Genomic DNA, 144,179 nt, shown 5'->3' with positions numbered 1-144,179 from the left:
CAAGCAGACCTCAGACTTATGGGACACAAAGAGTCAGGGACAATCACAGGCTTCGAGCCTAAGTGACAATTTGAAAATGGGAGGAGGACCAGATTTACAAGGGACATCATTAAGCTTTTTGACAGGTAAAGTGTGAGGGGCTCTCAGGCTGCTCAGATGAAAATATTCATCTAGCCAATATGATTATTATTATTAGTCTATGATTAGACTACAGATGGGGGTGCAGCAAAGAGAATGAAGGTCAGGTGAGATTCTGAGTCTTAGGATAAAGATTTTGGAATCAACTCCCTAGAGCCCTGCTGGGACCCACTTCGGATATTCTGATGTGATTGGTTGAGAGTCTATTTGGGAAGAGAAATGTTCTCTGCATTATGAACACATCCACAGAAGGAGTAGCATGCAAAGAGTGCTTTGTTACAGGAAGCAAGGATCCTGGAAGATTGAACATCTCTCTAAAGTCCAGGTGCCACCAGGAAACACATGAGCCAATTAATTTTTCTAGTTCTTAACAAGATAATAAAAGTGAGCTGCAAGTGGGTCAGCTGCAATGGACATGGAGAAATTCATAAATGGAATACTTCAAAACAGATATCGCTGTACACCACCCTTTTCAAATTTTAAAGATTAGGCGAGGTCAGAAGATTCAATGACATACTTTCCAATTACTTCTGTGTTAGCTCATCATACTGGGAACACCTGAATTCTTGCTTCTTGATCTGGATTTCTAACTCTGAGATGACCTTAGTTGTACATCAAAGCAAATGAGCAGCTATGAGATAAAGGCTGAGAAGAAAAAAAAAAAAAGAAAAAAAAAAATATATATCTTATATATATAATATATCTTATATATATATATTTTATATATCTAATATATATATTATATATATATATATATGTTCACACATGTTCACACACACACACACAAATACACAGACATATAACCAGGAATTACGATTAAAAATTTTTTATTGTGACAAAATAACTTATAAACCCAAAAAATACATAAAAACATATGGAGTGCTTACTCAATTTTAAAGCTGGCATGTATATAATTACCATGCAGCCTGAGATAGTAAGGGACTCTTGAGTCTGGAACAGAGCAAATATTTGATACATAAACGTTCTTATTGCTGCTCTTATTAATTGAGAGATATATGAACATTTGCAGTGGTGCTCTGGAATTCTCATTAAGCCAATACTTGTTAGGTGTTGGCTGTAACTGTGAACTAGACCGGGTGTGAACTATCTACACCACAGAACTCAATCTTCTAACCATCAGAAAGGCAACACCACAACCAGTTACGGAATTGCAGTTGTAATAAGCGCTACAAAGGAGACGTGAAGGAGCCAGAGGTGGGTCCAACGGGGGCCTGATGGGGCTGGGAAACACAGATCGGAAGCTTCTCCTAAGGAAATGGCTGCTGGGCTGAGAGCTGAACGTGGGTAGGTGTCAGATGGGGGAGTCTGGCCTTGGGAACAAAGTGACCAAGGACTCCATCCTTGTTTTAAAACTGTTAGTCAGTGTCCCAGCAAACTCCTCTATCTGGGGCACTGTAATGGTTTGGCCACCCTAGAGAAAAGGGCACGTGGACCACTCTGGCAGCTCAATGGACACCAGACGCCTGGGGGACAGAGGATGGCGAGGACTTGCCAGCAGGAGGCTGGAGAGCCCTTGGGTCCAGATCTCACAGGGCTTCATAGGCCTTGGCCAGTACTTGGGCCTCCATTCAAAGGTCAGCAGGAGGCCACTGGTGGGCTTTCATTGGTCAGAATGCCCCGATATGATGTGGGTTTCCTGTACATAACACGCTGTACATAATACTTCCTGCCTCTCTCCCTTCCTCTCCATCCCCTGCTGGAGTGGCAGCCCTCACCTGCTACTGCTCATGCTGAGCTCAGCCTCCCCAAACTTCTGTCTCAGGCAGATGCCAGCCTTTCTGGGAGGGCTCAGGAGGCCTTGTTAATGCATTTGTAACATTGCAAAGAACTTTCCTGGGCAGGTGTCTAATCAGTACACAGATGCACAGCTCTTATTTTATAGGTTCTCTGTACTTTTCTCCATCACCAAAGTGTTGATTGCAGACCCATCTTGTGTTTCCACAACTGACCCTCACTGTGCCTAGCATCCCATAGGCTCTCAGAGAATGCTTGTTGAAGGTGGGGTAATTTTATTTTTAATTGCCCTCATCTCTAAATCCAATACAGTTTTCCCTCGAATAAGAATGGCTTTCAACACAGTAAGTGGGCCTGACTAGTCAGAGTGGACAGTTTGTAATTTTTCCCAGGTATGCTGCTATTTCTACACAATTCTGGCAGAGGGGCTTGATGTTGTTATTTGAGCATTGCTTGGGATAAGGCTAACTTCTGCACTCATCCAGGTGCTTTATCTAAAATAAGCCCAAAAACCATTTCCCCTGACTTTCTCTTGCTCACCCTCAGGCCCAGCCTCGTCCCAAAGCCAGCAAGGCTTGTGTGGGACTAGGCTCTGCCTCTTGTTTCAGGCAGGTAAGGTCAGGACCAGAGCAGCCTTCCCTGCTCAACACCCAGGAGAGACTTTTCACTAGTATCCTTGGCTGAATTCTAGCACACTGGGTCCAGCTGGTCGCAGTTCCTTAGATGAATTTGGCCTCCTCACCATGAATGTTTGCTGAAAGCATACAAAAGGCCCCTGTGGGTTTTGAACTTGGACTAGTCCAGGCTCCCGCTGCCTCTCTGCTCCAACTGCAGCTCTTCCCAATACCACACACACACGCACATGCACGCGCACACACACACGCACACACACACCACGTATCCCATTTGACTTCCTGCCCAGGCTGCTGTCACTTGTGACAAGCAACCTTTGAGTAAGTAGGCTTTTGGCTGGGCTGTTCCAGCCAACCTCAGCCCTGCAGCTTATACCAGGGCCCTGATACTCACCCACTGGCCACTTGGATTAAGAGACTGAGCTCCCCGCATCGACCTCTCATGATCAAAGACCCTCACGATCTGCTCTCCATGAATCTTCCCCCCAGATGAGGTAGATCATTCACAACCAATCCCTTAAACATTTTCATTCTCTGCTTTTAATCTGAGTCAAACAAATACAAGCCAAGATTTTTTTCTTTGACATTATCAAGGGGCTAATGGTGTGAGGGCTTGGCAGGGTTTTAAAGTATACTTAGGAATACATCTCTTCACACAGGAAGGAGACATCTGGAACATATTAAGGGGATGGGGGCACCCAGGGATGATTTTGTCCTGAATTACTCTGCCAAGACACTTTCAAACAGAAGCAGTGAATTGTCTGAACCACTCCCAGAAGACTAGCTACTGTTAACAGATAAATCCCACCCTCTACCCCCTGCCCTCCAAAAGGCTTCACTCAGGTGAAGTTAGGAGTTGCTGGTTGAAGAATTAGCTTTTCTTTGTTTAGTACTTCAAGGATCCATGTTCCTTTCATTCTATGGCTCCACCATCCCCTGGAGCCTTGCAGCACTGGTGTCGGCTGGGAGCTTGTGAGACATGCATGGTCTCAGGCCCCACCCTGTAGCTACTGCACCAGCCCTGCGTTTTAAGGTTCCCAGGTGAGGGTAATTCATGTGCATAGCAGTTTGAGAAGCCCTGCTCTGGAACCTCAGTCAAAATGTAAACTCCGTCAGGGCAGGAGTCATATCTATCTTGTTCCTTACTGCAGTCCTTGAACATAACACCATACATAGATGGCACGTTATAGACCGAAAGGATGAATGTCAGACTAGAGAAAATGTGCAGGTTAGAAAAGGTGTAGCAAACTCTCTGACTTCCATCCTGGCCAGGGTACCTGCAGAGTCAGGGTGGCTGTGTAGCATAGGATCAGCATGAGACACGAGAAAGTCATTATCAAGGTCATTAACCTTTGGCAATCTGGCCCAATACGGCCCTCCCAGAACAGGAAAGCTGGGGGTTTTCACCTCCTTGTCCAATACATCAGTCTATTTAGCACCAAGCTGGACCACCTCCACAAAGGAAGCTGCATGGTCCCTGTAGCTAATAAGATGCTATTGTACACTTGAGATTTGCTGGGAGTAGATCTGAAGCATCCTCACCACACACAGCTCCTTGAAGAGCAGGTGGCTGAAGGAGAGACTCTGCCTGTACAGCAGGTACCGGGCCCTACACCTCATGTATGTGCAGAGGGATTCCAGTAGCAGAGAACTTGTTATGGTGAGCGTCTCTACGTCGAATATGTAGGTTCTGGACAAGTGCAGAAGTCACATTGAGGGAATTGCAAAGAGGAGAAAACTTGACCAAGGTCAGGAGTAGTCACAAATAATGAGGATATTAGCATTTAATTAGCATGGGCTGCCTGTCCAACACTTTTACATATGCTGTCCAGTTTTATCCTCATAGTAACCTTCTGTGTTCATAATATTCTCCCCACTCCTCCAAAAAAGCTGCTTTTGTTAAGGTCACACTGTCTCATTCCAAGACTTACTGTAAAGCTTCACAGAGTATCTCAACCTTGGCACAATTAGCATTTTAGACTGAATAATTCTTTGTTGTGGGAGTCTGTTCTGTGCATTGCAGGACACCACCCACCAATTATGACAACCAAACTTGTCTCCAGACATTGCCAAACAGCCAGGGGGGTGAGGAGAGACACGATTGTCTCAAGTTGAAAACCACTGAGCTATAATAATCAAGACTGTGAGGTTTTGGCAAATGACAGACACAAAGATCAATGGAATCGAATAGAGTCCAGAAACACAACTATACATATACGGTCAATTAGTTTTTAACAAAGGCTCAATGGCAATTCAAAGGAAAAAGAATATTCTTTTCATCAACTGGATAATCACATGCAAAAAAAAAAAGTTCTGGACCACCACAATAAGGTGAATATTTCAATAAATATCTCTTTTATGGAAAGATCTTACCTTCAAGTTGTAAAAAACACAATATCTGCAAAACACAATAAAATGAGGTATGCCTGTGAATGCCAATTAGATCCCATTGATTGATAGTGTTGTTCAGTTCAACTATATCCTTTCTGATTTTTGCCTTCTGGATCTGCCCTAGCTTAAATTCCATGCTCGATCACCCTACTCCGCCTTTGCACCTTGCCCTCTGTGCTTCCATAAACTCACTTACCTAAAGCACAACCCTGCAACCAGCTCTCTGCCTGTGCCTTGCCTGTCTGCACACATGCTGACTGTGGTCGGAAACCATGCTGACTGATCTTTTTAAATTCATGACCACTGACCTCTGGGGGGCCCTGTCTGCTGCCCACCAAACAACACAGACGTTTTCTGGTCCATTCCCATCCACGCTCCTTGATAGCTATTTCATACCTTCTCATGCCCCCCTTAAATCGCTAACTCCTCTTCTTCCCTTAATCCTCACTCTTATTTCCTAGTTCACTGAGCAAATGGAAATTCCCACCACCATATGTACAGTTTTATTGTGCCCGTGTGCTCTGGCTCCAGGCCTTTCACCGTGAGTTACTTGTCTGTGGAGTAGGAAATACTGCCCCCTTCATTTCTGCACTAGATTCCTCTCGCTCACTCAGATACGATACTCCAGCCGTTCTCTCTCCTGCGTCATTCTGTTTGTGTCTCTCTTTGATCGTTCTCATCAGCACATGGGATATTTTTTTCTTAAAATGTTCCTCAGGGCTTTGTATTTGCTTTTTCCTCTTGGAGAGATGCTCTTCCCAAGATATCCACATGATTCTCTCTCCCTCTCCTCCCCAGGTCCTTACCCAACTGATACCTCTCAGGAATGCCTCTCAGGCCACCCTAAAATTGCAATGCCCTCCCTTGTGCTAGATACACCTTAGGGTCACCCTCCTAAGTCATGCCTAGAATTCCTCTCCCTTAGGGTAAAGGCAGAACCTATCTGCTTCTAACTAATAAAAGATAGCAAAAGTAATGGGGTGTCACTTTCTTGATTAGGTTATGTTATACGGCAAGGTTGTTGACCAACGATTACGTTATATTATATAGGATTCCGTCTTCGCAGCCTAGAGCAAGAGGTTTTTCTTGCAGACATAAAGAAGTAAGCTGTCATATTGTGAGAAGGCCAATGGAACTGGCAGGCCTGGAGGAACTGCAGAGAGCCTCTAGGTTCTTAGGGCGACTTACCGTGGGCAGCCATCATAAAGCCAGGGCCATCAGTCATACAACCATAAGGAATTAAATTCTGCCGACAACCTGAATGAGCTTGGAAGAGGATATTCTCCAGTTAATTCTCCAAACGAAAATTCAGCCTAGCTGGTACAGTGATTGCAGCCTTGTGAGACCCTGAGCAGAAGACCCAGGTAAGCCGTGCAGGAACTCATGGACCCATGGGAACTGTGTGATTATAACTCTGTGTGTTGTTTTAACCTGCTGAATTTGTAGTAATTTGTTACACAGAAAAAATAAAATAAAATCCCCCAATCACTCCGTTACCCTTTTTTGTTTATTTATTTTTTTCCTTAACACTTATAACCACTTAACATTTTCTCTTTTACTTATTTCCCTTGCTTATAATCTGTGCTTCCCTCTCTGCTCTTGAACATAAGTTCCACTAAGACGGGTATTTTGTCCATTTTCCCCCCACTATTTATTATATTCTCAGTGCCTTGAACATTCTCAATAAATGTTTGTTGAATGAACGAACAAATGAATGACTGCTAACTCTCATGACCTGAGCAGAGGAATTCATAAGCTCACATGTATCTCAGAGAGGTAAGACATGAGAGGGAAGGTTTGTATTGTTTCACTTGTTAGTTTGGGAATGTTCAAACATGGGCTCAAGAGCCAAGATGATGTGACGAGCAGCAGCGTCTTACTGGTCTGGCTTACTCAGGGTAAGTGATAAGTTCCTGCAGCGGCATTCTTACAGGCCTTTTCACTTGGCTCACATTAAAAAATACGTTTCACATGATGTCTCTTGCACACACATATACCCACATACAGAGCTGAAGCAAAGGTGTCACAAAATAGTACTTATCTTGACAACATGCTCTGATGGTTTCCCATTCCAGTCCATTCTGCTGTATTCCATTTTCCAAAACCTTGGTAAGACCCACTGAGAGGTCCTAGAGAAACCCTCCTCCAGGCAGTTCTCCAAGGACCGATCCTGCCCGTTGCTAAGCATCTCCCAGGTTGGGGTTGCTGTGGGTTCCAGATTGTTCTTCCAGGTGAGTATGGTGAGGGCGTCTTCTGCGCTGCCTGCCTGGAAAACAGAACCATCTGCCATGGCAGACAGGAGAACTCTGGCAGGACTGGCATTTTCTTGTGAAACTGAAGTGCCTGACGGTGGAGAGCCTGGACTGAGAGCCGCGCCCTCTGCTGGCCGCTGAGCCGCAGGACTACCTGGGGCTCCTGCTCGTCACCCGTCTGCATGCGTGTTCATCCATTTCAGACTCCACAATATCCAAATCCTTAATCATGGTCGTATCTCAGATGTCTATATGGTTCCTGAGTCACTGGCATTTGGTCCTCGAATTTCTGATTGTAAAGTGTTTTTTAAAATCACTAAAACATTAGCCACCTTACATGGTTCCAAATGGCATAATTTGTGAAGCTAATGAAGAATTATGGCACAGCACTTTTCATAGGGCGCGAACTAATCAGTGAGCACAGAAAAGCTGATGTTGATGAAGTGCCATTATGTTACCACATGAAATGCCACCTGCTGGTAAATCTGGGTCTAATTTGCCTTTTTGCAAGTAGTTTTCTATTTATTTGAATGTGAAATGAAATCCCAAGGATGGTAGATGATAAAGATGCTGCCCCTTCCAAACTGATTTGATTTTAAATGTGTTTGTCCTTTTTTAAAGTATGTGGTTCAAGAGAAATAATTTAGAAAAAAAAAAAAGAAAAAAACCACCCTTCTTAAGTTTCCGCTCAGTGTAGCCAGAAGGGAGGAAAATGCCCCGATACCTTACTGCCTTGATGTCCCTGCCCCCACCACTCTGCGTGCGGGTTAAAGTGCCAGGGACAGGAAGGTGACTGCTGGAAGACAAAGAACTCAGAGAGAAATCAGGAGGAACTGAAGGTTATCTAGAGCGTTTCTTTCTCCCTCTCCTTTCTCTCCCTTTTGGCCCCCATTCCCTTCATCTTCCCTGCCGGCTGTTTCCTCTTTACTACGATTCCTTTCCTAGGGTCAGATGGCCTCATCTCTATTCCCTTTTGTTTCCATTAAAACATTCCTGCCCTGTACCCCCCCCCCCCTGCCCCAGGATAAGATTTCAGTTGAATGGAGTTCTTTGCTAAGATAACACTTTTTGTCACTACTGAGGACCATAATGTAGGACATTCTACAGGACAAATGACCTGGTTTTGGCCACTACATGAATAGCAGATGGGTAAAGGGAGTAGAGGTGTGGTAGGCAGAGTGGAGTAGGAGCTGTGATCAAATACAAGAGACAAGAGACATATTAATCGGATTTAATCCTGTCTCTATGTAGAGGCAAGAGTAAAATGGTTATCCAGTTGCCCATCACACAGCTTCAACATTTAGCACTATTTTGCTCTTCTGGCTTCAATTATTCACTCCAACAGACGTTTGTTTATTTGTTTGTGGGGAATTTAAAAACAAATCCCAGCATTCATATTATTTCATCCATAAATACTTCAATATGTATCTCTAACACAAATACACTTTGGCAATAAGTTTTCACCCTGCAGAGAAGGGCTCTGCTGGGATATCCCTGTGACCGTCATTGCTCTAAGGACATTGTTGACATTTATAAAAACATGTCTCTCCTCTACATAAACCCTCAGCATAAAATTCCTTCTGGGCGTGGCTCAGGAAAAACACAATTTCTCACCAAAACACTGAAAATTCAGTACACAATCAATTTTGCTACAAGAAGAGCTAGAAAGCTTGGAGATAAGTCTGCAGCTGACCATGGCACATATCTGCATGCATCATATGATATTTTGTATTAACATCATTTCCAACTCTAATATGTCCCTCTCCTTGTGCTTTTTTCTTTCTCATCTACTAAAATCCATGTTAGCTTATTATATTTATACATCCCTGTAAGTAGAGCTGTGCTGCTAAATGTTTCACAACTGGTTCTCTGAAAAACATGCATGTGTGTGTATATATATATATATATATATATATATATATATATACAAATTTCGCTGCTATAAATGATGTATAACCCACAATAAGCAAATCATAATAAAATACACAAGACTCTTTATTGAAAATTCCATGCAGGCAATTGATTCTCACAGAATGCTTTTGTTGATTTTTGCCCAACTCTTTATCCATATCTAAACTGTGTTTGCAATCAACAATCGAGTTCAGACATGAACGTTGGTCGATATTTTTATTTTAACAAAAAAGGCTAAAGTGAAACAAGACCTATGTCATATGGCAGAACTTCACTCATTCCTCAATAATGTGAGCAACTTCTTTGCTGAATTGGTTGTTTTCAAATACTGAAAGGATGTTTCCTCAATTCTTTGTGCTGTTCGTAATGTACCTGCTGTGATGTGGCACAACTCTGCACTGTTTTCAGTCTATCCACTTCTTTATGAAGTCTAGATAATGAAAAAAGCAACAAATAAAGCTTTGACTTGTAGGTTTGCCCATTTCCATAGTGTAAATATTCCCACCACGGCCAAGTTCAAGATACCGACATGAAACTGCTGAGCATGGGTTTAGGAAGGGACGTGCAGCAGGACACCATTCTGTGCATTTTTGCCATAGGCATAAATAACCTCAACAGGATAAATAATAGGGAAACATAATTAGGAAGTGAAGAATTTGAGTATTTCTTACCTTTATCTTTAATATAATGTATTTTATTGTAAGTTTATGTAATTTAATTGTTAATAATGGCTGTATTTAACAAATGACTTGCAAGATTTCTAAAAATTTAACAATAAATTTTTCATAAAGCTATACAAGGTGACTCTAGCACACTACTGTCTGTAAGCCACCTAAAATAATTTTGTAATTAGTTTGGGTATAAAAAATGAATAGATAGATCAACATTCTTGTGAGAATTGACTTTATGGTAGGATTATGGATTACTGTTATAAAAATCCCTCCTTGAGAATACTAGATCCTGGATCAATTATAACAAATACACTTTTTAAAGTATTGCTGAATTATTTACAATAATCAAGACATGGAAATTCCCTAAGTGTCCATCAATAGACGAAGGGATAAAGAAAATATGGTACTGTCTTTCAAGAAAGACAGGGGAAATGACCAAAATGAAAGAGTATACCACCAACAGGACCTGCAATACAGGAAGGATATACTTCAGAAGAAAAGACAGGTCTAAGAAAGGACTGTGAGTAAAGAAACTGGGAAACATGGAAGTAACCATAAACACTAACCATAGGGGCGGCCGGATGGCTCAGGTGGTTACAGCAGGAGCTCTCAACAATAAGATTGCCAGAATTCAGCAACTGGACTTGGAGCTGAGCTGCGCCCTCCACATCTAGATTGAAGGACAAGGACTTGGAGCTGATGGGCCCTGGAAAAACATACTGTTCCCCAGTATTTCCCAATAAAATTTAAAGAATACCACAAACCACTAACAATAAATTAATAACAAATTCTAATTTTGAAGGTTAAAAAAGGCATTAAGACACCCAACAATAACTTGGAAGTAAGGAGAGGAAGATCTGAGTTAAAGAGTCAAATGTCCTTCAACAACTTGACTTGGAGAAAGTTCCGGAAGTACACACTGTTTCCCAATAAAGTCCTGTTCCCCTTCCCCAATAAAATCTTAAAAATAAAAAAAAAGTCAACTGCCCTTATATTGATAGGAAAGGAATTAAGATATGATTAAATTTGTACTCTGATTAGTTAAGCATACATGTTCAAGTTTCAAGGACAAACACTAAAAAGTAGAAATACAGGGTATAACCTCCCAAACAGCAAAGAAGGAGACATGGAATAAGAAAGTGAGCAAGAAAAGAAATCCATTTACAAGAAGGTAAGAAAGATGAGAAAAAGTAGCTGTGTATTTAAGTGGTGAAGCTGAGGGCAGCCACCAGGAACAAGGGACTGATTTCAGGAATCTGAGAGGAGGATTCCTTCCTTTGACTTGTGTGCACCCATCCCTCTCGCCCTTAAGCCAAGCTGTCTCCAAGCTCAGCAGCCTCCCGGTAGGTGGGCAGGCAGGGTGCCCAAGCTCTAGACACCCCTTCTCAGAGAAGAAGGAGGCTCTGCCCTTTGGGTTCCAAATCCACAGGCTTCCAGGATCTCCTGAGCAATTCTGGCTCCCTCCGATTCTCCCTCTCCCAGCTGCGTCCCCGAAGTCTTTGTTGAGTTCCAGCGCAGTAATGTGAAATGTCTGTTAGAAATCAGGCTTTCACAGCACAGTAACGATGGAGTGGATGGGCCTGGACAGAGTTGAGTGGCCCAAATCCTAATCCCTGCCCACCCCTTGCGATTGTGTAAACTCGGGACAAGGCGTCATCTCTTCAATGATTTTCCTCATCTATGCAAACAAGGAGGTTGTACCAGACAATCAGCCAGGTCCTTTATAGCTCTAATAACTCTTGATTATGTGTTTCATTAAATATGCATCAGATACATTCAGTTATAGGAAACTACGTGCTTTGTGCATCGCCTTTATAACTTGCTGCTTATATAGCATGTTCATTTGCTCACAAAACACAACAGCAATATTCCCTCTAATAGCCTTGCATTCAGTTATTGCCTTTCTTCATATCACTTTTCTAGGACCTCAGATGAGGAGATCTTTAAAATATAAAAAATTTAAGAAGCAAAAAGCCCTCAGTGACTCTGCTTCTCTTTGACATATATATCTCTCTCCTTTTGCCTGTTCTCGTGTATTCAGGTGCATCGGGTCTGTTGAGTTGGCTCAAATCTTAAGTCCTCCTCTCCAGGGACTTAATGGACCTTCATCTATCTGGATTTAGAAGCCAAGTCCTACTGACAGTGCACTATTAAGAGTTCCATTCTAAGAGCTCCAAAGATGACCTTTAAGTAGCTAAATTAAGTGGCTGTTGTCCACCATCCTTCTACTTGATTTAAGTGATGCTTTTGACGTGATTAATCACAGGGCATCGCTTCACTAACTGTCCTCATTAAACTTTCAAGGCTCTGTGTGCCAGTCTCTGATGTGTTCATTCCTGTTCATACCTTTCCCTGTCAGGTTTGGTGCTCATCGTTCTCATGCAGAGGGCACCCCAAAGCCTAATGCTCCCAGGTGTTCTGCTTGCTTAGCACCTCTCAGGCTCAAACTCAGCCACGTGGTTCACTAGAACAGCTGAGAAATGGAGCAGCCACTCCACCACCACGACCCCACCAGCCCTCTTCCTTCTGTGCAGGTGTTGTACTCAGGTGGACGGCCCAGATGCCACATGTTCAGAGCCCAAGACCAGGATGCCAACCTCTTGCTCCCACCATGCTGCATTTCTTCTCCAAATCTGTGAAAGTATTCTCTCTCCTTTAAGGACTTAGTAGTGTTCAGAGCATTCTCACCTCAGTCTGCCCACTAGCATCTTGTGTATTCTCAAACTGCTCATGTGCTATGTTCCCAGGTCCATCACGAGAACCCTTGCCAGTTGGCATTTCTGTGCTAAGCCCATTTTCTTCTTGTAATGCTGCCAAGAGGGTTGACATTCAGCTGGTTGGCACCAGTTAGTTCTAATGAGTGATTTACAACCTGCGCCCATTCTCATTAGGCTGTGCCTATGCCACACTAGTTGTGAAATGACCTGGACGTAGATGTCATCACAGTTCATAAACGAGGAGACTGAGGCCCTAAGTTACATGGGAAGAGGGGTAAGGCAAAAGCATCGATTTTGCTGGTGCAGACCGTGGCAGAGGTGGAGCCAGAGGGGAAGAGCAGGTTCCTGGTAGAGGTCAGGACAGCAATTCATTGTCTGGTAGCCCTGGTCTATAGTGTCGTCTGGAGGGTTGTTCCTAGAAACTTGACATGGAGTCTATTTCTTCAAGCCTTCCTAATTTGTAAAATACTTCCCTTAATAAATTCCCTTGTGAATAAAGTAGCTTTTGATGGATCCTGTTATCTGCAACTAAGAGCCCTGGCCGGTATATCTAGTCATGGCTATGTTTCAGGCCTCAGAACTAAATTACAACCTGGTATTAGAGGGCTAGCAAGGAAGATGGTGGAAAATATGGCTGGTAGCAGGATAAGGAGAAATTGGAGATAAAAATAAAGGGCACTATGGGTTTCCTTCTATTGACATCTTGAAAATAAAATAAAATAATAGATCATAAAATATTTTGAGGTCATTAGGGAAAAAAGAAAGCCATATTTAAGATAATATTAATATTCTTTATTACATTGCATATCTTACTATGTCAGGATTGTCTGTCCTCCTTACTGTAGCTGTCTGAAAACATCACACGTATGCTCCGTTGAGAGGAGCACATTGTCTATTTAATTTGGTATCCAGAAACTGTGTTTTGTCCTCTTTAGGATCCCCCAATGTCTAGAACTACAGTGGCTGTGTGGTGAGAATTTAACAAATATTTGCGAATGAATGAATGAATGAATGAATGAATGAATGAATGAATTTACTGCAATGCGATACACAGAGTAGTTAATTAGTATTATTGCAGAAATGGCTGATGCATATGGCTATGACTGGTAAACACTGAGAGAGCCCCAATGGGGAAGCATGTCTCTGTCCTAGGGAAAAGGTTAGCAAGAGAAGCAGCAATAATGAAACCGTGAATGAGGGCCACAAGCTGATATATGAGGTCAGCGAGAAGAAGGTCAGAGGAGGGAGGGGTATTTTCAAACATGTTCCTCAGACATCTCGTACCACAAGTAACTGGGAAGCTATTTAACGTGCAGATTCCTGCACCCCACCCAACACACACTTCACCACCTCCCATTTCAGAGCCACCTCCAGCCCCTGCCCCCGTGATCCTTACCCTTACTAGTTTGGGAATCTGCATATTATTTGCTGGATGTGAAGATCATGCTTCAGCTCTACAGCTTGAAGTGTCACCTCTGCTGACCACGAGGGGTGAGAGGAGAGCCAAAGCAATGCATTTAGAGCCTAGATATCAATCTTTCTTCAGACAGAGACCTCCAGAGACTTAAGAGAGAACTGAAAATAGAAATAGCAAGAGGTATGTCAGTTGCATTGTTTTTGGCTCCAAATATCAGAAAGCCCACCTCACACTGCCCTGTTCAGATAGCAAACACATAGTCTCCCCAAAGTGAAAGTCCAGAGGAGGTCAAGTTTCAGGATTGGCTCACGTGGAGATTGGTACGAGATCCCTTCTGCTGCCATTCTCTTTCAGAGCATGATTGCTGATTTGGGTCATAGTTTCTAAGCCAGAAGTTTTTGGAACACTCGCGGCATTGGCTAGTCAGATTCCTTTATTTTTAAACTTGAGCATTGCCCATTGCATCTTCACAAGTGGGATTCCCTTTTGGTTCCAAACGTAAACACATAGTTTCTAGTTTGACTAACACTTCTCAATTTCAAAAATTACCAAAAAGCTACTGTAATTAAGTCAGTGTAGTATTGAAATAATGGTAGACATATAGATAAATCAAATAGAATTGAGAGTCCAGAAATAGACCCTTCCATTTACAGTCAACTGAGTTTTGACAAGTGTGTAGGACAATTCAATAGGGAAAAAATAGTCTTTTAGCAAATGGTACTGAGACAACCAGATATCCTCATGCAAAAGATGAGGTTGGACTCCCTACCTCACAATATATATTTTTTAAAAAGGAACGCAAAATGGATCAAGACCTAAATGTAAGAACTAAAACTATAAAATTCTTAGAAGGAAGCTTTGGCATAAATGTTTGTGACCTTAGATTAGGCAATGGTTTCTTATCTATAACATCAAAACACAAGCAAGCAAAGAAAAAAAAGTTAATTGAATCTCACTGGATTATTTATGGGCAGGACATTGGTGACCTTGATGAGAGCAGTTTTGGAGGAAAGGAAGGGGAGAAAGGTTATAAGCGTTGTATATAGAAGTGGCAATGGATGCAGGGAGAAAGCAAGAGATACAGCAGGAGATGAACCAGCAAGACTCAGCAGGAAAAAAGATTTTTTCTTGTGGTACAAGAATGAAAACTCAAATACGGTATATATAGCTAATTAACAAAAGTGCTTTATATAAAAAAATGCTTTGTATTCTGAATTGGTTTGCCAAGTGTGCAACCTCTTAGTGTGGATGAAAAAAGAAGTAGTTCAGTACTAAATGTAAATGTAATATATATATATATATATATATATATATATATATATATACACACACACATACACACACACACACACACATATGTAAAAATCCCCAATTTGGTTTGTGTGCACACACACACACACACACACACACACACATAGAAAGTACAAAATTTTTTTACAGGGCTTCTTCCTGGTTGGGGATAATAAATAATTTTAATGTTCTGTGTATTTTTAAATCAGAAAAAGAAAACACTTTTAAAGAAAATTTGCTCAAAGAATTGTTTAAATTTCAAAACATACAATAGGAATGGGTTAGCTTTTCATCTGCTGTCATCGTCTCTCCCTCACCACCCTGCCTAGAGCTCTCCTTTGCTGAGAATTCGCAGGTATGCAAAACCTCCAGAGGTAAATCCATTTCCACAAACTTGGTTTGGGACATTTTAGCTCTCAGACACAAAGTGAGAAGGGTATTTATTGTTTCACACCCTTCCCAGGGTGTAGGATTGTGTAAGGGTTGAAAGCAAACCCAGAATTTCTGACCAAGCTCCGCCCCTTACCTGTGAGTGGCCGAGAGGATATATGTAATCTTCATAGCTGCAGTTTCCTTGGGTAACATGGGCTAATTTTAAGGGGTCTTTTGATGATACAGTGAGCCAATGCCTGGAGATGGGTTAGTGTAGTGCACAGAGTAGAAGTTGCCTAGTGTCAGTCACTATCATTGTGTTATTTGCATGTGATTATGAGTGCAACAGTTTTCAAAGGGCAGCAAAACCCCCTGAACGCTAGAGTACATGTACCCAGTGACAAAGTATCAGAATTTAGAATTTTAACAACATCCTGTGCCTGACTTTAGCTGATCTACAGAAGACTAATTGAGCCCTTCAAATGTCACTCCCAGGCGGCTCTCCCCCTGACGTGCACATGCCTTTAATCATCCAACATAATAGGAAACTTGATGATCAAAGGCAAGAATGAGGCCAGGCAGCTGAAATCACAGAAGAATTACAGCCTCTAAGAGGACTTGAGACTTTAAACCTTGCTATTTAAAAAACTGATCACTCTAAAAATTCAAGCAATCTAAAGAAATAAAAAAAGAAATGTGACTTTTAATATTAGCAAGAAAGCTCAGAAAACTGTAGCCTGCAGACCTGTAAACCCCATGCCAAATGAGACAGGGGCTCCCCATCAAAATGAGAAATGCAGGGATAGCCCGACAAGAAGGGACCTCAGGGATGAGCAAGTCCAGCTTCCCCTCTGAGACTCCCTGGCTCCTCCGATTCGAGCAGGGAAACTGGAAGGCGGAGAATCCAACAGCAAGCCCTCCATTTTTCATTAGCCAGGCCCATCATCTGAAAAGCAGAGGAGCAATTAATACAGGAAGGTTCAAGGACAGGAAGAAACTAGGCTTCCCTGCCCCAAACTTTCCCCAGAACCAACTCTGTTCTCTATTCAAGGGTCTCCACTGGGCAGCTCCAAACTACTCTTCTCATCTTACTCGAAGGGGTCCTCCTCCTGAACGAATACTGCTGGAATCTTCCAGATACTTATCATCCCCATTCTCTCGAAGTACCCCTGCCCTGCCCATTTCCATCTGTCAAACTCCTATTTACCTTTGAAAACTCAGTTCCAATCACTGCTCTCCATGAATTCATCCCTGATCACCCCAACAGGAAGCAGGGGCTCCCCTTTGAAATTCAAAGTGAGCCACTTGTTAAACATCTTCTCTAATCATCTGGTAAAGAATGCGTATGGCAAGGGCTCCAGTCTTAAATCCTGAGAGAAACTGTGAAGCCCTGATTGTGTTAACATCCCCCCTCAGTACCGAGAAGGGGCTTCATATGCACAAGGGACTGAGTGAATGAACGAATGAACAAACAGAAGAAAGAGAAGTCAGACGTCATGTTCCATTTTCTCAGCTCAAGAGACCATCAACCCCTTAAAATAACTCTCCTGTTCATGACAGTTTTAACCCAGTGCAGCTCAGACAGTACACTGATGGACCGGAGAGAAGAGATCAGAAATGTGAAGCACTTTGTCATCGACACGAAGTCCAATTGACTTTATTACTTCTGTTTTTGCCCTTCTTTTTCAGTGATGAAATAAATCCCAGCAAACGGCAAATTTCTATTCTTAAAGTGCACTTGGATCTTACTAATTTACTTTGCTTATACATCATTCAAAAGGGGATTTGATTTCAGGGCTTTATTTGTGCCTTCTAGTTATTATTCCTTCTGGAAATGGTCCTTCACATACATTAGGTCTAGAGGTCTACTACAGGTTTTGTGGTGTGTGTGTGTGTGTGTGTGTGTGTGTGTGTGTGTGTTTGTGTTTAGAACTACATTCTCTTAAGCCTACAAAGAGTGGTGTTTGGGTGATTGCTTCGTGGTGGCGTTCAATTTCTAGAACAATATGAACCCTAGTGAGGAGCGGGGAGAGGACGAGGAATGAAATGTTGAAATTCCAGAACATAGGCTTATGGTTTCTCGGAAAAGATCTTGTTAGAGCCAAAAGTCTCTAATTGCAGAGGAAATGGCCTTATTCAGTGTTTACCAGGCATCTTCTCTTAAATGCCAGGAACTACCCAGTGCCTGAATAAACATGATTTTTTTAAGAAGAAAGAAAGAAATCCATCTTACCCCAGCACTATGATATAGGGAACTCTCTACACTGTGGGGAAACTACGACTGAGTCTCAGTGGCTTCAGAGAAAAGCACTGAAAACCCAAAAGGGGCCCGCCAAGCAAGAAGAGGCACCTCAGCTTCCCAGGCTGCCTACCAAGTTGGGTGTAATTATTGTGCTGTCGGTTTCCTGTGACTCTGTGGGAGCAGAGATAACCCCTAAGAAGCTTAGATGAAATTTGATTTTAAAATATTTAATTGCATGCCCAGGGCACCGGGAAGGGTTTATGGACAGAGGGCAGAAGGGATCAGAGAAAAGAGGCAGATGATCAGACTTACGGGCACGGACTACCCAGCAGGCAGCCCTCTAAGCCTTTCCCTGTGGCCTTCCCAGCAGCGCCCTGCAGGCCACCTTTATGTTAGGCCCTTATCTCAGGCTCCCCAGTTCAGTACAGATCTGCCCCTGACAGAGATCAGGGTGTCAGGCTTAGAGGCAAACAGCACGAAGTCGTGGTGACCTAGGAGAGCTTTAATGAGACCCTGTGGGAAGGTGGGAAATAGACTGAGGGGGGAAGGAACAGAGGGAGGTGGCACAGTGCGCGCACAGCCAGACTCTGTGCCCAGAACTGTCCGGCCACAATGCTGCCATGGGATGCCAGACGATGTGTTGCTTCAGGCTCACCTCTGCTGCTGAGGCCACCTTAGAAAGCTGCATCTCTCCCTGTGTCTTTGTGTCTGTACCTTGCTTGGCTAAGCTCTCTCACCTGCCCACATCCTGGCTGCCACTGTCCTACCTAACTTGGGGTTGTCCAATAGGAAGGGCGTTTGGATACTGGGCAGCCAAAACAACAATCTCAGGAACCACTTTGCAAGGTCCAGGAACCCAAAGTCTGAGATCTTGGGTGCCAGTCTGAAGCCAGAAGTCCTTGGTGCTATGACACAGTTACCCAGTCTGAACCTCCTTCTAGGGAAGGCTGACCCAGCGCTCATCCTGCTGCTCAGTGAAGACCTCTAGCTAGTCCACAGCACCACAGGCTGAAAGGGGCTTGGAGACCCTCCAGCCCAACAGCCTAGATGAGAAAACTGAGGCTTCCAGAGGTCAAGCCCCTCCTTTCATCCCCTACCCTGACTCCTGAAAGGCAGGGCCCAAATTTCCTGCATCTCAGTGGGAACGTGCACCCTCTGGCTTTAACTTGCATGGGTCACTGGTTAGGAATCAGTCTGAACTTGAATGCATTAAAACGTAATGTTCTTACTATCCTCAAAATAGAAACCCAATTTCTCTACTGACATTTTCCATCTACCATTCTCCTTGCTGAGCTTTTTCTTAGCCCTCTGCTAAGAAAATCTCTTGCTGACACAAGTCTGCCTATTATACTCCTGGAGAATATGCTATAACTGCCTGGGGTGAATTCATTAATATTAGCCTAAATCCAAAGCTCTTCTGTGACTGGTGGGTGGTGGGGGTGTGGGTGGAGGTGGGGGGAGACCTGGGATTATCCCAAGGATTTGTTTGAAACAAGAGCTCAAGAAGGTAGGGATAACTTTTTTAAGAAGAAAGGTACGAAATAACATTTCCATTTACAAATCCTTCCAACTCTCTAAGACCCAGGCTGTCCTCTTGATCTGCCCAATCACTGAGCCCTTATCTTATTTAATCAATTCAAGAAATGTAAACTAGCCTCATTTCATTAATGCTTAAAATGCCATTAAGATTAGGGAATTCAGCAGTGAATGGCTGTATTTGTGTTGTATATAGTGAAACATCTATTTTAATTGTGATTAGTGCTCTCAAACTAGTCAACAAATGTCTTTAAGTATTAATGGAAGGAAGAAGACACAAAGGATGTTAAAATGAGCTCATCAAACATAGAAGAATATACCATCTTTGATTGATTTCAAGACTTACTTTTTCTCATTTAACATCAATCAATAGCAGTGCTTTTTCTTAGTAATATACAGAATAATGACATACAATAGATGTCATCTTAGATTCAATAAAACAATGTTTGGCAAGCTACTTGCTCATGTTATATTGTTGGGTGATTTATGTATGATGTGGGGGAAAACAGAATGTAGCCATTTCCTTATACTAACATTTGCATGTAGAAAATAAGATTATCCATAATGTGTACGATGTCATGAAAATTCCAAGGATGCTTTCCTTTGCTCCAATCCACTGTGGTCCACTTTATATTTAGTTTCTGGTAAGACCAGATGCTCAAAGGCTTCCATCATCTCTAACATGTTTTACTCTATTAGAGAAACAGACAAATTTACGATCACAACTTTATCAAAGATGGTCTAATTAACCAAAGAAAAGTAAAATGTGGAAATTAACCTATAGTAGAATACGCGAAAAACAGGGGCCCTGAGTTCCACGATGGGGTCAGTAGACTCAGTAGGGCTTTTTTCTTTTCCTTAAAAACAAACAAACCAACAAAAACACTGTGATATGTTTTCATTTCAATACTAGTGCTGATGACCTGCCCTGCTATTATCAGCACTTGCTATAAGCAAACCTGCGTCAGCATCCCAGGGTGGGAAGTCATCCCCAGAATCCAAAGACGGCGCCCAGTCATTTTCGACCTGTGTGTTGCTGCTGAAGCACAATAAAGGCGATGTGCAGCTGCTTCAGACATGAGCAACAGACGGTTACTGGTTTCGCTGACAGATACGATGGGAAACTTGAAGAACGGAGCTTTGAGTCTGATAGAAATGGCTGTGCAGACTGACCTTACTTTGTACAACATGATTTAGCATTTAATTGTGATAGTTGTCATGTATTGAGCAACTTCTAGTGTTAACATTTCGCCCTCATTTTATTTCTGGTAACGTTTAATAAACTACCCACTTATATACGTGAGGAAATTAAGTCTCAGGGTGAGGAAGTGCTTCCCCAAGGTCTCTCCACGGCTGAGTGAGAGCGGCCTCACACCAGGCCGACTTCCAAGGCCACTCACGCTCTTAACCTGATGCTACTGTGAGTGGCACAGCCCTCTGAAGGCTTCTAATTGTGACTTTGTTCTTGAACAAATGTATTGCGAGTCCCAAAGAGCAGTTCCCACAGGCTGGGTTGGAAGACCTGAGTACTGTAATACTTCCCCACACGGCACTGTTTCCGGCAGCCTCCATCGCCAGCTGTGTGCCGGGCAGACCCTATCCAACCCTGACAGCCGCGCTCACAGGCCCTGGGAGATGAGCCAGTGCTCCTGCTGGCACGTGCTGAGAGCAAACGAGGTAAAGGATTGAGGAGAGAGCTTGGGAGTGAAGCGTCTGCGTTCAGGACAGGGAGCCTGTGAATCTCCCTCCCCCTCCCCTGCCCCTGCTCCCAAAGGTTGAGGGAAACTTTTTTTTCACGTGGTCTGAAACCTTGTGAACTGGAGACCTGAACTTCAGCTCCAGAGTGCCCTCGGGGTTTGTCCTAAGAGGCCCGATGGTGCCTGTGCAGAGAGGACTCCTAGAGCCTAATGGCAAAGGGTCCTGAGGTGGGTGCACGTGCCAGGCCCCTGGGACCTTCCTGCAGAGTCAAGGGAGAATCAGAGTGCCCCAAACGGGGTTCAGGCCATGGAGCTTTCTGGATATCAGTCAGTTTCATTCACTAGGAATATCTTATTTAAACGTAATTTGGTATATACCAAGAACTTTTACAGTTCAGCAGAGATGTAGTTTTTTAAAAAATATTTTTATTTTAAAAGTGGTATGTGCTCGTTGCAGAAAATTTGAACAGTAGAGAAAAGAAAATTAAGACCGCACATATTTTCATCTCCAGAGACAAGTTCTGCTAACTTTTGGAGTTTCTCTCCAGCAGCCCACCCATTTGAGGGTATACACCTGAATGCAAGATTCTCTTACCGAACCGTGAGTCTGAGCTGGATCTCTGGAAGGTCAAGGGTCTTATATTTAATTCCAAATGCAAGTTTCTTTGCTAGAATATAACAACCACCTGGTATGTTGCCTTTTCATTTTGAATAGTACCAATCTCAATATAATATGTACGTGATAAGCTGTATTCTATGATCTATGACTAAAATAACACTATAGATATTATTTTCCCAAGCAAACAGATTCAGTCTCCATTTTTGTTCAGTCCTTCTGGACAAAAGGGAAAAACACAGGAATGCGATTCCAAAGTGGATTAGCAAAGAGAGCTTTTGACTAGACGCTTTCTCTCAGGAAAAGCACAGTGCCTTGCACACGAAGCATTTCTGGTGCAGTGAATAAATCCTTCACCTGTGTTCACTCTACTTTGCACTTCCAAGAAGACTGGAGGTGATCAACTAAACATTAAATCTGATGAGGACTCCATTATCAAGAGATCATTCTCTTCGATTTTTTAATGATTTGCAGTCTTTTTATATCAACTCTGACTCTACATCTCTTACATATCAAAGTTCAAGAAAAGATTCAGGTACAAAAGATTTAGACTTGAAAGGAAGCACGAATGTGTTGGCAGGACTTGGAATCACTGGCTGGGAATGCTGGGTGCAGCTGACTCTATTCTTCATAACAGAAGTTGGTAAAAGGGTTCAGAACAAAGGTGAAATCTAAACCATGCAGATGAAACACCTGGAAAGCAACAGCAAAAGATGAAACTGTTCCTAAGAAGAGAATTGGGCAACTCAGAAGAAAATATCAAACTCCTAACGATGCTGTAATAGCCACAGAGTTATATTTCTATTTCAAACCATGAACACATGAAGGCATAGTCAGCTTCACTTGATGACACTTCGCAAGCGCAGTCTGCCCAGCACTCCACTCACCGTTCACTGAGCTACCTGTCTCATTCTGAGGTTTTGATGGGGCTGCCAATGCTCAGTTGTCTTCCACTCCCTGCCGAAGAGGTGGGCACATGACCCAGCCTGGCCAATCGTGGTTCTCCGTGGCCCTGTTTAAGGTCATTTGTTCAAAGGATGAGCATGTGACCCAAGCTAAGCCAATGGAAGTCTTCAAGGGATTGGGCCTCTGGATGAGGCAAGAGTGCACCTTTGTTTCTGTCTCTGGACGCATGAACTCATAGATCCATATGACTTTAGAGCTTCCAGGGGTTATTCTGTGGTTGAGTGGAGAACAAAGCAAACAGAAATAAGCAGAAGGGAATGGGTAGAAAATAGGAAGGAGCAGGAGGGAAGAGAAAATGGTGAAGCCATGAGACACTGTTTAAATGCCTGGTTTACATTATATGTCTACCTAACATTTTAATAAGATGCTTAAAGAGGGTAGAAAAAGTAAGTTGTAAACAGAAGGCCAAAGTAAACAATGCACAAAGAGCCATGAGCAGAGGTTCTGTCACTATCTGGCAAGGTGGCATTCAGTTTAGGACATGGTCAGGAGTGGAGCATGGAGGGAATGAAATGAAAATCAGTCAAGGATCCCATCTCCCAATCCCAGGATTCACCAATTTAGAATGAGGCAAGCCTGTAGAAAATAAAAAAAGTTGCCACCAAGAGCTATATGGGTGGGAGATCAATGCAAGAAGAAACTTCTGTCCCTAGAGTTTTAAATAAGGCCCTATAATGAGATGTGGTCTGATTAACTCCATGGTCAGATGGTAAAATGGCTTAATTAAGATATTGATTTCACATTAAACTGAACACCAACACCAATGTTCTTGCCTGAACACCAAGGCTCTGCTTTAGTGTGACTGCTTAATCCCACTAACCCAAAACAAATACCTAATTTGCTAGAGATGGGCCATGGTCAGAAACAAGGGTGTGTGTTCTAAATTACCCATCCCATGACAAATAGGTTCCCTCAAATTAGAACTGATTAAAACAGACTTCTGTTAGAATAATGAAATGGCTACATTTCTCAAGAAAACCTTTTAATTTCCTTACAAACTAGATGCTTGTAAATTATTTACATTAGATTACAAACGCAGTCTACTCTCAGACTAAAAGAATTCTTAATTCTAATGCTCATAACAGTATAGAAAAAAAATGTGAAGAAAAAAAGTCTCAGAATGTAAAGCTGAATGAAACTAGATCAAGAAATTCTAACTCCATCCCATCTTTATTCAGATACAGGATAAATGGCTACTATAGGTCACCTGGGAAATCAGTCTAAAAGGAGAGATACACACTTATGTTCCTGATGCCACATCACACTGCATATTCGACTGAGATGAAAACTATACCATCGTAGATGAGAAAAGATGATTTTCAGGCTCACCCACTAAGTGACAGAAGCACATGGAGAATCATGAAGTTGAGGAGGACCCAATGCGTCAAATACGCCTGTCCTTTCCTCTAAGCAGGTGAACCACACAACTGCCTAAAGCATCTCCAGGGTAGGGATGCCCACAACTTCCATTAACATTCTGTACTGAGTACGAACTGGATACTTTTCATGGGTGTCACTAACCAAAATTTCACAATGCAATTCAAGTCACTATCTGTTGTTTTAAATCCTGGGATTGGTCAGGGCTATCGCTGCAAGCTGTCACATGCTTAAAGACAAACGTGAAGTCTTCCATTTTTTTTCTCATTTCCATATTGAGTAATCCAAGTGCTTTCTCCCAAAGCCAATTTTTCATCCCTTTAACAATTTAGATTTTTCTTCAGAAAGCTTCAGTTTCTCCAGTTTATTTTCCAGTTGGATAATTTCTTTAATTTACTGAGATCCTTGCCAATTATCCAAAAGGGATGCTAATAAAAATAATAATGCTAATAGTTAATAGTTATCGTCAGATGAATTTGTGCCAGGCACTGAACTAAGCACTTTCCCTAAGTGGCAGGATATTTCCTGCTGGAAGAAGAAATTAGATATTTTGCCTTAATGCACGTTTCTTAGTACCAAGGTTGAGAAAAACCAGAAATTCCCATATATAAATAGTTGATGAAAACTTGTAAGAGATTTGACTAAGACAACCCCCAAACTCCTGAAAACCTGTCAAGGAGATTATTAAATAACTACAGAAAGTCAATGGTTACATTTACCTGTATGAGTTGAATTTAGCTTTAAAAGACAAAAAAGAAAACAAGCCACTAATTTAAATTTCAGATCATTGCTGAATACACAGAATTGAATAACATGAAAAGGAACAAGCAAAACTCTTAGCACTGAGATTGTTAAGTATTTTGTAGACATAGGCCTAAATATGTTGAAAGGGTAGGTAGCATAGATAGCCAAGTACTATACTTGAGTACATGAGAGTAGAAAAACAGAGAGGGAGAAGCAATTAGAGGAGGAGAAAGGGTTAAGATTAAACAGCCCGCCAAATGTGTGAAGCTTGTTCAGGTTGAAAGTCATCCCTTGGTTACTTCAGTTTTTGATAAGGACAACTGGCCTCACAACTCAGGACACAAGATGATGCTCGCACAGCCTGAGACAGCTCTACCAAACCACCAGCACACCCGCTAAGCTACCACTGGTCCTCGGCTTCTGCCAGCTTTGGGCAGTTTCTGTTCATTTCTTCTGCCTGCTCCACTATCCCTGCTCTTCTCCAGTACTTCATGGTTCCGCTTCATTCAGGGCTTCTTTTGGGTCTGTTGCTTTTCTGGCAGGTCTCCCTGCTGAGCACTGTGTAGACACAAAGTTGCAACAACAGATTCGGACTGGTCAGCAAGTCACCATCACGGGCAGAGTGAGTTCCTGTCCTGGGCTGAGCTCCTGTGCCAGAGGGTCTCACAGGTTACTCGCAGGCCCATGATGTGGCACCAATCACTGACCCATTCAGCTGTGGCAGAGAGAAAAGTGATGTCGTCCAACAGAACTTGATAAACATAAAGAAGCAACTTCCTGCTTTGTTCACATGAGCCTCGAGAGGGTGGCAAGCCTTTAGTGTCATCCAACCTATAAACTGGAAACAGTGCTCTCCTGCTCTAGATTCAAGCGCCTCATTGAAATCTAAATGGTTTGTAACACAAAATCGGGCAAGGAAAAGATTAAAGAGGACGGCAAGGCAGGGAACCACTGAGGAGGAATCATACAGGAGGGCAGGGTCAGAAACCTGAGCACTGATGGGGAGCTGGCCTCAGAGAGCAACGTCTTCCACAGAGCAGAAGAAGGGAGAAGATGCTAGAATTCACGCGTGATGATTCTTATCTTTTCAGTAAAGTTAGAGAAGAAAAACGCCAACAGGATGAGGGAGTAACTTGAGGATGATAAAAGAGGTTAGGAGAGCCATGGCAGGGAGCATATAAATGGACAAGAAACTTATTTTTTTCAAATGCCAAATACATGACCCAGAAATTCCAGTAATATCTTTTTTTTAAAAAAGATTTTATTGGGGTAAGGGAACAGGACTTTATTGGGGAACAGTGTGTACTTCCAGGACTTTTTCCAAGTCAAGTAGTTGTCCTTTCAATCTTAGTTGTGGAGGGCGCAGCTCAGCTCCAGTCCAGTTGCCGTTGTTAATTGCAGGGGGCGCTGCCCACCATCCCTTGCGGGAGTTGAGGAGTTGAACCGGCAGCCTTCGGCATTAGGAGCACGGAGCTCCAACCACCTGAGCCACCAGGCCGGCCCTCCAGTAATATCTTGATAAACATGATTTGTAAAAAGTCAAGTCAGATGTTCTCCAGCAAGTCAAAGCATGAACAGTGAGCAGACAACTGAAGGTTAAGGGTTGAGACCAGGCAGACAATAAAGACTCTAGGGTGTTGTTGGTGTGGGAATCCACATATAGACGAAGCAGAGATCTAATAATAAGATATGAATGGAATATATGCACCTGAGATTTTAGCAAAATTGTTCATAATTGGATATAATATGTAGGCTTACAAAAGATTGGGAAAAGTTCCCTTCCACATTTTAGTCTGCCTATTTATGAAGAAAGGGAATTAAATGTCGACCCTTTGTAAAAGAATTCATGAATGATAATTTGTATAAAGCATGATTCTTAATTATGGCTCATATTTGGCAGGGATGCATATGATATCTTACGTAACATGAATGGTTTAGCTAGAAAATGTGTACTGTTCGAGGCCATTACTTATTTGAAGGAGGAAGAAGCAATATTTCTGCACAACCAATACATGTCATTTCCTGTGCTAGGTTCTTTTCACACATTATCTCATTAATCCTCCTGCTAGCCCTGTAAGATAGGTATTACTCTGAGTAATTTATAGCTGAGAAAACTAAAGCTCACAGAGGTAAAGTAATTTGCCCAAGATTGTAAAAAGTCTGACTCCAAAGCATACACTCTTTCCACAGGTGACACTGCAGAGTTGAATAGGGAGATGTCAAAAAATTCTTTCTCCATTGCCAAGGCTTATTAGCTTATACATGACCTCACTACAAATATGGACAGATAATTTATCAATATCTTTGCTCTCCCCAGAATTTGCCTATGATTAAGTACTTTGATCAGTCAAGAGGTACCGATGTGCTACTATTTCTCCAAAAATAAGACCTGGCCGGACCATCAGCTCTAATGCGTCTTTTGGAGCAAAAATTAATATAAGACCCAGTCTTATTTTACTATAAGACCTGGTCTCAAATAATATAAGACCGGGTCTTACATAATTTTTGCTCCAAAAGACACATTAGAGTTGATGGTCCGGCTAGGTCTTATTTTCGGGGAAACACGGTATTACAGGATATACCCTCAAAGGAAATAAAACAGCATGTGGGTTCTGATTAACTAGTTGTGCATGTCGGGCAAGCTTCTTAACCTTTTTGTGGCCTAAGGTTTTTCATCTGGTTAAATGAGGACTTTGGACTAGGTGGTGTGAATCCTATTTGCTTCAATTCATTCATTCATTCATTCATTCATTCATTCATTCACTCACTCACTCACTCACTCACTCGGCAAACAGATCGTGATTTTTCTAAATACCAGGCACTGTTTTATGTGCTGAGAATACAGTGGTGAATGCAGTAAAATCTCATGGAATTTACATTCTAAAAAATTCCCCATCATAAGACAGTGATTCTCAATGTAGTGAGGAGCGACAGGTGGGACAAATTTTCCAAATCGCTTGGGTAACTTTTTTGAAAGTACACCTGTCGCCTCCTAGATCTGCAGTCTGCTCCTCAGGAAGTAAGCACTGTGGGAGCCACAGCCTTCGTGGTATCCTTAATATAGGCTTGGCAGAAAAAAAAAGGTTGAGAATGAGTGTTCTAAGTGATACAGTCAATTAAAGAGGCACCAGTCATATTGCTCTACTTTGTAGTCTGAAGGAAGACTCATTAAAAGAGCCAATTCTAAGCTTAAAGTTCGTTTTAAAATGTACTGGAATTATTTGTCCCTGATTAATTTAAGTCTTATGCATACTTGTGCCAATCAGAATGCTTACCCATCTTATTGTTGGCCATGACCTCTCAGGCTGAATTCTCATGGAAAAACTGTTTGATTAAAAACACCACTATCCTCTGAAAATGAGTGTTAGTCCCTCAGGCTACAGCCAGTTTTCAGTATTTAGATGCAAACAAACAAGCAAACAAACATTAATGATATCATAACATTCTGGTGATAAAAGGTCAGTGTATATATTATGCTTTCATGTTCTGAGAATCATAACAAAACTTGATTGTTGGGAAGTTTTAAAAAATTTATTTCCACTCCACTCAAATCTAATAGTTAAAACTAAAGTTTATGCTATAGGCAGTACAAAATCTCCATAGACATGTATATGACTTGAAAATTTTTTAAAAAACACCTCCAGTTTAAATTTAACACTGTCAGTCATAGAATGGTTTATTTTAAACTTGCTGTTCAAACTTTCAAATGCCACACGTGGCAAAAAAACAGTTAACACACAACATCTGCCACAATTCTATCTTTGAACTGCCTTTTCTATATTATGTTACAATTTCTTTCAATTTCTTACATTTATGGTATTTTTAAAGGCAGCAATGTCAATTTTTTTTTTGCTTTGAAAACACTTCCACTAATGTTCTGAAATTGCTTAAAATAACAACTTTTTCCCTTTAGAATGCTACTGCTGCCCACATTAATGAAATCATTCAATGTAATATTAATAAGTTGTTGAGAGGTATACGGTACTCGATAAGTCAACTCCCACCTCTAAGTTTAAATGAACTCCAATCCAAAACAAGCATTTTCCTAAATCTGTATACTCAGCTACTTTTCTCAAAAATATTTCCATTCTGAAATAAGTTTGTGTGTGTGCGTGTGTCATACAATAGTTTCATCTTTTATTCCTAACAGAACTCATGCTGTACTTTTTTTCTCAAAATATATTTGACATTGTCTGTGCAAAATGTTAAGTTCTGTATAGGTATGTACCTTATTTTGAAAAAGTTTATAAAATATAATTCCTAAAAACCACCTCAACATTAGACAATAGAGGAAGAAACATATCAGACACAGCCTAATTTTTCACATGAGAAAATAAGTATGTTCTTAAAGCTCCAGTAATACATTCCTTGAAAAAACTCAGAATGCACTTTGGTCATTATTAAACATAGTAGAACACAGCAAATAAAACAAAATGCTTTTGTTGTTTTCTATAGAAAGAAAATACACTAGAGAGGCTGGATTGAGGTTGATCAAAAGGAATGGTAGGAGCAAAGTGGTATTATGACATGGCTCTGTTCTCTACACATTCCTGATCTTAAGATTGTGATTTGGGGATTAGAACTGCACCAAATAAGACATTTACAATTAATCGTTTTAAATCCCCTAAAATGTGGTTTAAAAATGTGAGGATATTCAACACGATACATCTTGCACCAAAAGTTCTAGATTGTTTCAAATAAATTCTTTGTTTTAGAAACTAGATGCTCAGTTTTAAAAAAAAATGGCAAAAACATTTCATGTCTCATTTATTTCCTAAAATATTCTTGATTGTACAAATATAACAACTTAAAATCAAGGTCCAATGTAAGATACTACCATATTTGCCCTATTTGCCTAACATGCCAACATGATAAGTTCTCATTTGGACACTTGGCAAATTATTTGGGGGTTGGGGGTGGAGGTGGTTAACTTTCCAGGTTAAAAGCATCTTAAATAGCCCTTATATAATTGGAGGGGGGAGGGAGGTATGTACCAGATTAGGTTTGGAGGACAGAATTTGCAAGCTTAAGTTGTCTTTTTTGAAAATTTGGGTATACAGTGCTTTTACAACTATCAATCAGGGGAATATTTTATTGGTTTTTTACCTTATTGTTAAATTGTTCATTTGAGTGTGGCATGAACAGCAGACACTATAGTGTACCATGGGGAGAAAATTATTATACTTGAGTAAACATAATGTACTTTAGTAATATCAGTAGGCACTTCACTTGTGAGATGAGTATATACCTCACTCAAAAGGATACCATATCATGCCCTAGTACACTATAACATATCCCATATAAAGATACGCATTAAAAGTAACAAGTTTAAAAAGTGCACATTTTGAGCATGCACAGTTAGAGCTGTGCAAACAGCCCAGTGTTTCAAATAAATACAATTATTACTAGTAAATTTTTATCAAAATATCTTACAGTATGGTACCCATTTACACTTATTGCTCTATTAAGAGTTTTATCAAAGAGCACTTTGTTGACCTGTTATGTAATACCATATATATTAATACTGAAGGGTGCTTAACTGCAGCTTAATCAGTTTAGATCCTGGCATTGTTCCAAAATAATTCAAAAGAAACCCTGACTGGATGTTGATTTACTGAAGAAAATGCTTTACGTGTCTAGCAGAGTCCAATGCAATATTCCAAAGTTAAAGAAGTTTCCTCAAGTAAGGCAAGTTCACAGCACCGGTGGAGAAACAGTGCTTAGCAATGGCTCCTAGTCTCACAATTTGTTGTTTTGTCAATTATTTGTGAGCAATTACCAGGATCTCAAGTATCTGGATATCAGTTTTATCACCCTTTCATCAACAACTAAGTACATCAATGCTACAAATAAAATATAAAGACTAAAATAAATGTAAAAAAAAAAAAAACAGTGAACAAGTAAAATAAATATAAGAATTGCACAAGACAGTCTGATGTAAACACTTCAATTTCCCAGCTGAGATCCTGAAGCAGAGTCAGTGACTGCTTTCAGGCAGCTTAGTTGGTACTCTTATTCTGGAAAAGAGGCTACATCTTCTTTTCTCTGAATTGTCATGACTTAATCTTCCACAGCTAGTGAAAAAATAACAGAAGCAGTGACCATTAGAGCCAGTTTTAATATCGCAACTTATTAAATTATATCACATAATACTATTTTTATTTTTTATCTAAATTTCATTCATAAACAAGTGTTGGTTCTACTATTTAAACTTCTTTATCCTTTTATTTTCAAGAAGAGTTCACCTTAAATAAAGGGAAAATCACATTTCTCTTGCTTTCTTTTCTAGGGAAGTGGCTATATATATATATATATATATACTACTTATTCACTAACAGCTGAACATATGTTGGAGCACATATGCATTACTATATAGATAAATAATATCACTTTTGGCCAAAAAACGAAGTAGGCCTTTTTTCATTTTTTGTCACCTAACTCAGATTCAGATTATATGAGTAAAAATAAATCCCTCCACTTACCCTACACAACAGTCCTATTTGTAACGAATACTGTTCCAAATTAGGAGTTCCAACAGTATTATAAACCAAGATTGCTCATCATGCTTTGAAATTAAATGTGAAATTATTTTCACTAATTGTGTACAATATTATCAAAATGATTCCATGACTGTGCATGTGATATCTCAAAGGAGTGCTAGAGGAAAATAAATGTCACAAAAATGGAATAGGGCACTATGTCAGAAAGAATACCTGCAAGCTCTTACCTTTAAATTAAATCCAAGCAAGTCACTGATAACACCAGAAACGGCTGACAGGATGACAACCTGGGTGATGTTATAAAGTAGAGGATTCATTGTCAGCCCGTATAATCGAAAGGGACTGTCCAATTCCTAGAAGAGAAAAAAAGCATGAGCCCACATTCAGTAAGAGTTGTCATAGTTAAACCAATTCAAGGCAATATACGATGAGGATTAAAAAAAACTTTCAAAAAACAAATTATGGATAGTTTTAGAAAGGATCCATTTGGTTAACCTAAAATAAGCAAATATACTTTTATGAGCTTTTCTAGAAGGTGACTTCCTTTAAAAGAACTCTGTAACAAACTGATGGCTGCCAGAGGGGAAGGGTTGGGGGGCTGCGTGAAAAAGGGAAAGGGATTAAGAGGTACAAATCAGCAGTTATTAGTCATGGGGATATAAAGTACAGCATAGAGAATATAGTCAATAATATTGTAATAACTAAGCATAGTGCCAGGTGGGTACTAAGACTTACAGGGAGGATCACCTTGTAAGTTATATAAATGTCCAACCACTATGCTGTACACCTGAAACCAATTTAACATTAAATATCAACTATAACTGAGAGAAAAAAAAAAGGACTCTGTAAATTTGTAACTCCAATTTCTATCTCAAATGAATGACTAGTAAAGTATTGGTCTAGAAGCTACAAGGAGGTTCGAGAACACTTTTTAGTATACGAATAGAAAGTGAGAAAAATGTCTTTTTGCACAAGAATTGGAAATTTAATTAGCTAATTTTCTATCAATAGTAATACATATGTAAAGACTCCTCTTTGAGACAATTAATTTTTGAATATATGGATCAATTAATTAATTGACTGGTTCAAACATTCAAAGCTCTATTGTATGCCAGGCCCGGTGCTAGGCTCTGGGAAGTTAAGATTCAGCTCCTGCGCTGAAGGCCCTTACAGTCTAACAGACATGCAAATACCGTGTTTCCCTGAAAAGACCTAGCTGGACAATCAGCTCTAATGTGTCCTTTGGAGCAAATATTAGTATAAGACCCGGTCTTATTTTACTATTAATATAAGACTGGGTCTTATCTAACATAAGACTGGGTCTTATATTAATTTTTGCTCCAAAAGATGCATTAGAGCTGATTGTCTGGCTAGGTCTTATTTTCGGGGAAACATGGTAAATAAGTCAACTACGAGAGTCCCATACGTGCCACTCATATAAAAGGTAGTGGGTCACAGAGGAAGGCACCCCTGAAACTTCATAGGTAGGAGAGAGCAGGTATTCCATCTAGACACATGAACACATGGCACCTTTGAATTGCGACAGGTTGCTCAGCCTTGTTAGAGCCCAAGTGCAAGGGAAAAAGTACTTCCAATTTACAAAACGGACTACATACGTACGGGTCATTCTTTAGGCAGACTGTATTGACAGAATGGCACTAAAGGAATTTAATGAGAGGAATAGTGTATCAGAGGTGCATGTGAGAAAGATAGCCAGGTCAGCAACAGGAAAGACAGAGGAGAGGGCAGTGAGAGCAGAGCAAGATGCCCTAAGAGTTGAGTGCATTATCAAAAGCCTAAGTGAGAGATGATGGGGGTCTGACTTAGGGCAGTATTGATGGGGAAGAGGTGATGAACTGGAAGATATTTGAGAGGCTAAATCAATGTGCCTAAGAATTTCTTGGCTGTGAAAAGTGAGAGAGAAGAGAAATCTATATTAAGTCCCAGGTTTCCGACTAGAAGACTAGGCATGATCAGAAAGGATCACGCTTGTGCTTTGTATTTTAGTTATTTTAATATTTTTCTCTCCTCTGAGACAGAAGCTGCTCTTAAATCTCATCTTTATAGCCTCCTCCTGTCTAGCATAGTGCCTACACGCTGAAGATACTCGATCCATATGTATCAAATAAGCCCACGCTCCTCTTTTGAACCCTTTCAATGCCTACTACACTATGGGGCACAATCTATACCCAATTAATACTTTTTAGTTGAGTGGAGAATTAATCATAACATTGAGACACAACTAATTTCATACCATTCTCTGAATACTTATAAACAACTCTAAGAATTATATTTAGTTATAGAAATTGAGATTTAAAAAAATATTTTCCTTTTAAGAAAGAAAAGCATTACTAACACTGCAAAGCAGTGATAAAAATATTTTATTAAATTACCTCCAAAGAGTTATTATTATGAGATCAGATATATTCAAATTATATTCTTTTTGATTATCACCCAAAATGACTTGAAAATAAATTGTTTAGTGGTAATATGTATTTATTATAATGATTATGTATTGCTACTTTTTAAGCTAACTCAGGCCAAGCAGAAGACTGCTGTAAGAAATACAACATGAAAAATTTCCAAATTAACATTACATCTTCTTTTTTGAAATCTATTTTAAAGTTCTAGCGGGCAAAAATTCCCAAAGACACCAAAGTCTACAATACTCTAAACATTATTAAACGTCTCAAAATTTCAAGTTATAAAAATTTCAAAATGAAAGGATTTGAATTACTTTACTAGTTTTGCAATGAGAAATAAAATGTAAATGGCGTGAATAAGCTCAAATATAATTTGAAAACAAGTGGATAATCATGAAAACCAAATACAAGGCAGAATCTACAAACAGAAGACTAAGATATAATGTCAGAACAGCATATTGTACATTATATCCATTTTCAATTTTATTTTTACCTTTAGCAGTTTAGTAGCCAGTTTTAAAACATTATTCACTAGTGTCAGTTCCTCTTTTTTGTTAGGTTTCTTCTCCATTTTCAAGTATAGGTTTATCTTTCATAAAAAAAGCAAACAATTAAAAATGCTTAAAATGAAAACAGATAGTCATTTTTAGTTTATATCTTTCAATTTCTTTAAAAAATATCAATGGTAGTTGTCTGGTTATTGAGATTATAGGGGCTATTAATATTCTTCATACTTTATATTCCAAATTTCCCACAATAAACTTATTTTCTAATAAGAAAATAACCATTTAAACTTTTCAAATACAATTAAAAGCTGAAACAAGAAAGATACACTGGATGTCATTAATTAAAAGGTGAAACACTTTAGTCCCAGAATCAAATCAACCTAAAGAATAATAATAACTAGAGTAAAGTTAATCAGTTGGTTTGTTGGCTATGCTCCCTTTTCGTTTTAATTGAGTTCATTTGACAAGGTTATCAATTTTTTAAAATCAAACTACCCCTGACAAAAATATTAAAGTTCATTGCTGGTAAGTTTCTTTGAATAATTCCTATGAAAAGATAAAGAAAATATTAAATTCATACAAAATAAAGTTAACCATCAATATTATCATGTTTTCTCCTTTCTATTGAACAAAAATTCAAACATGGCTCTGCTATACTGCAAAGCAAATATATCTCACTAATGGTTTAAAATCCATCATTTCAACTGACGATGAGGCATAAAAACAGTAGATTAGATTTGAAGTCTGCATCAATGCAGGAACACTGAAGAAAGGCTTGTGTCCTATCAAATGACAAGTTTTGCTTTACAACACAAATGGTCTTAATCTAATAACACAGGCTCCTCAAAAACTTGAAGTAAATGAAAACATTTTAGTTTCATATGTAGACTAGACATTAATTTGTAACATAATAAACATGTATTCTCACCTGTTCTGTTAGTAAAATTGAGGTATTGCTATATTTTTTACTTGTTTCTGATCCAAGAGTAACAAATCTTAGGAGAAAAAGTGTTAACGAGATGCACCAGATTACCAGTTCCCAATTGTAGTGACAATCAAGGAAGATCTCATGCACATGAAGCAACTAAAAGTGTTTGAAAAAGGCAACATGAAGAAGCAATGTGATTCAAATTCTTTTTAACAGAAAATAACATTTTACTTCATACAGACTGATCATGAATGTAGTGTTACATTTTAAAAACATTTCACTATTATGAAATATTTCAAGCACATAGAAAGTACAGAGTATAATGTAATCAAACCACATGGGGCCTCTACCCATTTTTGTCAAATCTTAACATTTTACAATATTTCTTTCAGATTATTAAAAAATAAAAGATTAAAGATTCAGTTGAAGCCCCTTTAAACTTTTCCTTGATTATTATTCCCCTTCTTCTCCATTCCCTTTGTAAGGGTAATACATTAATTTTTTTGCATGCAAAAATAATGCACGCAAATATATATGTAGTTTATATATATGTAATTTAACTACACATATATCCTTAAACTATGTTATTTTACATCTATTTTATAATCTATAAAAATGTTATTACATTGTCCATATCGTTCTTCAATTTGCTTTTTATTCCACTTAATTTTGTTTTCAAGATTTACCCATGCTGATAAATAATACAAATTCACTTATTCTAACTCCTTCCTGTAAGGAAGGTATTATAGTAAAAGAATCAACCACAATGTACTGGTCTCCACTATCCATTAACATTTACTTTGCTGTCAGTTTTCCTCATTATAAACAATGCTATAATAAACATCCTTTTACACGTTTCTTTGCGTGTAAGACTCTCTAGAAGTAAAATTGATGGGTTGGATATTCACATATTCAACTTAATTATGTATTACAAATTTCTCACTAAAACAGTAGTACCAATTTATATTCTCAGCAGTGTTATCAGCGTTCCCTTCACCACTCATTTATGTATACATTTGGTATTATCAACTTAATACCTGCCAATCTGATGGGTGTAAATTATCTTATTGTTTTGCTTTTGCTTTTCCTGATTATTTAGGGAGGATGAATATGTCTCATATGCTTATTGGTCACTGGGCTGCCTCTTCTGTCAGTTAACCTTTCCTATTCCACTTTTTCTGTATCAGGTTGTCTGCTTTTCTTATTGATTTGTAGAAGTTACTTGTATATCGGAATAACAATGCTATTTAAGTCACATGTTTTGTCAATATCTTTTCCCAGACTCCATTTTGTCATTATGGTGTCTTTTGTAGTACATACATTTTTAAGGGACGGGTGTGGGAGAAGAGCAATATATGAAAGACTGCATGTATCAGGGAAAAGTCTGAACTATTTACTATCTGGCCCTTTACAGAGGAAGTTTGCTGATCTCTGTCTTATAGGGCAAACTGATTTTTTATTTTGATGTTGCGTCCATCTTTCCTGGTCAGTACCTTCTACCAAAATGCTCACTAGAAATGGTAGAGAAGGTAACTGTCTTATTTCTGATTTTAAAGTTAATACCTCTAAGGCAATAAATATCGTAAGTACAATGTTTGCTCAATTTTTGAAAGATATGCTTTATCAGATTAAGGACAGAATTTTCCAGTCATTGTACTACAAATCTCCACTGAAATTTACCAATTTGTTTTCTGCATCTGACTGAGATAATTGGATGTTTCCTCCTCCTTTAGTCAATTAAGGGAGCTCAAACTCAATTAATGGATTTTCTAAAGTTGAGAATCTTTGCGTTGCTGGAATAAACTATCTTGATCATGGCACATTTATTGTTATTAAATTGCTGGCTTCATCGTCCTAATATTGTGCATCTAAGTTAATAAGGGAAATTAGTTCATGGCTTCCCGTTATCACACTGCTCTCTCTGGTGCTGGTAGCAAGATTATATTAGCCACATAAAATGAGTTGGGGAAATATGCCCCGTTTTCTATTCTCTAGATATTTTATGTAGGATCAGGACTACCTGTTTATTTTAATATTTGGCAAAATTCATCTGTGAAACCATGGGTCTAGAGGAGTTTTGTTGGTGACAGATTTTAAACTACTGAATCAATACTGCTTTATGGTTTTGGGTGTCAGGTTTTCAATTATTTTTTTAGTCAGTTTTAAGAATTATGAATTTGTAAAAAAAACTGTCCACGTAAGCTTTCAACTTTAATGACATATAGTAACTTATACTGGTATTCTTTTAAAAAAATCCTCATTTGTGTCAGTATTTCAGTTTAATACTGTGCTTTTTCTTTTTAAATACAAAGGGTGCCAAAAAAATGTATACACAATTTAAGAAAGGAATACTGTATTAAAGTTATAATACTCAATATATGTCAATAACAAAAGGTGAATACAAGTCACATTTGACTTCTGCAATTACAAGAGGTGCTCAAAATGGTTACTTACCATCAGCGTCCAGAAACTTTTGATGCTTGAGCAACGTTGACTGAAGTGTCCACCTGTATACACTTTTTGGGCACCCCCAGTATTTGTTATTTATCTATTTTAAAATTCCCAAATATAGGAGGTTTTTTGTTGCTGTCACTGTTTTCTACTTTAATTGCATTACAGCTAGATCAAGTGGTCTGTATGGTATTGGCTGAGAAGTACTTTGTGGCCTAGTACATGGGAAAGTTTTGTAACTGTCCTTATGCCTGAAAATAATATGTATTCTCCAATTTTAGAATAAAATTTTGATTCTCTTATTTGGATACATATCTTAATTATATTTTTTGCTTGCTTAATCTATTAATTACTAAAAGAAATGTATTGAAACCTCCCAACATGGTATTTCATTAATTTCTCAATATAGTGCTATTGATTTTGGCTATATACAGATATATTTAAAGTTATATGATTACATGCATACAAGTTTGGAACTGTTAGATCTTCTTGATGAATTATTCTTTTAATTTTTGTCAGGCTTCTTGGATTACAGTCTATTTCATCTGATATTAATGTAAGTTTACCAGCTGTCTCTTGGCTAGTATTTTCTATCCTTTTACATTTAAGACCTTTCAACATTACTATGTTTCATGTGTCTTTTGTTGCTAGCGATAGATTTCTTCATATTTATAAGAGAACTACAGGATTTACTTCAGAAACATGGCAATTAAATCCTGAAGACACTGAGATGTAATAAGAAATTGTGAATAAAGAAATCAGTCTTTCCCTTTTGTTGGCTTTTAAGATTTTAAGATTGTTTGGCAGTTTATCTACAATGTATCTAAGTGTGGATTTACTTTTATAGCTGCTTCTTGTTTTTGCTTCCTAAATTTGAAAATTAATGCTTTTCTTCAATTCAGAAAAATTCATAGCCATTATCTCTCCAAATATTGTTTTCCCTCTTCTTTCCCTCTAGAATTCGTTAGATGTATGTTGGATCTTCCATTTGTCTCAGTCTCCTTTTCATATTTGCATCTCTTTATCCCTGTCCTATATTCTGGGTAATTTTTTCCATCTCCCAGTTCACGATTTTCAGTTGTCTTTAATTGGCTAATTTTTCTGTTTGTTTTGTTTTTAATGTCGATGACCATATTTTTCATTTCTCTGAAGCACTCTTTGGTTCTCTTTCAAATCTTTTTTTTTTTCATGGTGTTATGTTTTTAATCACTTTAAACAAACTTATCTTATAGTTTCTATCTGATCAGTCTATTATCTGAAGTAGCTGGAGATTTAATCCTGTTTATTGATCAGTTGACCCACACATGTTGGATTGTTTCTTCAGGTGTTTTGAAACTTGAAGAGGCTTTATCTGTGTAAATCTTGTGAGGCCTAGATTGAAATCACATACGGCAGAATAGTCTTGGTTTTGCTTCCACCATGTATCCAGGAGCCTAGGATCACTTTTTAAATTAACTTCTTGACATAAGGGTTATAGGACAAGATCTATAATGTACATTTATTTGAAACCTGAACCTGTAATAAGGGCAGGCCTACAGCTATATATTCTTAGGAGAGACTTTCCCCACCTCCTTGCCGGAGTCCAGGCAGAGTTAGACAAGCTTCTTTATTGTCTTCCTGTGCTGGTGGGCAGGCTGTTTTTCTTACTCACCTTTTCACTGAGACTATAGGCCTTTGAGGGTTCTGGCCTTATTGGGTAAGCATGTATAAGAGTGTATGTCAAGGTCTCATCTTCTGTCCTCATGTGGGCATAAAATCTCAAGTTTCTAGGACACTAAGATTGACAATGTACCTCACCTCCTTGTCCTAGGGCTGCCATGGCATCAAAATATATACTTAATTGCTCTGTTTTTCAGTTTTATCTTTATTTTGGCCCCTTACTGTCTTAAAAACTCATACACACACACACACACACACACACACACATATATGTATACACACACACACAGTATGCATATTTAAAAAGTTTATATATGGATATTAAAAAGCTGGGTTTTATTTTTGCAGCATTGTATGATGTTTTAAAGGAGAAGAATTTTCAGGTAATCTAGTATGTCCTATTACTTGAAATAAAAGTTTAAATTTTATAGCCTAGTATATCCTGAAATACTTTTGTGTTTCCTGATTAATCTTGATCAGTGAGAATTCCTAGCGTCATTCCTAAGTTTTTTGGGGGAAAGTAAAGATAACCAGGTGAACTGTAGACAAAAACTAATTGTTATATGTCCAATCAACAGACATCTGAGAATATGCTAGCCACTGTTGTGACATAGAGATGAATAAGGTATATTTATTTATTCTACTGAAAAATAATAATAAACTGCAAAAAGTCAATTTCAAAATTGTGTAGCTAGGCTTACTTATATTATTACTTTTATTGCTTATTATTAGAAAGCCTTCTGAGGCTGAACATTTATAGATCTCATTATCTAAATTTCTATACAGAATAATTTAACTCACCTGGGCACAACAGATAAACACAACTGAGATAGTCAACAAGAAAGCAGAGGAAACTATTACATCAACTGATCGCTGAGGACCTCGACGCTGGGGTAAAAAAGAGAAAACAGTTTTAAATATATTTACTAATTAGCAGGTAATTCCATGCTTTCAATTAAAGTGCTGATCCATCACTGTAGGTTGATAACTTATAACGTTGAAAACATGCCTGATTTGTCAAATGAATTTTAATTACAAACTGTTACTACTTCCTGAGGATTTGCAAAACAGTGAAAATGGTGAATATATAGCCTAGAATTCTTAGCATAACTTCCAAATACTTCATTTTTAAAACACCAATCATTTACTCGACAAATGTTTCTTAAGCACCTGCTCAGAATGAGGCTCTGTGCTAGGTGCTGGAAATACACAGATACAGTCCCAACCTTCACAGGAACTAGTAGGGAGCCAGACAATAAGCTCATAACCACAGATACACGTATGTGGTAAGTAGTGATGAGTGCTGTGAGGGAAGCTACAGGATGCTCTGAGAAAATCCTGATGTAAATCACTTCCTCAGGGAGACCTTCCCAGGCCCACACTCCTGGCTCTCAAATTCAGTGTGTGGGCCCGAGAAGGTCGCCCTAAGGAGGTGATATTTATACCCAACTATGATGCAGGGGCAAGATGGGCAGAAAGAAGACCATGTGCAAGAGCACAGAACTGGAAAGATCATAGTGCATTCACAGAACTGAGGCAGTCTAGTGTGGCTGGGAGGTAGGGAGGAAAATGTTTCAAAATGAGACAAGAAAGATAGGCTATCAGTAGGAGCTAGGTCAGAAGGGCATTATAAGTCCTGTTAACATTTTGTTCTTTATCCTAACAGCAACAGAGAACCTCCAAAATGTTCTAAGAATTACATGGTCAAGTCTACATTTTTAAAAGATCTCTGGTAGCAGACTGAAGAAAGTATTGGAAGGAGGAAATATGAATGCTAGGAAGCCAGGTAAGAGGCAACTGAAAGTAGCCCAACACAGAAGATGACTGGTTCAATTGGGGGGTGGAGGGGCGGTGGAAATAGAAACAAATGGAAGTAAATGAATTCAAGACGTTTCTTGGAAGCAGAAAGGTGGGAATCGGTGATAAATCAGATGTTGGAAACACAAAGAAGTAAATTCCAAGGATAATTCCTAGGTCTGGGGTTAAATGTTCCCCTCACTGAAGTATAAGCTCCTGAGGGAAGGGACTTTCATCTCACGTACAGTGGATGACACACGGTTAACAGTAACTAAATGCTTACTGAATAAGGTAATCAATGGATAAAAGAATACAAAACCTACTTCGGGTTGATAATGACGGGAAGCTTGGGTTGGCTTCTCACTAAGCCACACACCAAAGACATATTCATCTCTCCAGACAACAGACATGTCACAGTGAGAAAAAATAATCTAAGCCAATTTGTAGCATTTCCCAATGGAGACTCAATTAGTTGAATAACAAGTTAAACAAAGAGAGTAATTAATTTTTTAAATAGAAGGGCAGACAAACAGTGCAAACTTTGTTCACTCCTTCGTTGTTACTTCACAATAAAAAGCATTAAAGACCTAGGTATGCTAGAGGATATCTGGTATTTGGGTCACCTTTATTAAGACATGGTTACACCATACATAATGAAATACATTGCTACTTACTGCACCAAAGAAATAATCCTCAGAAGTGTTTTCCTAAAACTAATTGATGTTCCCCATTTCCCTCCTGAGTTTCTTTTTTTAATCTTATTTCCATAATTAGGAAAGTTATTTAAAAAGATTAAAAGAACAGTATGGAAAAAATGACTTAGAATTGTAAGCTAATATTTTTAAATAGTAATAGGTGGTACTTCAATGAGGGGACTTATTGATTACTGATTATTTTTTTCCAATTCTTTTTAAAGCAGTGGGCTCCCTCTGCTGGCTTGTGATAACCATTCTAGGCATAAACGAAATCTTTAATCTAGCTCAGGGGTGTCCAAACTTTTTTCAACGGTGTTCACCAAGGGCCATATGTGGTAAAATACACAAACAGCCAGGCCACTCACTCGAGGTGAAATACGTATTGCCTCACCTGGTTTATTTAAGTAAACTAAATATATTTTTGGAATTTGCTGCGGGCCAATTAACAATGGACTGCGAGCTGCAGTTGGCCTGCGGGCCGCAGTTTGGACACCCCTGATGTAGCTTATGAATGAGCAGAAATTGGTGAGATTATGAACAAAGATAAACTCAGGACAATCTGATCTTGAATCATCTACTTCAAATGCATTTAAAGCCTTGTAGACTTCAGGTATTCTACTATAAAGAACCAGTGAAACATTTATTTTGGATTTCTGCATATGGATCTAAAAGAACAAGTATGGGTCACACAGTACGATGTGAATACATATGTGACTATACATCTAGACATACATACATATTAAGAAAGAAAGTGGAATTCTGAGAAGGAGACAGCACATTAAGAGTACTTTTATCTCTATCATTTTACCTTAAGATAGGACCGGAGAGATAGCCACATTTTTATGTTCTGTACTTTCTTTAACCGGAAATGAGGAACCTCAGATTTTCGAGCCCTCCTTGCCGATGTTAAATGTCCAAAGAGTTTTGCGAAAAGTAATCGCTAAAAAAAGTAAAGGTAAGGATTAATTTTCAAGTAGCTTACCACAGAAAAACAAAAATCAACAAATTATGGATTGTTATGATTTTAATGGTTAAGTTATGCTAGAGGGGGAAAATTAAATAAGAGAGGAGAAAAGAGGGTGGGAGGGATTATAAAAAACTGAAAATTAAATAATAGGAAAATACTACAAAATCAAAACAGGAAAATAATTAGCAGGTCAAAATGAAATATTAAATACTTCAGAATACTTGGAATATTAGGACAAGAATAAAATAGTCTCTATTCGGAAGTCTATATTATACCCACCTGTTTATAAGTTCTTTCTGCTACACAGAGCAAAAAAAAGAAAATCCACACAAGAGACACACGAACCACAAAACTTATAATAACCATAGAAAGAACTATGACATCTTCAGTAGAACCAAATGCAATTATGTAAAGTTCTGTAGCAGAATGTGCTGTGAGTTGTTCCAAGTCTGTAGCTTGGGAGAGTCGAAAAACAAATGGAGTTAAACCTAGGATTAGAGAGATTGCATTTCCAAAAATCTGGTATCCTATTCCTGGTATATGGCTGTTCACCTTTATAGAGAGAAAAGAAAAAAAGAAAAAAAAGTATACAGATTTACCTACAGTAACATGAATTCCTATTAAATATGGTTTTATTTATAGCAATATGAAGTCATTTTGTTAAAATATATTAGTTTTAATACATGAGTAATAAAATTATAACTTACTCAGAGGTTGAGAGCCTATTACACATAAAAAAGTCATTATTTCTTCAGTTTTTAAAAACAGTTCATTATTAGCTCTCTAATTCACTAAGTAAATATAAAAGGATTAACTATCTTGGTCTTACCCAGATCTTGAAAATATTTTAATGTATCTCATTATTTCAAATGTTAGACATATTCACAAATATTGCAATATTAAAGAATGAGATCTCATATCCACTTAAATTTAATTCATGAAAGAAAAAATTCTAGAATTATACTTATTTGATAAATTTGTAACTTGTGTTTTTCTTCAAAGAACTCAATATAAATGGATGTTTCTTTAAACTCTAAAACCATATTAGAAGAGAGTATGTTAGAGGGGGAAAATTAAATAAGAGAGGAGAAAAGAGGGTGAGGGGGATTATAAAAAACTGAAAATTAAATAATAGGAAAATATAAGATGGATGGAACTGGGAGGTCCATTAAATATCACCTAGCTAACTTTTTACCATCATATTATACATTATGTAAATGATCTGCTAGTTCACAGATTGTTAAGGTGTACAGAGCACCAGCTAGAGTTAAGTCTCTAGAGATTGCTTGTCAGTAGCTTTTCACTGCTCATACTAAGACATGTAAAAGGAAGTAGAAAAATTTCTAGACCCACTTATTTTAATTCCTCTTCTATATAAAGTGTGTACAACAGTTCTAGCATAACAACCCACAAGATATTTAGAATTGAGAGTTAAATCATGACTAGTTGTCCACAGGAACCAGGTAAAATTTAAAATGTAGCAATGATCTGATAAAATAAACAACTGAATAGAAACTGAAATTAAAATCCATAGTAAATGTACTCTACTTCAAATTATTCAAAATGTTTACCACTGGTTGCATTACTTTTATACATTTAACTAGGCAAGCAAGTATCAATATTAATTTTCTAGTTTGAAATTTTGTTTTAATGTTTTGGGTACTAATAAATAAATAAACCAGGAGGGATGATAAAGAAAAATAAATCTTCATCAAAACTTGTATATATTTAGTAGTTCCTCAATTTGATCCACAGAAAGCAAAAGAAAGAATAATACAAAAGAAGAAAATTTTAGATTGTATCTACTCTTGTCACAAGAATGAAACACTAAAAGGTCAGAGTGGTTTGCTGACAAATCACTGTTTAAATCACCAACAGAGCAAATACAGTTAACTTATTTTTTCAGGTTGAAGAAATGAGAACAGTAGGTTACAAATATTCCAGTAATTACTTAATTATCCTTGAATTAAAAAGATAAAATTTAAAAACTCACTCTGTTCATTATCATTCCACTGATTTCAAGTACAGACATGTCTGCTTTCTTACAGTCATTGCCTTCCCACACTATAGCACTTATTTTTTCTAATCCTGGGTGGGAACTATGGAGCCAGGGCAAATGACTCTACAAAAAATAAATAGAAATTGGTGAATGCATTTATCATATTTCATAAATAAAACATACACATGTATATATACACATAATTTTAACTATACTAAAAAATAGAAATTGGTGAATGCATTAATGTTTTCTAAATAAAACATACATATATGTGCATAGCTATATCTGTACTTAGACAATTTCAATGACACTAAAATTCTATCTTAAAATTAGCTAGCATATACATTGAACAGATGGCATAAGATATTACACAGTTATAAAAATGTGTAAGTTAAGAACTTTCTATAACAGATATTAGGCAACATGTTCAAAAATACTCTAAAATGTGTCAGCAAAAGCACTTAGGTTTCAATCTGTCTACATAGCTACTAATATACTAATGTTCAAAGACAAATGGGCATCAAATTGTTCATATTAGTGGTTGTCCAACTTATGATAATTCAATACAAAAAAATGACAGCTGAGAATTGAACCTCTTTGAAAGACTAGTGATATAATCTCATCCTGAAAGACACTCGTCCTCACATACCTACCCTTAATATTTGACTTAGTTATTTTTCTGATATTTTAATATAGCATTTCTCCAAAGAACTGATTTAACTTTTTTCTCAAAGCAAATATTGCAAGCTGAAGCACACAGAACTAGAAGTACTCTCCCAAGTACTAGTATGAAGTATTTCTCAATGTTTCAAGAAATAAAAAAGGTAAAAAGAAACACTGAAAGCTTTAATACAAAGGATCAAATGCTTAAGTTTGTTTGTTTTAGACCCAAAAAGGAATAAAACCTCAAAATAGGATAGTTGGGGGTTAAAGGTAGCAACAAAATTAATGGAACAGTCGTCTTTACATTTGATTGTGATAGAAGTAACACTAAAAGATTAGACTTAGAATGGGATGAATTTGTTGGCATTACAGTATTTCTAACTTACTTTATAACACATTTCATTAAAATAACTTTAAACAATGAACAGACTAATCTACCCTAGTTTTGTTTATTCTTTGGAGGACAAAATGTGATTAAAATATTGTAAAGATATGTTTCTGTAAACTTAAGGAATACATTTTCCTCTAGGGAGAATAAAGTTGCATTGATTCATTTCATTAAAGGTATAAGATAATTCAGTAATATGTAAGAAAACAGAGAAAGGAAATTATTATTATTCTGACCTCATACATTAATTTTCTTTATGTAAAGCTGTGTATACCATGTTTACTGTAAACAGAATAAAAACTGATGAATAATTATAGGCAAATCATAATGCTAGTGGTCATGCTATTGGGAAAGCTCTTTTACATGTAATTATTTGACTTGGAACAGATTTCCTCTAAAAATTTATCTTTCCCACAGATAGAGCATTTTAATATACATTAACCTTCAGAGTTACATATTTCACTATTGGAGATCCTTAAGAGCTATGATATACTGGTTATTAACTATCCACTTAATTTTTCAAATAATGTTTCACAATTTATCTCCAAATAAAATATTCTGGTTTGGGATAGAAATAATTTGCATCAAAATATGTATCAAACTTTCCCTGGAAGTTTAATAATTATGAAACATAATGGAACTAGAAAGCTAGGAACAAGAGAGAAGCTGAATGGAAAGTGTTAAGCCTGAGAGGCAACAGATTTCAACCACAGATTTACAGGCTTCTTTTTTTAGTTTTTGGTTCCGTTTTAACGCTCAGTCTGTAACAGTGAGTTAAAGGTTTTTCAATTACATGAAGCAAGGTACATCAACGCCACGAAGGGCCATCTAGACACAGAAACAGGAAATCAAGTTCTTCACTCTCCTTCCAAAAGTGCTCATTCTGCCCAGCTACCTTGTCAGCATCTGATGATCATTTCCCTATTTCTAGAAAGCCAGAGAGCAATAGTGAAGAATGCAACTAGCAACTGGTGAATTTAAAAAGTTAATCAAAAGAACCCCATACTTGTGCTTGTCAAATGTATGTATGTATTCTGAAAGACCGTCTTGTTGAAACAGGCACTGCTGAACTGTATGGAGAGCAGTTATTACATGAAACAAATTTTTAAAAAGGCTCAGGGGAAACATCGGAGCAAATAATCCCATTTTATAATTTTATCATATAGGTTCTTTAGTATATTTTTCAAACTGAAATTTGGAACTCTTAATGATTGTTCTTTATTCTCATTCAAAATCTCAACTGCTTTGCTCCTTGTTCATTCAAAACTCCCTTAAAACCATACTTAAATGGTGGCAGGTTTTATCTCAAATAAATTCATCATGACAACTGCTTTACAGGAATTGTACTCATTAAAATCTGGCTTTACCTATTGAAAGATGAATTTCACTTTAATATGGCTTTATATTTTATTATATACTCAGCCATGACTAGAGGAGGAAAATTTTCTCCTGTATAAATGTTTCAGGTACTGTTTACAAAGAAAATAAAACAAACAATTAAAAAAAACTAAAAAACAAAACTATAGATTTGGTAACATCCTGACTAGAATACATTGATTCAAATGCTCAGTTTCTTCATGGGAGGGATTTTTCAGTCTTTTACGGTGGGCAGAAAAGGGTCCTCCAAACCTAATAAAGACCTTAGTCAAACAAGAAAAATCTAGTAGCTTTTCATCAAAGGGAGCTAATTTCCATTACATGGCTACTAGTAAAACTGAAAACCTGAGCTTATTTTTCAGAAGTCTGAGAATAAGAAATGTGTGTAAAATCAAGTCTTTCATCCAAAAGCAAAACCAATGGATACTATAACTAGTCGTGCCAAGTAGAACACTTAAAAATTTTCGTCTTACCAAAAAGGGAGCAGAATGGTGTGACAGATTCAGTGCCAATTTATTCTGTATAGCATTCATTAAACACAATTTTTAATCATTTAAGAAAAGTCTAATCAGCATGTTTAGAAAAAATTTATTTCATTTCATTCACTCACCCAACTCATATTTATTAAACACGTACTATGTAACAGGCACTGTGTGACTCAACCAGGGTCCTCACTTTGAGGCCACTTAGGTGTCGCTGGGAAAACAGTTCACAGCATGTCCCTGAACCTCCCTCCCAGTGTGGTCCTCAGTGACTCAGATGAATATGCAAACGCTGCAGGTCCAGTCCCGTGGATCAACCCGCTTCTCATGGATTGATCACTGCTTTTTTCCTTCTTAAATTCCAGGAACCTTCCGCTATTCTCATGGACACACCCTGGACCTCTTCACCACACAGAATTGCTCCACTTCTGAAATGAGTCTTCAAACACACCTCTCATCTTAACAGATCTCTCAAACCTTCAATTCTGAAACACTTATTTCCTTGAATGCACCTATCCTTTAACCTATCAGTCCCTTCTTGGTTTCATTTCCTTCTCAATCTAACATGTCTAGACTCCTACCCTATCCATTATTTCAATCAGTATACCATCCCCTCTCCTGTCCTTTGAATAGCAACTATCTGTTGAGCGCTTATGCTGTGTGACTTTCGGTGAATTATTTAATTTAGCCTCAATTTCCTCATCTATAAAATAAAAACTAAACCACACTGTCATGGGTTGTGAGGATTACATGAGATAATGCAACTAGATTACTTTGCAAAGTGCCTGGCATATAATAAATGCTAATTAGATGTTTGCTCTTGTTATGAGTATTACAACAGTATTCCAGAAACTATCACACAACTGTGTGGAATGGGCAACTACAAATCCATGTTTTCAGATTCCAGCTGGACCCTCAACAAAGTGACAGTGTGACTCTTTTAATGTGTGAAGTTGCTTGAATACATGCACACACATACTGTCTCTCTCCCCAGTCTCTATTTCCTGCAAATGGTAACTTCAAGCTTTCACCACCATCCACAAGTCCCATATGAGTGTCCTACCACCTCGCTTCTTACTGTTAGACCCCCTCACCTCCTGCACTCACAGAATAGAGATCATTAGGCAGTAACTATCTCATCGTCTTACTCGTTTATGCACCGCTCCTCCTCTTCCTATCTCAACAGAGGATGTGTTCCTCTTGCTGAGGAAGGCTAATTAAGCTTCCCAATTATGCTTCCCTTCCAGCATCCTAAGAAACCTCATCCAACTTTTTCTCCTGTACCTCTTCAATTCTTCCCTGCTAGTTTTCTCCTACGTATTATATATATATAGTACTATATATATATATATATATAAAATGTGGTCAGATATTTCACAACTTGGGGAGTTAGGGGGAACCAACACATTCCTTCAGCTCTATTTCCCCATCTAACTACTAGTTCATTTTCCAAACGTTCATGGCCATGCTTCTTAAACTTCATTCCTCATTCTCACCTCTCAAACCCCTGCAGCAAAGCTTCTTTCCACTGACACTTTTCCCATGGCCAGAGCCAAAACTAAGGGATACATTTTTTAAGTGAAACATTTCAATCAGATAGAGAATAATATTACTTGACTTTATCATATTTTAACTATCCCCCCTTATTTGCTCCAGATATGTTAATTAAAAAAATATTACAGGCAAAATTGAAACTCATTTGTACCCTTCCCTACTCTCAATTCATTCTTTCATTCCTCAGATCTATTATCCTAAATTTGGTGTCTATTATTCCCTTGCATGTTTTTATACTCTTTCTGCATATGCTATTATCAATAAACAATATATAATATAGCCTTATGTTTTAAAACTTTATATAAATGGTATATTGTATGTATACTTCTACAACTTGCTTTTTTCATTCATAAGATTTATTCCTTTTGATATATGAAGCCGAGTTCATTCAATTTCACTGCTGTATGTTTTATCATATTCCATAATTTATTAATTATATTGTTGGCTATTAAATTATTTTTAATTTTTCATCATTATGCACAATGCAGTATCATACACATAAAAATTTTTACATATCTCCTTGTGCCTATCTTCTAAAGTTTCCTTGGAGTCAGATAAGAGTCCTACAATATGCAGGCCTTCAATTTTACTATGTAATGAGAAACTGCTCTCCAAAGTAGTTGTACAAATTTATAGTAACATCAGCATTGAATAAGAGTTCTTTCTTCACATTCTTGCCAACTGTGTAATTTATCAGATTAAAATTTTTTGACAATCTGATCAATATGAAATTATATCTTTGTTCTAATTTACATTTCCTGATTATTAACAAGGCTGACCATTTTTACTTATATATTATCCATCTAGGTGAATGCCTTGTGCACACTGTTTGTCCATTTGTCTATTGAGTCATTTGTGTTTTACTTACTCATTCTTTATATGCACTGTATAGTAATACTTTGATATGTTGGAAATATCTTCTAGCCTGTGGCTTTTCTTTTAATAATATTTATGGCTTAATTTTTCAGCCCAAAGTTTTAAATTTTAAGATATTCAAATTTGTGAATCTCCTAATTTTTGATGTTTTGCTTTTTGTATCTTATTTAAAAAATTCTTCTCATACCTGAAGTAACAAAGATTTTCCTCTATATTTTCTTCTAAATATTTTAAAGTTTTGCTTCTTCACATTTAGGAACTATCTGGAATAAATTTTTATTATGGATAATAAATCATTTGACCCACAACCATATACTGAACAGTCCATCTTTTCCCATTGATTTGTAATGCTACTTATGTTATCAATCAGGGATCCACATAAGTATGTATCTACTTTGGGGTTTTCTATGCTGACTCATTGGTCTATTTGTTTATATGCTGACTTAGTCTCTTTGGTGCTGCTATAACAGAATGTCATAGACTGGATGGCTTAGAAATAACAGAAATCTATTTCTCACAGTTCTGGCGGCTATGAAGTCCAAGATCAAGGTGCCAACAGATTTGGTGTCTGGTGATTCCACTTCCTGGTTCATAGATTGCCCTCTTTTTGCTGTAACCTCACCTGGTGGAAGGGGCAAGGGAGCTCTCTGGGACCTCTGTTATACGGGCACTAATCCTATTCATGAGGGCTCCACCCTCATGACCTCATCACCCCCTAAAGGCCCCACCTCCTAATACCATCACACTGGGGGTTAGATTTCAACATATGTATGAAACCTTTCACAACCTTTCAGTCTATTGCATATACACATACCATACTATCTTTATTATACCTTTAAAGTAAATTTTTATATCTAGTAGGGAAAGTCTCCTGTAGTTCTTTAAAATTGTTTTTGCTATTGACAGTTTGTTCTTTAATGTAAACTTTAAATCAGTCTAAGTCCAACTGAAAACAGTCAGACAAACAAACATGCTGGTAGGATTTTGATAGAAAAAGCAGTGATAATGGGTATCTCTGTCTTGTTCCTGCCTTTAATAAAAATGCTCCTAAAATTTCATCATTAAATCCGTAGGTTTTTAGAAGGTTCTTTGATAGCTACCTTTTATCAAGTTAAGGAAGTTCCTTTCTGGCTCTAGGTTTCTAAGAGCTTACTTTTTGGTTTTATTTATTAGGACTTTTTGAGGACTTGCATAAGAGAGAGATGAAAGTGAGGAAGAGTGAGGATTTTAAATGACCACCGAGTCTCTGGACAAGGGAGTGGATGATGGAGCTGTCACCCACCTGAGTGCCATAAGAAAAACAGATTTATGAGAGAAGACGGTATGTTTGCTTAAATCTGAGGTACTGGTAGGACATTCAAATGTTGTCCAGGATGGTATGCCCTACTCACATGTGGCCCCCGAGCACTTGAAATGTGGCTAGTACAAATGAGATGTGCTGTAAGTGTTCACAATAGATTCTGAAGACTTAGTATAAAAAAAGTAAAATATTTCATTAATATTTTTCATTACTTGAATTGATATTTTAAATATACTGGCTTAAATAAAACATATTAAAACTAATTCCATTTTTAAATGTTTTTAATGAGGCTATCAGAAAATTTAAAATTACGTATGTGACTCTCATTTTATTTCTATTGGATAGCATTACTATAGCACTTGGAGATACAAATCCGTATTCATGAAATGCAGATTTGTGAATTATAATCTTACGGGTGGAGTTCAGGCCACAGGTGCAGATGACCTGACCATGATATATGCTGAGTGAGAAAAAGATAATTGAATCTACAACACAATTTGACTTACAAAACTCCATTTACCAACAACCTCTCATGGAACGTATGTTTCCAAGGTGAGAGACACAACCATAACATAAATACTGAGATTCTATGTTTCGATAAAGCCAGACCACAGCTCGTATTAAAAAAAAAAAAAAAAAATTATGGGAATATTATTTTAATAATCGGATGTAAGCTTGTTCTTCACTTCTGTAAAATCTGCACATACATTCAAAGGAGGAGGACTGATAGGCCCACACAATCCAAGACTGGAAACCAACCTGATGAAAAGGATCGTCTCTATATTCTTTTTTCACACATGGATTAATATGAGGATTTTCCACATCTGTCTCACTGGTACAAGATGATCGGCATTCTGCACAATGTAACAAGTCTTCCCATAACACATCTTCTGTTTCAGATTCGGGCCTTGTGCTCTCAGAATCCTGTCTGGAACTTGAACAGCGAGAGCTGCAACTAGTACCCGATTTAGGGGCATCCTGAAATCAAGATATTCTTTGACATTAATGCAATTTTATGTACCCTTTCCAAATCAAAGGATTCTATTAGAACCATATATTGCTACTTTTTACTGAAACAACAAGTACACTGTCAAATGACAGTGAAATAGATAGCAAAACATTAAAAATACCTATTAGTTTTTAAGGAGTAATAAAATTTCTTCGTATCAAAATTTATTTTATTTCACACTTCAGCTCAAGTGTTCTTTTGAATGCAAAGATTGTGCCTATTTTCTCTTAAACTTTATACGAAGTTCAGAATTTAGGCAGGCAGAGATTAGCCTAAATTCTTATGGACTAACCCACTTTAATTGATATGTTTAATGGAGCTTTCGTACTTAAGTATTTTTTTTTCTAGCAGCAATAGATTTCATGTATTTCAAAAATTGTTTTTATTTCTCAAATAGAAGTTCAATAAATTGACATAAAATTAACAAATAATCTATACTAGGAAGATAATTGCCAATTCATGTTTTTGCGATAATCTATGGTATAAAAGTGAAAAACTAAAAGGCACAAGTTAAAGAATTTCTCATCAATTTACTTTTTTCCTAGTTTTTAATATACAAAATAAATAGTTCTGAGTAAAATTTTAATTTAAATGAATGCAAAAGAAGTTTTCCTGAATAAAGAATGGTAACAGTCATCCTTATAGCAAAGTATGCTAAAATTTTTAGGTATGTTTTATGTTTTTAGCCATCCCATCACTAAGATTTGTCAATTCTACCTTCAAAATGTCTTATAAAGACCCCTTTCTCTTTCCCATGCTATCACCAGAGTCCAGACTCTTACCACTCATACTTCATTTGCTATATAAGCCTCCTATTGGCTACTATCCAAAAAGCTTCCCTCTTTCCAGGCTAACCTTCCGAAAGTACAGCTGTTCTTTCCCTACTCTGGCCCAAATCCTTAGGTGGCTTGCCACTGCTCTCCTGAGTCAAGTTCAAATTCCTTCACCTGGCATGCTTGTCTTCAATTGTACTACTGTCGGACCCTATTTTCCACTTTGCCATGCCACGACTTTCTCCTCCAGTGACACTGGGCTGCTCCCTAGCCCTTCAACACAGCTTGTTTGCCACGCCAGCCTCTGATTTTGTTCCTACTGCTAATTATTAATCCTACTCTCCTTTCCTTCAAAGTTCACTCAACGAGTGTCAAGAAATTGCCATCTCTACCCTTTTCTAGCAGGCTTACCTTGTTTCTGAGCCTTTAGTTTAGTCATCTACCAATGAGGACTAAAACTACCTACCTTAAAGAGATACTGAAAATTAAATGAGCACTATAGCTTTTAATACAAACCTGTACAAAGAGGGGTCTCAACAAATGTTAGTTTAAAGCCTTTTATTTAGAGTGAATACTTTGTCCCTGAAGTGAGTTATTATTTAAATTCATTTGACAATAAAATTCGCCTTGCTATCCAGCATCTACATTATTGTCTGTGTTAATTAAATGTTCCTGTATTTTCTGTTCTCAAATAAATCATAACTCAAATATACTATAAGTCCACGAAAGACAGAAACCAAACACTCTTTTTTTTTGCCATCCTTACCACAGGTAACAAAATATCTTGAAAGAATGAGATACATTATCAATAATTAATTCACTGATATTAGAATGGGGCACCATGAATAAATATTTAGTGTATAAGAGTACATGTGGGAGGAGGGTTGTTTGTCTGACAGAGAAGTAAAATTTTTTTGAAAGAGTTGAGTAGGAAAATGAATAAAGAAATAAAAAGAGAAAAAATGATAGAACAAAAAGGGTAAAAAAATTAGTCCTTTTTTTTAAATATAAAGCACTCCAAAAATATTTCAGATTCACTAATGTCAAGCAGACTACTTGAAGCATAAGCAGCTTTCATCACAACAGTTTTCATTAGCTTGTACGACACAGAATGTATTAAGCAATCAGTAATTGATAATTTTAAAATTTTTGCTAAAGCTAGCTTATAATCTATCACTAATTTCTGATGCAGATTTGCTAATCAGATACAGAAATAAGTAACAGGATTAAAGGCCTGATGACTGTTTAACGGAAACCAATGGGCAATTTCAGTGATAAAGAAATGTCTATAATTCCTTATAAAAGTGTTTTGCCAAATACTGATTAATAAGTGGGCCATTTTACAAATGTAAAAATCTAAAAATTACTGTCTAAATTGCTTACATTTCAAATAGTATTTTACCTGCAATATTTAGGTGATTAAATGGTCACTGTGAATTCCATTACAAATTGCTGAATAGGAAAGTTTAGAATTGAAGAAAAGAGCTCAAGTTAATAGCTCATTTAATTTGGTTTGTTCTGCTCATTTCAAATCTTTAGACAGATTATCTAAAACTGAGCATTTAATCAAACTCTGAGGGAAAAAATTATTTATTTTAAGGGAATAAGCATTTATAACTGGAATGCTTTGTGTCAGGCAATTATGCATTATTTTATTTAATCCTAACCATCTGATGAGGATGCTCTTCTTCTCTCTCCATTGTAGAGGCAGAAACAAGCTCAGAGAAGTGACATAATTTTACCAAAGTTTGACTCCAAGCTTGTGGTCTCTTCATTATGCTTTCCATCAAGTGCTACCTTTATTAGATGTAAAGCTAATCTATAATAGGGAATAAAAATAGAAAGACGCTGTAGAGTTAAGAAAGCAGGATAGAGTAGGAAATAGGACAAATGCTTAAAAGAAGCTATCAATTCCCCAGGATACCCCTTACACCCCAGATAATCAAGTTATTCCACCACCATCTTACCACTGGAGACTGGAAGAAGCCAACCAGATAAAGTACACAATAGAAAAAGGTAAAAAACTGGGGTGAGGGTGGGGGCAGACGAAGTGGGGGTTAAGTGAAAGTCTACACACTAAATGACAAGATCACCACCTCATCCCCAAGCCCCTTGGGGCCAAACACCATGGTAGCCTAGAATAATATCTGGCACTCCCACGCACCAAAGATTGAATGATTCTTCCTTAAAAACTAAATTCCCCTAAAAAAGCAGATCTATAGATACTGATACCTGGGAGGCTTAAACAAATGGCTGGGTCCCTGACCAGTCATCTTACAGTCAAGCCCACCAGTCCCACCCATGCACAAAGTGCCTCCCCAAATGATTTATTTGTGTCTCATCCTTAAAGTAAAAATATCACCGGTAATTTAAAGAGAATATTGTAATAGATACATAAAGACGCAAAACAACACTACAAATCTTCTGTCTCAATTTTACTTATTCAAAGGAGGTTCTGTTTTGCTTTTTAAAAATATGCTTTGAAGTTGGTTTGAGTGTCAACATTTTTTGGAACTGAAATGCAGCTTTTTTGCTCTTCTAAAGTTCCTCATCTTACAGGTGGAGAATTTGAAAACCCAATTTTATTTTTATGTAATCTTTTACATCATTTAAAAAAATTTTAAATAACAATGCCTACTACCTAATTATAAGCCTCACTTAGCATGAAATCTAGAAGCTATTAAGCAACATATTTATTTAAAAGTTAAGGTTGGTGAATAATGTTTTGTTTTCAAGAATCTCAATACTTCAAAACACAGCACAAACCAAAAAAGAGCAAAAGTTATGGGGTGTGATAATTATCTCTAAAGCCAAATAACTTATTGTATAGAAAAATGGAGACCATCTGTAGGAGATCTTGAATCCCTTCCAGGACTGACTGACTTCTAACTGTACATAGAATAAGACTGCGGATTTCACAAGCATGGTTATCTGGTTTCAGAACAGGGGTAGGACATCAGATGATGTGGGTGAAGAGGCAATGAGTGGACACACTGGAATTAGTGTCTGTCTAATAGAGACACTGAGAGAAGAAACACAGCCACAGTCACCAGAAAGATTAACTAGAGGTAAAATCACAGAGAAGAATATCTAAAGAACGAATACTCTTCACTTCTTAAAACCCTCCAAGTATTCATATTCCAATACAGCATATTTGATTTTTCAAAAGTTTAACCCTAAGCCATCAAGAAAAATATGCTAACATAGTCCAAAAAGAGAAGATTATGTTTACTTAAGAGTGACATAAGAAATAATTCATTTGCCTTGAAGCGAGATAATGAAATGTTCCATCCTTTGAATAAAAACTGAAAATACAACTGAATAAAATTCTTTTTCTATTTACCATATTTTCCCGTGTATATTGTGCCCTATTTTTGTCCAATTTGTGAAGGAAAAATAAGGATGTGCATTATACATGGGTAGTACTAATTCCGTATCTATATGTTTTTTATTCTTTTATTTATGCTTATGAGTCAAAGGTGTAAGTAACTCTAGAAATCAATAACAATATCCATATGCAAAATAATACCCTGGGATATGATAATTGGTTTAGTTGAACTTACGAACTTGCAAGGATGAAGAGTTCTTAGCCTTCTATGATGTGTAAATATCCTGTTTGTTACCAGTACATAAAATTTCTTGTACCTTATATCTGGTTCTTGTGTTTTGTAATTATTTGTTACATAAAATTTCTTGTGCTATAATATGTTAAAAAATAACTGCTAAAATTCCTTTAAAATACAAAAAACAAGTACCTAAATGTAAACAAATAACATTTAAATTAAAATTTTAAAATGAAAGATTTTTTTCCCTGAAAGTTTGGGCCAAAAACATAAGTACGCATTATACACGGGAGCGCATTATACACAGCAAAATGCGGTAAATAGTTTCAAGAAATGTGATAACTTCAAGACATTTGATAAAGTTAGAAAAAGGTTTAGAAAAACACAAACATTAATAAAGAAAAATAGAATCAAAGAAGAAAAATGATTGAATTTAATAGTATGGGCAACTTAATAACTGGTGACAGTAACATGAAGGAAATTACTTACAATAATATAATAACTTTGCTATAATCAAGAAGTTATAAAGCCTTTGAAATTGCAGAAAAGACTAACACAGGAACTCAAAGGTTGTCTCTCCAGGATGTTCTTCTTTAACAGTAAAAATAAAACTGAATGTATGAGTCTTCAGAGATAATGCACAAAACGAGTAGAAATATGTGGCTATTTATCATGTGTGCAACACATAAATCTAAAACTGCTACTCTATAAATCCTGATCATACAACAGTAATATATTGATACTGATGGGAGATATGTTATTTCAATAATTATATTCAATTGTTGAAAGAAGTTGTAAATTGGTAACATATAGAATAGAAATATATGTACATATGTAAGGCCAAAGTATATACCTCATTAGGGTAATGTTTCTTATAATGGTGTGACTTTCTATTCCGAAGAATGCTCTCAGAAGTCCTGTCCACATGACGGCGTAATGGGTACCCTGTTTCAGGACCTTCCTCACTGGAGACTTCATCAGAGACATTTGTTATTGTCCTTTGGGTATCCTAAATTGGGAGTACACAAAGAAGATTATTGCCCTTTTCTGACTTACCTTGTAGAGTTTTAAAAATGCAAAATTTTAAATTATGCATACATATACACATACAGCTTCAAATACTTTCAAAAACCTCAAGATAATTGATCAGTACCACCTGATTTTCTGAAAAAAATGTTTTAAATCAGTGACTATATTGGTATTTTAAAAGCAATTTAATAGCCATTTGTCAAATATTGTTCTACAACGTTTCTGTTCATAAAAGAATTTGAAATAGCTGACAAAATTAAAATTAGGATAAAAGCAGAACAAAGACCATTTAAAATAAGGTGAGAGAACTGAGATGGAACTAATTACACTATTTTCACAAACTGAAAATGTGATCAATTATAAGACCATCACTGGCTTACGAGGCAGGAGAAGGTGAATGATAGTTGAATGTGTGTACGTATCAAACAACATTATATACATATCAATTTGTAAGAGACATCCAGATTTCAGAAATTCTGAAATTGAGAGACTCCAGAGCATAAGTTTTATGGACACTTTCATGGTCCTCTCATATAAGTTTAGTACATAACACATACCTGCAAACGTGTTTGAAAACTGTTTGATGGAAAACGTATTTGCTGAGTGACAATAGTGATGTGAGGCTCACATTATCAGACAACAAATGCTTCAAAAATCTAAAGTCAAATAAGGGACCGACTATCTTTCATGACAGCCCCATACTATTTACTATATACCTACTGGTACTGAAAATACATGTACTGTCAAGGGATAACACATACTCCATTCAAAATTAAGAGAATCCTCTTTTCTTTATATGTTTTCTTCAACACAAATGTTCATGCTCACATTCCTAAATATAACAGAAGCAACATCTTTCAATTTGATCGCATTTTAATACTAGAACAGCTGTTAGAGAATAAATTATTTAATAAAAAAAAAATTCAGTGAAACAGAGGTAGAAGATATTACATTGCACTTTGTTACAAAAACCCATAGTTTCTTTATTATTTTGGAAAAGTAAACAAACAACTGTTATCTTAACAAATACATTCTCAATAAGAATTTTTTTCCAATTAAAAACAAAACAAATGTGCTGATACCAAACGTAACGAAGGTAGAAGAAACAAGGTACTATTACATTTTCCTAGGGAGAACATGAATGGAAGAAAAGTTTCCTAGTTTACATTATAGAAAAATTCAGATGTTCCATTTAAAGCAAATTCTTACACAGAAATGGGATAAGAAAAGATATGGTTTAATAAGTATCAACTATAAATTAAAAGTGCTTTAACATTTAGAAAAATTGGAGTCATTAATCAAGTCAAGAAGGTGCCAGGTTACATTGGCAATCAAGTTCATTCACATTACTTCAGCTGATTTTCAGTTTCATCCATGTGATTTATAAAGGCTCACAGAATAAATTCTGGAGAAAATACATAGTTCAAAGGCAACTACTATGTCTAAGTCACTTCTCATTAGCTAATGTAAAATCACACAAGCAAACTATTTTAAAAAATCACACTCACTTTGCTGGGTATGTTCCTCAGTGTTCCTGTGTTCCAGGTGGTCTCTTCTGGTCGAATAGTTTCACACTGAGGTTCATGGCTTTGTACTCCATCTTCACTGCTCTTAACAGTCTTTTTCCCATCAAGGGATACATAACCATTGTCAGTCTCAGTTGATTTATCAATTGAATTCTTTGCTTTCTTCGATCTAAAAAAACCCATGCAGAAGTATGTTATGGGGACTTAGTTTACTTTGGATGAGTTACTGATAGAAATTATATGATCTGTTAATAATAAAATCTCATAGTTATTTCTCAGAATTTTAATGGCTACCTTATTTTTACAATAAATGAGAAATATACTATCTATCATGTAAAATAAATTTGTAAATCAATGTCCCAGTTCAGCTTATTTTATAGGTTCTGAGGTCTTACAAATAGCAATTCTAAGGACATGCCCTAACTTATCAAACAATTCTTGGTCAAAATTACCTGGTCTTTGAGCAAAATCTAAATAAAAATTTTGCCCATTTTTTATGGTTAATAATATATTTTTAAAGTTTTATTTATAAAACTATCTCAGTTAATTACCAGGTCACATTGCAATTAGTAGTTTAACTTAGTTTTAATACTCTCATTTACCCAAATATATTACCATTGTATCACCATTGATATATATATAAATATATATCTCTGATAAATTAACAGACAGTGGAGACATAGGACCTTTGTTACATAAAAAAATATGAAAAAAGAAAAAATTTATACAAGGTTCTAAATAAAGACGTAGAAACAAAGAACACAAAGAAAATAACCTCTTTCACCCACTGAAATACTCTGAAAAAATATTAGTAATCATGTTGGCTTATAAATACCTAAAAGGCATTATAGGAATTAATTTTGTTCTCAATACATAAGCTACAATATAGGAAATAATAAGACATTTCTGATCAATAGGCAAATGTTTGAGGAGTCCTCTTCAGAGACTCCAATGAGTGAAAGAATGGCTATCCAAAGGAAATGGTTAGTAGAAATACAATGTACGTGCTCAATGCAGATTAAGTCTATCATAAACATTATTAAAGAGCAATTGTATTTAATTATATTTAAATAAATCCCCTTGAATTTTCCCCAGAGTAGCAGTTTTGCAAGAAAGGAAAAATAAAACTAGTCTATTGCCTTCATGTAGATGAAAAAACAGAAGGTTTTAAAAATGCACCAAAAAAGTTATCTTTAACGCTATATAAGTACTCAGTTCTATTAGAATGTTTTAGAATTGTGCAGGACCTTAGCATTCCACTATTCTACGTGCTCATTTTGGAAACAAGGAATAAGAAATTAAAAGAGGCCTAATTGACTTTATTTAAAGTCACACAGCCAGTTAGAGGCAAACATTGCTCTAGATTAAGACCGCCTGACTATGATGTTAATTATCTTCTCCACATAACCTCCAACTGCCCACTCTCTGGGAAACTGCCGTTAGTATTTCTTCTTAAAGCACTCCTCAAAGCCGAGAAAGTTTGTCTTATACACACAACCCCTCTCCTTCCTGACCTTCTCCTGCAAGGTGCTAAAGGGGACAGACAGACCATGCTTCCCATATGCTTGACAGAGCTCCAATGCTTTCTAGTCACTCACAATACATCTCCACAGAGTTGCAAAACTCAGAAGCCGATCTTCTGACCCTTTTCTTTCTATAAGACCTTAAGACACATGCAGAGACAAAGGAACTGATCCACAGAACAAAGATCATTTAAGAGTGGCATTGGGAGGGAGGGAAATGGATTACAGTGGAGACGAGAAAGGGCAAAAACAGAAAATAAAAGTTGCAGAGAAAACTGGTGACCTTTTCTGCCCAGGGAAGAAAGTGATCGAAACGCCAGTTACCAGTTGTTCCCTTTACCTCTCCCTTTAACATTGTGCACCACGAAGATGTGGGAAAAGACCAAGGGAAGTGAAATTACTTTATAAAAATGGGAGAACTCAAAGATAGAGGAGTTTTTTGGAAAGGTTATTAATACAGGTTCATGGAAATTACACTGGGCTAGAAAGGGAGGGGGCAAAAGGAGGTGAAGGAAGACTGGAAAGTTGGTAGAACCAGTAATCAGACAGGATATGCAAGGGGAGAAATTTATCTGGGAAGAAAGATGGAAAGATGGAAGCTCTCAGGAACATCCTAAAATAAGCAGGCATTTGAAAACAGGCCTGGAGGCCAGTGGTCAAAGTAGAAAAAGTGGCTGAAAACTTGCAGAGTGAACGAGCACTGGAGAGGACAAAAGACAAGGGTCCAGTGAAAAGGGCTTTGAGTTAGTAATAACTGCGTCTCTAAGGATCATTCCTTCCTTCCCAGGACAGGGTATCGCCTATGTTAAGCAGGGGAAACAGTACTAGTAGCATCCATTCCACATGGTACCCTTCAGTTATCTCCCACTTACTCCCTTCCTTAGCCCTGCCTCCTTCCAGTCTTCTCTGGGTTGTTTCTCTCCTCAAAGTATGCGGAACACTCTCAGGAGTCATGAACAGTAAGTTACTAAGCCATAGTAGCTATCTGATGTTTCTCATGAACTAAATGCAGGTAAGTTGCAAACCAAGCTGAAATGACAAAATACTATGTTCATGTACAACGTCAGAGTTTACAAAGAAGCTCAAAATATAAATCATGCAACTTGGCAGTGGCTGGTAATAATAGCACTTGCGAGTACTGTTGGAGTGGGACAGTAACGGCAGCCCAATCGAAGACAATTTTAGGGCAGGATGCCAAGAGCAGCCCAGCAGGATTGGGAGATGGGCTACATACAGAAGATTAATAGAATAAGAAAGTATATTGATGACAATGAGCACTTGTTTTTCAGTGACAGAGAAGGAAAATATAAATAAAAAGGAGAAGATAAAATGAACTCTGTGGCATTGTACATGAATTGGAGCTATCATTGCAAATTCATGGTTTATGCTATATCTAGACACATATAAAAATAAATATAAACATAAAGGGACACACACACACACAGTTTCTAGCTCTCCCACCGAAGGCCTGGGGGTCGAACACGCCAATAGTAATGAATAATGAGCACACGTAGCACTCAGGTCTTGGTTTCTATAGAATACTCTCTTTGAAGGAATGGCTGATTCCAGGGCTGAGGCAGAGGAAGTACAAGCTGAACTTGAAACATTCTACCGTGCCAGGAAGTAAGGGAGTGCTCAAAGAATGACCGGGACATGTCAAAAAGACAAAGAAACTGCTCAGAGGGGCTCCACTGGCCAAATTCAGGACAATCTGATCATCAAAATAAATGACAGTAACAAATTGAATAAAATAGAAAGCCATGAGTAAATAAATAAGGGAAAGCTTTTCCTTCAAGTAGAATGCCAACTAATAAATGTAGAAGGAATGATGGAGTTAGAAAAGTCACCATTTGGCAATCATAACAATAATTCAGGCAAGAATCATCAATGGATGCTAAAACTAGAAGGAAAAGGTAGGATGAGAAATGAGTTGTCTTCATAATCTTACTGTATGCTCACACAGGACATTTATTGATCATAAAGGGAAAAATAAACTTACAAGCAGATACTATCTTAATGAAGTGATTAATGTAAATATCACTAGTAAGGGAACAAATCTACATTGCTTGCCACAGATAGGATGCAATGAGAAGAATAAAGTGTCACTTCTATGATATTCCTGCCAAAAATGCATAACTTAAGTTTAATCGTGAAGAAACATCACACTACTAACCCAGCCGGACACTGCTAAATGTTGAATGACCAGCTCTCCAGGGGTACAAAGTCCTTATTTGTAGTGTTTCCTGATTTCCATGGTGTACATAATCCCTCCATGGTCAATCGCAAGTACCAACTGATAACACTGAACACTGAATTGGGAAGAGAAATGCGTATTCGACTCTCACAAGTCACTTGGAGCCAGACCCAGAGCACCACTGGCACAAACCCAAATTAAGGGACATTCTACAAAGTGACTGCCCTGTAGTCTTCATAAATGTGAAAAGCATGAAACTTGTCCCTAAAAGTACAAACTGATTTGTACCCTGATGAGGGCATTCTTTGGATGTGAGCATAGAGGAAAGGCTGAAGGGAGAAATGGTAGGAGAGCTAAACTGCAATTAATGCAGGTAAAAAGGGTCAAAAATTGTGACTGTTCCAGGTGAGTTTTAGTTTCACATTGACCGTACTGTATCATTCATATTGCAGTTAATAGCTGAAAGTTAAAACTTTACAGAATATTAATTTCTCAAAAGGAACACAGGTTACCACGACTCACATGTTTAAGTAATTCTCTCCTTCCCTTGTTTTAGGGAGTAATAATATTAAGGAAAAGTGGTGGGAATAAGATTTATTAAACAAATAAATATTGTACAATTCTTTGAGTATTTTTTAAAGGAAAGCTACTTCTATTTAAGTGAACTTTAAAATATGTACAAAACAAACTGAAGCAAGGTAAATAGCATTTTGATTTTAAAATAAACACATATCACTCCCTAAATCATCATTCTCTAACAAAAATAAAAAGCAGGGTAGAAAGAAGCTGGTATTAGGAATTCACATACAGAAAGAAATGGTACTTTTTAGTATTATCCACAAAATATCTACCTTTTGATAGCTACACCTAATGCATATAATACATTTACTTAATAAAACGAGAGTTAACAGTATTTTTTTAGATCAACCCAAACCCCGTGAGTCACAGGATCTGTGCAGTGAGGTTAGCAGTATTTTGAAAACAGGAGACATACAACAAGTCTATACTGATTTTACTTACTCCATGATTTAAACAGTATTTCCTGCACTGGATTTTGAACAAAAAGCATTTGCAAAGAAATAATGTGCAATTATATTGCCATGGTCAATGCTTACAGTTTTATAACTAGATTGCCACTTAAATCTTTGGATGGTATGACCTGTGTAGAGTTTTCTTTAAAGTATTATGCTTGACATTCAAGAGGACTAATAGCTCTATGTCAAAAATACTCTCAGGAGGAAATGACCTTTAGAAATATATGTATAAAATTACCTTAGTTCTTTTGGGAACTAAGAACTTTTGTGAACATCATTTATCAATGATGATCTTTGATTTATCAATTATTTCTGAAAAAATGAGAACAAATGTACAATCTACACCATAAATAAACTATAACACTGGATGTGTTTTTCACATTAAACACTTTAAACAAAAAGTTAACACAGCTTTTAAAGAACTTACTAGCTTATAAAATCTCAAATCTACTGTACCAACATGAAAACCAGCGTGTTTCTACATTAAAAAGCTAGTCAGGTAATCAAAAACACTTATGGTACTCTGTATTGCCATGGGAAAAGAAAAGTTGGAAGTATTTGTTGGTGCTCTCAAAAATATTCAGAGGTACATGAACAGATCCAACTGAAGATCATTCTTTTAGTATTAAAAGACATTGGAGAGTTTCTAGGGGGAAAGTTAACAGTAGCAGATAACTCCTATTCTAGAACATAGTATGAAATTGGTAGTTCTACTCTCATTTCCACAAGGTTAGGCACCAAGCAGAGAGAGGTGGTTAAGGAAACAGACTACATAACATCTCAGATATAAGAAAGTGACACAGGAGCCTACATATTCTGATCCCTGCTATCTGGAGCTATTCACGCACCCTGAATATGTGCTAACATAGACCTTCAAAGACTTTTGGGCTCCCAGGTAGCCTCTACAACACATAAGTTTGAGAAGTGTGTACCAAATTAGGTTTATTTATGGTACTTGTAATCTTTCTAGGACCAGTCCAACTCTAAAATACAGTGATTTTAGCAAATTTAATGAGTTATCTAGTGTGGCCATAAGATAGTCTTTAAAAATCTGGGATATATTGGCATTTACATGGTCTTCATCCTTGTCTGTGGAAGACAGGCAACAGAGCTTCACCCAATTCACAGCTTAAATGACTGAACTGTTTAAAGTCACTGAAAAACAAATTTTAATCCTTAATACCAAAAATCTCTGCTGGGACTACATTCCACTTTATCTTATATTATATAGTGTACTCCATTATGTGAAGAAAACCAATTTATTAAATCTGTGACTTTAGTGTTAAATACAGTAAATATGGAGGCTAAATGGGACAGAAATCTTTAAGGTAGGTCAGTAGGGCATATGAGTTAGCCTGGGAACTGCTTTTATTCTGGTCTCTGTGTCTTAAGCACCAAGTTTATGTTGCTTGTTCTACTAAAAAAAAGAGCATAATTCCTACTGACTGCTTTACAATAATATTGTCAAGGTCAAATGAATCTTAAAGGATAAGAAATAAATCTTAGGATCTATCCGAATTCTGAAATGGGTATTATACTGAAGAGAGATGCAATCTAGATGTAATTCTTTCTATTTGATATTTTTAGTAGAAACTATAATTATGCTAATTTAAGACTATAATTCACTTAAATTAAAATACTAAATCCTTAGGAAATATGGTTCACTTCTATATCTGTTTAAACTCATACTTTCTTTGGCTTTGTTTTCTCAGGTTCACAGAGTTCTTTTACAATAATTCCTAATTTTTTTAATGAGAAATACTATGTATGCCTTGCTTTAAAAAGAACAGCTTTACATTTGACAAAATCCAGCAGCCATTTATGATAAAAACCCTTAAGAAAATGGGAATAGAGGGATCATGTCTCAACATAATAAAGGCCATATATGATAAACCCACAGCTAACATCATGCTCAATGGGGAAAAGCTAAAACCATTCCCCTTAAGATCAGGAATAAGGCAAGGTTGCCCACTTTCTCCACTTCTATTCAACATAGTGCTGGAAGTTCTAGCCACAGCAATCAGACAAGAAAAAGAAATAAAAGGCATCCAAATCGGTAAGGAGGAAGTAACATTGTCATTATATGCAGATGACATGATACTATATATAGAGAACCCTAAATACCCCACCAAGAAACTATTAGAGCTGATAGATGAATTTAGTAAAGTAGCAGGATACAAAATTAATATTCAGAAATCAGTTGCATTTGTATATACCAACAATAAAACATCAGAAGGAGAAATTTAAAAAAAATCCCATTTACAATTGCTTCAAAGACTATAAAATACCTGGGAATAAATTTAACCAAAGAAGTAAAAGATCTGTACTAGAAAATTATAAGACACTGAAGAAAGAAATGAAAGAAGATACAAATAGATGGAAACACATCCCATGTTCATGGACAGGAAGAATTAATATAGTCAAAATGTCCATACTGCCTAAGGCAATATACATATTCAACAGAATTCCTATCAAACTACCAATGACGTTTTTCACAGAAACAGAACATATAATCCTCAAATTTATATGGAACCATAAAAGACCCCAGATAGCCTCAGCAATCTTGAGAAATAAGAACAAAGTGGGAGGTATGATACCTGACATCAAATTATACTACAAGGCTACAGTAATCAAAACAGCATGGTCTGGCATAAAAACAGACACATAGATCAACGGAACAGAATAGAGAGCCCAGAAATAAATCTATGCCTATATGGTCATTTAATCTACGACAGTGGAAGCAAGGATTTACAGTGGGGTAAAGACAGTCTATTCAATAAATGGTGCTGGGAAACCTGGACAGACACAATGCAAAAAAATGAAGCTGGACCACCTCCTTACACCATATACAAAAATAAATTCAAAATAGCTTAAAGACTTAAATGTAAGATCTGAAACCATAATATTCCTAGAAGAAAATAGAGGAAGAAACTTTACAGACATTTTCCGGAGTAAGATTTTTACTGATATATCCCCTCACGCAAGGGAAGAGAAAAAATAAACATGTGGGATTACATCAAACTAAAAAGTTTTTTTCACAGCAAAGGAAACCATCAATAAAACAAAAGGGGATCCTACTGAATGGGAAAAGATATTTGTCAATGACATATCCGATAAAGGGTTAATATCACAAATTTATAAAAAACTCACTCAACTCAACTCCAAAAAAAGAAACAACCCAATTAAAAAATGGGCAGAGGCCATGAAGAGACATTTTTCTAAAAAGGACATACAGATGGCAAACAGACATATGAAAAAATGCTCAACCTCACTAACCATCAGAGAAATGCAAATAAAAACCACAATGAGATACCACCTCACCCAGTCAAAATGGCTATCATCAATAAATCAACAAACAACAAGCGCTGGCGAGGATGTGGAGAAAAGGGAACCCGCATGCACTGTTGGTGGGATTGCAGATTGGTGCAGCCACTATGGAAAACAGTATGGAGGTGCCTCAAAAATCTGAAAATGGAACTACCTTATGATCCAGCAAATCCACTCCTAGGTATCTATCCGGAGAAATCCAAAACTCTAATTCAAAAAAACTTATGCACTCCTATGCTTATTGCAGCATTATACACAAGAGCCAAGACATGGAAACAACCGAAATGCCCATCAGTAGATGACTGGATTAAGAAACTGTGGTACATTTATACAATGGAGTATTACACAGCCATAAAGAAGAAAGAAATTTTACCATTTGCAACAACATGGATGGACCTAGAGAACATTATGGTAAGTGAAATAAGTCAGACAGAGAAAGACAAACACCATATGATCTCACTTATATGTGGAATCTAAAGAAGAGAATAAGTGAATGAACTAATCAGAAACAGTTTCGGAGACATAGAGGAAAAACGGAGGGTTGCTAGATGGGGGGGTAGGGCTAGGGGAGAAGGTGAGGGGATTAGAAAGCAGTCAGTAACCACAAGATTGCCACGGGGATACGAAAGTTAATTTGGGGAATGTAATCAATAATGTTGTAAAGATTTTGTAGGGTATACAATGGACACTTCTCTCATTAGGGAGACCACCTCAGGGATGATGTAGATGCCTGATCTCTGCACTGTACACCTGAAGCTGAAGCTGAACAATAATGAAGGTCAACTACAAGTTTTTATATATGTGTGTGTGTGTGTGTGTGTGTGTGTGTGTATGTGTATATATGTATATATGTATATATATACACACACACACATATATATACATACATACACACACACACACACACAAGAAGCGGAGTACAGCATTAGGAATAGACACAGTGGAAATGTAATGGCTGTGTGCAATGTCAGAGGGATAGTGGATGGGGGAGGGGGGTTGACACAGTGTGAGGGATATAAATGATAAACATCTAAGTATTACTTTGTTTTGTGCACATGAAACTAATAAAGAAAAAAAAGAATAGCTTTATTTTGAGAAGGAAATGTACTTAGAGATGATAAATAGGGCCTTTCCAACTTATAAATACAAGATGTAAAAATAGTAGTTTTTATCCTAATATCTAGAAAACCGACAAGACACCACACACACAACTTAGATTCTTGTGTGGTTAGGTATTTATTTCCCCATCAGTTATGTTAATTCAGATGCCTTAACTTTTTATCACCAGAAACAATTTTAAGTCGCAGCTGATATTTCAGTTTAAGCCCTTTCTGACTTGAGAGAACAAAACATTATCAAGATTTCAGAACTCAGTTTAGAATTTCTAAAATTAACGTTTTTCCTAAGATCTTTCTGTAAAACTAATATTTTAAACAGTCTTATTCAGGGACGGCCCAGTGGCTCAGGCGGTTAGAGCTCCATGCTCCTAACTCCACTTGCCGGTTCAGTTCGATTCCCACATGGGCCAGTGGGCTTGCCGGTTCAAATCCTCGTGTCCCGCAAGGGATGGTGGGCTGCGTCCCCTGCAACTAGCAACGGCAACTGGACCTGGAGCTGAGCTGCGCCCTCCACAACTAAGACTGAAAGGACAACAACTTGACTTGGAAAAAAGTCCTGGAAGTACACACTGTTCCCCAATTAAGTCTTGTTCCCCTTCCCCAATAAAATCTTTAAAGAAAAAAAAAGTCTTCTTATTCATATGCTGGCAAATCAGCGCCAGAATGAGATAGTTGAAAACAGTGTATCTTTAAAAACATTTAGATTATAGTTGTCATGATAAAGGGGAATAAATTCAAAGGGATTTAGCTATTATAATATCAATGACTGGTCATTCTACAGCCCATAAGGAGGGAAAGTGAAGTCTGACTTCTCATTTGAGAAACATGGTTTCCAAAGGCACCAACCTACTGTTGGTGGGATTCTGAATACTACTTAATACAGTATCAGGTTTGGACAACCAAAACAACTAAATGATTTCCCAAAGCAAAACATATCTACTATGCAATTTATAACTGCTTATCAAGAAATCTTGAGAAATGTTTAAGAAACTGACTTTGCAGTGATAAAACTGTCACATCCTACTGTTAGAAAGGAGAGCCATATATAGATAGATAGCTAGATATACATACATACATATATATATATATATATATATATATATGGATCTATCTATCTATCTATATGTAAATATATATATGTATATATATATATATATGTAGAAAGACTAAGAGATAGAGACAGATCCAACGCAAGTTAAAAACTAAATCTGTATCTCCTCTGGAGGAAGCAACTTCATGCAATGTGACTACAAACTATTAAAATTCTGGAAAATTTCCCCCAAATTGCAATCAATTAAAATATGCCCAGGATAGAATTGCTTAATTATATAATGCATGATAAACTTTATCAGAAGAGCACAATCACAAATTGATGAAACAATGATATTAGTAGAGAAGTTAACAGAAGTGACTAAAACAGTTATTTGCAGTATCCCTTTTCTTTATTAACTCAGCAACCTTTATCAGTTATACTCAGTATTTTAATCATAGCCTTTTAACTGTATTAAAAATTATATGTACATGTGCACTAGTAATAAAACTCTTAAATGTTTTGAATTAACTATTCAGAATTAAAATATGAGATTGAGTTACGTTGAATTTATTTTTGAAATTTGCCATAATTACATTTCCGTATTTGGTAAATCTTTATTGTGGTACGAACTATACAAAAAGCCCAATATACAAAAATAGAATTTCATAGTATAGAATATATTTTATTCTTTTAAATAACAATGCCTTTATGTTTTATTTCACATCATGTTAGATAACTGAGGCAAAGATTAAATTTTAAAGTACCATACAACTCACATGACATTAATTAAGCCATTAATTACCACTGATAAAAATAACCAACTTAATAGAAGTAAAACAGTACTCGAGAAATCACAAAAGAAGCCAAAATCAAGAAATCCGAACTACATATATTTTGATGGTATATCTTCACTCTCCTATGTATTTACACATATTCCAAAGTAAACTTTATGGTCTCTATTTTTTCATCATCTGTAGCATTATAATTTAGCAAACCAAAATCCATAATAGGGCTATCATATTTCAAGTCATCAATACCGGAGACTGAAGGGCCAGAAAAGGGATAGTGCGTCTCTATACCATACGAAACCCGGAATAAATACAAACCCTGATAAAAAGAAAGCGGCATGCCAGAGATCTCTGAAGACAGCGCCAACGCTGTACGTAGTGCTTGTACCGTAGCTCTGAACTGCTCCCTCCTGTGAATTATCTGTGGTACTAGAACCATCTCCTTCCCTATGTACTTCCAAATGGGCTGCTTTCCTTAATTTCCTTCATCAGAAGAGATTAAGAATGGACGGTAGCTTTAAAATTTTAACAACCACTTTCTCAGTAGTATGTTCAAAATTTTAGTAAACATAAAACACAGGAACTTTAATACATAATAAAATTCAGGTTTACTGGATAAAAGTTAATCCAAATATAAAGTACATATTCAAGACCAATTTCTATAAATGTTAAGGTATTATTCCTTGCTCATATGGACAGGTCAGTGGCCATTAGGTTGTAAGATCGCATTAGACAGATATTTATAAAAGCATTTCTTCACTAGGTGAATGCCACTTATCTGTAGATGAAGAAAGAAGAAAATTTAGATCGAAAAGCATTATAATTGATCAGCAATGCTATTTATCTAATGCAGGTATTATCTTTTCAAAATAAAAAGTGCTTATATCTCAAAATCCCAAAACTGCAAATGTCACAATATCTTAGCAACAATATTCAAAAGAGGAATTGCTCTGAAAGACCCTTCACATAAAACTCCATTGTGTTGCATGGCCAGTGAGATTTGCTATGTTTACTTAATATAGGGGATAATATTAAACAGCTTCAAATAGTACTTAAGAAATACAATTTAGCTGAAAATTTTTCTTGGCTCTTGTTTTTGCCAAAACATCTTATAAGAACAAGATTTTGTAAATGGTAGGAATTATTAGCCACTCCACTTAACATATATTGCCTACATTGATATTAGATGCCTCAGAAATGGGCATCAAGAAAAAAAACAAAAACAGGTAGGTGTCTCAAAATGGCCTTGTAGCAAATACAGAAACTAAATCATCTGGTAGCTGATTCTGAAGCTCAACGCTTCATTTGAAAGAACATCTTTACAAGATCCCATTTTATTCAAGTGAAGAACAATCCTGGATTCAAATTGCAGAAATCACTTTTAAACAGACAATACCTTCTTCTTTTGCCCCCTGTACTTGGAGGAGGTTTGGGCGTTCTTGTTGAAACAATCTGGCAGTGCACAGTTCCCAGCAGCAGCATCAGCCATATCGGCCCGATCACTTCCGTCAGAGGTATGTTGTGTGGGCTAGAAGCGGAACAGAATAATACTACTGCGGCAACTACAAAGAGGGAAAGAAAACACATTTAAGTACAGATCTGACCGTCACTTCTTCAAAGCTTTAAAAACTGTTTTAACAATGCTTCTTGCCAGATTTTTCTAAATTTAAATGAGTGTAAATGTTACTCCAGACAAGCTCCATCAAACTGTCTTATTTTTTGCCACTGGCTAACCATGCTGTTCAGTAATAAACTCTTGGAACAAGATATCACCCAACGGGGTCTCTAAAGTACACCCCTTAACACTGCAATGAAAACTACATGCATATGCATCTAATGCCATTCCTGGTAAGAGCTCAGACAATCAACAGAACCACAGTAACCTCAAGGGCACTTATTTCTTTGTTTAACAAATAAGCAAGTCTATGGTAAGTGTATAATAAAGCTATAAAAAGCTTTTTCAATAGACGTCTAGCTACTCAGAATTAATAACACAAATTTACTTGGAAATATTTTTCAGGGAAACCACTAAGCACCCATTAATGCTAACCATTACCACATGAAGAAGAAATCTTGCTTTTGCCTGCTCATCATCCCTTAGGCTTTCTAGACATAAACTCTCTATCTTTTGGGAATCTGCCTCCTTATCTGTCAATCAAATGGTCTGATTTCTCTCACCTCAGGAACAGACATGTAATTTGGCTTGCCCCAGTCTTCACTCTGGGCACAGTAATTAATAAAAAGATGGGCATGCGACCCGAGCAGGGCCAATCGGGATTGTTTTCAGGGATTAACAGAGGTGCTTGAAGAAGGCTTTCCTCCTGGATCACAAACACTAAGGACTATCTATGGAAATATGAAATCGCTAGAGGCACCTCAGCCACCACTCAGAAAAAGCCTCCCTAAGCATGAGACCACCATCAGGAAAGCAGAGGCGATAGCATAAAAAGTGAAGATATCACCTGAGCCTCTAGATTCAGCAATGCTTGAACCATGGGCCCACAAGTACCTAATTCTGTTTTGGGACAAGTGGAGAATTTGAGTATCAGGAGATTTTTGTTCATTTTGTTAGATGTGATCATTGTAATATGATTGTGTCATGAGCCTATTTTGAAGAGCCACATACTGATGTGTTCAGGGGTAGAATGTCATGATGTATACAATTTACTTTAACAAAACAGATTAAGTAAATATGCCAAAATGTTAACTATTTAATCAAAGAGATGGGCATATGGGTGTTTAGAGTGATTATGTAATTTAGCATCTAAATTAGGGCTCTTTTGAGAGTGAGATGAGAGCTGTTAATAAAAGCACGAGGACAACACAAGTAAACTTAGACAGTTGGCAAACTGGAACATATGGTCACTCTGGTTATTGCGTAAATTTATCTAGTTTCCTGGGGTGTTTTCTTTTGTTTGTTTTTTGTTTTGAAAACTTTTATGATAAGAGTAAAGATTAAAAAACCACTTTTTACAAAAGCTGGATTATATTTAGTTTCTGCCACCTGCAACTAGAAGAATCCTGGTCTAGCATACCAAGATTTCAGCTTAAAACACCACTTTATTTTCTAATATGTTTAGGAAGTATCATGAAACAAATTTCAGCTTTATAGTCTCTTGAGTAATAAGTTTCTTTAAAAAGAAAAAAAGACTTAAAATTTTAAAAATGCTAATTCTCTTTATGAATTACCCTGGAATTTAATGTAAATTCTCTAGTTATTTTATAAGAGTCTGGAATTTGGACAAATTGAGTTTTTTGTTGTTTTTAATATGAACTCTAATGTGACCTTGATCAAGTTCCTTAACTTTTTGGAGCCTTGGTTTACTCCTCTTTATAAAAAATGTATATAGGTACATAGGATTCAAGTAGGGTAATACATGTAAAACAATTTGAAAAGTTCCTTACATTAGGTAAATATGTACCTAATATTGACTGGTAAATAGTACTTTTATTACCTATCAGTAACTTAACTATCTTTTAAAAGGAGGGGGATGCAAATGCTACTTACGAGGTTCAGAATTTTAGGTGCAAAAAAACATCTTAAAGAACTTCAATTTGATATGACCTCTTGCTGGTTATTTAGATGCACTGTCAGCCCCATGACCACCATTCTCTGTAACACTAGGGCTGGGAACCTAAAAACGATTTTCAATCTCAACAGGAGGTTGTTATAGTCTGTAAAATTCTGCCAATAGAATGCACTAGAAAAGGGGAACGATTAGCCACTTTATTCCTCTCTTTTTCCTTCTTTCTCCCTCTGTCTCTCTCAAAGTGGCCGTGTTCCTTCCAGTGGTTCTGGTGTCACCTCCTCCCTTTTGTCCCCCAGGCCCTAGTTAAGGGTTAGAAGACATAAGGAGAAAACATTCACTTCTCTAAGCTATACTTTTTGATCATTTAATGCAGTCCTGTGAACTAGACAATACTGCTGAAGATTTCTGCTAAACAGTACTTCTAGAAATTTCTGCAAGAGATCAACCAAGACAAAAATGTTGTTTATTGGGCACAAATAGTTCCAAGGCAAGGCTTCAGATACTGCCCGAGCAGAACTCTAGGGACCAGGAATATAAAATTTCTAAAGTTCAATTTTCAGGTCTGTCAATCTCTTGGATTCAGTGGTGGGTATTAGGCATTGGGAGTAAAAAGACAAATAAGACATAATCTATGTACCTTGCCCCTCCTCAGTTTAGAGGAAAAGGTGGCCATATGAAGAAACAATTAAAACACCTATAATGAACTGAATTGTGTTCCTACCCTCCAAATTTGTATGTTAAAGCCCTAACCCCCAATGTGACTGTATTACAGATAGGGCCTATAAGGACAATAAGGTTGAATGAAGTCATAAGGGTGAGGCCTTAATCCAATAGGACCTGTGTCCTTATAAGAAGAGAGACCAGAGATCTCTCTCCACTGACACACAGAAGAAAGGCCATGTGAGGACAGTGACAAGGCAGTCATCTGCGCGTCAGGAGAAACCCAACCCTGATGGCACCTAACCTTGCCTTGGGCTTCCAGCCTCCAGAACTGTGAGAAAACAAGATTTCTGCTGTTTAAGCCACCCAGTCTGTGGTATTTTGTTATGGCAGTCCAAGCAGACTACTAGAATACCTATGATAAATGCTATAACATACATAGAAAAGACATGTAACTAAATTGGGAGGTTATGAAAGGATTCTCAAAGGTGGTGATGCCCGATGCCTAATCTAACTTTAAGAGAACAAATAGGAGTTGACTAGGTAAGTAAAAGGGAAAAAGGCTACCAGGCAAAGAGAGTTGTATATCCAAAGGCATATAGGCAACAACAATAACAAAAAAAGAAGCAGCACGGAATGTTTAAGAAACAGCAAAGAACTAATTCAGTTGCTTAAATTAAAGTTGGGGAAAGATACAAGGGATTGACTGAAAACTTGGCTTATATCTTGAAGTCAGTGATAACTAGGAAACAATTTAGACTGTAAATGGCTGGTTTGTATTTGTAATTTAAAAGGTAAGTAAACAGAACATAGAAGCTACAAAGGCTCCTGGCAATAAGCTGGGCGAAAAATGATACAAGCAAAAAGGAGGGATGGAGCTGAGAATATAAAGCTGAGATACTTAGAAGACATGTAATTGAAGTGAAAAACTGTATGTAGTAATATAAAACCAAACTTGACTGCACACGATTCCCTCTACCTTTCAGGAGATGAGGGTTGGAGACAGAATGAAGACGTAACTCAGGAGAGTGGACCCTACTTTTATATGTACTGAGATAGAGGCACAGGGGGTTCTGAAGGTACCAATAGGCTGCCTAGGGTGATAAGGCTCACAGCACAATTATGTCACCGGTGGTGAGACGTGGAGCAGGTCAAGTCACTTCTTTAAGCTTTACGAGGAGCATGTTCAGTGTCCATCACTTATGAACACTTACAATGTTAAACTTCAATTATGAACTGAAAAATATCTTTTTCATGCCTGATTGAACCCTGTGTTCCCTAAAGAACTTAGGAAATCCAGTAAGTGAATTTCAGACACAATTTGTAAACTTCTATTAATAGTTACACTAGAAACTTGTTTACTTCAAATACCAGAAAGCAACAATATTAAAAAAGTGCAATGCACAGTGGTTACAATCAATGGTCCTGATTATTTCTCTTAACAAGTAACTGTAATTTCTGACTACTTTAGAATAAAGTTCAATCCTTTAGGTAAGCTAGAAAGCATTAGAAGGTAACCATACTTATATTAAGCTCGCTTAAATACTTTTGGGAGCAAAGGAAACAGAAGAAAGTAACTCAATAAAAAATAAGCTAAAAATACACTTAGAAAAACTTTCATATAATATAATGGAATACTTAGCAACAACAAAGGTCAACTTCTTGAAATCAATTATAAACTATGAAAATCGTTGGAAATGTTATTATACTTAATTACAGCATTCTAAGAATTTAACATAAGAAAATAATTCAAAATATAAAAATACTTCACAAACTAATATGTTCACTTTAGTATTAATTATAATAGCAAAAGAGAGCAAAAAGCTTAAATGCCCAATATTGATGTAAAGTAGGATATTTTCCAATAATCTAAAATTATATTTATAAAGACTCTAATACTTGTTATGACATTAAGTAAACAAATACAATTGTTTATACAGAATAATCTCAACTATATAAAACATGTTACAAAGTAAACTGAAAGGCAAGACTATGGGTCCGTTTATTCCTTTAGTTTTCTTTCTACATTTTCTAAATTTTCTGCAATGAACATGTGTCATTTCTTTAATCAGAAAAACACACACTTAAACTCTTTTAACAACAATCACAAAATCTTCATAGTTCACTCCCTTTTATGCATATAAGATGTACCCTGACTTAAAAGAAACAACTTTACCTAAATAAAAGTCTGAGTTTTTATTATATTTTCATTTACTTAAAAGAAATTATAATTTACTTAGTTTGCTGATAAAACGTATTTAAATAATCATTCAAGATTACAATCGTGGTTTTAAAACAGTCAGACATTAAAAAAGACTGAGAGAGTACCAACCAAATTAAAATCATTGCTTTGTTAAGAGGGATGAAAAGTGAGTGGTTTCTTCCTTAAATCTCCAACCGCTGCACAGTGCTGTGCAAACACTGCATTGCATACTGGTGCTGTGAGTGCACACTAGAATGCTGCGGGTGGGGAGGCAGCAACAGCTGTTCACTTTGTGGCTCTGAGTCAGACAGCTTCGACTTGAACCTGAGTTCACTTGGTGATTGGGCTCTCAGATCTTTCAGGATCTCATGTCTACAGCTCGGCACAAAAATAGTACCTATGCTTCACTGGGTTGTTGTGAGAATTAAATAAGAATCTCTGAAAAGCACTTAACATGTATGTAGAATTTCAATACAGAATGAGAATGGTCTCAGATCACAGTGGTTAAAAGAAAAAATAAACCATGGCTGGGGCAGGAAAAATGAACTTGTATAAAAAAAGACTGGTATGGTATGTATGCATAGGGGGTGCATTTTGAAGAGACTTCCTAAGTTTTAAAAATCCTCTCAATTTGTATTTTTCTTTAGCCATCCACAGATTCAAATTTTCATAATATTGGAACATAACTGCTTTGTTTTCTCAAACATTTTTAGTATCAAACTAGTGTGTCTTATTAAATGAAATATTATAATAAATGAAAATCTTCATACTCAGTAGTACTATATGTCATTTAAAAAGCCTTAGTAACACTAAAAATATTATATCCTGAAAGTTAAAAGCAAAACACATTTTGATCACTTAATTATACCTTGAAGAAGATAAAGGACAAGAAGCCAGAAAAAGATGACTTTTGATGTTACTTGTAACCACCACCGGAAGAAAAACGGAAAAAACACAACTCGAACAATTCCCTTTCTAGTCAGAGAAGTCCAAGGACTTTCAGGTTTTGCCTTAGCAAATGCAGATCCTGAGAAAAGTAAAATAAAATGATAGAGTACATTTATTAGTCTTTAATTTACTTAGAGAAAAAATTTCAACATTTGAAGAACAAAACATGTATAATTTTATTTTTTACTATTCTATGAATGAGAAATGTCCAATTTTGGGTAGTAGACACTTTTAAAAACATTCTTCATGCTATCATAATCACTTACGTACTTTGAAAAAAAAATTTTTTAACTGAAATAACAGAATTTCTCCCGCACATTTTATAAATATAAGACAATATTCAAATGTCAGTTCCAGTTAGGAATTTGAAATGACCACTTTAACCCCTAAACTAATAATATTGTATGTCAACTATAATTTAAAAGTAAATTTTAAAAATTAGTTTCTTTAACACTCTAATTTTTATAACCAAGGCTTATAGTTTGCCAAGCAAACATGAGCTGTTTTTCCTTTGTACTTACTATTTCTTGGAATGATCTTTGGTGGGACGAAAGACTAATCAACAGTATTTAAATGCTTCAATTCTCTCCTTATACTATTCTTGCCTTCAATTAGGCTCACATTGCTTTTAATTCTACATATATATGTATCTAACCCATTTTGAATTTTGTTTCATCAAGGTCATTTTGTAATCGTATTAAGCTTTTATTTAACCAAGGCTCACCTCTTACAAGATCAACATCTATGAGGTCTGGTTTCACATGCGCTGTTTTCTTTGGTTTATTCCTTAAACCCTATAATATATTAAAAGTAGTATCAGTAACAGAGTAGATCTTAAAAGTCCTCATCACAAGAAAAAAACTTTTTTTGTAACTATGTATGGGGACAAACGTTATATAGACTTATTGGGATCTTATCTCAATATATACAAATACCAAATCATTATGTTGTACACCTGAGACTAATATAATGTTATATGTCAATTAAACCTTAATAAAAATGTACTATTAGAATAGTGCATATATATACATGTATATGTATATATACTATATATATATATTTAAATCCAGAAGAGCAGAAAAGAATCAACTTCTAAAGATATCCATTTAAAAAAACAACTTCAAGTAATAATGCCAAACAAAAATGTTATATATTTGTTACAAATGGAATATAAGTGTAGTATTGTAATAAATTTTATTACTTTCCAAAAAGATAAATTTAAGGATGTGTGTAACATGCGATACCTGCTTATCACTAAAATTAATATTCTAAAACAAAGACTCTGGCTACCAGTCCCTGAGGATGTACAGTAGCCTGCGCTGGCCCCAGATGTGCACAGGAGAGTGTGGATGCTGCTGGGGGAGCAGTGGCTCTGAAGGGCCCTCCGGTATGAGATGCTGAGGCTGCTGCTGCAGAAAGCAGTGGATCACACAGCTGAGGACAAACAGGGATGCAGACTTCTCAGCAGATAGGAGTGATATCAGCTGAGACCCAGAGAGGATGATGCATATCTCAGGGCTGCCACTATGTTCACATGCCAACCACTAACCAGGCCACAATGCCACCTAATCACCTCAGAACTTAGATGCCATGCCCAGGGATGGAAAAGGGTAAAGCTGGAATGGTGAATTGAATTAGTTTAAACTTGGAATTACTGAACACTAAAATTAAGTTTCTGCCACCAGTGTACAGAATGTAAGTGTGGAGATCAAAATCTTTGAAAAAAATCTATGAAAAAATAAATTACACTTTATAGTTTAAGACTAGGATGTTAAGAATTGGAAGAGCTTAGGCTAAACTTCTTGGGAGCCAAGTGCTAAGAGATGACAGTGTTTAGATGAATTGTTTATTCATTCAATTAACCAAGGGCGTAGGCAGTGCTTTGGTCCTAATCCAAGTAACAACAACCACCTAAAGATCTGATTAACCACTGTTTGCATCTAAAGCATAGAGAGGACAGCATTTGAGCTCAGAATTAACTGTACCCTAAAATGTACCCTAAAATCAAGATGCAATTAACCTTTGAACCCCTGCAAACAGCCTGTCCATGTTAAGTTACAAACGACCCAGAGACAGAAAAACTAGCAAGAAATGGTCAGGATTGAAGATATAGCCACAATAATTTTATATAGTTGATCCTCATATTCATAGATTCCGTATTTGCAAATTCACCTACTCACTAAAATTTATTTGTACCCCTAAATCAGTACTTGCTGTTCTTTTGCAGTTGTTTGAAGACATGTGCAGTGACAGTGGCAAAAAATTTGAGTCACGCAATGTGCACATTCCCAGCCGAGGTCAAACAAGGCAACCCACCGCCTTCTAGTTTCAGTTCTCATATTGTAATTAAGTGTCCTTTTCACAGTCTATTCAGTGCTTTTTTTTTTTTTCTGCATTTTTTTCTGCTTTTTTTGTTGGTAATTTTGTTTAAAATGGCCCCCAGGCATACTGCTAAAGAACTTTCTAGTGCTTCTGGGTACAAGGCTGTGTGATGTGCCTCTAGAAAACGTGTAAAGTAAGCTTGTTCAGGCATGAGTTATAGTGTTGTTGGCTATGAGTTCAATATTAATGAACCAACAATACATATTAAATAAGGGGTCTTTCAACAGAGACACATAAAACAAGGTTATGTACTGCTCAGCTGACAAAAGGATTGTGACAAGAGGTTTGCAGGAATTTACCATATTTTGCAGTGTATAATGCGCACCCACATTTTTAGCGCAAACTTCTTCAGGGAAACTGAATTAGTACTATCTATGTATAATGTGCATCCTTATTTTTTCCTCACAAATTTGGGCCAAAAAGTGTGCACTATACACTGCGAAATACAGTAATTTCCCCTAATAGTAATGTGAGTATTCGCTAATTCAGTGTTCCAGAAAATAACTACTGTGAATAATGAGAATCGACTGTATCTGTACTTCATTTCCCATTTTAATGTCATGAGAGAGTGGCTGATAGACTATAAATCATTCCTGATATTTTGCAAATTGGAAAGATAGCTCTAATAATACATACATTTTAAACAAAATTTCAGTAATAGAGCACTATTTAGATTTGGTATGAAGACTGTTATGAGATTTTACTGTTATTAGTGCCAACAAATTTGGAAACAGTAACATATTTTAATTTACTTGTCTTTTATACGTTCTTTTAAAAATAATTTGAAAATAATCTTATTGCCAATGTTTTACAACAAATCGAAGGCTTAATTTACTGCTGTATACCTAAAATTTTTATCAAGACTGTTTTAAGAACTTAAAGTCCTTACAAGAGGAACAGTAAATTATCTTGATTTATGCAATTATGTTGTTTTTCACCATGCTCATTCTACTTGATCTTTTTATATGTGGTTGATTTCCTATTTTATATTTCATTAAAACACTTATTTTGAGTTAACATTGTAGAGGCACAGCATAATTGCCAGTTTTGATAAAACTTCTCCTTCAAGGTAGCCTATCAAAATATTTAAGGGTTTAAAAACAGAAAAATTTTAAGTGAGAAAAATAGATTTTTGGTGGTGAGCATGCTATAGTGTATACAGATATTGAATTCTGTTGTACACCTGAAAGTTATATGTTATTAACTAATGTTACCTCAATAAAAAGAAAATATAACAAAAAAGTTTAAGTCAACAAACAAAAAGTGAAAACTAAGTTAGTTTTTAAAAAAGATTTTAAAAATCACTATTTTAACTAGAAAGTAGAAATAATCAGGTACTATGAATACAATTAATCTCAAAAATTCAAATAATATATTCTTTATTGAATATACTTAAATTCCTATAGTATATTCCTAAAGTACAATGACACAATAGGATAAAGTTCTGAATTAAAAACAAATTGTAAGTACACAGATAATGTTGAGCCAAAAAACTTAAAAAGGCTGTTTAAGTTTAGAAAATCCTTCTGTTTAATGAACCAGACTTGCTGTGCATGGAACTATTATAACACTTAGATTCCAACAGTTTCACTTTCTGGACATCCTGTTTAGTTTTCCCCATCCCATTTTTTTTTCTATAATGACTTTAAGTAGCATAGTTTTGTTGTTGTTGTTGAAGCTTTAAAACTCTAGTAGGAGGCAAGGGGGAGGAGAAAAAAACAAACTCTGGTAGGTACTAAAATGGGGAAATGCCATATTCAGTTTTAAATTTGGGTCAAGGTGATCAGAAAATGAGTTTTCAGTCACAATTTTTTTTAAATGTTTAAGAAAACATAATTTGCAATTTACAAGGCTTATATAACGCTTTAGCAATATAAACTCTGGACCTTTAATTTAAAAAAATAAACATTTCCAAGAAATATAATTTCATGGCTTTCTTTTTTCAGTTGTTGCTCACTGCTTTCACAGATAATGAGTGAATCAATAATACTCATAGAAGGATGAACTCAATACATTTGGTACAGTATTCTCTACACAACAGTATGGTGTTTTTGTTTTTCAACATCAAATATTAACATTAATACACCAGTTATACACTTGTATACCTTTCTTAGAATAAATGCAAAATTATTTCACCCTGTAAATAATACGCCTCTAGAATCTTTAGCAAGAATGATTTTGGGTTCAACAAATTGTTCCGTTTAATTCAAAATAACAAGAGTAAGTTTTAATACTGTTTTAATTCTTCAATTACTATTACCAAGTATTTTCTTTAAAGGCAGACATATTTTAGAAACAAGTTACAGGTCTTAGCCTTCCCTAAGTTCATCCTATCAGCACACCAAGTAACAACTAATATAATCCTTTCTTACCCTAACCACTATTTAGACACTAAAATAGTTCTTTCAAAAATGAGGAAATTATTTAACTAATGTAGTAATTTGTGGTGAGTGGCTTAAAACTAAAAAAATTATACATATATTTTTTGAGGTTTTTAAATTTCAAGAAAAACATCCAAATGTGTCAACTAGTAACACAGCCTCTCAAAGTACTTAATATTTATTGTCCAAGTTAAAGACTGTCAAAAAGAATGAAAGATTTTAAGGCATCTTGCTAGACCTCTCTGCTGTTCTCTATTTGCTTGAGTATTCCAACTCTTCATGACCCTCTTGCCAGACTGTTGTCTCATGGATCCTTACTTCTCTTTCCTCCTTCACTTGAATCTCTTCCTTCACCTTCACTTAAATATTAACGTTTCCCAATGTTCCACTCTCAGCTTTCTTCTTTCATCATTCAACGTTAATCTACTCACTCCTATAGCTGTATCTATATAATGTGTAGAGAATGTATATGTAACACACATATATGCATATATGTATACACACATAACACACACACACACACACACACACACACACTTTATATACTGAGGACTCCTAAATCTCTTACCCAAGTACACCTGGATATTTCTAAAACAATTCTTTATTTGCTCTTCTTCTAGTATTTTCCATCATACTTGGTGCTGCCTGAGTAAAACTGTTAAATTTACATAAATTTTCTGCTTAAAATCTTTCAGTGGTCTCCCCCATTGTTTTCCAGATAAGGTCTAGACTTTTGGATAAGGCAGCCAGGCCCCTTCGTGATCTAATTTCCATTTTCATTTCTAGTTTTACTACTAACCACCTTAATCTACTTCCTGCATCTAACCTATTACCAATCAAGCTCCTTAAGGAGTCACGCTCCTTCCTTCCTTTACATATATTTTCATATGCTCTTCATTCTGTCTGTAATGTTTTCCTTATTCTCCCTAATGACTCTCAAATTTATCTCATGAGTCACTTCCTTTGAGAAATCTTTCCTAACTTCCCCAGGGCTGCTTCCCGCTGCGCTTCCCTAAAGAGACCTACACATTCCTCTCTTAACTGGATTAGTCTCATTTATAATTATGTATCTCATCTACAAAATTAGAACCTATTTCATTTTTTGTCCCCATGATTTAATCCTATATTTAATACATAGTAGGTACTTATTGAAACTTTGTTAACTGTATTACTTATTCATGAAAATAGTTTAACAAATGGAAAAGAATTTTGCTCTTCATTATAGATGACTAAGTTGTCTAAACACTGAGATTTTTTTGGACAGATTTTTAAGTATCTGGGACACTGGTTTTCAGTTTAATGTAAACTTTTCTGTACAAAATAGAAAATGTCAAGCATCTAAACGTTCTCTGGGCCCAGATTAAATTTAGCTTGTGCAAGAACACACTGATTAGTATTACCTAAGCAAATGAAAAATATAAATCTTATTACCAAAAAGGATTGTTGAGAAACAACAAATTTAGTTAAAAAATAGTTTTCATGCTAGCAAGGAAGCCTATGAGTGTCTTAAGTGATTACATGTTCAAGAAGAAACTACCTACAACAAAAACATTTTAATTAATGCTTTATTTCTCTAAATTCTTTTTTAAAATGACCAACTTTTCAGCGACTCTATTTGCGTCCAAGTCATTCTGTTAGTAGCACCAAAAAGCAGATCTTAATTAAGCACAGCAGCATTTGCACAGGATCACTCAGGCGAGAAAAACCCTGAGACACTTACCAGTTTAATAAACTGTACAGAGCAATGACAGCATCAAAAAGGAGGAAAAGCAAACTAGAAGTATAAGGTGACAAGTGAAAGGGAAAAAGAGCTGACAAAAAACAATCATTAAAAATTAAAATTTAGAAGAACAAAAAGATGCTAAAAAGCAAAGAAAATAAAATCAGAGGTAAAGACACAGAACTATGCCATCATAAAAGAGTTTACCTTCTTTATTTAAAAGTTTGGATAGAATAAGTAATATTAACTTGTACCTCAACAGTATATAGAAAGATACTAAATAAAATGTGTTGAATAATCAATTTACAGAACTATGTTTCAGAATATGCAAAAATGAAATTAACTTATTACCTTAATTTCTCTTTGTTCCACAGATTTTTCCCATATTTGTTGATCGTAGGCTCCAATCTGTGAAAGGAAAGAAAACACTACATGCAATGATCATGGTGGGCACCCATCCAATAGGTATCACTGCTGCTTCTTCCAGCACAGATGAGCTTGAGCTCTGCCGCAGACGTCTGTGGTCCACACTGTACTGCAATGGTTCTCAAAGTATGGGTTCAGGATCAGTAGTTTAAGCATCACCTGTGAACTTGTTAGAAGTGCAAGCTGTCTGGCCTCACCCTAGACTTACTGAGTCAGAAATGCAAGTGTGGCATCCAATAATCTATGTTTCAAAAATTCCTCCAGATGATTCTGATACTCTGCTAAAGTTAGAAAACCACTGCCTTAGGAAATCATTTATTTTAAATAAACACAATTGTGACATTTCTGATATATTCAAGAAAAAACTCCCAAGTGATAAATCCTTTATGGAGTTATTTTTAAAGAAAAAAATTCTACAGAATTAAAAATTCATGAACATGTAGAACCACAATTACCACTTGAATTAAGGTTTAAAATGAAAAATAAAGTCATGAAAGCAATTGAAGACACAGGGAAAGCCTCAAGAAGCAGAATCCCTTGTAGCAGCTTCTATGCCTACTACTCTCAGATGCTGGAAAGTTTTCTGAACTCCACACCTTCACCTGGGCAGGTGAACAAACATTCCTACTGCTCTTCCCCAAGTTCTCTGCTGTTAGCTCCTACTGTTTCCATTTCCACTTAATCCCCTATATCCAACAGGACACTGAAATGGGTCAACAGCCTACAGTTGTAACTGAGAATATTCACTATTAGTATTAATCGAAATTAGAATCCTACGGTATTAAAATTACTTCAGATAATTACAATTAAGACACCAGAGACAGACAGAGACCAGAGATAGGCAGATATTATTTTTAGTGAAATAATAACCGAAACTAACAGATGAAGAAATTCAGGAAAGTATTTTCTGACTCACATCATTCTATCCAAGTCTTTTTATTTTTTAAAATCTTGTTTTAAGAAATGAGAAACTGAGAATAAGAGAATGGTTTAAAGATGGTGTGAAGGAGGTAGAATAAAATTTGTCAAATGATTCCATAAGAACCCTTCATTTTTATTTTCTCTCTTATGCATTATTTATTCATACTAATTTCTCTGGCCTTTAAGTCCTATTTTCTTTTTCATGTCTTCTCTGTAACTCTTTTCTTCTTTTTAAAATCACTTTATGATATAATATACCCTGCACATTAAAAGATTGTAATACCTAGACCAATCCAGACAGACTGAACAACCCACATACATGTAACCACAACAACTATCAGTCTCTATAAAGCTGGGTTAAAAAGGTCTAAGGGAAGCAATAACCAACTGGTCAGTCCTAATGGTAGAACTGATTTGCAGTGACCAATTAAATTACCCAATTAAATTCTGAATTCAATCAAACAATCATCTTCCTTAAAGTCAGAAAAGCTCAGTATGAGAAAATAGATTCCATAGGAATAATTCTGCTCTAACTTGATAATTCAGAATGACTGGGCTTAATCCAATCAAAATTTATTTTTTAAATGTGTAGCTATTACAATGTACTGCATACTTTTTAGTGAAATTATAACCAAAACTAATAGATACCAATATGTTTTAATGATTCTTTTGGCAATAGTATCTTGTTTTCATGCACAAAAGAATGCACTAAATTATGTTTAAAATAAGTGCATTTTTATTTCAAGGTGACTCAAAACTATGGACATGGAAATATATGTCCCACAATCCTACAATCAGGGAAAATAAAATAATGCATATGCAACAGACCAAATAAAAAATGCATGCTAGCCTTTGGCATAACCAGGTTCAGTGCAACACCAGCATGGTCCTCAATAGCTCCAGGTTTAAAAAGGTGTGGAAAGTTGAAGATAGAGGAGTAGGTAAACACTGTGCTCACCTCCTCCCACGACTACATGAAAATTACAACTACAGAACAACCATCACTGAGAACTGCCTGAAGTCTAGCTGAACAGAAGACATATAACTAAGGACATACAGAAGAAGCCACATTGAGACTGGTAGGAGAGGCAGACACGTGGACAGGCTGATCCCCACACCCACGTGTGGTAGTTAAAACTCATAAGGGGTATCTCAGCTGCGGAGGTCCCACCTGAGGAATGATGGGTCCCAGTGCCACGACAGACTCCCCAGCCCAGGGTTCCAGTGCCAGGGAGAGAACTCCCCACAACTTCTTGCTGTGAAAACCAGTGGAGATTGTGGCTGAGTGAGACCGAGGGCTGCTGGAGTTCCAGGCATTCCTCTTAAAGAGACCGCATGCAAACTAACTTGCTGACAGACTCACTTGCTCTGAGCTCCAATGCTGGGGCAGCAGCTCGAAGGGCATCAGGGACATACTGGGAAGAACTGAATTTCTGGCCTTAGGGCAAGAGCTGAAGGGGCAGCTTTTCTAGACAGAAGAGCTAGCAGAAGCCACTGTTCCTTTGTTGAGCACCCCCTGCACCCAGGGTGCAGACACAGGCGGGTACCATATCTGAGTCTCCATCAACCTGGCCAATACCATTTGGCCTGCCGTGGTGATTCTCTGAGACCCTGTCCCACCCCACTTGTGGGCCCACCCAAGCTGCTTCCAGTGGCTTTTCCATACGGCCTGTCTTGACTCATGCTGCAGACTTTCCTAACATCTCTCAAAGATTCAAAACCCTAAAACAAGCAGCATCTGGCCTCGGAGTGCCTAGTACCTCTTGCTAAGCAACCTCCAGCCTGACATTAGCAGCAAACATCTGCAGACCACTTTGTAGCTCATACTAAGTGGCTCTGGCCAGGGCACAGGCAGCTGCTGACCTTGGCCGGCAACAGAGCCACTCCCAAGAGGCCCCAGAACCAACTCATCTGGTAACCAACTTCAGACAATACAAGAGCACCATTCGATCACCTCCACAAATGCCACACTCAAAGGGCAGACTGGGCAGGCACCAGAGCCCCGATAAAACGAATCCTGCTCTGTAGGGTCAGTCCCTGCACAACAGCACCTCCACTTAGTCATGGCCAGTCCTCACAACCAACCAGCCCAAGGGCCAAACCCTCCCAATGACAAAGAGCAACAGTTTAAGGGGCCTATGGACAATGTCAAGTGTACCAACATTTATATTATAGGGGTACCAGAAGGAGAAGAAAGAGCAAGGAATTGAAAACCTATTTGAAAAAATAATGATGGAAAACCCTAACCTGGTGAAGGAAACAGATACGCAAGCCCAAGAAGCATAGAGTCCCAAAAAAGATGAACCCAAAGAAGCCAGCACCAAGACACATCATAATTAAAATGGCAAAGGTTAAAGACAAAGAAAGAATCTTAAAAGCAGCAAAAGCAGTTAGCGACCTACAAGGGAGCTCCCAAAAGACTGCCAGCTGATTTCTCAACAGAAACTTTGCAGGCCAGAAGGAATTGACATGAAATATTCAAAGTGATGAAAGTCAGGACCCACAACCAAGATTACTCTACCCAGCAAAGCTATCACTTAAAATCGAAGGACAGATAAAGAGCTTCCCAGACAAGAAAAAGCTAAAGGAGTTCATCACCACTAAACCAATATTATAAAAAATGTTAAAGGGACTTCTTTAAAAATAAAAAAAAATAAAAAATATGAATAACAAAATGACAAAACTACATATCTATCAATAATTACCTTAAATGTAAATGGATTAAATGCCTAATCAAAAGACAGGAGGGGGCCGGAACGGTGGCTCAGGCAGTTAGAGCTCCGTGCTCCTAACTCCGAAGGCTGCCAGTTCGATTCCCACATGTGCCAGTGGGCTCTCAACCACAAGGTTGCCAGTTCAACTCCTTGAGTCCTGCAAGGGATGGTGGGCTGCGCCCCCTGCAACTAGCAACGGCAACTGCACCTGGAGCTGAGCTGCACCCTCCACAACTAAGACTGAAAGGACAACAACTTGACTTGGAAAAAAAAAAGTCCTGGAAGTACACACTGTTCCCTTTCCCCAATTAAAAAAAAAAAAAATCTTAAAAGAAAAAAGACATACAAGGGCTGAATGGATAAAAAAACAAGACTCCTCCCCTTACATATGCTGCCTAAAAGACACCTGAAAATTGATATTAATATTGTATATTGATTGTATCTGAAAAGTAAAAAATTAATACAAACTTTAAAAAGGTGAAGAAAACTCTAATAAACCTTGCAGTGAAGCAGTGGCTAAAAGTGGAAAAGCTTTTTCAAGACTGAGGTAGTTGTAAATAGCAGAATGGAACCCTAAAAGAGGGCAGTGGTGGTGTGGGATATTCTTATGAAAAGGAGATAAAAAAGATAAAGATGGCTTGTTTTTTTATTGGAGAATCAATTTTATTCAAAGATTTGATGGGTGAGAGGAAGGACAACTTTTACTGTAATCGAATACCCTGTGAGATCTTACTTTTTTTTAACTAGATGTTATTTTCAATGACAAGCAATTAAATGTCTGTACACTGTACATCAGTTCTCCTTTGCAGTAAACTTTTTTTTGGCTTTGAAAATACCGCCAGAATGGATCCTTTAGTTACATAAGCCAATAAACCATTTTCTTGAAGACGACTGTGAGTGTGCCTGTTAACCTCAATGCAGGTGCTTCAGGAGATGTTCAAGGCTCTGCTTAGTGATAAGCATGCCACTAAAAAAATTACTCTTATATCTGAATTCAGACTGAATTGTCTCTGAAAGTTGATTGTTTTTTGGAATATGTGTGTAGCACATCAAAGGCATCATGAAATCAGGGTGATGGCAGGGTACTAGAAGGGACAGGAAAGGATTCTAAAGACCCTTTCTGACTGAAAGCCTCACTTTATTCCACACCACTAAAAGAATTACTCTTATATTTGAATTCAGACTGAATTGTCTCTGAAAGTTGATTGTTTCTTGGAATATGTGTGTAGCACATCAAAGGCATCATGAAATCAGGGTGATGGCAGGATACTAGAAAGCACAGGAAAGGATTCTAAAGACCCTTTCTGATTGAAAGCCTCACTTTATTCCACACTGAAATCTGACAAGATAGTATTAATAGATAGTTCACAATACCTGTGGCTGGGCTCAAGCTTTTCCCCTGAAAGAAATGTATTCTTATGGTCAATCATAGAGCAAGAAAAGTGAAACTTAGACTGAAGAAAAGAAACATCATCTCAAGACTTAGGGTGATGTATCTTTTTATACGCCGAGACAGACAAAATGGGAAAGGGAAGAACGGGAGGAGAGGGAGAGGGAGATGAAGGAGGGGAATTCAGGGATGAAGAGGGATGAGGTAGGGAGAGGAAAACGATTGTCTAGCTATCTGCCAGTTAGCTCTGACATTTAAGAAAAATAATATTTGTTAATGAATATGACAGCGTCAAGAGTAGGAATGTTAAAACCTAGATAATTACATGGTGAAATGGGAAACAAGTATCACTTAGGAATTCTAGAGAAGTATCTTTGGAAAACCATTTGAAAAGCTAGTGATGGGTGATCTGATTACCCCTTAGGCCATCACATTCAGGAAAGCACTGGCTCAGATATCAAGAAGCTAAAGAGAAGGTCTCTTACTTCAAAAAGGTAGTTACCAATAGCTTAATTAGATTAAGTGCTTAGATAAAAGATTTAGAGTTCACAAATAAATATAAGTAGGGCAAATTGAGGCCCAGATTTGCACACATATTTTAAGCACCTAATTTCCTTAACTAGTGAACAGACATACAATAATATTATAAGTCAAAGTCTTAATTTTTCATAGTACTATCATGCTCAGTTTCATTTTGTGGAATCTCATTTCAGAAACTCTGTAAAACAAGCTATTAACTCTCATGAACACCAAATTTAATTAAAAAACTTAAAGCCCAAATCCCTTCCTAGCTTGGCCCATTCAACAAACATGAGAGGCCAATCATGTGACGGGACAAATACACTCTACTTTTGTTACCTGGAGTATGTCTGTTAAAAGCATGACAAGAATACTCTCAAGGCAAGAGTTTGAAGAATATTTTGACACAAATTCTCCTTTAAAAAAAATAAAAAAGATGCCTGTGCTCTTACTGATCCTTGCCATCTCTAGATTGATAGTTAAATATATTCTATATTTTCTGTGACTATTGCATCATCAACTATTAAGACCCAATTAGGCACAGCCATGTAGCTTTTATAGCTACGGCAAGTCCCATATTTTAACAGCTGTACAACCAAAGATAATTCATTTTTATATTTTGTGTCTTTTTATAAAGGTAAAAGTTATCAATCAGAACATACCCTTTGCTATATTTAGAGTGTTATTTTTTAAATCCTTTGTTTTCCCGTTGCCTTAGCTTGCTGACAGTAGAAAAGACCCTGGGCTATGCAAGAAAACTTGATTTCCATCCTGCCTCCACCGTGAATAATCTGACGCTCTTGAGCAAGTTTCTTGACCTCTGAGCCTCTAAAATGGGGACAACAAAACCCACTTCAGGGGAGGCCGGATTGCTCAGTGGGTTAGAGCATGGAGCTCTCAACAACAGGTTGCTGGTTCAATTCCCAAATGGGATGATGGGCTGCGCCTCCTGCAACTAAAGATTGAAAACGGCAACGGGACTTTGAGCTGAGCTGCACCCTCCACAACTAGATTGAAGGACAACGACTTGGAGCTGATGGGCCCTGGAGAAACACACTGTCCCCCAATATTCCCCAATAAAAATTAAAGGGGGGGGACCTACTTCATAAAAATGGACTGTAAAAAAGTAATGTCTGGTACATATTAGGTCGGTGCAAAAGTAACTGCAGTTTAAAAGGTTAAAATTGCAAAAACTGCAATTACTTTTGCATCAACCTATTTTAATCAAAATACTTGGTGCTCTGTGAATATTAGTTCTTTCCTTTCTTGGAAAATCTCTCTCTCTAGGCCTCAATTATCTCATTTTTAAATTGATAAAGTAGCACTATATCTAAATTAATTTATGAATATTTATACTCACTAATGATGATTTGGATGGCCACAATTTTTTTTATGTGCCAGTATGTGGAGAGTAAAGATTCAATGCTACTATGAAAAAAGAACCAATAAGGGCAGCTAGAAATGTCCAGGCAAAGGTACAAAGAAGAAAGCAAAAATAAGAATGTGGAGATAACTGTCCTTTTTTAAATTTATAACCAATGTAATACGTTTTTAGAAATATTTACAGTTTATAAATGAAAACAGAGATATCAGCACTCCAAATCTCCTTTGCCTAGACACCTAAACTATATGGTTTTCGTTCTCACAATGATCTGTAAGATTGATGAAAAAGAGAAATTGAGGGATTGAGCAATACAACAAAATTAAAGTTACTGAGCAAAAATAGTGGATCTGAGAATAAAATATTAAACACCAATGAAAGAAAAAATATATATAATCCCCTAAATTACGTTGTCCTGGTGGATATTCTGAAATTATACCCAGTATTTCTGTTCATATTACTAAAACCTACTGAAGAAATAATTAGGACCACTTAAAACCATTACAATTACTTATTAATCTTCAGACAAATGTCTACTCAGAATTAGTAAAAATTAATTCTCTTGACTTTTTAAAAACTTCTAATTCCAAAGTAAAGCTCTCAATGCTTTGAATATCAATCAGCCTTTCACTGTACTTTTGTTCATAACTACTGCCTCTCAAACAAATTTGTCTATTGAATGCCTAGGAATATCTCTAAGTCCTTATAACTGCTCCTAAAAAGCCTTGTTTCTACCCTACTATCTTGCCCAACAATTCGCATTACATCTCCATGTATATGTTATCCTATTCTATTTTATTTTCTCACAATGTCCTATTTTAATCAAAATACTGTCCAATGTTTCTGAGTGCCATTACACTTACACACACACACACACACACACACACACACACACGTACACACCCTGTAGAAGGCAGACACTCAGCTGACTTTAATGATGAGGATCAAATGAGGAAGTTGAATCACTTAATGACACAATACAGACTATGAACGATGATACCAGACAAAAGTAAGTGTTCTGAGGACTTGGCAAGAACGAGTAACTCTTCTGAGTGTATAATAATTACCAAATTATTTTACCAAATCTTTAATTCTTCTAAATCAGTCTTTGCTTGGAGCTCTAAAAAAAAGTATGAGAACCAAACCATAGATTTAAATCCAATTATTGATGTAATCATTAAAATACTCCCCTATAATTCTAGTGTTATTTGGGAAAGGGGAGGACACAAAATGGGTAAGTATTCAAAGTTAAGATATCCTAATTGGGGAAGGAAGTCTAAATCATGGAACAAATATGAATAATTATAAGCAAAGAGCCTTCTTTGCAATATCTTTGCTTCAACTATCACTTACTACTTCTACTATCAATTATTAACAATCATATCACAACCAAAAGTGTTACTACAGAAAAGTAAAACTGCTTGAATAAAGGGCAAATAAAAAATAAAACTATTTTAAAAGATTAAAACCTTTTTTAGTGGGAAAACATAACTTTTCTAGAAAGAAAATAGATTTACAGAATTGAATCAATTTTAAAATACATGTCTAGCTAGCTTCTGACATTTAGATCAAAACATCAAAACTTGAAAATACATTCTCATCTGCAGATACTAAAATTTAGCTAATTAACAAAGATTCCATTCATTATAAATAATAACAACTAAATCCACTTGAAAAGCTTCCCACATATTGTGTCAGGTTATGTATGCATCGACTCAACCACACCCTTTCCGGCATTAACCCTGAGAATAGTCTATTACAGGCCACGTACATATAATCAAATCATGAATCATGGCCAAGTTCCTATTGCCTAGGGAAAGCCAGTTAATGATATAATAAACACTGACTCAAGTTTAGAAAAAAGCCTGGAAGAGTATTCTTTAATTCAACAGAGAGAGATTACTACGGTAGAATCTGCCTTTCCGAAGTTTCAAATCCAAAGAGAGTTAGTTAAAATTCAAAGCAGAATGAAATAAGCACTATTGTACTATACATGAGTGAGAGATGGTGTGAAAAAGAGCAGTATCTGTGAGGTAAGATATACATGGGTAGGAAACTTACTAAACATGGGGGCATGGGAAAAAAATGAAGATTTCTGGCTTAAATACCTGGCACTGCACTGGTATCATTAACCATGGCATGGAATAAAAACAAGTTTTAAAAAATTGTTGCAGCTAGAAACTATGACTAGAGTTCTAGAGAATTGGGAAGGTACAAAATTTGGAACTCAACAGCATAAACTAGGTGTTTGGACATTATGTGGGCAATCTGATAATCCTGGGAAATAGAATAGCTTTAGGGAGATCAAGAACAAAGTATTAAGAGAAACACATATTCAAACCGAAGGGGAGAAGTATCAAAGTCAGGAAAGGACACTTAGAAAAATGAGTCAGATAGGAATAAAACTGGGACAATATACTCTAGTAAAAGCCAAATAAGGAAAGAGTTAAGAAAGAAGGTAAAGTCAGGAGAGCTAAAAATACTGAAATATGTTGAGGGGGTTAGGTAAACACATTCGTGTCAAATAATCTTGATCTCATTGAAGTGGCAGGCAAAGCCATTATTAGCTGAGGTGTGGAAGCCGGAGAGTGTGGGAAACGGGACAAGGAAGGTAAGAAAGCACCTCCAGGGGAGTGACAATGCAGTGTTAAGTGGAATGTCAGAACAGGGACGCCAGGAAGAGCAGATACACTTGAGCGTATTAGAAGCGGTCAGCTGGATTATGTTTGCATTTTTTCCTTTTTTTTCAGTTGGGGCATATTGGGGGGCAGTGTGTTTTTCCAGGGTACACAGCTGCAAGTCATTGTCCTTCAATCTAGTTGTAGAAGGTGCAGCTCAGTTCCAAGTCCAGTCACCATTTTCAATCTTTAGTTGCAGGGGGCACAGCCCATCATCCCATGTGGGAATCAAACCGGCAACCCTGTTGTTCAGAGCCTGCGCTCTAACCAACTGAGTCATCCGGCCACCCCTCCGGCAGCTCAGCGGCAGCTCGTTGTCTTCAATTTAGTTGTGGAGGATGCAGCTCACTGGCCCATGTGGGAATCGAACCGACGACCCTGTTGTTAAGAGCTCAGGCTCTAACCAACTGAGCCATCCGGCTGCCCCTGCATTTTTTCTTTTACCACCAAGGCTCAACAGCCCAGGATCAGGAGGAGGAATTAAATACACGGCATGCGCACGCATGCATGCACACACACCCTGCCACCAAATACCTACAATACTCCAGGCATGACGTTATGCACTTGACAAGGCCCCTCATTAAGTCTTCAAACTGTATGTCTGCCTTTCTCTTCCCCCTGCTTCTCCGGAACAATTCAGGGCTAAAGCCATTAGATGCAGCAGAGCCATGGGAGCCCAAAGCAGGATGTCAGAGTCTCACACATGGAGGTGGCCAGGTGTGGGGAACCAGCCCAAGTGGGGTGTCGAGGGGCACCTTATGGTATAAGGGGAGGGAGAGCACACGTGGGGTAACCTAGCCCTGGGTATTAAACCCCAAGGAGGGCGAGTAGGACATCCACATGGAGGATATCCTGATGTAGGTGGCAGAGCCCAAGAACGCTGAGAACAGGCCTAGGATGCAGGATGTGAACGGGATGAAGGAGGAATCCATACACAGGATGGACGGCGGCCGAGAGTGGAGACTGGTTACACACGCGGATGTGGGAACTGAAGTCCCAAAAGCCTGAAAATGTTCCTCTCTGTTTACTAGAAACCTCTATTTATATAGCCAGTAACAAAATACGAAGTTAGTTGAATGATATAAATGCTGTATGTAAGTAGAAGGGTTTAATAAATAAATCATGGCATATTTATACAACAGGATATTATATTCATTAAAATTATGTCTGAAAGGGACTTTTAGTGATGTGAGAAAGTATTGTGGGTACGTTTCATGAAAACAGGTAACAAAAAAACTATATACAATGATCCTAATTTTGTTGGGGAAAATTCACAATAAGGTAATTGAGTGATTGTATTTTATTATGCTTTTCCTATGGTAGACATATGTTACTTTTAAATTATGATAAAAACATCATTAAAAAAGCAAGAGAAAATGGAAGCTAATACCATCTGAGTAGCATCAAGTGTTAGGTACTGAGCTAGGTGCTTTTGAATCTATTTTCTTATGGAAAAGTACTGTGAGTAGAGGGGGCAAGTCATTAAGAAAGCAACTACCACTGCTCAAAATCAATTTAATTAAGTCTCATTATAAAAATAAATAAGGCTTTTCCTATGAGTTATATAATTATATTAGAATATAATTATAATATAAATTTTGAGCTAATAAGTTATATCTTAATAACAAAACTTTCAGAAGTTCTAGTATTATAGAAGGGCAGATACATACCTACATCCTATTGTATCAGGATGTAGCCTAGGAGAAAAAATGAGATGAAGACCAAAACCCTAAAATATACCAGTGCCCAAGGAAACAACATTCCATGTGGGACTCTTGTGGCAGAAGCATAATTGAAATTGCATTAGGTGGTGATGGAAGGAATTCAACTGGTTCACACAGGAAAGGGAGGGGATGGAAGGAAGAGAGCCTGGCAAGCAGCTCTGTGGTAGAGCTGGGAGAACTCCAAGTTCTGGAAGAAGCCAAGGAGAGAAGGGCACCACCACCAACCATATAAGGGAAAGAAGCAGCCATGACTATCTCATCGACTCCTCTCTTCTGTTCCCCTTCAGTCCTCAAGACATTAAAGACTCTCAGAGGTAGGGAGACTTACTAGTAGATACAGTGCGATTTCAGGGGTCCCTCGATAACCCCCCAAAGCCCTCATCTTTAATAAGGAACTAAATCTGTAATTTAAAGATTAAAAAGCATGTATCTAGTTGATTCAACACCTGCCTCTCATTTATATGTAAGTAAAATCATTACATCACTAAGCATAAAGGACTGAGGCCCTGCTACCATGTTTCCCCGAAAATAAGACCTAGCTGGACAATCTAGAAAATAAGACCTAGCTGGTCTTATTTTACTATAATAAGACCCGGTATAACATAACATAACAAACATAACATAACATAACATAACATAACATAACATAACATAACATAACACGTAACATAACAATATAACACAACATAATATAAGACCGGGTCTTATATTAATTTTTGCTCCAGAAGATGCATTAGAGCTGATTGTCCAGCTAGGTCTTATTTTCGGGAAACAGGGTATATTTTGAGGGGGCCTCACAAAGACCATGTCTGTGTGATATTTGATCATGCACACGCTCTTCCCCCACATCGATCCAAAGCTAGACTGCTGACTCAAGCGGAACCAATCAGATTCTCTCTATATTCTAAATGTCAGGTATACAGGAGAAATGGCTAACATAGGGGAATAATAGTAACATTAACAACAGAGCCCTACAGAGAAGTTTCTAGAAATAGTGCTGCTGAGGGGCCCAACACAGCCCTGGTTTGCCATTCTTTCCCAGGTCCTGGCTGTCTGCTGCTGGTGCAGGTTACGTGCAGTGAAAAGTAGACAGAGCACACTGGTGGTTTTTTCCTGGCCCAACTTTAATGAGAACATTGCTGTTAATGCAAACCAACACCACTCTGCATAATTTACGAAGTTTGTTTATTTTCCAACTTGCTGGTACATAGTAGTATGTTCTCAGCGGATTTATTAATCAAGGTACTGCCCAATTAATAACCTTTCCCAAGAAGTCATCTTGGCAAAGATAATTTAACTTTTTTTCTGCTTAACCTAACCTTGCATCATGAATTGTGAAGACCCTGCTAGTGAAGAAATAAAGATCATTAGTTTTGTTTACTAATCATATGAAATAATTCAAATGTGCCTTACTTTACCAATCAATCGGAGGGTCAACAAATCATCCAGGGTAAATACTAAAGTTCTATTTAACAAACCTATAACATTAATTCCCAGGTGTTAAAACTTTTACAGCCAAACCCATAAAATTTAACATTACTCAATTAACAATTACTTGGATTTTTCAATAAATGTTATTTCAACATTGAGTGGAAATTATTTTTTAAATAGTTAAAATAAATTATTTAACTATTTAAAATAGTTTAAAAAAAATACTTATTACTTGTAATACACAGTTTAGATTAAAAACATTAAGGGTTCACTTTCTGAGCTTCTAAATCATCAAAACACAGTGAAAGACCAAATATGAACTTTACTTTGTCTTCATTTTACCACTAACAGTGATGCTCATATTTTATGTATCAAACTTAAGGGAAAAAAACCTCCAAATAACATGAACTTCATCTTCCCACCTCGCTGAAGAAAAGGGATTCATTGACAACATAGGTCATAATTCTCTTAGTCAAATATGCATTTATAAGAATTAACTTAGCTAAATAATAATGACCAAAACCAAGCTAATCAGTATATGTGAAAGACTTCCAATAGACTAAACAAATACATTTAAGCTAAAATAACACTTGTATGAATAAACAATAGGTGCTGCTCCAATTATTGCTGTTCATTCATAGACTGAAGTCCAAGCAGGGAATAAGACACACACCCCATGTTTAATGCCGCTACCCACAACCACCTGACAGCCAAAGGCTAGGAGAGGGAACAGTGGAAGAATAAATAGGCTGGATTTGGATGTGAAGACAGGAGTGGAATCACCATCAGTGTAGGAGCGTAGATTCTGTAGCCCAGTCCAACTGGGTTTAAATTCCGCTCTATCATGTATTTCCTATGTGACCGTGAGAAAACTACCAGACTTCTCTGAATCTTAGATTCCTCAGTTATAAAATCAGGATAATGCAGTAATTACAATTCATAGGGTTGCTGTGATGATTAAATACATGTAAAGTACTTAGGACGGTGTATAGCACATAGTGTACAATAAACATCACCTGTTGTCATTTTTTTAACTAGTATAACAACCATGACATAGGAAGCTCTGGGCCCACTACTTTACTTACACAAATTCATTGTTAATCCTTGTAACAATATTTGAAGTAGATTATGTTATCTCAATTTTAAAGAAAACTAAACATAGAGAAGTTCAATAAGTTGCTCAAAGTCACAAAATAGCAAATGACAGAACCAGATTCAAACTCAAGAGATGCCAGACCCCAAGGGCCTTGTTTTTTGTGGGTTTTTGTTCTCCTGATTGATTTTTAAGTTTAAGTCTTCAAGGATCGTTCAAACTAAAATTATAATACCCAAAATATAAAATCAACTAAAAGAAGCTGTACAAAGCAAACCACCAAGAGATACCATTTCATACACACTACAATGGCCGTAATCAAAAAGACAGACAATAACAGGTGTTGGCAAGGATGTGGAGAAACTAAAATCCTCATACACTGCTCATGGGAATGTAAAATGAAGCAGCCACTTTGGAAAACAGTTTGATGCTCATGACCTGGTAATTCTACTCCTAGTTATCTACCCGAGAGAAATGAGAACATGTCCACACAAAGATTTGTACATGAATGTTTATACCTCCATCATTCATAGCAGTCAAGAAGTGGAAACAATCCAAATGTCTATTAACTGTGAATAGATAAAATCTGATACATCTACATGATAGAAGTCTACTCAGCAATAAAAAGGAATGAAGTAACCATACTGCTACAACACAGGTGAAACTCAGAAACATTATGTTAAGTAAAAAGCCACACACAAATGTCACATATTAAATGATTCCATTTATGTGAAATGTACATAAAAGGCAAACCTTACAGAGACAAAAAGTAGATTAGTGAATGCCTGGTGGTGAAGGTGGGAATAAAGAGTGACTACAACTGAGCAAGAAGTTTCTTTTGTGGATGAAGTAAATGTTCTGAAATTATACTGTGATGGTTACAAACTCTATAAATTTAGTAAGAATTATTGAATTGTATACTTAAAACAAACAAGTGAATTTTATGGCATGTTTAAGTTATATATCAATAAAACTGCTTTATTAAAAAGCTATATTTTTGTAAGATTTCTTTATATAAAATAACATAACAAGCATTTAAAGGAAAAAATACACACAAACACACACGTCTGACAATTAAGTTCGCAAACTTGTTGCAACAATTTTGCTAACCTTTTTTTGACATCAGAGGGATTATTTATTATGAATTTGTACCAACTGGACAAACAGTTAACCAAGTTTACTATCTGGAAGTGCTGAAAAAGCTGCGTGAAAAAGATAGACAACCTGAACTTTTCGCCAACAATTGATGGCTAATGCATCACGACAATGCACCAGCTCACAGGGCATTGTCTATTAGGGAGTTTTTAGCCAGTAAATAAATAACTGTATTGGAACACCCTCCCTACTCACCTGATCTAGCCCCCAGTGACTTCTTTATTTTTTTTTTAAATTAAAGTTTATTGGGGTGACAACCAATAACTTCTTTCTTTACCTGAAGATAAAGGAAATATTGAAAGGAAGACATTTTGATGACATTCAGGACATCAAGGGTAATACAACAACAGCTCTGATGGCCATTCCAGAAAGAGTTCGAAAATTGCTTTGAAGGATGGGCTAAGCCCTGGAGTCGGTGCACAGCTTCCCAAGGGGAGTACTTCGAAGGTGACCCTAATGATATTCAGCAATGAGGCCTGTAGCACTTTTTCTAGGATGAGTTCTCGAACGTAACTGTCTGACCTCGTGTGTGTGTGTGTGTGTGTGTGTGTGTGTGTGTGTGTGTGTGTGGCCTTGGATCCTAGGGTAATTTGGAATTAAAAAAAAAAAAATTCTATCAAGTTTTGACTCCAGAGCCTGCTTCTGCTGTTTTTTATTTTTTTTTGGTACATATGCTAAATTATAATTAATTAATTTAAATATTGGCCTAATATTAACTTGCAAATTTATAGGCTCTACATATTTATATAGGCTCTGCATATTTATATGGTTTGAGACATTTAAACATTAGTAGTGCAAATTATAGATCACAGCAACTGAGAAAATAAATGTTTTATAAAGAAATTGTCTATGCTGTGTAAATGTTTGCTAAATTTGCTTTATCTGGAGTTTTAGGATTTATTTTAAAATATGTATATAAAACTTGTTTGCAATTATTAAATATGTAACTTTTGCTTGAATGATCAGGTAATTGCTATGACAGTAAATGATGTTGAATTTTTTTATTTTTTTTTTACCAGGCCCCTGGCATACTTTAAAGACAGAAGAGCTGTGCAGACCAAGGTTCTGCCATTTACTCAGTGACTAGAGCACTTTAAACAAAACAAACCAAATAAAGAAACCCTGACCATGTTTCCTCAGTGACATTTTGGAAATTGGACAGTGATAGTAAGTAAATCACTTAGCAAAGCACTTAATCTACAGTAGACATTTATTTCGTCTTTAACAGCAGCTATGTCTAGCACAGAAAAGTATCATCATATACAATTAGAGAAAATCTGTGTAACTGGACTTCATCAATATGATCTCTCTTGAATTTTTGGATCAACATTAAAATAAAAGTATGAGTTCTTGATTTTATGACCTAATATTTCAAATACAATGGAAAGCTGAGTAAATTTCTGATTCTTAGATAAACTGAACTCTGGTATGAACTTGTAAATAGAGATGACAAATAATGTAATATTCATATTAAGAACAGTTTATGCCATGAAGGAATTTAAGCTCATATTAAATCACTTAGACAACAAGCAATTCTTAAATTGAAGTATTTATTGGAAAACCTAGCTCTCTTAGCCTCCCATTTTTGACTTGTTCAACAAATAAAAAGCATATCAGAGCATTTCTCTAAACATCACAGGTACAAAAACAATTTCAGTTAAAGAAACTTTCCAAAGAACAAAGCACGAGGAGATGGCCTGCACACACTACGAAAAACAAAGTAAATCTGAGTAACAGTTACCTGAACATTCTTTCAGGTACTCTTAAGAATTCCTCACCTTTTTATTTAGCAATGGTCTGCATTTCTGTATAGTCATTTTTGCTTGAGGGTAAATGAGGATTTTCCTCATTCATAGAAACTTTTGATAGCCAAGTGAATGAAAAAGAAATCTTGTACTAATTTGCATCATACATGACATCAGTCTAGGATATTCTATGTATCAGACCGTATTTAATTCCATTTCGATTTGATTTTTATAATCTAACAATATTAGACTATGGTCTGTTGATTCCACAGTATTGGCTTTACTCTGTCTCCAATTTGCTCTCAGGAAAAGAATCCTTCTGTACTGAGAAATGCAAGCAATTTTTTAAAAAATGGAACCTAGTCCTACGACTAACTTAGGACATTACCCTGTTTAAAAGAGAAATTATAATAAATCAGAAAATTTATATTCACTCTAAAATAATTTTATTGTTTTTTAAAAACAGGGAAACTAAGTAGTAGTAAGGGCACAGACTAAATTACTGGATTTAAATTCCAGCCTCACCACTTACTAACTCTATGACTTCAGTCAAATTACTTTGACCTCTCTGAGTTATCTCATTTATTGTAGTAGAGAGAGATTTCTGGAGAAATTTCCCATTTTTCAGGAATCTCTCTCCCCAATCCTTCCACTCAGGAAATTATGTAATAACATCTGCATGAGGAGTTTTATTAGAAAAATAATATGCAAAAAATTATGGGTAACACGAAAGTAAAAACAGTACTGGTATTGGCTTATATTCATTGAACAGAACAAAAAATCATTTATGCCACCCAAAATGGCATAATAGGTTGTCGATCTCTAAAACAAGCACCTAAACACTGCAGCACGGACTGACTAGGACCCCAACTTGGATGGAAGGCCCCATCCCTGGTTACTTAAAGATATTAGGGTCTCTGGTTTCTACTCCCTTGTCAATTGAGGCAGTTAATGTTGTTGATAATAATAATAAATAGCATTTATTATTTATCAAGTGCCAGGCACACTTTTCATGTATTAACTCATTTAATCCTCACAACTCTATTAAGTAGGTATTACTGCTATCCCTATTTCATAGTTACTAAGCCTTAAGTTGTACAAAGTTAAGTCGTACGTAGAAGAATACAGGAGTTCAAATCCAGATGAACTGACTCCACAGCTGAGCCATACCAACCACAATTTCATTCACATCCTTTCACAAAGACCACCCTACTGGCTCTACTCACTAAGAGGAAGGGTGGCATTTCACCCCTAAATCATTGTCAGATACTTCTGCCTCTACTGACTCTCCATGGCTGCCGTGCTAGGAGGGAAGCTATCAGGCTCTGTCAAGAAACCAAACGAGGATGTACACAAGTCTTCATGAAGCCTGACTTATCAGCCCTAAAAATAGTAAAACAGTTAATATTATTAGTAATTATAGAGTAACTATAAGGATTCACTGTGCTACTGAACTAACAAGATGTACTAGACACAGAAGAGCTCAATAAATGTTAGCTATTATGTCATTTCAATGAATTACCTAATTGCTTCCTTTTCCTTCATATTGTAGCATAAGACAAGGAAGGAATGTACATGCATTATTTGCATTCTTTTAGTATTTATCATAGGTTATAGTCTGATTTGTCATTCTAAAACATAAGCCTGACTAAAAAAATGTGTACATAATGATTCAAGACGACAGCAGCTTCCTTGTTTAAATATCTCTAACCATTTACTATAAATAGCATGAAAAGCTGTATTATATTTTTAAAGTAATTTAAATGCCAAGAGTACTAAAATATCTTGGTTATTTAAATATCTTTGTATTTTTAAAAATACCTAGCACACTACTGCTGTTCTTTAATCATTTGAAATAAAAAATGAGACTACAAAACATGTAAATTATTCAAAATCGAATATTGTTTGGCTTCCTTCGACTTATCTACATAGGGTAAAATCAAAATGGAGAAACAGTTAAGATAAACTGCTCCCGGGTGCTTAGTTCAGATTCCCCAGAATCAGAATCTAAGAGACCTGGACCACTGTCCTCACTGGTCAAGAAAAGGTGTGCTGGGGGCTGGTCCGGTGGCTCAGGCGGTTGGAGCTCCATGCTCTTAACTCCGAAGGCTGTCGGTTCGATTCCCACATGGGCCAGTGGGCTCTCAACCACAAGGTTGCCAGTTCGATTCCTCGAGCCCCACAAGGGATGGTGGGCTCTGCCCCCTGCAACTAAGATTGAACACGGCACCTTAAGCTGAGTTGCCGCTGAGCTTCAGGATGGCTCAGTTGGTTGGAGAGCAGGCTCTCAACCACAAGGTTGCCAGTTCAACTCCCGCAAGGGATGGTGGGCTGTGCCCCCTGCAACTAGCAACGGCAACTGGACCTGGAGCTGAGTTTCGCCCTCCACAACTAAGATTGAAAGGACAACAACTTGACTTGGAAAAAGTCCTGGAAGTACACACTGTTCCCCAATAAAGTCCTGTCCCCCTTCCCCAATAAAATCTAAAAAAAAAAAAAGAATAAAAGAAAAGGTGTGCTGTAATTGCAAGAATCCAGGTGGCTATAAAATGACTTGTAAGAATGACTACTGGTATGCCTACAGAAGTTACACCTTTAATTTTCATTACAGGATTAGGAAGAAATAAAATATTCACTGACAATAGTTGTTAAAGTTATAATGAACCATTTATGTAGGTAAGACTGTGCTAAAGTACTAATTTTTGTCAAGTGCCTTGTGAAGAATTTGCAATCTTACGCTGTACAGACCAGCATTATCTTCTTGTACTAATGAGACAAGGAAAATAACTTAAGTCAAATAAATTGAGAAATTATATTTTCTCTCTCTCTAATGCAGCCCCGTAACACTGCAAGTTATTCACACTATGAAACCTGTCATCATAAAACTTGTTTACCTTTGTCTAACTCAGTATTTCCCTAACTTATTTGATCACAGAATCCCTCTATCCTACCAACATCTACTCACATCCTGCAGAACACACTTTGGAAAACGTTCCTTGTATAAATGTGGATGTGAACAGACGCCACCTCATCTTTACGGCCCTTCATGCTGTGACCTTTGACCCACTTCACTGTCCTTAGTAAGCGTATCAGAGTCTTCCACTTAATGATTATCTGTGTTCCTTAAACTGTAACCATAACTACTTTTGTTAGCAATGGCTAGGATGACAATCAAGATGAAAACCAAACTGGTGACAGTGTTAACTGTGGTTACCCAGAGGCATGGCCAGACCACCAGCAGATATGGTTTTTATAATATAAAAACAGTACAGTCAAATATATGGTGATGGGAGGAGAACTGACTCTGGGTGGTGAACACACAATGGGATTTACAGATGATGTAACACAGAATTGTACATCTGAAATCTATGTAATTTTACTAACAATTGTCACCCCAATGAATTTAATAAAAAAAAAAAAAATGTACAGTAACAGGAGTCTTTAGCAGAGAATAATTTGCACAAAAGTACTGGGCCTTCTGTCTGCTCCGGTTCAATCTTCCGGGAAGTAAATTACCCTATAATAAATTCTGTTGTAGTCTATGGAGTTGGCTGCTTCATCTTTTGGCCTGAAGATACACCTACAAAGGTGTAATGGTGGCCATTACACTTTCGCTTCCCTGCCGGACAGTGACTCTAGGCTAACGTATTATATTTAGTACTGAATGTAATAGATATTTAGCATACAGGGACTACTTTACATGTTACCACTAAATAAATTAAATCAAGTCACTTGAAGTAGGTGTACAGCTTGGTGCATGGCACAGCACAGGAACTCAAAACGATAATGAAGAACTACATGAACTAAAAGTTTACCAGAAGTATCATCTTCTGACAGCACTGCTGTGATCAAAGCAGCAAACCTTTACCAAGTACCAACTGTAAGGTAAGGCATAGAAATAAATAATGGAGATGCAAAGATTAGCAGGGGGATTAATTATACTGTAAGTCAAGCTGTGATAAGCGCTAGAATAAACAAAATGCCACTGTAACTCAGAGGTCGAAGAATAACAATTTATAAAAGAGATGCCCCTATAATTGCTGGTGGATGGAACAGAGTGAATTTAGGTTATAATTATACCGTGAACGACTCTGGATATTTATATCTAGGATGGTAAAAAAGGATCAAGATCTCTCCGTAGCGTTCCCTGTCCCTACACAGAAAGGACTGCTCCCATTTCAAATTTGTTCCCTCAAGGAATGCAGTGAAATCCTACTAGATCCTGTCACAGAGACTCAGCAGCCAACTTGAATAAGCTCCTACTGGCAACACAGAACAATCAGAGCATCAATAACTGCAACAGGTTGAAACACATCAACTATCTTTAAAGCCAAGAGTTCGCAGATAATTAAATACAAACAAACAACTGGTGACTTTGGAGGATGCTAGGTAATTACCACATTACTTTGTAAACTTGTAAAAACAGAAAGACTCAAGAAAAGAAAAAAGCACTATACTTCTGCCATGAAAGGAACACACCCAACTTTTCCATAGAAGCAGGCAGTGGACACCTAATCCAGTCTCCACGGGATTATGAAAAATGTCCTTAGGGCAAGATTCTAGCTTTCAGTTGTAAGGACCAATCTGAGTTAGTTTTTAAAAAAGGGGGGAAGGGGTGGCCAGATGGCTCAGTCGGTTATGGTGGGCTGCGCCCCCTGCAACTAAAGATTGAAAACTGTGACTGGACTTGGAGCTGAGCTGCGCCCTCCACAACTAGATTGAAGGACAACGACTTGGAGCTGATGGGCCCTGGAGAAACACACTGTTCCTCAATAGCCCCCAATTTAAAATATATATGTATTTTTTTTTTAAATAAAAAACTATTGAAAAAAAAAAAAAAGGTTGGGGGGAAAGGGGGCCAGGAGTGGGCATCCCAAGCAGAAAGGTGGAAAACAGTCTGGGAGACTTCAAAAAGTTGTAACTGTTGGAGGGTCAGAGCTAGTAAAAGCTGAGGGCTGGAAGAGGCTAGAAAGCTAACTGAAATTAGAGCAGAAAAATTCTTAAAGGCCTTGTGAAGAAACTTCGAGTTTATACCATATGCAAGAGGAAGTCTTTGAAGAGTGTTATTGAATAGGTAAGTAACAAGATCAAATTTTTATTTCAGATAACCCACTCTGATGGCTGTGGGGAGAAAATATTTAACTGGAACAAGAATGAAGAAACAACAAAGGAAGGGGGATCACAGCAAATATGAGCAATATTTAGGAGATAATATTAACAGAATGGTGACCAGAAGCACACATTTAGATGGAACTTTATGTGAGTTCCCATAGTGCTTTAAAGATAATTCTATTGTAGCATTTACCATAAAATACAATAATTATTTGTTTGCATCACTGGGGACAATGATGTGGGGTCATTTTAAGATAGGTACTCAGTGTTTGATACATAAAGGCCCATCACAAATGCTATTTAAAGTAGATAGGTGCAACTTCTACCAGGACATGATTCTTTTGGAGAGAAAGAGAATCTTGGTAATAAAAATCTTTAATCCTAAAAGTCAAACTGTACTGGTAAAACTAAATGTACTGAATTTTTCCTATATGAAGTCAATGTAATGAGGTTTCATCTAGCAAGTTTCTCTAGTTTTATAACACTAAATAAAAATAGAAAACATAATAAAGTATCACAGTAGCCATCCAGCAGTAATTTAAAATATATAATGATATCTACCATTTTGAGATTGGAAACATAAGACCTCATCTTCTGATTCCCCAAAGCTCCAAAAGAACTAAATTTTAATAAGGCCACCTTATTTCCTCTTTATGTACTGTCTTTTACCTGTTTAAAGCTATGCACACAACCCACTTCTCCACAAACTACAGAAATCAGAACTCTATAATTCTAATCCCATCATAGAGGGTTGGGGGAGACACCAAAAATGGAAAGCAAACTAAAGCAACATTTCACTTTAAATGACCAGATATATCTTCATAAGGATATTAATTTGGGGCAAAAATTTAGATGGGAAATTTTTAGGTTGTATACCTTCTCCAGCACTTTTATTCTTGTGAATCGATCCTTGGTACTAAATTAAACTTTCATTTGAATAAATTCTATGGGCCAGTTAGCAAAGAACAATGTAGCTTCTAAGTTACCCTGTTATATAGCATTTATAAATGTCATTCTTTGTGGAACTACAAACATACAGCAGGTTAATACCAGTGTTTCAGACACTCTCAGGTCTTTTCAAAGTTGGTACATTTGCCTAATTTTAGGCTGCCAATGGCAACCTACCAACTTGTTTTACCAACATGTCTGTTACCATGGTTTAAGACAAACTGACTGCAAGATATTTGGAATATAACTGGCAAACATTATATCCTTGACTAACCTTTCTATTTTAAATCTATTCATTAGAAAATGAAAAAGGTTAGAGACTAGTTTTCCAGTAGCATTTTTCTTCCCAACTCCCAACAGGAATAAGAAGCTTTATTCATTAAAGATTTTCAACTTTATTCCAATAACATTGTTTCTTGGATCTCCTCCTACCTGTGTAAACAACTAATTTTTAGACACTGTATTTGGCAACTGCTGTAGGCAAATGAATGTTTCCTTTTAATGGCATTCCATTTATCAACGAAAAGTCATAAGCAAATAAATAAGAGAACTGCAGCATTTCAAAGAAGTTATGTACTATGTAGAAATTCCTAGTTCTGACGTATCAAAGTATTTGCAAAACAAAACCAAAAACTTTCTACTACCAAATATTCAACTTCTAAAGAGGACAAACATGGAATAAATACTAAGTATTTGGGTGTTTATGTATTCACAGTATCTGAACATGGTGAAAAGATGTCTCAAGAACCTTAAAAACAGATAAAGAATTTTCTACTGATACTGTTTTTGTGAACCCAGTACTTTTATACTCAGGAGTACTGAATATAGATCCCCTTGGAGCCTATGTAGCAGCCCAGGTGGATACTGCTAGGGAACAGTCCAAGGTATTTTTTTTTCACCATTTTCTTTACCCATGGGATTTGAATCCGCTATCTCAATGAACAAGTACTGCTCATTCGTAATTCTGTAATTCCTGGGGTAGTTTACAAGATCTCTAGACTAGGTAAGATCTCTAGATGGTTGTTCAATAGACTGTTGCAATTACAGAAAAAAATACATTCTCATACATTTGATGAGATGAACAGTTATTCATGTCTGCCCAGTACCTTGGAATGTTACCTCATTTGGAAATAGGGTTTTTTTCAGGTATAATTAGTTAAGGATCTCAAGATGAGATCATCCTAGACTTAGGGTGGACCCCCAAATCCAATGACTGGTATCCTTATAAGAAGAGGAGAGGACACAGAAACAAAGTGCAGAAGCCACTGTGAAGACGGAGTCAGATTGGAAAGATACATCTACAAGGCCTGGAAGGAATACTAAAGATTGGGTTTCCCAGAAGCTTGGAGAGGCACCTGAGACAGTTTCTCCCTCAGAACCTCCCTACAGAAGGAACCAACCCTGCTGACACTTTGATTTTGGACATCTGACCTCCTAAACTGTGAAAAAAATAAACTTCTGTTGTTTTGAGCCACCCAGTTTGTGGTCATTTGTTACAAAAGTCACAGGAAACTTACAGAACTTCCTATAATATCTTGATATAACAACTAAGTTAATCCATTTCATCATAATAAATCAAACCATGAAAATACATATGGAAGCACTCCGAAAAATAAATGTGATTTAAATATGTGCGGGGGGGTGTACTATAACATCATTATCATCGTCACTACCATTACTGTGATTGTATCAACACATATGTATATGTAATACTAATTATGTCTTCTTTTTTAAAGATGTATACCTCCCCAGATACTCTCTCATCATAAGTCATCTTAAAAAAAAAAAAAAGAAAAAAGAAACCTCTCAAATTAAGCAAATTAATTTTATAAAAAAATTTTTGTCTATTTTTTAAAGCAACTTAACACAGAAGGAAGAGTGGCCTGAAAATCAGCAGACCGGAGTTTTGGTTTTATCACTAATTCATGACTATTAAAAAGTTATTATGTTTACAGGCATCAGGTTTCTTATTTATAAAGCAAAAGGTTTAAAGGAACTACATGATCTCTAAAATCAAACTATCTTGACTACTGTATAGCAGTAGTCTGTATAGTTTCTTTCTTTCTTGTAAATAAAACTAAAACTTAAATTATTTATGCTAGAGATCCCCAAATTGGAGAGAGCATGAGGGTGGAAAATTAAGAACTTTATGACCAAAAGGAGGGAGAAAAATCTTAAGTGAAAAGGTACATATTTCAGCAACTAACCAGTCTATTGCTGCTAGGACAGTCTTATTTTTTGGCAAGTAAGTGATAATGAAAAGGAAGAGGTGGAAAACATGATCAGTGACTGAAGCAAAGAAAGTTGAGGTTTATAAATTACATTTAATCATGACTTTGTTGTATGGCTGGCTGTTAGACAATAAACATCAACTAAATTCCCACTATTCTAATACTGGATATTAGAAGTCTGACATTTCAGCTTTCTCATTTATAAGTAAGAATCTTTTTAGCCTCATGTAAATTCTTAGAATGCATGAAATAAAGCACTCTGATAAGTTTGGGAGCAATTCCTCTGATAAGTGTGACTATGAAGTAATAGTAATGGAAATAACTCCCGTTTATTGAAGGCTTAGCCTGTGTAGAACACTTACATATACCATCAATTAATCTTCAAAGAAATATAAAATAGTATTTATATCCATAAAGAAAGTGAAATTCAAGGAAGTTAAGCAACTTGTCCAAAATTATACAGGCTTTCCAGAACACGGATTCAAGTCTCTGCTTCCCAACCCCACCACCCATGAAGACACTGCCTCACAGAGCAGTCACCACAGGGGGCAGGTTGGGACTGACAGGCAGTACAGAGGTTCTGTAGAGCTGTAACGTTCTCTTTCTTGACCTGTGTCTTGTTTTACAACAGGACACAAACAGTCCTGAACACAAACATGTGTTCAGTTTGTAAAAATTCATCAAGCTGAGCACTTATAATCTGTGTGGTTTTCTCAGTAAATATATCTCAATAAAATTTACAATAAAACATAGCTTCTATGCATTAGGACTCCCTCTTTTGTTAAGTAAAAATCCAAGTCAAACTAGTTTCCACAAAAAGAGGGAATTTACTGGCTGACACAGCTAAACAACTCAAAAGTGGAGTGAAGATAATCTCAGGGTGCAATGAACCAGGAGAGCTGAGCACCACGCTGGCCTCTGGCTGCCTCTTGTTTCCCCACTCCTGCCCCACTCAGTGTTGCCTCATTTTCTTCTCCTGTCCACAGCGCTCTCCATGCTGAGGTAACGCACCTAACGGCGGCTCCAGACTTTCATCTTTCTAGCTCCTTGATGAAAGAAGAAAGAATCTTTTCCATCAGTTCTAATTAAAAGAAAAGTCTGTAGAAGGACAGTTTGGGTCATCAGACAAACATGGATTGGTCACTGTGGCCAAGGAGCTGGACCATCTCCGGTCTTGCCTTAGCTGCATACTCACCTCTTTGGCCAGATGGAAGGATATGTACAGCACAGATGCGGTCGTTAAAGAAACTGTGGAGAACTGAAAGCCATTCTAATGTCTCACCTATTATATTCCAATTCATAAGATACCGTATTTTGCCGTGTACAATGTGCACTTTTTTGCCCAAATTTGTGAGGGAAAAATAAGGATGCACATTATCATTAGTATTAATTCCGTATCTATATGAATGTTTTTAATTTTTATTTATGCTTATGAGTTAAAAGTGCAATAATAAATAAATAAATGCTAACATGCCTTTAGAATACAAGAAACAAGCACCTAAATAAAAACAAATAAAACTTTGAATTAAAAAAATTAAAACGAAAGATTCCCCCCCAGAAAATTTGGGCCAAAAACGTGGGTGCACATTATACACGGTAAAATACGGTACATGACTAGTATTATTTTTAAAAGAGATACTTCATATATATTGAACAATTCATAAGCCACTTTTAAAAACTTTTTAAAAATCATATTTAAAGTTGACTTACTTCTGCACAACCCTGAGAGGCACACAGGGGAAGCATTACTATCCTCAGTTTATAAAAGAACTGAGGCTCAGAGAGATTAAGTAATATTTTCAATAATACAAGCCGGTAAATGCCATAAAATCAAATACAAGTGCTCATTCAACCATACCACATTACAGGCACAGTAGTCTAAAATTACATTAAAGACTTAATGGTACATATGAGAATATGGTTCAAGGAAAAAAAAAACTTAAAAGAGAAAATGTAATAAGCCCATTTGTCTGAGGCTAAGTACCTCTATTTTGGTAGATCTTAATTTTCTATCTACCACTATAACCATCCAGAAGCAGAAGAGAACTGTACAGAAACCATATCCGATCAGAAAGCATTTCTTGTGTATCACTCAGAAGGCTTTCAGTTCCAAGGGACTAAAGCTCAATGTCAAGTGACTGAAAAAACGATGGGGATTTATTATCTCACACAATAAGAAGTCCCAAAGTAAAACATTTCTGGAGTTAATTAATTCGGTGTCTCAAAAAGTCCTGAAAAACTCACGTTCTTTCCATCTGTCAACTCTGCCATCCTCAGCCTTGGCAAGCTCCCCTCACGGCAGCAAATTCACAACAGCTTCAAGCAGCAGAACCTCACCCACCAATGTCCAGAGAAAGGAAACAGATCCTCTATTTCATTTCATTCATTTTACTATGTTAAATTAGGTAATATATGTAAAGCTCTTAGAAAATGCCCGGAACATAATAAATGTCATATAATTTTTGCTAGTTTTTATTGTTGGGCCTTTTTGAAGAGAGGGAAGACTTTTCCAGATGCCTTCCTTTTTCCTTAGTCAGAACTAGAATACATGCCCCTTCATAAGCCAATCACTGACTGGCAACAGAATTCCACGATCGGCTTAGACTACAGGATTCACCGCCTCTGAGGATTTAGATACATACTCCCAGGCCTTAAGGCTCTGTGCAGGATAATGAATTCCAGTCACAAAGTAGTTCTTCCCACAGGGAAAAAGGGCAGCAATAGTTTGGTGTAAGAAATCCGTTTTATGCCCGTCCTCCACACGTCCTTTCTTCTCACAGAGCTAAAAGAGGAGGGGTGTGGGGGTGCCTCGGGGTACGTTCCCACAACTTGGAGGAAGTTTCCTGTGCTAGGAAATACACCAGCTCTAGGAGCAGGGAAGGAAAGAGGCAGACAGACACATCTGATGGGGCTCTGGTCTTGGGGTTTGGCCAACGCTGAGAAAAGCATCACCACGTTGCATGGTTTACTTTGACAGCCAATAAATGTCCCTGTTTTGCTAAAGATAGTCTGAGCTGAAGTTGTCTTACTTGCAAAAAACCCTGACTGATATAAAAAGGAAAATCTTAAAAGTAAATAACAGCATAGGTTTTGGAGTTGAGAACTGCGATTTAATACTTCTTAACCATCTGTACGTCCTTGGGCAAGTTATCGCTCTGAAATGCCCTACTTATGTACTTGGTATGTACACACACACACACACACACACACACACACACACACACACACACACACACCTGAACCTTACTAAAAAGGGAGAGAATTTAAAGGTCCCAACTGATTGATCAGTCAAATTCATGTTACTCAGGCTAGTTTCTCATTTATATTACTAAATAAATCCAACTGTTAGCTCCTATTTAGAAGCCATTAAATATATTTATTCAAGTTTTCTTGCCGGCTATTGACTCCATCAAGGCAATGATCAAGGTCTATATATAACACAGTCCTTCCTCAGTTCTGTAAGCTACGTGTAAGTTCACTATTTTACTATCTCTACAGTGTTGCCAATGCTTTTCTTTCCTTTAAAATTTGGAGGTTATTTCTGGGCCACCCTTCTCGTATGTATTCATCTCCTGAAAATACAACCTCAATCTCTCATAATTTGACCTGCATATTTACAATAGAATCCTAGGGGTCATTTTTTTAAAGGAATATGTAGTGTCGATTATCTTTGAACCCATTATAACTTCAAGCGCCTATTTAGGATGCCTTCCAAAAGACAAACAATCCCCTCTCCTTAGGAACAGAAAACTAGAAATACGACAGCAGAGTACTGTGTTATAAAAAAACATTCAACAGCCCAATATTAACCAAAAACTGTTCTGGTTTTTCCTTGTCACCATTCTTGAGGCATTAATTGTTCCTCTGAATTAATGATTGAAAATTTGTTTCGATAATAACGTTCAAATTGTTCATGGTTATGGATGCTACAAAATTAAGTTTAAAATTAGATATTAAAGGACTTTTAAAATCTCTAAATAAACCATGTAAAGAATAATTCATCAAAGGTACCTGATCCTTCAATTAGATCTTCCACACACATTTTAATACTTTAAAACAATTTGTTTTTATTTATTTTCTCCAGGAAATTTCACATCAAATATCACAGCTCATGTTTACAACAGTCCATAAATCAAGTAATGGTCTTTGGGGCTAGCTAGTGTTCAGTACTCAAAACAAAATATGAAAATGTCATCCTTTTCCAGTGGGAAAGGTGACTCTGAAGTGAGTTAAAACCAAACAAATACTCAAGAAAATGAATGTGAACATTTCTTGGTTTTTATTTATAGTGATACCTCCTATATATCCAGTATAAGCTGGATACTATGGAATGATACTAATAAAATAAAAACATATTAAAACTTTTAAAATCATCTAACTGGGAATTCGTCACCTGGGGTTAAAATCATATGTGAAATTTTGTGTGGGTGTACATTATATATACTTTTCTGGAAATAAGATCCTGGAAATTTAAAAATTTCATCACAATTTCAAAGGGATGCGTATGACTGAAGAAAAGAGGCTGAGAAGCATTATCTAGTTAATGTAGGAAAGTGATAAGTGAGACCCAAAGAAATTATTTGCCCACGATCAAATAATCAGCAAGTATCTGCTTTAGCACTTAAGCCTTCTTTTCACTGAAACATAAATACCTCTAAAAGGACTTTTTTTTTGTAAACACGTGTTTAAGAGAAAAACAAATCTGTAAGACCTAAAAGCAGTGAAGAGAACTCTCAAGCTGATGATAAAAAGCATTACCACCATGGCAGATGAGAGGTATGACTTCAGAACAATTTGTCCAGGGTGGAGCAGGAGGACAGAGAGTTCTAAGAGGGTCATTCAGGAGAAAAAAAAAAAGGGAACTGCTAGACTACCTGAATGTGACTGACTGTAACGAGGAGTTTTCCAGTTCTAACAGACTTTGGAGAATTAGGGGAGAGGGGGAAAAAGTTGCACAGACAGGAAACACTATCACAGTACATTATATGACGCAGCTCTAAACAATGCATATATAAACATAAGCTGTGAATACTGATTTAACCAAAATCTATAGTTATTGGGGTAATGGGGGGAAGGGGGACTGAGGGAGCTTATAAAAAAGCTAAATCTTTATCATACAGTCAGAAATCAACAAGTAACATCTACAATAAAATAATCAACTAAAGACAAGGTAGGTGTGTTTAAGAACATAAGGAAAATACCATAAAAAAGCCCCCAAACAGTGTTATTCAGTAGGATACTATTGCATTTTGAGAAAGGTAAATCTCTGTAGTATAGGGCTTCTTAGAACGCAGGTCAGCAAACTGAGGCCTGTGGGCCAAATCGAGCCCGTTGCCTATTACGTAAATTAAGTTTTATTGGAACACGGCCAAGCCTATTCATTTCATTCGTTTACGTCTTGTCTATGGCTGCTTTTGTACTGTGAAAACGGTGAGTAGATGCCACGGAGACCTTATGGCCCTCACAGCCTACAATATTTACTATCTGGCCTTTTACAGAGGAAGTTTGCCAACTCTAGTTTACTGTATTGCATGACATTTAGTATCTTATTCCTACCCACAAATGTCAGTATTCCCCCAAAAGTAATTATGAAAACCAAAACTTCACACCCCACATTTGCAACCCAACCTCCCCAACTCCCTACCAGTGATGCGGAGTAGAACTTTGGTTTGAGAACCATGGAGCTATAAAGAATTTAAAGTGATTGTCTCTGGGGAGCAGAACTCAGAGACTGGGGAAGGATAGAAGAGGGACTACTGGAGGGGTGCTCTTTTTCTTTCCAATAAGCCTTGAAACACTAATTAATCTTTCAAAGTAGTCACATGTATTTCTTCAAGAAAATTACATTTAAAAGCAAAAGAAAAAATATACAGCAAATCAAATCTGGTTAATGATTCTAGGGACTTATGTGTGACTTATGATTCTAGGGACTTAGGGAAAATGTGTGACTACAATTGTTAGATATTATTTGTGACATGTTCTATTTGCTCTGGAGAATTTTTTGTTACACACATCCAAAGCTGTGAGGTAAATGCCCCCCGCTCAGATAGGAAGGGTGTCACTGTACTAACTGAATGTGAGTATAATATTTCAAACCCTCGGATCAGAAGAAAAGTCAACCTAGTACATTCTACAAGTGATCTTCAGTGAAGTTTGAAGTGTTTTACATAAAAAGCCAAATAGATAAAATACTTAAAAAACATTATCAACACTCATAAATAGAAATTAAGAGAAACGCTTTCAAAGAATTAAGCAGCAAATAAAATTTTTTTAAGCTTTCTTTAATTTAGTTTTATTTTAAGTTGATTGGAAGTTTAAAAGTAAAGATGACACCCATATAGAACCACAAAAGGCTGAATTAATAGAATGATAACACTTCTACTTCCAATTTAGTACCTCATATGAAAAATGTGATCTTGTATAGCTGCCGTATGTTTTACCCAGAAAAGAAACACATCCAAAGATAAACAGTATTCTTATGTTTGTCTAATTTTTAAAGTGTTCTAATTACTACGTATTTCCAATTCAACTAAATTTTAAAATTGTCTGACTTTCCCACATAGGAAAAGCTTTCAATATATATTTTGTTACTAGGGACCTGAAGAATAAGGATCAAGAATGATTTAAAATATGAAAACAAACATAATTCACTACATACACTAAAACTCTAAGATACTACATATAATGAAATGCACATTTAAAGAGTGTAAACAACACACTTTGGGAGTAAACAGTATACTTACTATATTTTTAAAAAGGCATTTATTCTCTTGCACTTTATAAAGAAAACATTACATTGGTAAAGCATATCTTGAAATGTACCAGATGATACAGCTAGTTTAGTAGTTATGACAACGATCCTAAAACATCAAAATAAACATCTTAATATTTCAGATTATAAAATACAGTCCCCAAAGGTGTATTTTACTGAAAAGATTCAGCTGTTGAATTGTAACTTACAAGAAACAGATTGAAACTGTTGTTTCTTTTGATGTAAAATAGCTATAAAATTATAACAGCTCTGCTAAACTAACTTTCTTTTAAAATAAATTAACGCAAGAAAAACTTTAAATTTTAATGCTTTTATAAAAAGGCTAGTTATATTCATCATCCTGGAAATTTGGTTTACATTATAACTGAAAATAATCACTCTAGCTGAATATGTGAAGTAAAAACTGGAGAAAAAATATTTTTTATTTTATTTTACTTCTAAAACCATTTAGAAGTAAAACTGTCACAAGGAAAACCAAAATATTCTTCCCCTTCCACCCAAAAGATCCTGATATCTATTTATCATTATTTTAGGTAATATCTGACATAAATCCATAGCACGCACGCACACACACACACACACACACACACACAAGCATTTGTAGAATAAAAACATTTAAGAGGTTAAAAGCTTTGACTATCAACTTACCTTTTTTTGATACCAGACTATAGCATCAGTGACTTTGGACGCCATTTATTCCACTGAAATCACACCTTCGTCATTTTAAGCTGTGCAGGGGAGAAAAACATACAAATGACTTCCACCTTCCGAAAGGAAACTGCACAACATGCATATATAGCACTCTGGTTACTTGTGGAGCAAAGGGTGTACGACTACACTTATATTACACTCTTCCTCATTACTATTTTAGCAACAGGTTCCTTAAGTAAACAAAATCAGTTGCCATAATAAAAGAAGGCTCTTTCTACATGAATATAACACTTCAATTTTTTTACAAAACAGTTGAATTGTTTGTGTGTTTTTTTAAATCAGCCTTTTAAATAAATATCAGAATTTCCCAGGTTATACTGGAAATTTTTCATTTATAAATTCACATGATAGGAATCAGTTCACTCCTAAACAGATCAGTTTTGCTGTACTTTCTATCTAGGAACTAGTGTCAATTACTGTTGCTAAAGGATGGCTTGATAGAGATGCCAAAATGTATAATCATATTTAATTTTCCCTGATACTCAGTAAACACAAAGTTGAACTAAAATCAAATAACTGGAGAAACCCAATTAATTTATATCAACTACTAGGCCAATATTATAGCTAATTACACAGGATTAATTAACATGAAGGACTTCCCAGATATCCCAGTTTGCTGATATTTAGAAATTTACCACAGACCATTCCAAAGCATCTTTTTCTTTGTTTGTCTAAAATAGTTTTTGAAGAATTAATTTCTAGAAAGACTTAATTCCAGACTGATTCCAGTTAACTCTGTAATACTTTTCTAGTTGTAAGACCAGGCTGGATGGAGGGCAAATCAGGTATGGTGTTAAGGATGAGCCTCAACAGGTTCTAACACAGATACACTTGCCCCAGAACAAACTCATTCCAGACAAGACCATTCAAAGCCACCAGGATCTCAGGGAAATCCTGGAGTAAAGCACCCCGCTGAGCTGATCCCAGCATGTGCAGATCTGCAAACATACAGATGCTACAAATATAATTGCCCCAAGTAAATAAAATACTGAAAGTGTACGTATCATTCTTGCGAGCAGATTAGCATTGAAATATAATGAAAATCATCATCGGTAAATTCAAACGTTCAAATGATCAACCTATAAAATTTAAGGCAGAATTTACTTAGTGCCTGTATTTCAGTGCCTGTATTTTTGACAGTGCTATAAATCAGATTAATTTATTATCTTTCCTAAAATACTGATTCTATCTTTAACTGATCAAATTCAAACAAACTATGTTTTGAAATTCCTGACAAATGCCCTGGTATTTGTTGTAGGAGGAGCATAGAGTCAAAAGACCTGGATTCAAATATTGTCTTCCTCTATCTAATATGCAATATTGAAGGAGTCGCTTAATCTCTGTGACCTCAGTTTCTTTCACTTGTACAATAGGAATAACTATACCTATCCATCCCTCAAGAAAAGAACCCTGAGATTCTTGCAATACTGGTTTGGTATTGATGAACTCCTTTTGCTTTTCCTTGTCTGGGAAACTCTTATCTGTGCTTCAATTCTAAATGATAGCTTTGCTGAGTAGACTAATCTTGGTTGTGTATCATTAATTTTCATATTAAAAAATTGTGCAATCCATGAACTGGTAAGTATTTATATTTCCTTTTTTAAACATGGCAAACAGTTTAGAGAAGGTATACATGCAATCAGTTTTTGGTGACATTTAAAATAAAAATAGCTACCTGATTATCATAAAATCACAATGTCAATTCTCAACTACATACATATGGACTATTTAGATTTCAAAGTTCACTTCCACGAAGTTTCTCAGTCAGGCATGGGTACCTCCATTTCTCTCACTGGGTTTTTTTTTTGGAAGAATTGACCTAAATCTTCCATTTTGGTTTTCCTGTCCTGGAGGCTTCTGGGGGTGATTCATTAGCTTTAACCACATTTCACCCGAGAGGATTTTCTCCATTGATTCTGCTAGGGGACTACTGAGTACAATATTACACCTTCGTTATATTTTTTGGTCAAGACAATTGTGTATGCTTTCCAAACTGATTATAATTCTCCTTCGCCCCACTCCTGGTCTGCCTTGACAAATGCAAACTATTAAAAAAAAAAAGTACAAAGCGTATGAGAATATCAACTTTTCACTTTAACCTCCTTCTACTTTACCCAATCTTTACTGACAAAAATTCCATGTTGCCTGCCAAGATAAAGATCCTCGCTCCTAATCCCCCACAAGTGTAAATAATATACATTTATACAAAATGTGAAAGAATTTTTTTATTCACTCAATCTGTTAAATGTATGATATATTTAACGTACTGGGGAATACTTAAATGGTCACATATAAATAATAATAATTTTTTAAAAGCTTCAATGAAAGTGCAGAAAATGTTGCCTGCTTCAAGTAAAACGATCTGAAAGAAAAATTTTTTATATACTTTGGTTTACACCAAGCTACAGTAAGAAATAAATTTCAAAATATCAACTATAACAATACACAAGGTGTAAAAAATGTTCTAAATATTTCAATTATATTTATTTGAATTTACAGAAATAAAAATTCAGTCAATTTTGTTTTCAAAAAAAGAAAAACACCCTTCTTTAGTAATGGTAAAGTTTGCTGTACACTCATTTAATAGTTTTCCACTGTGTCAACAACATTTCAGTGACACAGGGTGGCTCATACCTATTTTTAAAACAGGTTTTACAGCATGCTAAGATAGATTTCTGAATCAGACATCTGACAAAGTAGACTCAAAGACACGCAAATTTCACATGAGTATAAACAACAAAAATTAATAACTCAACAAATGATTTCACGAAGATTATTTCTAAAGCCTTTCTACTTCTTTGATTCTGTCAGTCTAGGAATACAGATTTATAGTCTCTATTATCATGATAGTTCATGATAATTAACTTCTAATGCTGAATTATGGTGTTAAAGTTAATTTACAGGAAAAAAAACCAGAAAGTTTATTGGTCATCTTGAACAGAGGATCTTAAATCTTCCTTTTGGTTTTTTTTTTATCAACAGATTTGATAGAAGGATGGGTATTAAGGTATGGAAATAATTCAATTATAAAACCACAGAGTATATCATTTAAATCTTCCTATATAGACAAGTTTCTCTGAGGTAATTCTCTGTTTAACTGCTTTAATCATTATACCTTGTCAAAACATCAGAAATTATTCTTTACTACGTCAAGGTTCACACAAATTGCATTTTCTTATTTCAAAGACCAGGGTGCAGGAAAGATGACTACGAAGTGATAGTATGTAAATCTGTCTTACAGAATCGCACTATCAATACAGTAATGCCCAGGAGTAGTCTTTGTACAAATGTAGGTTTTTAACCATTCCCTGTTAGAAAAACATCAATCTATCAAACACTACACGTTATAGTGTATTTTTCTCATTATTCTGTAACACATTTCTGTTCCAGCGTGACTCACACTACACTCAGACAATAATTTCTACCCACCCCTGGACACTCTGCTTGTGCTATTATTCCCATTCCTTTTCTCCACTCATTTATCCTTTTAAATCAGCTCAAATTCTACTTCCTCTAAGATGAAGAGTGCCTACAAAATGCCTAAAAAATGTTGAAGATTAATGTCTCTTCCAGCACTGATCTGTACTAATAAATCTGGCATTTAAATAAAAATGCATTGTATATAAACACTCTTAAGGGGGAAAAAAGGCATATTTCTTTCTCTATGTCTTATTAAGTAGCCCGTAAATTATAATATGCAGTGGAGGAAGAAAAGCAGAGAAAAATCAATGACTAAGTATCAGGAGAATTAGGTTCTAGATCCCAGTTCTGATATTAAGAGCTGTGTGCTTTTGAGTAAGTTTTTGAGTTTTCTGGGCCTCAGTTTCTCGTCAGTGCCATCGAGCCACACATTCCACAATTCGATAAAGGTTAAACAGATAACGGTTTGAGTAACGCACAGCAGTTCCTCTGAATTCCTCTATTAGCACACTCATGAACATTAATATTAATTTTAAATCAGTGTTACATATATGGAATTTAACACAGTAGAAACTTAGACAAAATGGAAAACACGTTATTTTTAAAAGGTAGTTTATGTAAATCTTCTCAGGCCCTGAACTAGTTGTTATTCTATTCAACAAACAACCTTATATCACTCCCTACTGCCCTCAGAATCATATTTAACTACTGCCCTTTAGAATTGTATTTAAACCCTCTAAAATCTCACCCTAACCGACTTACCGACTTTTCTCACTGTTTTCTCATACATGCTATGTTTCAACCACACCACATTTCCTACACTTTTCCACCTCTGTGCCAATATTAACACATCTCTTTCCAAAATAAGGGGTATTTCAAGAAGGCCTTCTAAATTCCATTTTCTCTCCAAGTTTCTCCAAAATTCCTCCATTAAAGATTCCTCATCCTGTTCTGTGTTCCCGTTACACTGGGGTGCCCCCACATAGTTTCTTAAAGAGGATCGGGGTCCAATGTCTTTATTATCTCTGCATTCTCCTATAGCTTTTCGTGTATACAGCTAACCCTGAACAAGGCGGGAGTTAGGGAGGGGTGCTGACCCCAGTACAGCATAAAATCCACACATAACTTTAGACACCCCCAAAATTTCAGTCATCCCTCGGTATCTGTGTGTGTTGTGTGTGTGGGGGGGGGAAGTTGGTGCCAGGAACCCTGCAGATACCATAATCCGTGTATGCTCAAGGATTTAAAAAAAGAATTTAAATCAAATGGCACAGCACAATGCATACAGTTGACGGTCTGTATCTGCGGATTCCAAACCACTGATGGAAAATACTTTCTTGGATCTACGGTTGATTGAATCTGTGGATGTGAAACCCTGGACATGGAGGGTCAACTGTACATTTATTGAAAAAAATCCGCTTATAAGTGGCCCCACACAGTTCAAATCGGAGTTGTTCAAGGGTCAACTGTATTAATAACAATGATTACAAACCAAATAAAAAAGCTGGCAACCAAGCCACCATCATTGATGAATAAGTTTAAGGACCAGAATGGAAAATTCTACCAGTCCAACACCTGCACTACCCCAATATAAGCACAAACACAGAAACCATACTCTTTCCCAACACTAAGAGGTACAAAAATATCGTGAAGTATTATAAATATGACACATTTATTTACTGATATATGAACTAATCAACCAATATGTAACGATTTGCAGACCTAAAAAGTACAATAAAAAGGAGTTAAGGTCAAATCTGCCAAGTCTAGTCTAACTTCATTCCTACAGGCTAAAGTTAAATATAACTCAGTTGCCTCCTCCACAGCTAAAATTAGCAACTTTTAGACTTCAGAAACTGGGAACAAAGCTGTTCTGCCCTTAAAAAAGGTAATAAATGCTAAGGTTCAAATCCAATTTTTCATATTGATACTGAAGTTACAAAAACGTGAAACTCTCATAGAGGGAAACCTTCTACTATGTCCCCCCCTTATCTACAGAAGATGTGTTCCAAGACCCTCAGTGGATGCCTGAAACCACAAACAGTATTGAACCTTATATATACTAAGTTTTTTCCTGTACATACACACCGATCATAGAGTTTAATTTATAAATTAGGCACAGTAAGAGATTAACAACAGTAACTAATAGCCAAATAGAACAGCTACAACATATACTGTCATAAAAGCTATGTGCGTGGCTTTGGGGCCATTATTAAGTATAATAAGGGTCACCTGAACACAGCACTGCGCTCCCACAACAGTCCATCTGACCACTGAGATGGCGACTAGGTGACTAACAGGTGGGGCACATCTACAGCACAGACACGTTGGACAAGGGGATGATTCAGGGCCCCCTGGAGGCAGCTGGACGTTCTGAGAGTTCAGAAAGCTGCCAAGAACAATGAGCAATTTGAAACGTATCTATTGTTTACTTCTGAAATTTTCCATTTCACATTTTTAGACGGCAGTCGACCCCAGGTAACTAAAACCACGGGAAGCTACATCGTGGATAAGGGAGAACTACTGTACTAGTTTTAGGGCTGTTACTTTCTAATCATGTGACTCATAAATAGTTACAATTTCTTGGAATGTTTTTAATTCGTCATCTGGAATGAGGATATTATTTCATAGAAATGTTGTGAAGAATAAATACCACATACTGTATGTTTAAAGTTGTTTTCAACCTTAGGATAGAAAAAATGACATGCAAAATGAGGTCTAATCAATAGAGCTATATACATTTTCTATTATGTAAGTTCATAAAAGGAATATTTGTAATTTTCATTTTCCTTCATGGAACCAGTGCATAGTCTGTGTATTTTGGGCTAGAAAATAACATCTAATCTAAGAAGAAAAATTATAGGCAAGTAACTTCTCTCTAAACCTGTATTTACATAAACATTTGTGCTATTGTGAAATCTAACAGAATTCCTAGAGTTATAATCTTAATACTACACACAAAGCCCACTGTAGACCTTCCTCATGGGTACAACCACTTCACCCTGTATGTCCTTTAAAGTAACTTTTTAAATTTTAGGGTTTCTTAAATTTAGCATGTACCCACAAAATCTCTACTATTCCTTGAGCATTCTTTTGGGCTTTAAAAAACAATACTTAAAAGGTCCTTTAAATATCAAATCGACAGTGTATTTGATAAGTGATTCTTGTTTTATTTGATTGTTGTCACGTGGAAAAATCAACGAGATACAATCAATTTAAATGGTTTAACTTCCTTATCTACTCACAAAATTGTTTACCATCAACCAATCAAGCTCCACTCAAATCTAGATATGTTCCTATGGGCCTCTAGTAGAAACATTAACTAAATAAGTGTTCCAGGTACTCTGTCAAAAAATTAATTCACTAAATGATATTCAAGTGTCTTAAAACTTTAATAGATATTCAAAATGATTTTAGAGATTAAAAATTGCTAACTATATTTCATCAAAAATGTTATGAATAACATTTGAAAAACACTACTTTAGCAATGTTCCAAGCAGTAGCTGGTCATTTAATAAAAATATTTATTTATTGAACACTTACTAATATTGCACTGTTCTAGGCACTGAAGATACAACAGTGAACAAGAAACAAGGTCCCTGCCCTGATGAAACTTACATCACAAGGAGAGAGGATAGAAAATGAACATCAAGTAAGATAATTTTGTGTTGAGAAAGTGCCATGAAGGAAATAAACAAGCAGACGTGATTGGGGGAGGTGGGGTACTCGGGGAAAGGATGGTTAAAGAAGTCCCCTCTGAGATGACATGCGAACAGAGATCTGAGAGATAAGCTCAGTCAGCTATGTCAAGAATTGAGGGAGGGCATTCTGAGCAGAGGAAACAAAACACTAAAACTCTGAGTGGAAATGAGCTTCCTATTTTTAAGAAACAGAAAAGAAGCCAGCGTGACACAGGTGACAGTGGTTCAAGATGAAGAATGAAAGGGCGGTAGGGACCACAGCATCATAGACGCCATAGCAAATATCTGGATTATAAAGGCAGGCAGGCAGGCACTGAAGTGATTCCAGCCAAGGAGTGGCGTCTGACTTGCGACCACTCCCACAGCGCACAGAACAGACTGACTGAGGAGCTCAGAGGGGACAGTGGTAAGGCTAGTTAAGGAAGTCTGCGGCCCACGCAGAGGCTGACAGTTTATTAAGCTCAGGAGCAAGCAGCAGAGATGGCAATAAGTGAGCAGTTTTGAGTTTTATTACTTATGAAATCAGTTAAGATTTGGGAATTGACTAGGATTGGGCAAGTTGGGGAAAAGGATTAGGGAGAGGAATCCGGATTTTTGGCTTGAACCATTTTCTGACAGTAAATACAAAAATTTAGTTTTAGACCTGTTAAGGTGACAACACCTACTAGACATAAAGATAAAGAAGTCAAACAGGTAATTAGATACATGGATCTGAAGCTGAAGATAAAAATGGGGATGGAGATATGAGTTTGGGAGCCACACACACAGTCAATATTTAAAATCAGAGGTAAGTTGTTACATAGGTATATGCATTTGTCACAACTGAACACTTAATTAAGATCTGTGCCTTTCTCAGATCACTTCAATACAATCATGTGACTGACCATGTCACCTAAGAAGAGTATAAAGAAAGGCCCAGCCCCAAGTCTACTACTATTCAGAGGAAGTGGAGTAAGGCCAAGAACAGAAAATGAGTAGAAAGACAGGTGAGGTAATGTCACAGAATCTGAGGGGAGTCTTTTTCACAAAGGATAAAGTAGGTTGCTAAGAGATCACTGGGTTTAACAAAACAGAGGTTAGAAATGATCTTGGCAGGAACAATGTCAATGGCATGGAGGAGATGGAAGTCAGAGTGGAATAAAACGAAATGCTTGATAAAGAAGAGGACAGGTGTGAAAAATTATCAGAGATTGCTAATTGACTCCCCTTACTCTACCATCCTCTTCCTTTTGCAAAAACTTTGCTAGGCAGCTTGCTGCCCAAAAGAAAGACCTTCCCTAAGCTTTCTTGCAGCCAGGTGTGGCTGCGACTATGTTCTCGTCCAGACACAAACAAATGCATTAGGCGGAACTTCCAGGTTGGCCCCTTAAAAGAATCTGACTCAGTTGGAGAAAGCCCTTTGGTTTTTCCCTCCCTCCCCCTTTCCTGCTCCCTGGAATGCTGTTTCAATGGCCGCAGCTCCAGGAGCCACCATGGACAGTGACACAGAGAAGCAGCCAGGTGAAGTCACAGAGGAAGGTACCTGGGAGGACTTTCGTGAAGCCACCAGACGAGGTCTGGTCTGCCTACCTCACTACTTCGTGTATCCAAGACTATAAATCTTTATGGTTTTAGCTATTGCTATTAACAGACAAACCAAATCTGCTGACACTGCTGGGTATATATAGGGGTTCAGAACAAGTCACCTCCCAAGATGTGCCTCTGTGGTATGCAGACTGAGCTAAAGGCAACCAAGACCCTGCAGGTCAAGAGAAACTTCTGCCTCTCCTTAACTAGAAGAATTTTAATTAGGGGCCTTGTCCGTAGTAAGAGGTTATCAGAAATAATCTTTTTTGATCTCTCCATAGGGCAGGGCAAACTTTTAAGTACTGAACAACTGCTCTTCTTACCTTCCTGCCATCTGAAGCCTGACGGTGATCCTTAACTGACAACGCCATACAGGTCCCATTTCCCGTCTCTGAACCGCTCATGTGTGTGGGGTCTCTGACTCTCTCGTGTATGCGGGGTTCCTACACTACATAATTAAATTTGGTCATTTTCTCTTGCTAATCAGTCTCAGGTTTATTTATTATCTCCTGAAAGAATCTTGGGGGTAAAGGAAAGTTTATTCCTTCCTGTGAATGAAAAGAGGGGCTACGCAGTTAAATCTGACAAGCTGAGGGGGCCACATGTCAGGCCTGACATGCTCAGTGACCTGAAGTAAGCTGACAGGATGATCTGATCACAAGTTACTAACTGGGCAGGTCATGGTGGGTAGTCACACCCCAGGCTTATAACTTTCTTAGTAAAATGGTAGTCTTTGCCTTAAGCGGGCCTGTCCATTGTTCTGTGCATCTAATATAACATACCTTTGAAAGGTAAGATTGATGTTCTTTTCCAGAACCCTTGGAGGTGAGTTGTAACCACCTCCATGGGAACACACAATCTTGTTGCCCATATGCTGTCCCTATTTACTGTAAATGTTAAATGTTAGCTATCCTGTACCTGCCAGTGGAAAAGATGCATCTCTGCATTTTACTTTTTATCCAATCAGAGAGATTTCCCCATCTAGCCTTCTCCTGCCCCCTTAATCTACCATCAAGGGATTTCATGTAACCCTTCTTAATCTCTCCTTTGATAAAAAGAACTGCAAGGCTGCCATTCTCTGGAGCATTTTCCAGTTGTTTGAGATCTTGCCTCAGGGAACGTCCCCAGTTTGGTTCAAACAAACGCGAATAAACTTCTATAAATTTTTTCTATAGGTTTGGATGTTCTTATGTTGACACCCCCACATACAATACTTTTGGTTCACCATTTTTTTCCACCAAAACTTTGCAAACATTGTTCTATTGTCTTCTGGAATTGACCATACATAACTGAGAAGTTTGTAGCTAGGAGACTCCCCTCGCCAACCTTACATATATCATGTTCTCTTTTTGGCCAGGATGCCAAAACAATTCTCTCCTTATTTTTTAAGTTAGTGACTTAGAGTATAGTCAATTTTAATCATTTCATAATTTTTTTCTTGGTATTTGGTGCCTTTCAATCTGCAAATGTACTTTTTATTTCAGAAATTTTTGTCTATATTCTATTTCTGAATACTGTTTCTGTTCCATTTGTTAGAGTCTCTATTCCAGGGATACCAGTTTTCCTAGGTAGGAGTCTTCTCATGGCCATTTTTTTTCCTGTAGCGTATCTGTAAAAATTGTCATGCTACTTTTTTTTAATAGTTTATCATGTTTAATGTGGGAAGTGCTAAATTGAGCTCCTACTTACTCTGATACCCAACAGGTTCTTCATGACAACCTACCACCCCTGTCACCTTCGCTGGGACCACTTTTATTTCTGTGCACACACTGGTAAATCATATTTAGGCCAGGAGCAGAAACCTTATCTTAAAAGCCATCTTGTCTTGATCCTGTCTTGCTTTATCTCCTATGGGCCTGGGCAGGGGACAGCGACCTGGGGCCAGGGTATGGCGCCGGAGGGCTTGGTCAGGCCCTGAAACCCTTTGTTGCAAAACACAATGCAATGAAACCCCCGGAAGCACTGAAGGGGGAACAGCCTCGTTTACCCCCCTCCTACAAAACTCCATACCCCTCTTTGCTGGGGAGGTTATGGTCTTTTCTAGCCTGACCTCCCGCAGCTCAAACACGCCAAATAAATTCTAATAGACCAATCTTGGTCCTTTGCGACTCATTCCTCCCGCCACGACTAATACACATGTGCGCGCGCGCATAAACACACACACACACACACACACACACACACACACACACACACACACACTTCAGTTTGAGATTTTAATATATTTTTCTATAACCCATGGGAAATGGGGGAAGGGAGAGTTTAATGTTTTGTAGGCCTCGTCATTCCTTAGTCTGGCTTCTGGAATATGGGGCTGGAATTACAAGGGCTGTCATATATACCCTGTATCTTCTCAGTCTTTCTTTGGCCTCCACTTTTGAAGTATTTGGCATAAGGGTGCACATAGTCGTTTTCTGTCCACTTCTATTCCATTTTTTGCCCTCTCCTTAGCCACCCACTTTTCATTCTTTCATTTGGTTTTAGTGAAAGAAAATTCTGTCATCATACTTTACTTTTACTCATAAATCCCTACATTTGCTTTTTTTAATGTTTATTTTTATACCAAATACAAAAAAGTTAAACTTTTACTTCTATTATTTCTAACAAAAAAGAAGTAAAACGAACACAACCAGTTTCAATTCTTTTTATAAATCCAAGATACTAAACAGAAAATACAGACCCATAGATAAAGCTCTTCTATGAACCTGTTACAATTACCCCCAAGAAAAAATAAGATTCATGTTCCCCTCTCAAATCTACTCTTTACTCAATTTGCTACTCGAGCAATAAATCCTAAAATCTTTCTTGTCTCTTTCCCTTTCCCTCCACCACCAATTCTATACCTGGCACACAGGAACCACTCAATAAATAAGAAGGAATAAATTAATATTGTCTATTTGTCATACTGCCAACAGCATCTCTCATATAACCCCTTCCTGGTCCCACTACCACAGACTTCGGACAAGCCCTTATCATCTATTACCAAGACTATTCTTAACAGCCTCTACTCATTTCTTCACTTTCACCATTTTTTTTTTAAATACTGACCGTATCATGTTTTTCTTGTGGATAGAAAAGGGGCCACACGTTAAACCTGACAAGCTCAAGAGACTGAAAATAACCACGTAAGATGGTCTGAACATAAAAACTCCTAACTAAAAGCTAGTCGTGGCTGGTAGTCACATCCTTGGCCTGTAGCTTATTTGACAAAGGTCAGTCTTTGTAAGACCTGGCCAAACCATCAGCACTAATGCACCTTTTGGAGCAAAAATTAATATAAGACCCGGTATTATATAAGACCCAGTAACCGGGTCTTATATTAATTTTTGCTCCAAAAGACGCATTAGAGCTGATGGTCCGGCTAGGTCTTATTTTCGGGGAAACATGGTAAGATAACATACCCTTGGAATGTCAGAGTAATCCCTTTCTGGATTCACACTAAGAAATATGTATTTGGTAATACTCTCCATTCCTGGTACAGAGCTCCTAAAACCCTTGGAATTTCCTATGATGAGTGATAAAGATGTCTTTTTTTATGTTAATGAGGTGACTTTTGAAAAGCACCTAAACTTGGGAGCTGGTGGCCAATGGAGCCAAACATGTAAAGGGTTGAAACTTTCAGTCCTACCACCCCCTCCCCCACCCCCAACTCCCTGGAAGGGGTGAGGGGTTGGAGATTGCATTCAATCACCAATGGTCTATGATATAACCAATCATGCCTATGTAATTAAGCCTCTATAAAAACCCAAAAGGACAGGGTTTGGAGAGCTTCTGGGTTGTTGAACATGTGGAGATTCTGGGAGTGGCATGGAAGCGCCACACCCTTCTCACATATTCACATCTTGCCCTGTGCATCTCTTCCATCTGGCTGTTCCTGTAAAATTACATCCTTTTACAGTAAGCCAGTAATCTAGTAAGTAACATGTTTCTACCGTGTTTCCCTGAAAATAAGACCTAGCCGGATAATCAGCTCTAATGCATCTTTTGGAGCAAAAATTAATATAAGACCCAGTATTATATTATATTATATTACATTATATTATATTATATTATACCCCGTCTTATAGTAAAATAAAACCAGGTATTATATTCATTTTTGCTCCAAAAGACGCATTAGGGCTGATTGTCTGGCTAGGTCTTATTTTTGGGGAAACATGGTACGAGTTCTGTGAGACATTCTAGATTTTAATGGAACCCTAGGGGGATGTGGGAATTTCTGATCTACAGGTCAGTCAGAAGCACAGGTGACAAATGTGGGTGGGACTTGTGATTGGGACATCTGAAGGGGACAGAATGTCGAAGGACACCAAACAGCCAAAATAATTTTCAAAAAGAAGAACAAAGTTGGAATGCCCCACAAACTATCTCTTAGCCCCACAAGAATGCCAAAACTACTCAATGGGGAAAGGACAGCCTCTTCAACCAATGGTGTTGGGAAAAATGGATGCCCACATGCAAAAGTTATAATAAAAAATGCACCCTTATCTATATACCATAAACAAAAATAACTCTAAATGGATTAAAGACCTAAATGCAAGACCTAAAACTATAAAACTCCTACAAGAAAACTTAAGGGAAACACTTCAAGACATTGGACTTGGCAATGATTTATTAGATATAACACCAAAAACAAGTAACAAAAGAAAAAATAGACAAATGGGACTATATCAATCTTAAAATCTTTTGTGCATCAAAGCATACCATCAACAGAGTGAAAAGATAATTGATGGAATGGGAGAAAACATTTGCACATTATACATTTGATAATATCAAGAATATGTAAAGAATTTCTACAACTTAACAAAAAAATCAGCTCAAATAAAAAAAAAGGGCAAAGAACTTTAATAGACATTTGTCTAAAGATAATGTACAAATGGCCAACAAGCATATGAAAAGATGCTCAATATTACTAACCTTCAGGAAATGCAAATCAAAACCATAATGAGACAACACCTTACACCCATTAGGATGGCTAGTACTAATAAAACAGAAAATAAAAAGTGTTAGCAATGATGTAGAAAAATTGGAACCCTTGTCTCCTGTTGGTGGAATAGTGAAGTGGTGCAATCACAATGGAAAAGAGTATGCAGATTCCTCAAAAAATTAAAAATAGAGAACTACCATGTGATACAACAATCCTACTTTTGGGTACATATCCAAAAGAAGTGCAAGTATGGTCTTGAAAAGATATCTGCATATCCATGTTCACAGCAACACTATTCACAATAGCCAAGAGGTAGAAGCAACCCAGATGTCCACCAAAGAATGAATGGATAAAGAAAATGTAATATATATATATATATATATATATATATATATATAGATAGATAGAATATTATTCAGCTTTAACGGAAATCCTGTAACATACCATAACATGGATGAATCTTCAGGACCTTATGCTAAGTGAAATAAGTCAGTCACAAAAAGACAAATACTGTATGATTCCACTTATATGAGGTACCTAGCACAGTCAAATTTTTAGAGAGAGAAAGTAAAGGGTAGTTGCCTGGGTCTAGGAGTCCGGTAAAAAGTGATGTCTCATGGATATAAAGTTTTCAAATTTGTAAGATGAAGAAGTTCTAGAGAGTTGTTTCACAACAATGTGAATATACTTAATACTACTGAAGTGTATATTTTTAAATGGCTAAGATGGTAAATTTTATGTTATGTGTTTTTTACCCCAATTAAAAAAAACACAGCTATTATAGACTCCATGTATTCAAGAAAGTAGAAGAAACTATGAGCATGTTAAGGAGAGACATGGAAGATATACACAAGTTTCAAAGAGAACTTCTAGAGATGAAACATACAATGTCTAATAATAAAAATATACTAAATGATATTAAGAGCAGATTAGAAACTGGTAGAAGAAAACATTAGTAATCATGAGGACACAGCAATAGATAATATCCAAACTGAAACAAGGGAAATAAGACTTAAAAAAAAAAACAGCATCAGTTAGCTGTGGGACAATATCAACTGGCCTAATATACATATGTGTAACCAGAGTAACAGAATGAGAGGAGAGTGAAGAGGACAGAAACCCTCTTTGTGAAGAGGACAGAAACCCTCTTTGAAGACATAATGGCCAATATTTTTCTAAATTTGATGAAAATAATAAATCCACAAACCCAAGAAGCTCAACAAACCTCAAGCATAAGAAACATAAAACTACCCCAAAAGCACATCATAATAAAAGTACTTAAAACCAGTGGTAAAGCAATCATCTTAAAATTAGCCAGAGAAAAAAGACACTTCCAACATAAAGAAGAAAGGAAAATAGTAGATTTCATGTTGGAAAAATGCAAATGAGAAGACAGTGGAGCAATGTCATTATAGTCCTGAAAGAAAAAAACTATCAATCTAAAATTCTGTACCCAGCAAAAATACATTTCAAAAAATGAAGTCAAAAACGTATTTTTTCCAGACATACAAAAGCCAGAAGAATTTATCAGCAGTAGTTCAGCACTAGAATAAATGCTAAACGAAGTCCTCCAGGCAGAAGGAAAATAATAGTGGATGGAAAAGAAATTCCAAAGGAATGAAGAGACTTGAAAATGTGAAACGTGGTTAAATTTAAGAAACTTTCTTTCTAAAACTGATTTTTAAATCCCTTTAAAAGAGAATTGACCATTTAAAGCTAAACAACTAAAAGTAATCTGTGGGATTTATACCACACGTAGAACTAAAATGTATGACAATAGCACAAATGTTGAGAGGGGAAAATGAGAGTATACTGTTTTAAGGTTCTTATATGATACGTGAAGTGGTGTTTTACTCAAAAGTAGACTATGATAAGTTAAAGATGGATATAGCCACTATAATCAAACAAACAAACAACAAAAAGAAACAAGTTACAAATACTAAATAAGCCAATAAAGGAAATAGAGTCACAAAAATACTCAAATAGTACAAAAGATGGCAAAGAACAAAGAACCAATGGGACAAATAAAAAATAAATAGCAAGATGGTAGATTTAAATCCAACAATATCAATAATCACATTAAATGTAAATGATCTAAATTAAAAGACAGAGATTAGGAAACTGAATAAAAAAGCAAGACCCAACTATATGCTATCAGATATCCACTTTAACTATAAACACAGAAATAGGTAAAAAGCAAAAGGATGGAAAAAGATATATACCATGATAATACTATTCAGAATAAAGCTGGAGAGGCAATCCAGACAAAGTAGATTTCAGAGTAAGGTGTATTACCAGAGATAAAGAGGGCTATTTCACAATGATAAAGGGATCCAATTCATCAAGAGATTACAACAGTCCTAAATATCTATGCATCTAGTAACAGAAGTTCAAAGTATATGAAGCCAAACTGATAGAACTGAAAAGAAAAATTGGCAAGTCCTCATTTATAGTCAGAGACTTCAACACCCTTCTCTCAGAAATTGATGGAATAGACATAAACTCAGTAAGGATAGAGATGTGAACAATTCTATCAATCAACTTATCTAAATGATATTTATAGAACATCCAACATTCTTTTCAAGTACAAATGAATCATTTACCAAGACAGACCATATTCTGGGCTATAAAACAAATCTCAATAAATTTAAAATGATTCAAATCATACAACGTATGTTCTTTAACTATAACGACATTAAATCAGAAATCACTACCTGAAAAATCTTCAAATATTTGGAAACTCACAGACATACTTCTAAATAACCAATGTGGTCAAAGGCGAAATCACAAAGAAAATCAGCAAGGATTTTTGAACTGAATAAAAATGAAAACACAACATATGAAAACTTACGGATGCAGGCAAAGCATTATTTAAAGGGAAACTTTATAGCATTGAATATTTATGTTAGAAGACAATATATTAATGGGATTAGTTTCCATTTTAAGATTCTAGCCCAATCAAGAGCAAATAAAATGCAAAGTAAACAGAAAAAGAACATAACAAAGAACAGAAATCAATGAGATTGAGAATAGAAAATCAATAAAGAAAACCAAACCCTAACTCTTTGAGAATATCAATAAAACAGAGAAATCTCTAGCCAGACTGAACAGGAAAAAATGAGAAAATACACACATTAACAGGAGTAAGAGAGGAGGGACAATGCTATATATCTTACAGATATTACAAATAAGGAAATATTATAACACTTTTATGCCAATGAATTTAACAACCTAGGTTACATCAACAAATTCCTTGAAAGATACAAACTACTGGTGCTCACTCAAAAACAAATAAATAGCCCTTTGCCTATGAAAGAAACTGAATTTGTAGTTAAAATTTCTTTGTAGTTCACACACACACACACACACACACACACACACACACACACAACGTCCAGGCATAGGTATGCAAGTTGTGAAGTACTGTCTTAATTTTAAGACCCATGGATGGACGAAATATTTAACTATCATGTGCAGGCACTAAGGATATAATTTTGATATAATTATGTTAGTATTTCAGCAAAATTATTCTGGAAGAAAGCTTTGTGGAAAGCTGACTGATATGAGGCTAAATTAAAAGGAGAGTAATGACAATCTAGGGAAGAAATGAGGAGGGTCTGAAAAAAGTCAGTGGCAATGGGGATTTTTTTAAAAATTGGGGTGGGTGTTGAGACAGGCATTAAAAGATAGATAACTAGTAGAGAGAATGACTAGATGTAATGATTGATTAAACATGAACGGTATGGGGGGTAAAAGTAAAAGAATGAAGGTGCTCATGATTCTTAGCTTAAACACCAGAACCATTCCTTAGGACAGGGAATACAAGAGAAACAGCTTTGGGAACAAGAAGGTATATTTATTTTCAACACACGAGTATGGCACCTTTAGACATTCAGTGCCTACATGATACAAAGTAGGCAACGGGATACATGGAATCAACATCTGGGAAACCTATGTAGTTAAATTAACTTGCTATATCCCAGGGTTACTCTCAATTAAAGTCTTCTTTATAACTGTACTATTAATGGATTTTCTGTTAAAAGAATTTTAGGGATAAGAAGGTGGTTAAGAGATTTAAGAAAGTAAGTCCTTTTCCCTATACTTAATTTACAGTACAAGAGACCCAATTTCAGTGATCTTTTTATTGCCATTTAGAATAGCAAAACCCTATTTATTTACTCTATCTGGTTTAATGAGTCTGACCTACTTTCTTCAGAAAAAAAAATCTAAGAATGTGAAGCTGGCTATATCTTTTCTCTTCTTTTGTATGTGGCTGCAATGAATTGATTCTTTATTCAACTCTACCTATCACCTACATATATAACATCCTATTGCTTCCTTTTAAGCTTTTATTTGTTTGCCATTTTCTGGCTTTCTTTACTGTATTTGAAATTATATATATCTGTGTGTGTGTGTGTGTGTGTGTGTGTGTATATATCCGTTTAACGTAGTCAAATAATTGCAGCAACCATTTTTTAAGTCTTATAAGCCAGACAATGTGTCAAGTGCTTTCCATACATTAGCTCATTTAATTTTCAAAATCTTGCAAAGTAGCTATCTCCAGTTTATGATTAAATAAAACTAAACTTAAAAAAATTACCTAATGAGTCCAAAGTCACACAACTGGTAGACTGCAGAATTCAGAGTTGAACCTAGGTCTACAGAGCACTAAAACCTGTGCCACATCAGTTCTTTTTACTCTCTGTCACAGAACTTGTACTGAATGTTTCACTAAGGTGCTTTCATTCACGCAACATACATGAGTGCCTACTACATGTCTTCAAAATTTCTGTGGATAGACTTTTAACAGTCTCTTTCCCCTACCATTGCTGAAACTGGAAAGCTGCATACAGTGCACTTTTTTCCCGTTTACTTCCTTTCATTAAATGTCAAATTTAATCACGTTATGATTATTATCAGGTAGTGGTTCAGCCACAGCCATTTCCTGCCCCAGTTCCTGTTCACGATTCAGAATGAAGTCCAGCATATTTTCTTTCCTAGTGCTCTAAAACTACCTGTTTTAGGAAGCAGTTGGTTTTCCTCATCTGAAAACTTACCTCTATATTTTGTATCATTTTAGCAATCTGTATAAGGCAAACGAGTTGGACTGAAAATGCGGCTTTCCTAAATGTCATTTTATATTTTCAACTTAGTCATATGATTCTGGTCATCAAGTGATACACAGTTATAAATCCAATCTGACTGTTTATGATTCTGTGCTAACCTGAGGGGCAGTTATAAACATGGGACTTTTTCTTGGATTTTCAAGGACAGTCCCAATTTAAAACATTCTGTCCTACTGTCATGTCTCAAGTTTGGGTTCAGAAAAGACAGTCAACATATATGCAAAGCGTGCTTTGCAATATTGAGTCTATGTGGCTACAGACTAGATAAAGGGATGAATGGAAGCCAACAGTCACTTTAAGACTCTTCTTCTTTTTTTAAAGATTCTCCTTCTTTTTAAAATAATCCCAAAATACATTCCACACATTAACTGCAAATGCCTCCAATGATATTAGTTTTCTTTTACAGCTTAGAATGAAATATCACAAGAAAACAATGAAATAGTTGCTTAGCTGGACAGGTTTGGACATGAAGTTATAATTGACACTGGGGAAAACAAATACTAAAAGGTAAATAATAAAAATATCACAATGCACAAACGGTTGAGATTTCCCTATAATTTCAGTATCTATGTATGTAATTTTCAACCACCAAAATTGGGCAGTACTCACTTTGCCCAGCCACATTTATATACAATTACCATTTAAATTTGGCATTCACAAATAGTTTTTATGCAAAGCTACAATTACTTGCCATTCCTTCAACCGTCCATATTCCTGTTCTGAGACCCTGCCTCCCGATCTATCTTTGCAAAATACCTTCCTTCTCCACCAATGAAAACTACCACTCACTCTTTAAGGCTCTGGTGATAGCTCCCTGCTAAGCCCCCAACCCCTTTTCCATTCTTTCTTAAAATTATTAGTTTTTTTCTTCTTTATTCAGGGCATACCAATGTGCCAGTACTTTACATATTTTGTTTAATGCTTAGTAATCCCCTTTGAAGTATTATCCTCTCTACTTAACAGATAAGGAAACTGAAGCTGAAAAAGGCTTGCTATCATGTTTAAGGTCACAAAGCAAACAGGACTTCAAATGCAGGTCTGTCTCAACTTTAACTGAATTCTCCTTCCATGAAACCACACACTACAACACTGTCTTATAGTATATATTATTATTATTTGCTTAAAAATCTGTGTCTCCCACTAAATGAAAGTTCCTCAAAGACAGGGAAGATGAGTCCATATTTATATCTCCAGCAACACTCAACAGTGCCTATTATACAATGATCTTAAAGTAGTAGTGAATATGTGTAATACTGTTATTCAGTTTATGGTTTTGCAGCATTATTTTCCACTTATTAGTCTCCTTCTACCAAGTTTCTAAGAAGCCACTTTTCCTGTGGTGGTAAAGCATAACAACTTGGAATGTAGGCTTGGTAATCGGATTGCTTAGCTGTGACTCCCAAATCCACTAAATTAGTATCTGAGAAATCTTGAACAAAAGTTAACCTAAATTTTGGTTAACTAACCTATAAAATAGGGGCAACACTCCTCACAATACCTACAACACAGGATTATAAGGATTGAATGAGATAAATTTATAAGCAATCCAGTTATTTTTTTATCCTTTTTTTTGACATGCCATGCTGAATTTTCTTTGCCTTAGTCTAGTGAAGTATTTTTCGTTACAACTTCCTTGCAATTCTGCATTAAATGGGCTAGCCAAAAAGGTTCATAGTTTAAAAACTACTTAGGCCACCTACTTGATTTTTAGGGCCAACTGCCCAGTGCCAGTCTGGACTCAAAAAAAGTTTATTCTTGGAGGCCTAACTATTCAGGAGTGGCCTGTACCACATTTTCATGCCCTAACAGGAAGTGGTGAAAATTAGAACACAGATACTTCTTACCTTAATACTATCTGATGCCCGCAGACAACTAACCTGTGTGTGAAGCAGGGTATTTCCCCAGCAAGAAATTTTCCTGGAACAAGCTTGTGTCTAGTCTCAGGCATGGCTCATTTTACCCAGACCTCATATTCCTTTCCTCTGGAATCTGGAGGCTGAGCCACTACGACTGACAGAGGACACCCATTTCCTTCTCTTAAACTCAGCAACCCTTACTACAAAAAGGATTTCAAATTGTCATGCTATCTTCAGGCTCCCTAGGCTACAGTGTGTAGCTTCAAAATTCTCAGAATTCTCCCTCCCAACTTTAAAAATGTTATGAAAAAGCCTAGTTTTGGAGAAAACAATTAAAAAAAAAAAAAAACATAATCCCTAAACACTTAGAGTAAACACTAAGGCTATTGCCAAAATCTTAGGAGAAAAAAAAAAAAGACTCTTAAAATGTCAAAAGCTAACCAAAACTTTAAAATCAAAGTACCATGAACAACAAAAAAGTCTCAAAGTAAGCAGGATATACCATTAACAAAGACAATAAGTGTAAATTCTAGATTATTTAATGTAGTCGCAACGAACTTAAAAATTATTTGGTATGTAGATACTGAGATTAATAAATTGTTCCAGATTCTGTACTTCCCTAGTCAGTATATGTTGACATATAAAGTAGTTCCTTTTTTTTCTTGCCAGGCTAAAAATAAAAAGAGTGATAGATTAGTGGCCGAATGATCCCCGAAGTTAAACAGAAGGTACTGACTTAGAAAGCCACGCCCAGAAGGAGCAACCAGAACACTGACTAAATACCAGGCAGATAAAAATAAGATACGGTGAAGCACGTTAGATGGACCGCGCTACCGTTTCCACACAAGAAATAACCCTCAACGCCCGTGCGAAGGATTTCAGCACCCGCTTCGCAGTCAGTGCAGGAATCAGAAAACCAAACTGTTGCCTGCTCAGTGGACGCAGGGCAGCGACCCTCCCTCCAGCCTGCTTCCAGCGCGCGGAGACGCCCCCTCCTCCCGACCCTGCTTCTCCGGCCGCCGGCCTGGGCTCAGCCACCCGATGCCCCTTCACACCCGCCAGGACCCGACGCACCCCCAGTACAGCGCCAGGGGGAAGGAAAAGAAGAGAGGAGAGGGGGCGCGGGAAGGGGCGGAGGGACGCGAGGCAGCGCTGGGCTTCGGCCCCTCACCATCAAGGATCCAAGACTGCGATGGCTCCGGAGGGCGGCTGAGCCTCTGCCACCCGCCAAATGATCGGAGGGGACCGCGGTTGACGCCGGGGCGCAGGTGCCAGCGGTTGCCGGGGAAGTCACCGGCGGTAGAGGGCGATGCGTTGGTCTCGGTGCCCCCACCTCCATCCCGCCCGCCGCTCTCCTCCCTGGTTCTGCTCCATCCTCAGGATTCTGTCAGAACCCAACGACCTCCATACCGCCCTCCCAAGCACGAAGGTGATGCCGGCTCTTACCATAGAAGCGGGCGCCGCGCCGCTAGGAGGCGGCTGGAGTGCGCGGGAGACACCGAGGAGAGCAACGCCGCCGCCGCCGCCGCCGCCGCGGGAGACCTAGGAGTCACAACGAGGCTGCGGACGGGCGCGCTGCCTCCACAGCCGTCGCCCCACCCCCTCTCCCGCAGGATTTTGCACTGGAGCCTGCAGTCTCCGCGCGCTGGCAGAGAAGGGGGGGGCGCCTCGCGGGGGCGGATTCGAGCGCTGGCTGGTCTGATTGGCATTTGTGGGCCCAATGGGACCACGGATACTCCAGACTGTACTTTGACTGACTTCCCTTCTAGCCCGTAGCAATAGAGAGGCGGAGTAGCTGGATCTTTTATTGCCGCCCTTTTGGCAAAGCGGAACATAAGGAAAGGTCGGTTGGTTTGCACTGGCGGCCAAATGGTCCAATTACCGCAGGGATAGGGGACTCTGAAACCAGATTGGCGTCCTCTCTACCTATAGGGTAAACCCAGGGGCGGTGAGAACCTGCCCCGGATATGGGCGCGGCCCTGAGGTAGAAGTGAGAAATCGTCTACCGCGGTCGTTTGGAGAGGCGGAACTGAGATCTTTTTCTTGATTATCATGTGATGGGTTCTGGTTTTAATGGGGGAAAAAGTGTGGAATAGGCCGAAGATCCGAACTGGCGAATTTCCCGATCTTCGCGCCCCTCTCCGTTATCCGACCAGTGACGCTGTCAGGTGAGTCCGGGGCTCGGACGCGCCGGCATCCCCGCTACAACCCCCGCGAAGTGCACTCGCCCCCCGGTGCCCCGGCGCTGGTCCCCGGATGCCTCCGTGGGCTGTGTCGCCGCCCCCCACCCCCTCACACTCCCAGCGCAAAACGCACATACACCTGCTTGGCACCAGGCTTCTGTGTGCATTGTGGATCCTGTCGTGCAGGAACGCGTTTAACTCCAAAAACGTACTGGGCCCGCAGCGCAGAATGGGGGGAGAAGGCGTCGGGATTGGGCGCAGCGGGCCGACCCTCGCCGTTTGAAGTCGGAAGGCAAAGATAGTTTAGGATAAAGTCCTAAAGTTCTAGGGACGAGTAGGTCCGAAAATCAGGTACGTTGTAAGCAAAACGCTTTCTTTGAAGGATGATTAAGTTGGCCAAGGCTAGCAGCAGGGGCCTTTCGAAAGCGACTCCTTCCTTATTTAGAGGAATTCTGTGTTGTGGGCTCATTAAGCAAAGCTGCCTTTAACCTGAGGCGTATTTCGAATGGTACTGGCAGCGGCGAAAGGGAAAGTGGAGGTGGTGTGGGACGCACCATGGACAAATTGAATCCACACGCAACTGCTACCGAGACGCTGAAGCTGTGGGCAGGTCCCTTTATTTTTCCATTTGGGGGCAAACACAAAAAGTTTAAACAGTGGATAAGGAAGCATATGAACTAGTACTTAACTATCTTCAAAGTACCAGAAATAACCACCTCGAATTGAAAATATTTAAGTTGAGCAGATTTTTGTTTTGGAGAGTGCAACCCCTTCCGTTGAGGAGAGAGGAGTAGTAGGAAACAAATACAATCGCTTAAATTAATGAAGATTTATTAAGTTAATAAAACTGGGATCGTGTGTAATCATTTTAGCCCAGCATCCACAATTCTTCAAGCGTCGTTTCAGTATCAGCAGAGTTTTTCCCGGTTGAGGCTATTTTAGTACAAGTGCATAGAGAACTTTGTGGCATTCCCCATTATAAAACTTGTAGCCACAAGGCTGTTCTTTGCATCCTTTCCACCTCCAGTCCTTAAATACCTGTGTTAAGTGCAGCGACCCTTCCTATGACTACATAGTTGCTACTCAGTCTTATATGAAAAAAAATGAAGCTTGACTTATCCAGTGACTGATGGAAAAGTTGTGTATAAGCAAGAATATTATTGTAAATTTTTTTTATTGTAAACTTTTTAAAGGTTGACAAAATGGCCAGATAGATTGGAGATTAGGATTAGGCAAACAATCTACAGGATGAAATCCATCCGTAGTTATTAAATCAGTACACACCCCTCCACCTTTTCTTCCAAGTTCAGTCCCACATCCCACTATGACAGCATCTGGCCAGGAAAGGAGACCAGCACAGAAAATGCCTTCCTGGGAGCAAAAGCATCTACTTTTCATAGTACAGTATGAAGTGTCTGCCAGCTAAGTAAACAAGTTGAGTGCAAGCAGAGGAGTATAAGGGAAAGAGCGGATTTAGACGACTCATAAATCACTATTTGAAATAAAACATATATTCCTGCGCCATGGTAGCCACCCACTGTTTAAAGTAGTAGAGATGTAGCACAGAAGTTAGTTCTACAATGTAATTTATTAAACACGCTAGTGTAGGGCATTTGATTCATCTACCCAATTTCTTCACCTTTTCCTTGTTTCTTATGTTTATGTATTTTTACTTCTATCACTCATGCTTTTGTTATCATCACAATCACTTTGATCTTCTTTCCATCAGGTGTCCTCTCTCACCTTCAATCAATCATTCCCCAGTGGCTTATATCCCTCTGTTCATAATCATACTTAGATTCCTCCATTACTGAAAATTTCTTCTTGACCTTTTCTCAGTCTCATTATATGTGTTACTGTTCATCTTCTCCAAATGTTTCAAGGGGGATAAAATGTTCTCAGCTGGTGTTAATCAGAAGATAACTCCTCACCCAACTGCATGCAGTCTAGTTTGTGATTTGCTAGTCTACTTGCCCTTTTTCCAAATGATAACAAGTTTGATATAAAAAACTTGAATAAGTATAGAATATGCTGTAAGCCTATATGTAAAGAGTAAATAAATGCTTATATCTAAGTATTAGATTAATGCATTCCCAATCAAAATTCCAAGTGTTTAAGAATTAATGAGAAAAATGAAAGGACAAATACAAAATATTCTGGAAAAGAAAACAGTGAGTAGGTATGAGACCTTCCAGATATTAGAACATATCCAATCATATATTAGTACAAAACAGAAATATAGATTAGGGGCGAATGGATGGCTGTTGGTTAGAGCCCGAGCTCTGGGCAACAGGGCTGCCGATTTAAGTCCCACATGGGCCAGTGAGCTGTGCCCTCCACAACTAGATTGAAGACAGCGAGTTGCCGCTGAGCTCCTGGGTGGCCAGATGGCTCAGTTGTTTAGAGCATGTGCTCTCAACCACAAGGTTGCTGGTTCGACTCCCGCATGGAGCAGTGGGCTGCGCCCCCTGCAACTAAAGATTGAAAACAGGCAACTGGGCTTGGAGCTGAGCTGCGCCCTCCACAGCTAGATTGAAGGACAATGACTTGGAGCTGATGGGCCCTGGAGAAACACACTGTTCCCCATTATTACCCAATAAAATTATGTATATACACACATATATATGTGTGTGTGTGTATGTATATGTATGTGTGTATATATATATATATGTATGTATATATATATATAACCCATATATTAAACTATGGGGGGAAATACAGTATTATTAATCTGTATTAGCCCAGTGATCTCTTTACAATTTTAATTCTCAATTCTCCTTAATGTCTTAATTTTTATTAACCATTCCCTCCTTACTAAAACTCTTGGCTTGATACCACCTCCTCCTTTTTCACTACTTTGATTTTGGATGGTTTTTCTCCTTGAAACTGAATAATTTGTAGGTGTGCAAATATACAAAAAGAGGTTAAGAACATCCCTGAGGTGCAGAATAAAGTCATGAGTGCCTGGACTTGAGTGATAGCTATGAAAAGGAACAGACTGTTCTGGAGACGTTTTGAACAGAGTTTATACCCAGTGGGTGTACTAAAACATTGTATTTTGTCATGAGCTAAAAAGAATAATGGATATAATGTTAAAGATGACTACAAATTTTACAGGTTTTGAAAGGAAGAATGGTAGATGTTTTCAAAATTAGGAAATCTGTAAATGGGAAAAGAGCCAGCTTTGTTCACCAGGAATGGAAGTGATTTTTCTTTTTTTTCTGGTAGCAAAACAATCTTTTTTTTCCTTCTCTTAGGGTATATTTCCCATTTTTCGACTCTGCAACAGCCTCTTTAAACTGTTTAAATGAGAATGTCCTTGGCTCAGAGAGTACTACTCACCTGGCTTTTCACATTACTCTTCTTGATCATGTTGGTGTTGAAACTGGATGAGAAGGCACCTTGGAACTGGTTCCTCATATTTATTCCAGTCTGGATATTTGATACTATTCTTCTTGTCATGCTGATTGTGAAAATGGCTGGGCGATGTAAGGCTGGCTTTGACCCTCGACATGGATCACACAATATTAAGAAAAAAGCCTGGTACCTCATTGCAATGTTACTTAAACTAGCCTTCTGCCTTGCACTCTGTGCTAAACTGGAACAGTTTACCACCATGAATCTGTCCTACGTCTTTATTCCTTTGTGGGCCTTACTGGCTGGGGCTTTATTAGAGCTTGGCTATAACGTCTTTTTTGTGAGAGACTGACTTCTAAGGACATCATCTCATTTTATTGCTGTTCAACAAGCTGTCATTAAAGCATTCTGAGTCTTTGCAAGTTTGAAGAATACCAGAAAACTGACTGACCAAAATACCAAATGTAGTTTTATACTGCTTCCATAAAATAGTCTTTGTGAATCAACCCAAAGCTTAATTATTCAATATTTGAGTTATTAATATCCTTATTATCCCTATTTAAATAAAGTTTGTTTTGGACTTTATATTTCTACTTGACTATTAAATAATCTGTTGTAAGTATTAATATGTTGTAATCTGTTGTCAGTATTTAAAGTAAATATGAACCTTTTAATCTACATATTTGGGAAGTTTAATATATCATGGCCCCATTACAACAAAAAGTAAATGGTCATTTGTGTTTCTAAGTAATTATGAAGGAAAAAAACTACTGAAATAGTTAAGGCTGTCACTTCATGTTTACATTCAGAAAGAATCTGAGAGTTTGACAGATTTTTATCTAAGCTCTTTGTTACCTCTGCCTTCTGTTTGGGACAAATGAATTAGAGGTGATGTATTAAAACAGAGCAGAAGCTTGTCTCTTCTGAAAGTTAGGGAAACCACACACCCTGGGTAGGTCAGAGCAGGCCCCATTTATGCCTCTTATTCTGGGGTCTCAGTGAGTTAGTGCTCGTTCACTCTTGGAAGTGTTCTGACTTGGGAAATTATAGATCGTCCCACCAAGG

The 144,179-nt window shown here is 36.9% G+C and overlaps 2 protein-coding genes and 1 long non-coding RNA gene across 8 annotated transcripts in view; 1 reads left to right on the top strand and 2 right to left on the bottom strand.

Moving 5' to 3' along the window:
- The window catches only part of LOC141573192 (uncharacterized), a 7,860-nt gene extending 3,726 nt beyond the window's left edge, over positions 1-4,134 (bottom strand). Inside the window, exons 1-2 of the long non-coding RNA XR_012498867.1 lie at positions 2,920-4,134; positions 656-783 (exon numbers count right to left, since the gene is read on the bottom strand). This is a non-coding gene — a long non-coding RNA (uncharacterized LOC141573192). The remainder of the gene's footprint in view (positions 1-655; positions 784-2,919) is intronic.
- Positions 4,135-28,229: 24,095 nt separating this feature from the next.
- Positions 28,230-139,164, bottom strand: PHTF2 (putative homeodomain transcription factor 2). Of its 5 annotated transcripts, XM_019744554.2 has the most exons (18): positions 139,021-139,164; positions 116,919-116,998; positions 84,382-84,438; positions 78,272-78,341; positions 77,468-77,626; positions 71,603-71,768; positions 70,525-70,689; positions 59,172-59,358; positions 57,488-57,643; positions 52,049-52,267; positions 44,644-44,772; positions 42,930-43,202; positions 42,492-42,623; positions 39,993-40,079; positions 35,082-35,237; positions 34,141-34,236; positions 31,452-31,577; positions 28,230-30,798 (listed from the first exon to the last, which is right to left on the bottom strand). In XM_019744554.2, the coding sequence occupies exons 2-18, from the start codon at positions 116,961-116,963 to the stop codon at positions 30,778-30,780; spliced, it is 2,244 nt and encodes a 747-aa protein (XP_019600113.1). In that variant the 5' UTR covers positions 116,964-116,998; positions 139,021-139,164; the 3' UTR covers positions 28,230-30,777. The 5 variants fall into 5 exon arrangements, with proteins under 5 accessions (XP_019600113.1, XP_019600116.1, XP_074196742.1 ...); XM_019744557.2 differs by lacking the exon at positions 35,082-35,237; XM_074340641.1 differs by lacking the exon at positions 52,049-52,267.
- On the top strand, positions 138,365-143,699 carry TMEM60 (transmembrane protein 60). Of its 2 annotated transcripts, none has more exons than XM_074340643.1 (2): positions 138,365-139,742; positions 143,015-143,699. In XM_074340643.1, the coding sequence occupies exon 1, from the start codon at positions 138,616-138,618 to the stop codon at positions 139,348-139,350; it is 735 nt and encodes a 244-aa protein (XP_074196744.1). In that variant the 5' UTR covers positions 138,365-138,615; the 3' UTR covers positions 139,351-139,742; positions 143,015-143,699. The 2 variants fall into 2 exon arrangements, with proteins under 2 accessions (XP_074196744.1, XP_019600119.1); XM_019744560.2 differs by having other exon boundaries at positions 139,402-139,742.
- The last annotated feature ends 480 nt before the right edge of the window (positions 143,700-144,179 follow it).

The sequence above is a fragment of the Rhinolophus sinicus genome, linkage group LG09, assembly GCF_036562045.2.
Source record: "Rhinolophus sinicus isolate RSC01 linkage group LG09, ASM3656204v1, whole genome shotgun sequence".
NCBI lineage: Eukaryota > Metazoa > Chordata > Mammalia > Chiroptera > Rhinolophidae > Rhinolophus > Rhinolophus sinicus.
This window is presented reverse-complemented; position numbering and strand designations above follow the sequence as displayed.

What these genes read in the sequence shown, in the direction of transcription:
- PHTF2 (XM_019744554.2), bottom strand. Translation starts at nt 116,963, where the DNA reads ATGGCGTCCAAAGTCACTGATGCTATAGTCTGGTATCAAAAAAAG. An exon ending in TGGAACAAAGAGAAATTAAG is followed by an intron (nt 78,342 to 84,381) that starts GTAATAAGTTAA and finishes AATATATTATAG; the next exon opens with GGTTTAAGGAATAAACCAAA. An exon ending in GAGACGATCCTTTTCATCAG is followed by an intron (nt 44,773 to 52,048) that starts GTTGGTTTCCAG and finishes TATTTTTTGTAG; the next exon opens with AGTCATTTGCCCTGGCTCCA.
- TMEM60 (XM_074340643.1), top strand. Translation starts at nt 138,616, where the DNA reads ATGCCCCTTCACACCCGCCAGGACCCGACGCACCCCCAGTACAGCGCC.